Source organism: Phyllostomus discolor, chromosome 8, assembly GCF_004126475.2.
Source record: "Phyllostomus discolor isolate MPI-MPIP mPhyDis1 chromosome 8, mPhyDis1.pri.v3, whole genome shotgun sequence".
Lineage (NCBI taxonomy): Eukaryota > Metazoa > Chordata > Mammalia > Chiroptera > Phyllostomidae > Phyllostomus > Phyllostomus discolor.
Window position 1 is genome coordinate 58,353,441 of NC_040910.2, and position 127,105 is coordinate 58,480,545.

General features: G+C 50.7%; 5 protein-coding genes across 24 annotated transcripts; 4 read left to right on the plus strand and 1 right to left on the minus strand.

Annotated features, from left to right (window-relative positions):
* The first annotated feature begins 14,980 nt into the window (after positions 1-14,980).
* Positions 14,981-32,639, plus strand: ARF1 (ADP ribosylation factor 1). Of its 2 annotated transcripts, none has more exons than XM_028534167.2 (5): positions 14,981-15,123; positions 30,607-30,791; positions 30,877-30,987; positions 31,064-31,188; positions 31,321-32,639. In XM_028534167.2, exons 2-5 carry the CDS (start codon positions 30,644-30,646, stop codon positions 31,480-31,482), a joined length of 546 nt encoding a protein of 181 aa, XP_028389968.1. In that variant the 5' UTR covers positions 14,981-15,123; positions 30,607-30,643; the 3' UTR covers positions 31,483-32,639. The 2 variants fall into 2 exon arrangements, with proteins under 2 accessions (XP_028389968.1, XP_028389969.1); XM_028534168.2 differs by lacking the exon at positions 14,981-15,123 and adding an exon at positions 15,248-15,326.
* A 4,979-nt stretch (positions 32,640-37,618) lies between these two features.
* On the minus strand, positions 37,619-40,827 carry MRPL55 (mitochondrial ribosomal protein L55). Of its 12 annotated transcripts, none has more exons than XM_036032794.1 (4): positions 40,691-40,827; positions 39,865-39,950; positions 38,070-38,201; positions 37,619-37,846 (listed from the first exon to the last, which is right to left on the minus strand). In XM_036032794.1, the coding sequence occupies exons 2-4, from the start codon at positions 39,910-39,912 to the stop codon at positions 37,697-37,699; spliced, it is 330 nt and encodes a 109-aa protein (XP_035888687.1). In that variant the 5' UTR covers positions 39,913-39,950; positions 40,691-40,827; the 3' UTR covers positions 37,619-37,696. The 12 variants fall into 12 exon arrangements, with proteins under 12 accessions (XP_035888687.1, XP_035888683.1, XP_035888689.1 ...); XM_036032790.1 differs by having other exon boundaries at positions 38,070-38,271; positions 40,691-40,818; XM_036032796.1 differs by having other exon boundaries at positions 39,865-39,953; positions 40,691-40,775.
* Positions 40,592-49,492, plus strand: GUK1 (guanylate kinase 1). 8 transcript variants are annotated; one of them, XM_036032783.1, is made up of 9 exons: positions 40,592-41,004; positions 42,168-42,233; positions 46,534-46,647; positions 46,932-46,973; positions 47,584-47,661; positions 48,447-48,585; positions 48,668-48,752; positions 48,907-48,992; positions 49,091-49,275. In XM_036032783.1, the coding sequence occupies exons 1-9, from the start codon at positions 40,607-40,609 to the stop codon at positions 49,124-49,126; spliced, it is 1,044 nt and encodes a 347-aa protein (XP_035888676.1). In that variant the 5' UTR covers positions 40,592-40,606; the 3' UTR covers positions 49,127-49,275. The 8 variants fall into 8 exon arrangements, with proteins under 8 accessions (XP_035888676.1, XP_028390349.1, XP_035888677.1 ...); XM_028534548.2 differs by lacking the exon at positions 42,168-42,233 and having other exon boundaries at positions 40,839-41,004; positions 47,565-47,661; positions 49,091-49,317; XM_036032784.1 differs by lacking the exons at positions 42,168-42,233; positions 48,907-48,992 and having other exon boundaries at positions 40,865-41,004; positions 47,565-47,661; positions 49,091-49,492.
* Positions 49,493-55,485: 5,993 nt separating this feature from the next.
* GJC2 (gap junction protein gamma 2) lies at positions 55,486-58,005 on the plus strand. Its single transcript, XM_028534489.2, has one exon. It carries the CDS (start codon positions 55,665-55,667, stop codon positions 56,949-56,951), a length of 1,287 nt encoding a protein of 428 aa, XP_028390290.1. The 5' UTR covers positions 55,486-55,664; the 3' UTR covers positions 56,952-58,005.
* Positions 58,006-65,945: 7,940 nt separating this feature from the next.
* IBA57 (iron-sulfur cluster assembly factor IBA57) lies at positions 65,946-75,727 on the plus strand. The gene is made up of 3 exons (XM_028534696.2): positions 65,946-66,312; positions 72,581-72,924; positions 73,213-75,727. The coding sequence occupies exons 1-3, from the start codon at positions 65,978-65,980 to the stop codon at positions 73,602-73,604; spliced, it is 1,071 nt and encodes a 356-aa protein (XP_028390497.1). The 5' UTR covers positions 65,946-65,977; the 3' UTR covers positions 73,605-75,727.
* The last annotated feature ends 51,378 nt before the right edge of the window (positions 75,728-127,105 follow it).

The window sequence follows — 127,105 nt, forward strand, 5'->3', positions numbered from 1 at the left end:
CACCACCTCTTGAGCCCTGCCCTAGTCTCCAGCCAGACTCAAAGGGGAGGGAGGAAGCTGAAGAGGGAGGAAGCTGAAGCATGGACAGGCTGGGGCAGGTGGAGGGTGAGGACCATAAAGGGGAAGCTGAGGGCAGAGACCCAACCCCCACCCTCTCAGAGCTCAGGCCCTATACAGGCCATTTGCTGGAAGGAAGGAGGTGGGGGGCGGGAGGAGGCCTCACAAGGAACCCCCTGCCAGCTGAGGGTGGACAGAGGGAGCCCAATGCAGCCATTTGTGGGGTGAGGAGGGAGGAGTAGTCTGCGTGGCTTTGGGGGGCAGAGCCTGCCCATGCCACTCACCACCACTCCAGCTTTTTCTAAGAGGAGCCCCCCAGCGCCCCCAGATCTTGGTGTAGGATGGCTCTGGCCACATGTACTCCCACTGACCCTCTCAGTCCTTTAGTCCTCAGTCCTTCAGCCCCCCACTGCCTCTGCTCCCCACCACTGCCCTTGAACACAGACTCTAACCTGGCCCCTACCTAGGAGCCTACACCTGCCCCAGGTCAGCTCCATGCCCAACACACACACTTGGCCAGAATCCACATGAGCACAACACTCCTGCCACTGGAACATCAGGGCCACTGAAGGCCCAGGAAGTAAAGGCCACCCTCTGCTGACAGCAACTGCTGGCTTGGCAGAGGGTCCTGGAACAGTATGTACAGATGCAAAGCAAGGGGTCCTGGAAAGGTTTGTGAGGATGCAGGGCACAGGTGTCATGGATGGGGGTGTGCAGAGTGCAGGGGGGTCCTAGATGAGGGTGTGCAGACCCAGGACAGGGCCAGGGACATCTACTCCCAACCATGGCCTGTGCTGGAAAAAAGCTGCGGGATTGTGTGGGGAGAAGCCTGGTGGATACAGTGGGTGCCCACCAGAGCGAGGAAAGGAAAAGGAAGCCTGATGGTAGGAGGACATGGCCTTGATTGTCAAGACAGGACCTGGGCAGAGGCCCCACTTGCCCGCACCCCCTCATTTCTTATGGCCACAGGGTCCTTGCTAGAGGCTCTACGCCACTGAAGACAGAGCTAGATGGGACCCAGTGGAACAAGAAGACAGGAGACAAACCCACAACTCTGGACTCCCAGCATCCCTCCCTGGCCTTCATGGGCTGGCACCTCCACAGCCCACCCTAAGTCCACAGCCTCAGTGGCTCAGGGCTGCTGCTCCCCCAACAGGCCTACCCCAGGCTGGGTCACTTACTGCTCTGGGGCTGCATTGACCACCAGAGAGTCTCAACTGGGGTCCTGAGAGGACAGCCAGGGCCAGAGAGGCCATAGGCTGGTGCTCTATAAACAGGAAACCCAGGACTCAGTGCTGGGGTGGAGGGCTGGAGCACTGGAGGCCATCCCCTCACCCACCACGGGAGGCTCAGTCACCATCACCGGAACCTTGGTTCTCGCAGCCCACCAGGCCATCCTGGGCAACACTCTGCACAGGAGTCAGGCCCTGCAGGTGGGTGTGACAGGTACTCCTTCAAGCCACCCATGGGTGTGTCACAGTGCAGACAGCATAGACGTGCGGCACCTGAGTCAGGGGCTGGGCAGGAGCCACGCTAATTGGCACCTGCTGAGAACCAGGGGCCAGGGGCTCTGCAGATGAAAGGGCCCAAGAGCCCAGCTGGGCATGGGTGGGGCTGGCCTCTGAAGGGAGACAAGATGGGACCACCCTGGGGGTCAATGTAGAGAGCAGTCCTGCCTGTCTGGTCCCCACACCTCTGAGTCACAGGACTGCAAACCCCCAGCATCAGGATCTGTCTGGCCAGGGTCCAGAGAGAGAGTAGCACTGGCCTGAGGACACAGTATGTCAGGGACCTACTCTAGCCTCTAGGTGCTGGGCCCTGAGGCCCTGCTTCAGGCTGGGGAGGACCCCTGTGGAGATGGCTTCAGCTGTCCACCAGGCGAGGCACCAGGAACGTGCTGACCTAGAATGCATGCCCCCATCCCTTCCAGCATGGCTCCAGGGTACAGAGGCAGAACCCACCAGAAAAGGGCCAGGATGGGGCACCCAGGCCCTGGGGCCACAGGACAGGCCCTGAGGGCCTGGGGAAGTGCCTGTGTGAGTAAAGGACAGGAAACCCTCAACTGTCTGCTGTCCTGGAGAAAGCCCCACCCCTCCTGGGTCTCAGTTTCCCTCCAGTACAAGAAGAAAAGGTATGAGGGGGTGTCTCCCCAGGGCCTCTCTTCTGCCTTTTGTTGATGTTGGATGTTCATACAGAGCCACCAGTGGAGCCCAGCTGGCTACCCACTCACCTGCCAAGATCTATAAGTCCCCATGAACCCTGACCCCCTCCCAGCCCCCAGCCTGCTCCTTAACCCCCACTCAAAGGGCCGGAGCCAGCAGCCTGGCGGCCTCTGAAACTGCTTCTCCAGGGAGTTTATAGCGGGTGCTGCCCACCCTTGGAGGGAGGAAATGGACCTGGTGGGACTGTTCACAGGTAGTTGAGACAGGGAAGGAATAACCATATTAAAGGCCCAGAGGTGGTTGACCCCCCACCCTGCTCCAGGCCCCCTCTGGCCCCACCCCTGCAAATCTCACACTCCCCAAACAGCAGCTTTGAAGTCCCACAGGGGTGTGGCAGGCCCTCCTCTGGCCTCTACTGTCTTGATCCTGGAACCTTGGTTTCCTCCCTTCAGGGACTCTCTGAGCAACCCCCACCTCCTCCCCCCAGGGCAGGGAACCAGGGGCAACAGGCAGAGGACTAAGGACCCTATCCCAGTCCCCACCCAAATGTTGAAGGTCCCTGCCCTCCATCCCCCAAGTAGAGCCTGGTTGGGTGGGTGAGTGTCAAGACCCCACTGGACTAAACTTTGCCCCTGCTCTGGGGTCTGTCTGGTCTGGGGGACATGTACCTGCCCTGAGGTCTGGGGGACACAGCCTGGCCCTGGGCTCTGGTCTAGGGGCACAGCCTTTCCTGGGGTCTGGCATAATGGCCTGAGGTGGCTGCACTCCCTCGGCTCTCCCCTATAGTGGACTCCCTGGCCCAGGCCCCACAGCCCTGCTCTCTGCCACCCATTTCCTGGTGGAAGCCCCCCTCTCCATGAAGCCAGAGTCCAGCCTCAGTCTGGATGGCACACCACCTCCCAAGGAGACACCCAAAGCTCTCAGTGAAATAGGATAGCACCCCACCCCTGCCCTGGTTGTGGGCACTGCCTGCCAACCCTCCTGTTCAGAGGTATGGAAGATAAGTAAACTGAAGCCTGCTGGATGAGGCTAGTCTCCAGGGTATGAGTTCATGTAGGTAAGGCCATCCTCACTTACTGCCTCCCTGTCACCCCCAAAAGTGGGGTAATGGGGAGCAGCTCACAAATGACACTCCTATCCTTCACTCCACTCCGTGACCTTGATCCTGGAGAGTTGGGCAACGGCCCCTTTGCCACCGACTGGGTCACCTGAAAGGGCTTCCAGGAGGTGAGCATGGGGTGCTGGGTCTCTGACTCCAACACCCTTCATCCAGCCCCCTTAGGCCTCCTATACTTTTGAGGCCCAAGCAGGGTGCCCAGAGTACCAGGGAAGCCCTGGGGAGGGCCCCAGCCTGGGAGTCGCCACCTCCCAGCCTGGCAGCTGGGATAGTAGCTAGTCAGAAGGTGCTAATTGATATTTAGCTCCAGGCTGGCTCCTTGCTCATGTCTCTCCCTCTCTCTCTCTTTTTTTTATTTGAGTCCTTGGAGCCTACAGTAAACAGTCATTTGGCTCTTGGGCCCTGCAAATTGGTGTTTATGGTGTGAGGACCAGGACTCGTCCACCCAAACATGGCTGGCTGGGAGGGACAGCACCCTCTCCCACCCACGGAGGCCTCATTCTGGGGGGACCTTCACTCCCTCTGAAAGAGGAGGCTGATCTCCCCCCTGCAGCACAGTCTGAGGCCAGTGGCTGGCAGGCTCACTGGACTGGCATCAGCCAGAATCCTGCTGACCCGGTGCTGGTGTGGCTGGAGGTGGCACTGCAGTCAATCCAGAGGGCTTCTAGGGAGAGGTGAGGCTTCTGTGGCAGAGGGCCCTCCAAAGGGAGCTCAGAAATCTCACCAGAGCCCTTGCCTTCTTACTGGGGGTGCTCTGCATCCAACCACAGCCCCTGTCACCTCCCTGAATGGGCTCCAAGTCCTGGCAGAAGTCAGGACTCTCTGCACACATCCCTCTCCACCCCAGCGGCGATCTGCAGAACTGAAGACAGGAATGCAAGAGGGTGAACAATGGAATTCCAGGCACAGGCAGACAGCAATGGGGGATAAAGGAACTTCCCCACCTGTCTGCCCCTCACTTGACGAGGGCCACGGTGGAGAGGCAGGCAGGCCCATGCAGAACCCCAGCAGCCCCGCAAGTCCACCTTCTGCCCACTGTGCACTAGGTTCATCTCCCTACCTCACCTGGTGCAGCCCAGCCCACCAGGTCCTAGATCCCAGAGAGGCAAGGTTGGGAGCCCAGGGCAAGGCTGTTTGAAAGGAGCCCTGTACAGCACATGTGCTTCTTCCCATGTGTGCTTTCAGTATCCAGACCTGAGCCAGAACCTCAGGAACTAAGATCATAGGTTGCACAGCCCCACCTCTGCTCAAGAACCAACCATCACTCCCCAGTGCCCACGGGATGGAGTCGAAGTGACAGGCTGTGCCCCTTGCACCCTGGTCCCATTCTGGGCTGAAATGGCCTCTTGTGTTCCTTCACCTCCCACTGTCCCCCTAGCCACAGCCTCCTCACCATCTCATTGCCAGTAGTAGCCGTAACTCAAGAGCCCACACAAGGCACTTGGGCTGCACAGGAGCAGCTCTGGGTGTGCCTGCACTTGCACACACGCATGGTGGGGGGAAGGGCTCTGGTGCCAAGCTGAGTGCTCCCAGCCTCTGGCTCCTCTGCAGGGGCCAGCTCTCTCCCTACCTCCAGTCCCACCCCCAATAGATACACCCTCCCTAGCCCAGCCTTTGTGCAAGACAGGCCGAACAAGCCAAGTCAGTGCCCCCCCCACCAGAGCCCTTCAGGGGAACACTCTCTGTTATGGGGGGAGATTTGGGAGAGGCTGGGGGCACTCGAGAGGGGCCAACCCTGTAATGTGTGACCTCAAGCATGGGCTGGCCCTACAGCCATGCCAGGTGTACATGCTCACCTAGGAGCCATGCCCTGGCACCCCAGGAAGTGGCTGTGAAGAAGGTCATCTGAGTCTCAGGATGACAGCACAGTATCTGGTCACTTTGCAAACAGGAAAACTGAGATCAGGAGAGGACCAGACCTTGCCCCAGTCTCCAAGTCAACAGTAAATTGAGGATAGGGTCTATTGGTGGGTCTCTCCTGCCCTGAGAACCCAGCAGGGAGGGGTTGTGTCCAGCATAGGTGCTACCTGGAACAGGGGCAGGGGCAGCCTGAGGTCACGGGTCAGCCTGGGAGTCTAGAGTGGGTCTGGGGCAGGATGGAGGTTCAGCCTGCCCTTTGCCTGCCTCTAGAGGGCCTGTTTGTAAGGATGTTGCCCAAGATCTTGGACACCCCTGGAAGTGCAGCAGCAGCTCCCTGGCCCCCAACCCACACCTGAGCTTCTGAGCTCTGAGTCTCCCCCCATGGAGTGCTGGCTGCCTGTTGGGTTACCTGGGGGCTGCCCAGCAAACCACAACCTTACATGCACTTGTGTGACAGCTACTCCTGGAAGGAAGGGTGGAGTGTGGACAGTTCTAGCCCCTCCAGTGAGGAGGACAGATACCCCAGCCCTCAGCCAATGTAGGGAAGCCAGCGGGGCTCAAGTGCAGCATTTACCTGCTCAGACCAGGAGGGTAATGTGGCCTCTACCTGGAGACAGTTCAACCTACTGGGGACAACCTCAACATCCTCTCCAAGCAGCAGGGGCACAGCCTAGCTCCCAAAGAGCTATGATGGTAACAAATATGGTAGGGACTCGGGTGAGAACACTGCAAGCGGTAACTCTGCAGGTGGAGACCATACAGGTGGGAACAACAGAGGTGGGGACACTGCAGGTGGGGATAATGCAGATGTGGGTGAGGACAATGCAGATAGAGAAGACATAATGGGGACAGACAATATAGGTGGGGACACATCATGTAGGAACCATACAGGTTGGAACAATGCAGGGGGAGATGACACAGATGGGGAGTCTACAGGAGAGGGAGGACACTGCAGGTGGGGATGCAAATGGAGACAATACAAGGGAGCATGCTACAGGTGGGGTTACACACTGCGCAGGTGGGAGGCCTCAGGCTGAGACACACAGGGGTCTCAGACAAGCTCTCTGCCTCTCCATCACAGGACCCGTCCTGCCATGGGCAGGGAGAAGAGATGTGCTCCTGACCCTGGGTCTAGCCCCTTCTGTGGGCTGACCCTCAACAGTGAGCTGAGCCAGCCTAGTCCCACAGGATCTAGGGTCTGCATCCCAGCCAGGCTGACATGTGATATGTGACGGGCCACCATCCACTCTAATATGCTCCCTCAGCTAGAGAAGGGCATGTTAACTTCCTGTGTTCCCTCCTATGAGGGCCTGGGGTTTCAAGCAGGCCTCTGGGTTGAGGAGCATGAGAATACTCCTAGGCCCTGGAACACGACCAGAGGACTCTCTAGGCTCCCCCCACAGCTTGTACTTAGCACACTGGTCAGGCAGTATGTAGCCAACACCCCAGCACATGGTTGGGGCTTGCCTATTTCACTATTGGGTATGTTCTTTTAGATTTTTTATTAGCCCAGTTAAGGAGGGATACTTTCCAGAACAGAAGCAACCCAAGTGCTGGCTGCCCCAGCCTCCTCAGCAACCTGGCCACCTGCTTGGGCTCTGGCCCTGAGTCCAGCTCCCTCTGCCCTTGTCCCCTTAAGGCTCAGAACAGGTCCCTTTTTGTCACGCACTTGGCCCCTCTGGCTGGCTTGAGTGTCCCTCTCTGTGGCCAGGCCCTGAACAGGAGGCCTTTGAAGGTTTGGCTGAAAGACCACAATGCCCTGGCTTTGCAGATGGTAAGCTGCACACCGCCTACCCTCTCCCTGCTGCCCACTTGAGTGCACCTGAGTTACCAGGCACCCTGCCCACCCCTCACAGACAGTCCTAATAGTGGTGCTGGAGGCAACAACCTGCAAGGGGGAGGGGGAGGCTGGAGACTCCCCCTAAAAAAGAGCTCCCCAAGTTTGGGTACCCAGATGGGCGGGGCAGGTGGAGATATGGGGTCTGAATTTGGGATGGTACCTGCCCTGCCCAGCCCTGGTGGGAACAGTGAGCTCTGAATGACATGCCCCAGTGAAGAAACCAGAGCTGGAGGTGGCCTACAGCACTTGGCACAGAGGACCCCTACCCAGGAGGAGGGACAGGCAAGAGGCCTCCTCTGGGACTTGGGTCAGGGTGCATGCAGGCAAGTGCTGGCGGCAGACATCAGGGCATCATGATCCTTCACTGGGTTTTTAATCAACCTTGAAGTTCTGAAGGGCTCCAGTTAGGTAGAGGATGTGCCAGCAGTGGGGGTGGGCAGGAGGTAGGTTTCTGTTAAAGTGCTAGGGCTCCCAGCCTGGTGTCCATGGCCTGGACAGGAGCGCCCCCACCTGACCACCTCCTCTCCAGTCTCCTTCTGAAGGGCAGTGGTGCCTCATGTGGCAACAGCAAGCCTGCCTGGCTTTACTGGCTGGGACACAGCCCAGAGGCCCCCAAGGGCCTGAGGCCACCTGTCCAGTTTGCGGGACCCTGGACTGGGCCTGCTGGCTGTCCCCTGAGACCCACCCTGCTCTCCATTCAGTCATCTGCCCTGGAATCACCCACAGGGCATAGTGAGTGCCTGTGGTCCACTGCCAAGGCCCTGCCAAGCGGCAGGAGATAGACACAAAAACAAAGGACTGCATCATGTGTCCTATGCATTAGAGAAGGCAGGCGAAGGGCAGAGAGGGTTGGGAGGGCTGTTTTAGATGGGGGCACCAGGGGGCTGACAGGCCTGACAAGGGAGGGAGCTCATCTGAAGAGGCAGAGCTGAGAAGCTAGGGGCTGGTGTGCTGGCATCTGCCAACTGGAAAAAGAGGGGCCCATCAACAGAGGGCTGTGGGCACAGTGGGGAAGGGGCTTCTCACTGGGGAGAACAGGGGTGGGACACATGGGGCTTCTGACAGGACCACTTGCTAGGTACCAGGAACACCAGGGCGCCTGACCCCATGGCCTGGACTCCAATCTGCATGTTGTCCAGGTGACTGGGCCTGGTGCCCAGACAGTAAGCAAGACTCATGTGGATCCTTGAGTCCATGTCCTAACTCCTGCTTCTGAAGACAGTTGTACCTGGCCTGGGCCACTGGGGGACAGTGGCAGCCCAGGAGCCCTGCCCCACAGCTGCCAACTTTTCCCAGGTCAGCTTTGCAGTAACTGCCACTGTAGAGTCAACCTTCTACACACCTGGCTTCCTCCAGACACAGGACTTTGGGGACCCACAGGGACAATGAGTGAGGGAAGTGGCATGACGAGTGTCCTCCGGCATTAGCACCAGCTGCTGCGGGCCTTCCCCTAGTCCTGCCGGGGCTGTAGGGGGACTGGTTGTAAGGGTGATGGTCAGAGCCAGTGACATGCCCAGGGCCCCTCACAAGCCACTGGCTTCCCTGAGGCCACTGAGTGCAGACCATACCCAGGCAGACCCAGAGGAGAAAGAAGGTTATGGCAGGGTGGGGAGCAACCTTTCAGCCTAGGCACCAGCCAAGTGAGTGCAGAAGCCTGTATGGGGTCCCAGGGCTGCCATAGCAAAGGGCTACAAACATGAGGGCTTAAAACAAAAGGTGTGTGCTCTCTCTCCCAGGTCTGGGGGCCACATGTCGGAGAGGTGTCACAGGGCTGCCCTCTCTCTGAAGGCTCCAGGGGAGGGTCCTTCCTGCCCCTTCCAGCTGCTGGTACCCCAGGTATCTCTAGGCTTGTGGCTGCATCACCCCATCTCTACCACTGTCATCACATGGCCATCTCTCCATGTCTGTGTCTGTAATCTCCCCTTCCTTTATCTATAAAAACATGTCATTAGCCCTGGCCAGGTAGCTCAGTTGGTTAAAGCATCATCCCAATACACCAAGGTTGTGGGTTTGATCCCTGGTCACGGCACATACAAGAATCAATCGATGAGCCCTGGCTCAACCAATGAGCACCCAGTGCAATGAGCACTGTGATTGCGTGCTGGCCTGCAAACCAAAGGGTCACCAGTTCAATTTCCAGTTAGGGCACACCCCTAGGTTGCAGGCCAGGTCTCCAGTAGTTGTGCGAGAGGCAACCATACATTGATGTGTCTCTCCCTCTTTCTCCTTCCCTTCCCCTCTCCCTAAAAATAAATATATTTTTTTAAAAGACATGTCATTGGATTGAGGGCTTACCTAATCCAGGGTCATTTCATCTCCATCCTTACTTTGATTACATCTGCAAGGACCCCATTTTCACATAGGACCATGGTCCAGGCAGACAGGACTTTTTGGAGACACCGCTCTACCCACTGCAAGGCCTGTGGTAGAAAGCCAGGCACTGCTGCTGTTTAGCTGCACCTCATGGGAGACCTCAGGCCAGCACATGTTGCTCTGAAGCCCCAGGCCCTAACCCTCCAGAATCCATGAGACAGCATACATAGGGTCTGTTGTTTTAAGCCACTAAGGTTTGTAGAACTTGTCACCAGGTCATAGAACCCCAGAACGGGGACCAACTGTTCCCTCTCCTGGTGTTTTCATAACCTCATGTGTGTTCAATACCTCCCAGCCCAGGGAGAGTCCTCTCTGTCAGGACCACTTGTCTGGACTGGAAAGAGGAAGAGGCACCAAGAAAGGGACAGACTCTAGCCCCCTCCTACCTGGTGGTGGGTCCCAAGAAGGCAGCTTTGTCCAGGTGGAGCCTATGGCCATACCACTCACATTCTGAGTCATCCCCTCACCCATAGGGGCCCAGTCCCTTCCTCTCTCCCCACCCCCATCTTGCTGGGTGCCACAGCTCCACACCCTGGTCAACTTTCTTCTGCTGGCCACACATTCTCCAGCCCCTACCTGGCCACACTGCAGGAACCACCAGGGCAACCCTGAAAGTCACTGGGGCTCCTCCAGCCTGTCAAGTTCCCAACTTCACTGGCATTGCTGCCCCCAGCATGCCCTCACCACACCCCTGTGTGGGCCCTCATCCAGAGGAAAACCCTGCCCCTTTGCCTACACAGCCCCTTCACCAAACAGGGCATACCCAGGCATTCTCCAAAGACAAAAGGAAGCCACCCCAGCTTTCCTCATCAACACGTCTCTCCCATGTAACTTTTTCCCACATAAGAAATGGTGGACTCTGAGTTCTGGTTCACCTTGAATAAGCCTCACCTGATGGCAGACCTAGTGTTGAAAGTCCAGCAATGGTAGCTTACCCACACTGTCTTCCCCACATGCAGAGCTGCTTCCTGCTCTATGCTGACCCCCACCGACCTGGCTGCACCCCCAGCCCCATTCCTGGAGACTTCCTACTCCAGCAGGCCTCAGGGTGGAGCAGTTCCAACCCCTTAACCCTGTCCCCTGATGTGGCAGCACACAGCCAGATTCCTGGGAGCTCTGGGCTCAGACACAGGCCCTTCAGGTGGTCAAACTGCAGCTGAGGTTCCACTTGGTTCTCTTGCAGTATTTGAGAGAGGGATTTCTCGATCTTCCCAAGAAGATATCTGGCCTGGGAGAAGATGGAAAAGGCCACTTTTCCCTTATCCAGGACCCCCAAAGAGGGCAGGCTCCAGGGCTAACGGCTCTATTGCGGGTGAGAGAGCAGAGGGCAGAGGATGGACAGGGCCCAGGGGAGGGGTGAAACCATCCACCCCTGACAAGGTAATTAAGGGACATGAAGGGGTGCTGCCCTGTGCTCCCCCACTCCCTGAACCCCAGCCACCTTCTGTGTTGAGCAGCAGAAGCAGAGCCCTGTGCAGGAGTTGCCAACATGGAAGCTGGGAAAACTGTTGCCTCTGGCCCAGTAAGAAGAGTACCACAGCCTGGCCCCACATACCAGCCACTGCACTTAAGGTGTCCCAGCTGTGAAAGCATGTCTCATAGAGCCAGCCTAGATGCCCCACAGCTTGTTTATGCCTGTCCAAGTGTCCAGCCATGTTGTACAAGGGTAGTGTGGCACCGTGAGGGTCTGTGGGTGAAGGTGTTTTGTCTTTGCTGGGGCGTGGGTTTTACTGGGGTTTACACAGATGTACTGTTCCCAAAGTTCACTGAGGACATGTGCAATTATGCCTCAGTGTGAAAAAGGAAAACACGAAGAGGCCAGGCCGGCCCCAGCTGCCCTTTCACCATGGCAATCCTAGGGCCCTCACTGGACACCAGGGCAGCCTGTTGTCCTCAGGCCTCGATTTCCTCTTCTGTGGGAGGTGGGAGGGGTGGATCCTAAGACTCTAGAACAGGCCTTCTATCCCTAGTAGAACAGGATCAAGGACTGGTCTCTCCTGGGATCTGGGCTTGTAGAGGGTAAGGCTGGGGGTCTGGGTCCCAAGCGATGAATGCCCAGAGACCTGGGAAGGAAGGAAGTGACAAGGGCCCAGAACATGACCTCTCTCCATGGTGCAGTATGCCCTCCATCTCAGGGCTGGGTGCGACAGAGTCAGGCTTAGGTGCAAAACGGGGTAGGGATGCTCAGGGTCTCCTCCCAGAGCCCACTCTGCCCTTCCTTCCCAAGTGCATCCTCAAATGCACCAGGGCTTGCATCCCAATCCACAAAGACACCATACGCATGGGCAGACATTCGCAAGCAGAGCGCCCCAATCCTAGGGCGTGGGGCCAGATGAGGCTAGCATCTGTCCATCCCCACCCCATGCTACCAAGGGCTCCCTGGACCAGCAGCATCTGAATCAAGGGAACCTGTTATAAATGCAGATTCCCAGGCCTCGCCCAGCACTGCTGACATGGTTAGCTTATGTGTCACCTTGGCTGGGCTGAGGGAGGGCCAGGAGGGTAAAGCATCATTTCTGGGTGTCTGTGAGGGTGCCCTGGACGAGATTAACATTTGACTAGGTGGACCGAGGGAAGAAGGTGGCCTTTGCCAAAGCAGGCGAGCCTCATCCAACCAGTTGAGGGTCCACACAGAACAAAATGGTAGAGGACAGATGAGTTCACTCTCCAGACATTCGTCTCAGGGATGTATGTCTTGCCTGCCCACAGACGTCAGAGCCCCTGGTTCTCCCACCTTCTGACTGGGACTGCCTTACCTGTCCCCTCTCTTGTGTCTCCAGCATGCAAACGTCTGGTCATGGGACTTCTCAGCCCTGTAACCACGTGAGCCAATTCCCATGATTAACCTTGTCTCATGTCTCCACACACCCTATTGGTCTGTTTTTCTGGAGAATCCTAATGAGTAGGGACCCAAAAAAAAAAAACCCAGAATTAGTTAAAAGTTGTGTATTTATCCTTATATGTTTAAGCCTCTGTCACCTTCCAAGTACTCTCCATTTGATGCAATACACCTATGGAGGCATTTTTTTTATCACTCGAAACACTTTTTGAACTAATCAATTTTGATGCCTTTTAGTGCTTCTGCCATTTTTTTGTTTCACCTCTCCCACATCAGCAAAATGTTTCCCTTTGAGGACTTTTTTCAACTCAGGAAACAACAAAAAAAGTCACTTGGGGTGAGATCAGGTGAAAAGAGAGGGTGAGGCATGGGGGTTGTGCCATTTTTGGTCAAACACTGGTTAACACTCAGCACCATGTGGATAGGTGAGCTCATAAACCAACCATCATGAAATAGGCACACCTTGAGTCCAAAAGAAATTCACTGAAACCAAACACAGCCTCTCACAATGCCAGCTGGTGCACTGATACAGATGGGTTCCTAGAACACTTACCTTGTAGGAGGAGCCTGTTCTACAAGATCACCCTCCACAAGATAATTTTGGTTTTGGGGGGTTATTCTGAGTCCCCCTTGTACATCTACAGACTAGGAAACAGGCAAAGGGACCAAAGGCTCAGCAACCCTCCAAGTAGCTGAGATGAGCTGAGGGTTAGGGCCCACACAACCTGAATGACAAAACCAACTCCTTCTCCATTGACATTCTCTCCCCAGAGAACAAACCCTAACCACTGTGAAGAGTGGGGACAGTCGCAGGGGCCGCACTGGGTGCAGGCAGACTACTTGCCAAGACCCCAGTGATGCGGGGGCATCTGGATTCCATCCCCACTCCTGCCCCTGTGCTCCAGCTGTCCTTTCATCTGTGCAGCCATCTTCCTTGGGGGCCTACTATTCAGCATCCCTATATGCCCTTGGCCTTGGCCTAAGGACCCCCCAGAGTGGAGGAGCCACTTCCCCAGCCCCCTTCCTCCATGTGGTCTGGCTAGAGTAAGGATCTGGGTGCTGGGGGCTTCAGCTCAGCCCCAGCTGAGGAATCCATGCTGGTGTCCCTTTAACCAGCTCACCTTGCCCCTTCCTGGCCAAAGCTGGGCAGGCACCCCACTCAATGAATCCCCAGGGTGTCTATCCCCAGGACCCCAGGGAAGAGAGGCTGGGAGGTCCTTGCTCCCAAGGTAACCAGGGCCTGTTCCCCCAGGTAACTGCTTAGCACTTCTTGGCTCCCTGACAGATCTCCTGCCAGGGTCACAGCTGAGGTCCCCACACCTGCATGGCCTGGAGGAAGGTAAATTCCTTAACTTGCCAGAAGGTACACAGGAAATCATCTTGTCCTTTTTAAAACTGTGTATCTTTCACATGCTCCTTCCTGTCTATTAAAAACTCACAATTTAAAAAAAATTTAAAGGATACTTCTAAGGACACATGAGCCCCTGCAGACTGGCCATGAGCCAGTTCTCCAGGACTGGGAGCCAGCACCACCTGAAGCTCCTGTGCCCATCCCTGGAGGGACAGACCCTGAGGCTCTCTGCATGAGCAACTTTGGTGTGTTTACAGCGTTGGTATCGGGGGTCAGAGCTGAGATCCAGACCACATAGGTGGCTAGGTGTGGGAGAGTCTGGGGCTGGTGACCAGAGCCAAAGGGTCTGGCTCCCAGGGTGGAGGGTCCTCAGCCTCCCAGGAGAGGAGGTCAGTATTTGCAGCAGGAGGGCTGCCTGGGAGGATGGGCAGCCCCTAAAAGCTGGTGAGTCCTGGAGCCCTAGCCCAGTGAGCTGGCCTTGCCCAAGGGAGGCAGGTGAGCAAGGTGGGCAAAGAGGGGGCAGGAAAGACACCTCCATCGCCCCCATCCCCACCAGGCCAGGAACACACCTCAGGCCTTCCTCTGCCAGGCAGGACACTGGGCCAGGGTCCAAATGACGGTTCTGCTTTGCACCCTCCACAACATGCAGGGTAAGGAGGCTGAAGAGTTCCCCAGCAATCTCCCCAAAGCCTCTTGTTTGGGGTACCCTTCGCAGCAGCACGAGGGTGGGCAGAAGGAGCCCGGGTAGCAGAAGGGGGATACTAAGGTAGGCGGGATGCCAGAGTAAAGTTTGAAAACCTGGAGAACGCGGAGACGGCCGCGATGGTCCTCGCCTCCCTTCTGACCGTCTCAAAGAGGATTCCCAGAGTAAGGGGGCTCCCTCTTGTCACCTGGACCGTAGCTCAGCAGCCTCCTTGGGGGCAGCGCTGTTCCCCGCTAGGATGCTACTACTGGCAGCTTTTTATTTGATCTGTGGCCAGCTCCCCCGCAACAGCTCCTCCAGCGTGCACAGGGCTGCGTGGGTCGCAGCAGGAATCTCCAGGGAGCTAGGGCCTCAGAAACTCCCTTCCCTCGGTGACGGCCTGCAGGTTGCAACGGTTTCCACAATACCGGAGAGCTAGCCTGTCTGCAGGGCCCCCGTGGCCAGGGAGGGGATCCGGCATCCTGGTGCTGCAGCTGCAGAACCCCAGGATCTGCTTGAGCCTCAGTGTCAGAATCCGCAAAAATATTGGTTAAGTTCATAGGTGCCACAACCCCACCCTCCAAAGAGACTCGCAACGCAAACGCAGATGGACTTCGTTCCAGGGTAGTGCGCAGGCGCAGCAGTGGGCGGAGCACTGCCCACACAAGGCGCTCCCGCTCTCCAAATCTGTGCGTGCGTGCAGCTGTGAGGCCCCGGTGACCCGCCCCATTACCCAGCGTTCCCGGCAACAGGCACTGACGTGGCTGCCGTCAGAGCCGCCATCTTGTGGGAGCGAAACCAACGCCTGGCTCGGAGCAGCAGCAGTGCCGCGGACGCTGAGGGTGAGGTAGAGGCTGGGGCCGGCGGGACTTGGGGCCGGGGGCCGGCCTGGGCCGCGTGAGACCCTGTTTACTGCATCTGGAACAGCGAGGCGGGGAGGGTCGATGCCGGGCCTGGGGCCACGGTGAGAAGCGAGGCGAGGTTGGGCCGGGAGCTGTGGTCAGGGCCGAGGCTGAAGCGAGGCGAGGCTGGGCCTGGGTCCAAGGTGAGGGCTAATTCTAAAGCGAAGTGAGGCCGGAGTGAGGACCGAGGTGAAGCCGGGCTGCTGAGAGTTGAGGCTAGGCTGGGGCAGGGGTTGAGGCCAGGTTTGGGACCGAGGAGCGGTGGGGCGGGCGTGTGGGGCTGGACTGCAGGTCTAGTCGAGGCTGGGCTGGGGCCGGGGCCGGGGTCAGTCGCCCGCGGGGTGTAAAGTCGAGATCGAGGTTGAGGTTGGGACCGAGTTGTGATCGGTCTGGGATGCAGGGTAAGTCTCCGGCTTCGACCCTCGCCACAGCCGGAGCTTCCCACAGCGGTAGGGGCGGGCTCCCGGAAGTCCGGCCAGGCCACAGGCTCTCCAGGAAGCCCCGTTTCCTGCTTCGTCCCCCGCCCGGTGGTTTCGAGGACTGAGAAACTGAGGCTTTTGGCTCGGGACGTGGCCAAGGTCACGCGACGACCAGGCTTTGAGCCTAGTTCCTGTCTCCGAGGACGGAATGGGCGGGGCGGGTGGGGCAGTGCTTTGGGGTGAGGTCCTAGGAGCAGAATGGGAACGCCGGTGCAGGGTTTTTCTATCAAAGTGGGCCGCAACGCTAGGGTTGCTTCTTGGGCCGGGTTGGCAGAGGTGAGAACACTCTTCCGAGCTGGTCAGTCTTTAACCTACTTAACGAATGGTCCAGGTCAAGGCGGCTTCCCTAGCAGAATATCCTAACACTTTTTTGTTGCACAATCCAGTTAGCTATGGCGTGTAAAACTGTAGCTTTGTTAATAAGGCTTGCTAATTAATTAGAGTACTAAAAATATTAGCTAGTTAACTCAGACGACACTTTTGAGCTAGGCGGTACTCCTGTTTCCTACAAACACCAAGTTTCTGTTTTAAATGAATTGAGCGGAATTGCATAAGCATAAGAAGTTACTGGCAAAAGAGGAGGGAATTCAGACGTTTTGGCCTGGTTTGAGAATTGTTGAGAGCTGTGTGGTTGGTGTTCCAGTGGTCAACTGTGGTTCTCGTTTCAGAACTAGTGGTCAGCACTTTTTTCTGCCAGCTGTTCTCAGGATGGGTCTTGCGTTCACTGTTGCCTGTGTCTGAAGCAGTGTGAGATGCTGGGGTGCGATGTAGCCCTTTCCTGGGTCAGTTCTTAGTATCTAACACAAGGGGGCTGCAAGTGTGTTGTCCTCAGTTTTGAGCAACCTCAGTGAGTAGCCAAAACTGTAAGAACTTTGAATGCATGACGTTACTATCTAGCTGGGTCCAAAATTAAGAGCAGTTGACTGTGTATGTGTTAATCACAAATTTGGCCACTTTGTTAGAGTGTGCTGGGTTTTTTTTGTTTGTTTTTGTTTTTTTCCTAAAAGTTTTCTCTTTCTAATGGGCAGAATGAAGCTATGCCTCCTCACAGGTGTCATTGTCTTCAGAAATGTCCTGTTGAAAGTAAATCTGTAACATTAGAAATATGCTATTTCCTGTGAAGGTTTTCTTCAGATACAGGTATTCAGAATTGCTACTTCAAAAAGACCTAAAATAGTTTGTTCGGCTAATAGCTGACTCACACATGCTCTCTGTTCACTGCTAAGATAAAGTTAGTAGAAGGCAAAAACTGGTTCTGTGCTTCTCACAGTTCTGGTTTTTATGAGACTGATAGTTCTGGTTTTTAAATTGAGTGGTCTAGCTATTTGCTTTGCCTCTTGCACAATATGAAGAGGGCATTCAGACCTGTTAAGCCGATTCTACCAAAGACCAGATGGGCCCGAAACTATAGGAAGGTACATTTTGATTTATCAGTCGATGGCCCTGAAATTTGGTGTGGACCATCAGCCATAGGGGTGATACACAGAGTCAAATGGGCACAGGAATAAACCTAACCAAGGGGAAAACCCTGTGCAAGTTCATCATTAGTATGGTAACTTGATTAGAGAGAGCTGAATCGGTTTTCTTCAGATTTTCCAAAATGAATGTTGCTTTGATGTCTGCATTTAAATGCTGCATTGATCCGTGTAAGGTAGGCCTTCCTATGAGTGGTGATCCTTTACTGTGCAGGCGTTCAGACTTCAGATGGCCTGAGCTTACCCTTCCATTTACGACTGTCTCTGTGCACATTGTCCCATTGAAATTCATCCCATTGATCTTCCAATCTTGGTAGAGTTAGGAGAACGAAAGGGAATAAAATGCACATCTGTCAGAGGTGGGTAGGAGAGAAACATGAATGAAAATTTCCTTTCATTTGGGATCTTAAAATTAGTAAGAACTTACCTCTTGCACTCTGTTCCTCACTGGGGTAGATGCTATTAGAGATGTCCTCCCAGCACCATCTGAAGTGGTCTTTTTGGAAAAGATTTTGACCTATTAGTGCACAGGTGGCAAAACACAAGGCTCTTGGGCCAAATCTGGCCCTCCATCTTATTTATCGGTCCTGGCACCTCATTTTCTACCCAGAGGCAGCGCTGAAAGCTGTCACTTAACTGTTAAGGAGTAGTTACATTTATATAGTCCTAAAATTACATTCGGCCCTTTGAAGGCAGCTGCAAGGCTGATGTGGCCCGCCCCCCCCCCCCCCCCGCTGGTGAAAATGAGTTTGATACCCCTGTATTAGTGGGTTGGGTGTAACCCTTCCTACCAGCAAGTGAAGGACAACTTGGGAATGTGTGAGTATGTTGAGGGGGGCAGTGGAGGCTTGATTTTAGGTAACATCTCAGCTTATTTTCTTAATCCTTAGGTTCTGTCCTCTGTTTATTTGAAACTAGTTAAAATATAGTTGCACTGCACTGGTTGTGACTATAGCTGTATCATTTTTCTGGAAGTTAATTCAAGATTCATAGATGGATTAGATGACCTGATTAGCGGGGGGGGGGGGGGGAATGTGGCAGAATTTAACACAAAACATCAAAACTTCTTATTTCTAGGCAAGTCTCTTGGGTGCTCACCCAGAGTACTATCACCCCAGCTTCCTTATATGAGTTGGAATGAGTGGTCAGTCTGATGCAGAAACCTAACCTCCTTGTCCCTAACATACCCTTGTTTCCTTGGGGGGTGGGGGGGGGCGGGTTTGCACACAGTGGCAATAAGAGCTTGGCAACCTGTCATCGGCAAATAGAGAAAGAAGAGACCAGGGGAAAAGCAGATTTACACATAGCAGTTGGGAGTGATTCTGTTTAGGAGCCAGGTGTTTTTACACAGTCTGATGCCACGAGTGACTGTTAGTATAGGGCATAAATTAATGGCAGGCCAGGTATGATCCATGTGCATTTTCAGAAGTTAAGTTGTATAGTGTGTTTTGGAAACATTAATTAATGTTTAATCAGAGTTTAATAAGTAATCCTCCTTGGAGAGATGCCAGCAAGTCATAATGTAAACTAGTTAGCATCTTTCAGTTTGTATTTTACCCTGTCAGTTTGACTTAGGTACAAATAGCCAAGAAAACAATGTTAAAGACTTTCTAGACCCATTCACAAAGACTGGGAATGACGGCAAAGTTAGATGTGCCAGCATTTTTTTATTAAGGTTTCAGAACAAAGGATGTCTTTTTGTTGTTAATAGTGTATTTTTCCTGTGAGGTTTCCTTTCCTCTGTAGATGAGCAGGCAGTTCCTAATTAACTGGTTGGATCAATTAATCTGTTTAAAATACTACATCTTTTGTCAATTTGGTTGGTGAAACTTTGCTTAAAACAATTACAGCTTTTAGCATTTCTCTCCTGTCAAAGTGTTATAGGATTTTGCTAATTCCTGGGGAGATCAGTGAAGATATATTCTGTGTCGCCAGTTGCCGGAATCCAAGGACAGGTGTAGGAAGCAGATTGTGTACACATCCCTCTTGTGTACTAGATGTTGCTGAGATGCTCGCCTTTGCCTTAAGTAATCACAGGATCTCCATAGCCCCGGTCTCCTCACTGGAACATCAAAGGAATGTTCAGACTGTACCAGTTATGTATAATTTTAAACCATGAAATTCATTGTTGACTTGATAGGTTTTTCCTGACAAACTAATTTTTAGGGAAAGTGTATTTGTAGGCATGTATGATCAATATTTTTGCCTTTTTAACCCCTAAGGGCCCTGGTAAGTGCTCTTTTACAGTTCTTTCCTCTTTCTGATTGTGAGTCCTTTGGGTACCCAGGGAAGTATCCAGTGAGGGAAGGTGATAGAGGTGTGGGGAGGATGGTGAGCTCTGGGCAGAGGAGGCCCCCCACTGGCAGAGTGAGATTGGGTAGAGATGAAGGGTCCTGGCCTCCAACAGAAGGGGAAGGCACAGAAGGGGAAGGCGGCCAGCATGGCACAGGAAAGGGGTGGGCGCTGAGTTCAGCCTATCAAGAGGATAGGGAATGAGCTTGGGGGATGACCAGACATGTGAGGGAGCAGGGTCCTGTGGGTCTGAGGGAGAAACAGGAGGCTTCTCCTGGGCAGGGGAACGGGGAGTACAGAGGCCCTAGGGTGGTGTTGGAGACCTGCCAGGAGCAGAGTGGGTAAGCAGGAGAGGGAAGTATGCTGGTGTGTGCCAGTGGGCCTTGGAGAGGCTAGCTTCCCAGAAAGAGATTTTGAAGAATTTGTGAAAGCAGTAAGAATGCATCTTCTATAACTTTCATGTCTTAGCCCTAATTCTGTTTTATGTACAGAGACAACACCTTGGTTCTTGTGGTGGTGGTGGTGGTGGTGTTTTTGTCTTATTGCATGTATTTTTAATGTTATGAATTTTTCAGGAAAGCAACTATTTTGTAAATCGGGGAGTGGGGGCTGCATTTTGTTCTTTGTAGAACCTTACATGAGTTGCTCTGTTTCTGCCTCGTGGGCACAACAGTCTGCCTAGTGCTTAAGCTGCTGGTGCAGGCTCTGCTTGTGTGCCTTTGCAGCAGGCTCCTGGGGGGGCTCTTCAGTAGCCTCTCTGAGCTGGCAGTGTGGTTGTGCCCAGTATTGAAGTGTGTGTTTTATTCTGAGTCACTGTCTTTCATTTCCTCATTGCATTACAGTTGGGCTATGTAATGGATGTTTTACAGTCATTGTAGACATTGGTTGTGTTGTGTTATCTGCTAGCTTTCATTGGGGATGGTAAGGGGGCACTGTGAAGCGCCCATTCTGACCCATGTGAGGGCCCTGAATTGGCATGTGGGGTTCAGTCGTCTGACTTATCCTACAGGTCCTTCTAGCTGGCATTGAGAACACCTCGTGGAGTGGAAGCTACATGCTGTTGGGGTATCAGAGGGGAGATGAAGTGGCCACACCAGGGTACATGCAGGTGGTGGTGGGGTACACTTTCAAAGGGAGAGGAAGAACTTGGCTGGTAGAGCAGACAGATACAGGCATGAAAGGAGCGAAGAAAGGGATTGTGGGTGTCTCCTGGGTTTGGGTCTAAGGAGCTGAGAGAAATTTGCTCAGTGTTGAAGTGGGGAAGGGCTGGCCCTTTATATTAGAGAATTAGATTTCACTGGGAGATCTGTGTGTTGAGAAGGTGTGAGGAATGGAGTCTGGAGGTGAGTGAAGTGTTCTAGCAGGGCACAGTTTAGGGGCCACACTGCTCTGGGAGTAAGTGGGGCAGTGTTAAGGTGTAGTCATACCTGATGCGAAGTGTGGTGGGTGGCAGCAGGGGTCTGGGAAGTGTTAAGGAGAGGATGGCATGAGCAGGTGTGTGAATGAGGTTTCCCTGATGACCAGGGCTTCCATGCGAAGTGTGACTGGAGATTGGAAGAGGCCTGTTGAGAAGTTGCTGTGGCCTCTTGGGCAAGAGCATCTTGGAGAATGGGGCAAAGGGCATCCTGAGCCCCTGAGTGTGCTGAGTGCACTGAGCCAGCCCTGGCTGTCACCCTGACAAGAGTCAAGGTGTGGGGTAGGGGGCTTGTCCCAAAGGTGGGGGTTGTCCAACAGAGGCTCTCAATCCCTGCTATACTTTCCTTTTCTGTATCCTTTGAAAGCCCGTACTTCAGAAAAAGAGGTGAAGCTGCATTTTTTTTTTTTTTATTTCTGTTTTCAAAATGAAAGTTACCTGAAGGCCAAAACCAAGTTTTGGGGATTGGTTTAACCCATCACCAAAGCCACTGTGCTGACAAAGCCTCAAGAACCACCTGCTATTTTGAGGTTGGAGGTGTCTTGGAGGGCCCCTGGGCCTCACCTTAGTGCTGGTAGAGGGCCTGTGTCCACACACTGGGCCTGGGTGTCTGCTTTGAGAAGGCACCAGAACACAGACTGCAGAGGCCTCTGTGTGTTTTCAGTAACCCCATGATTAGAGGAGTGGAGTGCCAAAAACAAAGGAATGTGATTTATTTCACAGGAGAAATCAGAATCATGAATTGTTCTCCCTTTGCATGGGCTCCCTACTAGAACTGAAACCCAGTGTGCCCACCTTTCTCTCTTGCCCCAAGGGTAGGGGGTTTGCATGTCTGGGGCTGAAGCTGCTAGCTGCATCAAAAAGGTACCAGTGTCCTTCACAAGCAGCCTTTGACGTTGCTTGACACAGAGACTGATAAAAACCAGGTTCCCTGTCATTTAGCTGTACCCTCCTTTGCCACCTATCAGTTGGATTCACTCAATACTGTTGGTGACTGTTAGCCCAGTGGTGTGTCGGGGGTGCCCTGAGAACAGAGGGAAGGACCTTCCTGTGGAAGGTGGTGGCATCTGAACGTGGCTGCAGAGGTTGAGCAAAGCATGGAGAAATGGGTACGGCAAGGACCCTGGAACCATGACTTGGCACAGAACATGCCCAAGCAATTTGCTGAGGCACTTCAAACCAATCCCAAACTGCTGGTCCTCTGGTCCCCACTGGGTTGGATTTAAAGAATTTAATTGACTTCCAAAGGGCCACTAGTAACTTGCAAAATTAGCAAGGGATTGATGATAGGGCACTCTTTGGGGTGTCTGGGTTTTTTAAGTTGCTCATGGTTTCTTAAATCCTGTTTTGCATTTTTTAATTAATTGAGGTGGTTTGTTTATTTATTTATTTGTCTATTTAATACTCATTTTTCATTACTCAGAGAGAGAGGTGCATCAGTTGCTTGCCTTCTTGTATGGGCCCTACCAGGAATTGAACCCATGAGCTTTTTGGTCCATGGCATGATTCTCCAACCAACTGAGCCAGCTGGCCAGGGTTGTGCTTTGCATTTTAGTCACAAATTACTTTGGTTTCCTCCATTTTCAGTTTAATTTGTTGTGGGTTAACACAAGATTGTATTTTTGGCCTTTGATTTTTTTTTTTTTTCTTCTAGTAATAAGTCCTTCAGACTTAACTGTAATCGGAGTCAGACAGAGGGTACCTGCACCCTTACTGCCAGAGTAGAAGTGTTTGTTATGATCCAGGGTACTGGTCGCTTCTCAGTAGGGGGCCAGGTGCCCACCCCCCAGCCTGTGGGACCTGAAAGCTGCTCCATTCCACAGGCCAGAATACTCAGACAGGCCTAAATGGCTGCAGGGGACCAGGAGTGTGGGCTATTCTGGAAGGCCTCCTGCCCAGGGACAAATCAGGAAGAGGAAATATAGAGAAGCAGGCTTCTGCCACCAGGACCCTGCCACATACACAGAACCATTTTTCCATTGCAGCTCCAAGCAAGGCATCACGTGTGGGCCGCCTCCATCCTGGTTTCACTACAGTGGAAGTCCTATGGCATTTGGAGTTCCACATGGATATTGTTTTCATTTGGTCCAGCCCATCTGGCCCACCCAGATTATTTGCCCCGCCAATAGATTTCAGAAGGACATTAAATGTATTTGGTAAATTGCTTTGAATTATGTTTTTGTTAAATAAAACTTGTTAAGGGTTAAATAAAGGGAAACAACTAAACATAAATGGTTTGGTTTAAACGGGTTGGTTTTTGTACTTAGTGGTGAGTAGGATTAATTGCAGTTAAGCTGTTCCTATATGTGCCTTGTGGTTGCTGGGTGCCTGTTCAGTTAGACAGTGGGTGTTCATGTTACTGTTGACCAAGAGTCACTTACGTGAATGAAACTTTATTACTGGCTATCATTTTAAGAATTCAGCCTTGCATCATAAGTTGACAGAGTGATCTGAATTGAATATCACTGGTTGCCTCTCCTAAGAATTGGACCTAACAGGTAATGCCCTCTTACATTTGGGGGGGGGGGGGCTCTGTGCAAAGGACATGTTACCCTCCAGGGCCCTCCAGTCAACTCCAGTGTAAGGATGCTGGCCTTCCTCATGTGTGGGGGTCAGTGTGCAGAATCCTACATAAAGGGCCAACTTTTCTGCCTAATTGGTTCCTGCAAAACATCCTGAAGGTCTGTCTCCTTCTGAAAAACAGTGTCTCATTGAAACTCACCTTTAGATGCAGACCAGAGTGCTACAGTTCTAAAATACTGTTGCATATTCTTTGGTTTATTGAAAGTTCAAGATGGGAAAATGGATGGGGGAGGGGTCAAAAGGTACAAACCTCCAGTCTTAAATAATGTGTGGGTCAGTGGCTGTAGTTAACAGTATTGTATTGTACATCTGCAAGAAGTTCAGAGAATAGGTGTTAAAAGTTCTCATCACAAGGAAAATATTTTTATTGTGTGAAGTGCTGGATGTTAATTAGATTTTTTGTGGTGATCACTTCACAATATGTACACATAGCAAATGATGTTGAAACCAAGACAGTGTATGTGTCAATTATATCTGAAGGACAAGAAGAGAAAATTCTGTCAACTTAATTAGATCCATTGAATGTCTCTGGCTGAACATTCTGGGCCTGTTGTTGATGTGTATTTTTGTCACAGTTGTGTTAGGCCTTGAAGTATACCTGCTTATCAATACTAGTATTGGCACATTCAATTTTCCTCCTACACTAATTTTTATAAAACAGTGACAAATGTAATAATGCTACTCGATGGCAGGGAAATATCAGAGCTACAGGAATTGAGTGTTGGGCTGACATAGTTTAATGGCTTGAGGCTTTCTTTTGCTGGTGTGCTGGAGTCCCAGGGTGATACACAAAAAGCAGTTTGCAGCAGTAATAAATAAGTGACCATACTGCCTATGAACATAGAGGATCCACCTTTAAATTTAAATCCTGTGTGTCTGGATTGAATTGAGCTTTCAAATGAGGGATAATCTAAGTACATATGTGAGTGGCAAATGTAGTTGCCCATTCATGAAACTCTTAGAGAAAATAAGAGTTTCTGACTTAACAAGGCAAAAAGAAAAAAATCTGTCACTCATCTTTTCATTCGAGTAGGGAATTTATCTCTCTGAACGCCCATTTACACAGGAGACCAGTGCAGTGCATCCTGCTTCCCTGGGTCACACTTTCGTTCCCCAAACTACACTCCACGTTGGTAATGTCTTCTTCCTAGTGTGACTCCAGATGTTCAGGTCATCTTGGTGGTCCCTGTTACAGAGATTCTGTTACACAGACCAGCTCTAATGTTTGTAGGACACCTGACAGACGCCTTCTACAGATACAAGTTGCACAACTCTGTCCCTGCTTCTCCAAAAACCACTGGGGCTTGGTGAAGGTGCAGAGGCACAGGTAGAGGTCACAGGTGCCCTTTTTTCTCTTTAGCAGTTAAAGCAGTCATTTATTGAAGTGGGGTGCGTGTTTTCCTCGGGGATGCCCAGTTGTTGGCCTTCGTGGCCTGTGTAGATCTCTGCATGTAGGAGTTGTGTTCTCTTCTTGACTTTAATGCAGGTATGCCACCCTAGAGGCTGTGTCTGGTCTCACAGCACCCTTGTTACTCTTAGGTACAGGCTCACAGGTGGGAAAGGAGGGGTTCTACTGAAAAAGCTGGTATCTTCTCTGCTCACTAATCCAATAAACCTGAAAAACAGGTTTTGACTTGAATGTGCGGGATTCTGGTGTAGGAAAAGGTGAAAGAGCACCTGGGCTGAGCGTCCTACAAGTTGGAACCTGTACCAAGAGACCATGGCAGAACTCTGGTGGCCAGTGGTGAACTTTTATGTTACGACATATTGTGTTAGGTCTGGACCTCTCACAAAGCAGTAAACAGTGCTGAGGGGACAGGCCAGGAAGCTACCAGATGCAGGGTAGGTACAGATGCCTGTAGTGGGGAGACACCAAATGCTAGATATTCATAGTTTTTTTTTTTTTTAAGATTTTATATTTTTAATTTTTAGATGGGAAAAGAGGGAGAAAGGGAGAGAAACATCAATGTGTGGTTGCCTCCCCCACACCCCCTACTGAGGACCTGGCTGCAACTCAGGCATGTGCCCTGATTGGGAATCTAACTGGTTACCTTTTGGTTCACAAGCTGGCGCTCAGTCCACTTAGTAACACCATCCGGAGCTGGATATTCATAGTTTCTTAAATCTGAGACTTGGTTCTTATCCCCATCCTGGTTCTGCCACCAAGTGTGACTCCTTCCCCTTATGGGGTATCATGACTTGGATCTATTTAAAATTCTACTGGGGAGGGCAGGGACTGTGTTGGTAATCAGGGCTCACTGACACAGGCCAGTGGGGAGAGGCAGAGACTTTGCATGCAGAGGCCACGCCCATACATAGGGTTCTACCTGGAGGCGTTCCCTCTGCCCTCAGTACAGATAACTTTTTTTGAGAAAGAGAGAGAGAGAGAGAGAGAGAGACATCGATGTTACAGAGAAACACGGATGGGTTGCCTCTGGCAGGGGCCCTGGAAACCTAGGCATGTGCCCTGACCAGGAATCAAACAGCTGATCAAGGCAGTGCAGATAACCTTTTAACCCCTTGGTGCCTTGGTTTTGTGACAGGAATGCTTAAACAGTGAAACAGACATAAAGAAAGAGCAGCCCTCTGTCCTGCTTCCAAGGGACAGCCCCTTTCATCATTTGGCTGTACCTGTGTAGTTCTGAGTGAGTGTATGTGTTCTGGATGGTAACAGTTCATGATGGAATAAGCATTGTTCAGTGTAGACCCAAGCAGTGACTGTCTTATGTTTTCCTACAGGAAACCCTAAAATGGCCTCCTTTTATCCTTGGATTTTTTTTTCCCCATTTACCTGTCATTAGCTTTTCCCAATTCCCCTGGAATTGCCAAGCCACATATTTAAACCACGTAAATAGTAATGTATGGGCTGGCTGCTGCCCAGGCCCTTGAGGGCTCTCCTTGTCTGGGGCTGCCTGGCATTTTTCACCTGATACTCTGCCGTTATACCTAATCCATACTTTGGCTGGTGTAGGGTTTACAGGTGGAAAGTACTGCTTCTGTCTGATCTTTTTGAATGCTAAATTTAAAGTTCTTTGACCCTTGGTGTTCTGGAATTTAGTCTTCCTTGAGTGATCTGTTTCAGTCTTAGATATTTATTTTTCTTAAGGATTTTTAAGTTTTGGGGGGGGAGCAGTTTTTGGTTCACAGCAAAATTGAGGGGAAGGTACAGAGATTTCCCTTACATACATTGTAGGAAATCCCTACTATCAGCACCTGCCACCAGAGCCATGCATTAGTTACAACCAGTGAACCTCCATGGACACATCATCCAGAGTCCATAGTTTACGCTGGGTTCACTCCTGGTGGTGTACATTCTGTGGGCTTGGACAAACAGATAATGACACGTAGCAATCATTGCAGTGTCCTACAGAGTAGCTTCATTACTCTGCCCCCTCCCCGCCCCGAAAACCCTGGCAACCACTGATCTTTTTACTGCCTCCTTAGTTTTTGCCTTTTCCAGGATGTCAGATGATTGGATTGTACAGTAGGTGATCACCTCCAGTTGGTTCCTTCTACCTGGCAATACACATTTCGGTTCCTCCATGTGTCTTTTCATGGCTTGATAGCTGGCTTCTTTTAGTGCTGGATAATATTTTGTCATATGGTTGTAGCACAGTTTATTTATCCATTCACCTACTGAAGTTTTTGGCAATTATGAATAAAGCTGCTGTAAACATGCATGTGCAGGGTTTTTTATGGACATAAGTTTTCAACTCCTTTGAGTTTAACTCAACTCCTTTGACTTGGTAATACCAAGGACTGCAGTTGCTTGTAAGAGTATGTTTGGTTTTGTGAGAAACTGCCAACTGTCTTCCAAAATGGCTGCATCATTCTGCATTCCCACCAGCTCCTGCTGCCCCCGCATCATCACCCATACTTGATGTTGTCGGTGTTCCTGGTGTAGGCCATTCTCATGTGTGTAGTGGTAGCTTGTTACTTTGATTTGCATTTCCCAGAGGACATGTCACGTGGAGCATCTTTTCATGGCTCATTTGTGTTTGTGTACATCTTTGCTGAGGTGTCAGGGTCTTTGGCCCATGATTTTAATCAGGTTTTTGTTTCCTTACTGTTGGGTTTTAACTGATCTTTGTGTGGTTTTGAATGACAGTCCTTTATTAGATGTGTCTTTGGCAAATATTTTCTCCATGACAGTGTCTTTTCCTAGAATAGAAGCTTGCAATTTTACTTTATTTATTTCTATTTTATTTCATTTATTTTTAGATGGGAACAGAGAGAGAGGGAGAGAAACATTGATGCGTGGTAGATACATCAGCTGGTTGCCTCTCACATGCCCCCAACTGAGGACCTGGCCCACAACCCAGGCACTTGCCCTGACTGGGAATCAAACCCGCACACAACCCTTTGGTTCACAGGCCAGAGCTCAATCCAGTGAGTGATACCAGCCAAGGCAGAAGCTTGCAATTTTAACAAAGTCCAGCTTATAACTTCTTCCTTTCCTGAATTGTATCTTTAGTTTTGTATCAAAGAGGTCATCTCCATGCCCAAGGTAGATGTGATTTTTTCAAATTCTCCTTGTTTTCCATTAATTATCTGTGCTTTTGTGGATTTTTCACTTTGTCAGCTTTGTGCTGTCACTTTCTGTGTTCTAACACCCTGTTATTATTTTTCAGGCCCCACATCTCCACCTTGTTGACACTGGGGCTGTGTGTGAGGGAAGGTTTTTGTTTTCTTTTTAAATAGCCTTGGTCTTCTGTCTTGCTCCATGAAAATTCCTTGCTTGTTTCGGTCTCTTCCATGGCACCTTCTTAAAGGGGATAGGACATGGCTTTTGGGGGTCCTCTATAGGTCCATGCTTTGAGTCCTCTGGGTCTGCTATGCCTCCCTATAGAGTGTACCACATCCCTCTCTTTCCATTAGAGCATAAGCCCTCACTCCCCTCTGCCTGGAGAGCCAAGTCAGATCCCTTTGCTCTGTTGCAGGGCTGAAAACAAGGATGAGCATGAAGTCAGACCCTGCCACATTTGTACTACCTACGTCCCTTTTCTTTTTGTCCCATGTGGGTCAGGCATCGCTTTGTGTATCAGTGGTGATTTCAGGAATGAAATATGTGTTTAGTCTGTGTTCCATAATTTTTCACCCTCTGTATTTAGGAAAACTTGCTGTTTGCAGAAAAGGAAATGTTACAGTAAAGCTCTCCTTGAATATTAAAATTCAGTTTTTTGAATAGGTAATATTGTCCAAAGCAAAAAAACACAAGAAATGTCAAGCGCACTGAAACTGGTTGGAAGCGGTCCTACTGGGCATGTCAGGTGGTATTCAAAGCATCATGTTCACAATGGGGCAGCTAGTTCTGACCCATTGAGTGAAAGAAGAATGTGTGAGTTCACACCCATGTGGATACCTGAAGCTGGAAAGGTGGTTTCTTACAGCAGAGTGCTAACAACAGAAAGGAATGGCTAGGTAGAAAAGTACCGTTTGACAATGTCAGGGCACTACGACCAGAGAGGGTGTGTATTTAATGAGCTGTATATGCACATTGTCATTTAGTGCTCAGGTGGAGAGAACTGGAGTGGCGAGACTTACTGACTCCACCTGAGCCTGTCATCAGGGTGTCAGGGGTCATCAGGGTGTCAGGGAGAGTGGGGATCTAGGCATACCCCCTAGGTGGGTGCAGTGGGGCGTGTCTGCACTAGGCCTATAGGATATCCTTCACTGGCCTCTGACTCAGCAGTATCAGTCATAGTCTAAAGACTGAAACGCTTGGTTACTTCTGGGAGGAGGTTCATCAGCATTTGAGAAAGTGACCATTTTTTCTTCTTTGGAATAAAAGTTGAAGAATAAAAGTGCTGCAGCTTGGAGAGGCCAGGCCTGAGCAGGTCCCGTGCCCTGGGGGCCTTCTGGGACTGAGAGCCTGCTTTTGCCAGCCAACAGACTCCTGTCCCTGCCTGCCTGCTCTCTGACCTTGGGAAGCAGTTGGCTGGATGATGTCCCAGTGATTTTACTCTGCGGAGTGAGGGGAGCCTGGGGTGAGACTGGCCTGGACATGGCACAGATATTCTCACACAAGCATGTTGGCATGCCAAACAGGGCCCTTCCTCCTCCTCTGCTGGTGGGAGCCCCCCTGACAGTGCTACCTGGGCCCTTGCTGTTCCTTGAACTCAGTGCCCAGGTGTTGTCGGTCCTCATGTCCTGCCTGTGGGGTTTGTTGAAAAAGATTGGCTTCTTGTTTGTCAGGGGCTGGGAGACTAGCTCCCCATGCATTTGTTGTCATCTTGAGCATGGGCCGAGTTTCACTGGGTCTTGGTGGGGCAATTGAAAGACACTGGGGTCCTTAGTTTGATTGTTTTTGGCCCTCTTTGTAGGAGACCGTTCTGCGTGGTGTGGGCTGAGCTCCCATTCAGAGATGCACAGGACCCACGCCCATGGATAGGTTCTCCTGTGGGGAATCAGGCCTGCAATGTGCCTAGGCCACTTTGAGTCTTGCTCTTGCTAAAATCCCTCACCCTGAATTTACTGGACATTTACTGCAAAGTAACTTCCTAAAATCCATGCTAAACCTTCCAAGGATGAGTGTGACCGGTTCAACCACTTTTGCCTTTTCATTTGCAAATATCCCTCTTCTGTGATGTGATTAGCGGCATTGCCTCCTTTGTTTTCTGTAAAGGTAACCACCTAAAGTGAACCTGTGCATAGTAAATGAGGACCATCCTGTAATGTGCCGAGAGATAGAAATAAAGGCCTGTCGTGCGGAGGCCTCAGCTTTTGCTCCCCATGAGAGAAAAGCTGTGCTATACCTTTCCTTCCACTGGACTCGGTAGTCCATGTGAATGTCTTATTTCATCCATAGTGATGGGGACACTGCAGGCCAGTGTCTGCATCACCCCTTGAGAAGTTCTGTTAGACTGGAGAGGATCTGGCATTCCTTGAAAGCTATGGATGTTGGATGGTAAATGTCAGCCCTGTTCCTAAGATTCCCAGGCTCTCCCTTCTAACGAGTATAGCGGGGAGGTGGATTGAGAGACTCAGCAGGCAGGGCTATTTCTGTAGTTTGGGGGCTGGAATTTCTTTAGCTTCTGTCCTGTGAGTTTTCAGGAGAAAGCAGAGTGTTTGTCTCTTTGTCCATGGTAGGAGGGTGGGTAGTCTCTGAGCTGTGCCTGTGCTGCTAACCCTGGGTAGCACACAGAAAGAGACCTGAGGGACCCCTTCCTTGTCTCTGCAGGTTTCTCTGGCCAGTGTGTCTCCCTCCGGTCTACAGCATGGGGAATATCTTTGCAAACCTCTTTAAGGGCCTTTTTGGCAAAAAAGAAATGCGCATTCTGATGGTGGGCCTGGATGCTGCAGGGAAGACCACCATCCTGTACAAACTGAAGTTGGGTGAGATCGTGACCACCATCCCCACCATAGGTGAGGAGGCCAGGCCACTGGGGGGCTATGGGAGGATGTGGTGGCTGCTGGGGGGCTTGGTTCACACTGGGCCATGCTCCTTCAGGTTTCAATGTGGAAACTGTGGAGTACAAGAACATCAGCTTCACCGTGTGGGACGTGGGCGGTCAGGACAAGATCCGGCCTCTGTGGCGCCACTACTTCCAGAACACCCAAGGTGAGGGAGGGGAGCTGTGGCTTGTGGGAGAGGTTCAGAGTCCTTGACACCTTCACTGATGCCTGCTCCTTGGCAGGTCTCATCTTTGTGGTTGACAGCAACGACCGAGAGCGTGTCAATGAGGCCCGAGAGGAGCTCATGCGGATGCTGGCAGAGGACGAGCTCAGGGATGCTGTTCTCCTCGTGTTCGCAAACAAGCAGGTATGTGCTTGTGTGTGACCAAGCCACCCCAAGGGGCTGGAGGTCTGAAGGGATCACAGGTCAGGTGTGGGGGGGAGTCCCCAGTCTTCCTGATGATTCATGGTGGCCATGCCACCCTGCCCCTCCCACCAGGACCTCCCCAATGCCATGAATGCAGCGGAGATCACGGACAAGCTGGGTCTGCACTCTCTGCGCCACAGGAACTGGTACATTCAGGCGACCTGCGCTACCAGTGGGGACGGGCTCTATGAGGGACTGGACTGGCTGTCCAATCAGCTCCGGAACCAGAAGTGAGCCGCACTCTTCTCTCCCCCCTCACTCCCTCCTTCACCCTCGCTTTTCCTCTCATGTGGCAGCCGTGCCCCTGTGGTGTGAGTGCCAGAAGCTGTCTCCATGGTCGGTCCCAGTGTGCTTCACCATGCTGTACATGTGCAGACGCAGCCTGCAACCGGGTTTTTATTTAATGTAAATAGTTCTTGTTTCCAATGAGGCAGTTTCTGGTACTCCTATGCAATATGACTCAGCTTTTTTTATTGTAAAATGAGAATCAACCCACTGTCTAGTATTGAGAAGGGATTTTAGGCACCAGGGCCTCTAGGAGTAGCTGTCAGATCAGTCCAACAATCCTCTGGGCTTTAGATCTGTGTTGAGATCCATTTTGATGGTTGATTTTTAACCCAAGCTCAATGCATTTTTTAAAATAGTTACAAATACAAGATAAAGAGACACTTGAACACAGAGAAGGGGGAAATGTGCCTACTATAGGTTCTGTAGTAATGGCTTGAGTCCAGTCTACCCATGGTCTCTCTCAAGTCTGGAGCATGTGGTGGGCTGAACCAGCTACAAAACATTCTGCATGGTCACTTACGGTCCCTGAATGGCTGTCTTGCTGGGTCTTCCGCATTCCATAGCGTTTGCTTGTACCTGTGCTTACACCACTGCCCGAGGGAAGGGCTGGGGCTGTGGCCACCACTGACGGACCCCTTGGAGGGACCTCAGCCATCCCTTGGGCCGGTGTAGGTGCTTTGGCAGGATCACTCTGGCAGAGCAGGAGCCCCTCTATGGTCCCCATGCACGCTCACTTGCTCCAGGTTGTCTGGGTCTCACCAGTAGGAGCACGGACATGTGACCGGCCATCTTAGAGCCTAGCTCCTCAGAGCCCCTGTCCACATGTGCTTTCACTCCTTCAGCCTGCAAGGGTCAAGTTTGACATCAAAATCAACAACCTCTACTTTTTTCTTTTATACTTTGATAAACACTGAAGAAGCTGGAGCTGTTAAACTTTATCTTGGGGGAAAACCTCAGAACTGGTTTATCTGGTGTCGTGGAACCTTACTGCTTTCAATACACAATTAGTAATCAACTGTTTTTGTATACTTGTTTTCAGTTTTCATTTCGACAAAACAAGCACTGTAATTATTAGTTATTAGAATAAAATCTCTTAACTATTTCATGGCTTTCCAGTGCATGGGTGCCACTGACCAAGGCTGCCTCCTGGGGCATGGGCAGGAATGACTTAGGGAGTATGGCCACCCCTGACCAGCTCCCCACTTCTGGGGCAGGTGTACCTGAGGGAGGCACTGTTGGGGGACTTCCTCTTTGGTCTCTCTCCACTAGCAGTCCAGTCTTGGTGATGACAGGCTGAGAGAGGACCAGCAAGGTCCCTGTGTGGGGTGTGCCTGATGGGCCAGGGCCTGGGATCACCTGTGGAGGCATCCCTAAGAGAGAGAGGAACCCTTGGTCTAGTTCTATATCTTTGCCTCAGGAGGCTTTGCCATGGTGCACACCTGTGCCCATTTGGGTGCTGTCGGCCCCTATTAGTTCCTTAGGGGCTGTCCCTCTGACCTTAGAGCCCTTTTGGGCACACCTACTACCTGGCCAAGCCAAGGTCCAGGTAGCCATCCAACCCTTGTGTAGCCAACCCTCTGTTATGTTCAGCCTGAGGTAATAGCCTAACAAGTTGAGAAACAGGACTCTGAAAACAGAATAATCTTTACTTTTTATGTCTTTAAAAATTAGAGGCAAATTGAATATATAGGATAATAATGAATCCAGCTTGGGTTTTCTCTTTACTCCAATGCAATTATAAGTTTTTGTTTCTTCTGGGGATAAGGTGGTGAATGACCACAGGCATACTTCCCAGCAGAGGAGCTGGGATTGGGGGGTGGCGGGTGCACCTGTAGTTCTTCCCTGCCTGGAAGGAGCAGAGCAGACTGCAGGCAAATAAATAGGGACACATGGAACAGGAGGCAGGAGGTACCTGTGTGGCTGAGGAATAAGGGTGTGTCTCTAGGTACAAGGCCACCTCCACCACATACCCACCAGTTAGAAGCATCCCCCCCCCCCCCCCGGCCACCTTTCCCCCCTGCACTCATATACCTCAGCAAAGCCGTGCAGCTGAGCCATTTCTGGTTTCTCTACCCTCTCTGCTGGCCACCAGGAGTCCCCTTCCTAGTGGGGTCTCAGGTCCTGCTGGAACCCAAGGCATTCACCTCATTTTCACACATTAGTTAGTATTGGAACACTGTGATCTTCAGTTTAAAATAAGTTGTGGCTCAGTGGATTGAGTGCCAGCCTGAGAATGAAGGGGTCGACAGTTTGATTCTCCATCAGGGCACATGCCTGGGTTGTGGACCCAGTTCCCAGTTGGGGGCGTGCAAGAAGCAGCTACACATTGATGTTCTCTCCTCCCTTCCCCTCTAAAATAAATATTTTATTTTTAAAAAAGTTTTATAAGTACAAAGGTAAGTCAACACAAAGAAAAGCAGAAGTAGCAGTATTTGGAGCCTAAGGCAGGTGGACCTCCTGGGCAGATGTCTCCCTGGTGGGCCTAGGGTCATCTGGGGCTGAGGCAACACCTTGCCTGCTTACACAGGGGCCTGGTAGGGCCCCATAAACCTGCCCTCCAGTTCCCTGGTAGGGCACAAGCTCCAAGGCTTCACTGAGAACAGGTCCTGCCTGAGGTGGGCAGGGTCCTGGTGGGCTGAGCCTCTGTCAGGCCCCCAAGGGGGAGACCCAAGAAATGCGTGAGGGGCCACTTAACCACTTGGCCTAGCCCCACAGGCAAGTTGCTGCACCTAAATGGCAGGAGCCAGGGACAAAAAGAGGCTGCCCAGGTCCTGTGCTTCTTTTCTCTTGTGCTCCATTTTCCTGCTCTTGTGACTCTCGGGGCTGTGAGTTGGGGATACACAGAGTGCCAGGATTTAACCACAATAGCCACTGACCACACATGGCTGTTCACCAAGCAAAGTTCCTTGGTACAATGGCCAGCTGATGGCATAGTAGGTGGCTCAGATAGGGACCTTCCCATTTAGGCAGAAAAATTCGTGGGACCTTCTCAAGGCCTCTTCCAGCACAGTTGCTGCCAGGTAGCATCCTCTTGCACCCTCCGCCCCCCTCATTTGGCCTCTAGAGTGGCTACTGCTCCAGGGGCCCCTGAAGCAGTATGGGGGAGGGCGCCTCGCACATTGGCTCCATGCACCTGGCAACTCACACCATGGGGCTGCCTGACTTCTGGGCTCACAGCCTAGGGAGACTCCCAAGAAGAAAAAGGGGTCTCAGGCCAGGAACATCCCTGACCCAAGAGGAAGAGAGTAAACTTGCCGAGAACTCTTGAGTCCTGTAAACCCTGGGTCCAGGGCCCTCAACCAGCCCTTACCCGGGCTCCCCTTTTTGCTCCTGGCCTTGGCTTCTGGGCACGAAGGCACCTGGCCAGTTGCTCTCCTTGCACAGTGCTGTGGAGGGAGCCACTCTTGGGGGACTGCATGGTGTCTCTGATTGTGAAGAACCAGCTCCAGGTTCCTGGGCCAGGAAGCTGGGAGAGCCTCCAAGGCGAGATGGCCCATTCGGCCTCCTCAACACAAAGAGGAACCCAGGCTGCCCCCTCCCCCATGAGACCCCAGAACATTCTCCCTCTGCTCCAGGGTCTGCACATCCCCCAGCTGAGCTGGTCCCATGCCGCCTGCCACCTAGGCTGGAGCGGAACGTCGAGTGGCAATGCCAGCCACCTCTAGGTGCCCTGGTCTTAACACTTCCATGTCGTGCTCTGCAACATCATGCCTGCGCCAACCTCGTGTTGCTTTGCGCACTTGTGCACCACTCCTTCCACATCCCAGTCCTGCTCAGCTCTGGTTTTGGACCCACACCCGGAAAGAGGGGAAGCTGGACCCCAGTACCCAGCTGGCACAACCATTAGAAGTTACATTGTGTGGTGGCGCCAGGATTCAAGAACGGTGCCTGAAAGTCACCGTCTCCCATGTGCTCTATGTGCGCGAGACCACAGACAGGCACTCCTGAGGAAGAACTGGTGAGGAATCTCCTGCAGCACTGAGGTTCTCACTGTCACATCCACAGCTGGGAGTGGCAACAGTGCTGGGACTGTCTTGGTCACGGGATGCGAGGTGTGTGGATGTGCACAGTACCACACTTGGTTCAGTGGTCCCTGGCGATGCTGGTAAGAACATCTGCCCACACACTGGCTGAGGCTCTGCACGGGCACGTGGCGTTCACTGCTGATGGTTCAGTGTACTCTTTGAACAAGTGCTCCGTGCCTGTCAAAGACCCCACTCGGTGACAGTGGTCCAATGAAGGATCCACTCCGTAGGGTGATTGCAGATCTAGGACTTGCAACAGGGTGTCCACTTAAGTGGCCTGTAGGTACTCAGTGGGGAGGGCAATGAAGAGGCCTCTGCCTGCTCTCCTGACTTGCCTCTGCTGACTCCCTCACTAGCCCTTTTGGGGGCTTCCACAGCAGGAGTCAACAGAGTTTGAGCCTCTGTTCCCACATGGGAGCTTCAGGTCTGCTCCTGCACCTGCTCAGGGGCCTTCAGCATGTGTACAAGTCCAAAGCCACAGATGCACTTCTCTGCAGGATCACAGCTTTGGTAGAGGGAAGCATGTCATGGTAGGATGCATGCATGGGTCCAAGGGGGCATGAAGGAAGCACTGGGGAGCAGCAGGGTCAGCTCAGCCTGTTCCGCCAGTGTCCAGACTATAGTTGGGCCTTCCTATAGTTGGGTCCAACTATAGTCTGGACACTGGGGGGTAATCAGTGTTAATAGCATTTTAGTGTGAGGTGACTGGGGAGAAGGGGGTACAGAAGCATGGGAGGGGGCAATAAAAGCCCCCACCTTTATGAAATGCAGACAGGACTCTTGACCACTCTCAGGCTGTTCCAACTAGACCCTGGGCCTCTATGTCCATCTCTGCCATCAGTTCTAGTAAAAAACAAAAACCCATCCTCCATATCTAGTTGGGCTCCTCATGCCCAAAAGAAGTTTGATTGCCTGCCTGCCTGCCTTCAGAAGCAACCACATTAGGTGGATTTAGCCAGGTACCTCCTCTCCCTAGTACTATTTCCCATCACTGACTCCACCCTGCTCCTGGCCCAAATCCCCACTTTTCCATGCAATACTCAGCCTCTACCTCTCAGTACATCCACCTCCACAATCCTACCTTGAGTAAGGTCTGCCTTGCTGTCTTCAACAGGTGTCATGAGTAACTTGGCCCTGAACAGTGAGTGTAGACACTGCTGTGCAGTGTTCCTGGAGATGAGTGGTAAGCAGTGAACTGGGGCAGCAGCAGCTGGAGGGATGAGGGATCAAGGACGCTGCCCAGGTGGGAATGTCCCTGAGGAAGGCCAGCAGGCTGGTAGACCCTGGAGGGCAGTTGCTAAAGTAGCTGCACATGGCCAGCTGTGTCCTTAGCAGACCAAGGAGCAGACTGCAAACTAGGAGTCCAAGGTGCTTAGCCCAGCATCCCTCACCTGTGAGTTGCCATCAGAGGCAGCGTCATGTCCCACGGGTTTCTGCCTCCCTAGTGGTGTCTGGAATACCCTCCACACAACCTGTGTGTATGGCAATGTTCTACAGGCCCCCTCAGGTTTATGAGAAAGATCCTGACAGGGTCCCAGGATCAATCCACAACCCACAACAAGATGCAGCCCAGGCTTGAGCCGGGTCAGCTGCTTGTGTAAAGGTTGGTGGTTGCTTCCTCGGGTCTTGCAGAATGCCCATCCTGTCCATGTGAAATCTACCCCTTGGCCAGAAGGTGGCAGCCCATTGTAGCATGTAGTTAAACCTGAAGAGTTAGCAATGGGGCTGCTCCCCATGCTTGTTCCTGACTTGTTCCATGTCAGGAAGCACCTCCTCACTGCCTATGGGCAGGGCTGGGGGATTCCCAGAGAGGGGCAAAGTAGGCCAGCTTCAGGCTGGGTGCCAGTGTCCTTGGATCCCACCTACTCCCCATGCTTTATGTTGGCAGTGGGGGCTCGAGCCCAGAGTGGCTGTGCAGCAGCAGGCACCTCCTGCAGTGACAGTTCATGTGCCCTCTGAGCCTCCTCCTAAAACCACAGCTTGACCCAACTCGAAGCCCTCCAGTGGGCTCAGTCTCAGACCCCTCCAGCACATGTTTGACAAAGAAAGACAAGGGGGATTTACAATCCTAATGCTCAATTTAAAGGTGAATGCCCATCTACAGCATCCTGAGCCAGGACAGCTTGTGGACATGGTCACTTTTTGATCCAAAACTGCTTGTACCGCTCCAAGTCAAAGTCATCAAGGAGCTCTGGCTCCTTCTCCTTCCCTCGGAGCTGGGCCTCACGTTTGCGGAACCGTGACCGTCTCTCCTCTGGGGACAGGGCATCCAGGTCCATGGGCATCTGTGGAGGGAGGGTGTGCACTTGGTTAGCAAAAGGCACAACGATGTCCTTCCAACCTCCGCCTCTCCCTTTTTATAGAAATTTCTTGTTTACCCAGGATGTTTTGTTTGTTTCTACACAGCCCACTTGCTGCTGTCTGATTTTGGGTGTGTGGAGTTCCATGCCTTGCCCACTCTCCCCTCCCTGCCTAACCCAGACCCGCACTCCAGAGAGGGGAGCTTACCACCAGCATTCGTCTGGGCTCCCGGTAGCGGATGTGGATGGTGGAGCCATCCTGCTTGACCAAGAGCACAGGATAGAGGCGTGCATAGGCCTGTCGGTGCACACGAGTGAGTGAGGCTCTGCTGCTGTCAGCCTGATGGGAGGACATGTGCAGGCAGCGGCCCACAGGAGCAGCCCCCATCACCACCTGCTGTCGCAGCAATCTGCAGATACACATGCTAGTCAGCGGCAGGTGCCAAGACCAGAGTGCCCGCCAAGATCAGGTCAGCCAGCTCCGGTGGGTGCCCACAGCAACCACCTAGTTCTGGCTGAGGTCTGGTACGCCATGTATGGGAAGAGGCCGAGGGAAGTGAGAATATGAAGCTTCCAGACTGCTACGGACAGTTGGCTTAGGATAGCACTCTAGGAGTCTGGAATCCTGAACAAGAGGCCTAGATCAGGAAGCGGCCTCTTAAGAGGAACATAGACCTGGTGCTGTGCACTGAATGTTTATGTCCCCAAATTCACATGTTGAAGCACTAACCCCCAATAAAAATGGCATTAAGAGCAGGGCCTTTGGGAAGTGATCAGGGTTACATGAGATCATGAAGGTGGGGCACCTGCACTGGGAATGGTCTCTTATAAGAAGAGACGGGAACTTGCTCTCTCTCTGCCCTTTGAGGACGTGGAGAAGGTGGCCATCTATGAACAGGAAGCGGAACGTCTCCAGGATTGCAAGGAACAAGGTACCCAGTCTGTGGCATTCTGTTGGGGCAACCTGAGCACACATGACCTGTGGAGTTCACTCAGTTCCAGACATGGCAGACACTCAAGACCTTCTACACAGGGCAGAGCACATGCTCCAAGGTGACAGGAAACTGCAAGTCCCTGCTCTGCCCCTCCCCTTTCTCATCCACTTGGGGCCTTGCCTTGTGACCCCCAAATTCCCTCCGGCCTGGCTCTCATGCAACTTTTGATTCAGACCCACCCCATGCACTTCGAAGCTGACACCCAGGGCTGTGGGCCCATCTCCTCTGCTAGGCTCTGATGGCCTGGTCACAAGAACCACAGCTTATTTACTGTTCCCAGACCACCAGCTGAGCCAGTCCCTGCCTTGAGAAGTGAAGGACAGGAGAAAGATGGTGGGCAGCTCCAGCACCAGAGAAGCCTGTGGTCAGCATCAGGAGCCTGGGACACAGCCACTTGTGAGAACCTGAGATCAGTGGGTTGAGGAAGCTTCTGGATGGGGATGGAGCCAACCCTTGAAGAGAATGTGGATACTCTCCCACTGGGAACAGCATCAGTTCCCACATGAACCTCTCCCAGGATGAGGGTCCTCCAGGGAATGCTGCAGCCAGAGTCCCTTTCTGGTGTTCACACTGCCTCAGACTTCAAGTGCCACCTCTGTCTCCCCACATTCCACAGGAATAAGACACCTGCCCTTGTTTCCTCCTCTGGCAACACTAACCACACTGTGCTTCCCATTTGGGGGAGGCAATGGGGCAAACAGAACAGGCAGATAGAGAGGCAGTTACAGTGGAACAGCAGGAAGGCCATGGCATTCTCCAGGGATAGGCTGCAGGCTCTGAATAGGGAGCGACTCCCATCACTACTTGTTCGGTGCTAAGTAGTCAACGTTGCTCCTATTCCCCATCAATATTCTGTCAAAGCCCCTGTGTGTGTGTTCTTGTGTGTATTATTCAGCTAAACACACTGGCTGGGGAGGCATCCCTAAGAGCATAGCCTGAGGCTCCAGAGTTGACCTTCCTTTGGGTGGCCCTGTGACCACAACCCCAAGTTGGGAAACTTGTGCTTACCCAAGCATGCTGCCTGCAACAGCCATTTCTCCTGAGCGACACTAACATGTGCAGGTCGAGGGTCAGTTACTGGCCTGGTGTGTCACCTGCTGAGCAAGAAAAGTCTTTTTAACAGGCAGGCTTTACCACATAACTGGTCCTTGCCAAGTCCTAGCCAGGAAGAAAGCCACAGAACCAGTCATGTCTCCAAGCAGGCATGTTATTCCTAGGTCAATAGCAGTCTCTCCCAGTAAGCTGTCAAACTCTCTCTCAGCCCAGGCCTGGCATCAGAACCACCTGTCGAAAGTCTGTGAACAGCAGATGCCCAGGTCCTACTCCCAAAGATCCTGACTCCGTCAGTATGGGCAGGATCTAGGCCCGTTTGGATGAGTTACAGGAAGCTGCTCTGAGCGCGGAGGGCAACACGAACGGAGGCTGCTTCACACCATGCTGGCCACGATCATTTACTCTCACAGAGTCCAGCGAGGTAAGGGTCTCTGTGGCACGTGGAGGCAGCTGAAGCCCAGGATCAGTCTTAGTAAGCCCGAACTCGCAGGGAAGTGTCTGTGACTGAGCTGCGACAAACCGTGGTTCAAAGCCAAATGCCTGAGGTGTCGGCATTCCAACCCCCCAGAAACACAAACTAGCCCCCCGGGCCGATAGAGGCGGGTTTGCCACGCTGTTCCCTACCTGTCAGGGCTGGGCATCTATCTGCAGGACTCCCTCCACCTTAGGAGGCCACCCGGCCGCAGAGGGAAACGCCATGAGGTTCCGAGCGGGTGCCCGCGGAGCCAGAACCCTCCCTCCCTTGGAGAAGCACCCCCGGCCCGCACAACGAGACTCCAACCTGCCACGCTCACTGAGCTCGAGACAGCTACGGGCCAGGCCGCTTGGGAGTGGCGATGCAGTGCGTTGTCCTCGCGTGGCCGACCCCTGCCGGCGAGACCGCAGGTCCTTTACGAGCGCTCCGTCGCGCGGCGCTTACGCAAGCCGTCAGGGGCGGTGCCGGACCGGGACGGTGCTGACGTCGGCCCTGCAGGCGGAAGTGGGCTGTGCAGCGCTGCGGCGTACCTCTCCGGGAGTGCTGTGTGTGGCCTTTTATGCTGCGGCGCCCACTGGCGGGGCTGGCGGCGGCCGCCCTGGGCCGCGCCCCGTCGGACGGTGAGTGTCATCTGGGCGCGCAGGCTCCCGAGGGCCTTCCTGGGCGCCGCCGCGGCCGTAGGTGACCGAGGCGTTCGGGTTTAGCTCTCCCTGTGCACCCGGGATGCCGCTCTCGCGGAGTTCTCGTGGGGCCGACCCGGAAGGCCTCAGGGGTTTCCAAGGCTGGCTTGTCACAGAGGCCCAGCAAGCAGAGCGAGGAACGTGAAGGCTGGTTAATGTGGCTCTTCGCGGAGGTGCATTGACTCCACTTACAGGGTCGCCCTCGTTCTGAGGTTGGGTCCTCTCTGTTCCTGTCTGTGGATGTTGAAGTGGCTTTCGGTGGCCGTTTTTCTTACTCGGGCACATTAAAAGTTGGATTCTCTGTGTCAGTTCTCAAAACGTAGCTGGGAATTCTGGCACGGAAAACGCCAGCTTGTAAAACCCCTGCAGCCTGAGGACTCGCGCTGGAAGCGGAGGGGAAGCAGCCTGACCCCCTCCCCGAGGTGGGCCGTGCCGCAGAGGTGAAAACCCTGCGTGCCGAAGGCCGCGATGGCCTCCCGACCGGGAGTCCCCACAGCCGGTTCCCGCTTGTGGGCCCAGGACGACGGGACTGCCCCTGCCGGGCCCTGAAGCAGATGCTTGGGACAGGCTCTCCTGACTTGAGGGTGTGGTGATTGGATGTTCAGCTTCCCTCGGGCCCAGAGCCCTCAAGTCTGGGTTAATAGGTCCCCCCTTCTCCTATTCTTAGACATTATTTTGGGAACAGAGAGGGAACGAGCCTAGTCCATCCAGGGGCTGGTTTGGGAGGAGCAGTGAGGCGTTGAACCTCACCTGGCACTGTTGTCTTGCACTGGGGAAGAGAAGCACTGTAAGCAGCAGTGCCAGCCAGCCAGTGTGGGGTGGGGCCCACAAGGGCAGGAAGCGGGGAACCAAGACTTGCCTTTCCTGATCAGCCTCTTGTGAGTTTCCTAGGCAGCATGCCTGTCCAAATGTGGGCTTTTCTGGAGTTTTCTATCACGCTTAGACCTTCCAAGGTCTAAGTTGGAAGTCCAACTTGCTGCGATGGATGCAGGAAAACTCCTCTTCTCCCCCCAGGAGGGATCGGGGACAGGTGGGTTTCCTGTATTGCCCCTAAGGAGCTTAATTTCCTGCCAGGTGAATCCCCACTCTATTCCTGCTCATAGAATGCCACAGGACTGCCTGCAACACCTAGTTCACTTATACCCTGGTTGGGGCCACACCTGTGACAGGTACAGTGTGCCTGGGTTTTGTTTAGATACTGGGTTTAGATCTGGACCTTGATCTTTGGCTGGGATGGGTGATATCAGCAATTTCCTTGAGTAGAAGATTCTGGGAGTTATAATGGTACACTCGCTACTTTTCTATTCTGCCACTCCAAAATTGGGTGGGGGCTTTTTGGTGTTTTGTTTTGTTTTGTTTTGTTTTTTTACTCCTAAACTGTAAAGTTCTGTCTTTTGCAGCATATTCTGCATAGCTGGAAAAACACATTCAGTTGATCTGAGGAGGAGCAGAAGGGGGTGTGTGGTGATATGGTTGGGGATGGAAAGAGGTGGTGACACCTGGAGGGTGGATCAAGTGAGGCTCTGGGAGCACTGGAATGGAGGCAGGCTCTTCTGTAATGGGCTCCAAGTCCCTGGTGACCCTTTGTGGGCCAAGCCTCAGTCTTCCCAGCTCCCTGCTGATTCTGCATGTGCTGGCCCTAGTCTTCCTGGTTTTGTCTCCCCTGATTCCTGTTGACTTTGCATTTGCGGGTCTTGGTTTCCTCTTTGTGAGGGTGAGGCTGGTTCTCTGTAGGGCCTGTGTCCCTCCTGCTTCATAGCTTGCTTGCCAGGGATCCTTCCCCTCTTGTGCTTCCTCTGCCCTCTGCCCATGGTGCAGAATTAGGATTTGGTGCAGGCCTGAACCCAGGCCTTTGCCTGTATGGAAAGAGATCCAGACATGCCATGCAGGACCAAGACAGGCCTGGGGTCCTACACAGTGTGGCTCTTGCCCGTGCTTTTGAGGGGCTGCCTGCTCTCATGGAAGGGATAGTCCTCGCCCCATTGTGAGGAGAAGTAAGAAGGAAATGGCTGGCTGCTTTGTGGCTGTCCCAGTTCAAGCCAGTTTCCCAAAGGCTAAGTGGGGTTTTCAAGACTACTTGGCCAGGATGTGTCACCAAGTCCTGCCCCACAGGGTCTGTTTGGGAGGAGTGGGGCATCACCTGCTGTCCTGAGCCAGATTTCTTCCCATCTTGTGGCTTACAAGATGGCTGGCAGGACTTGACCTTTCTTCTCCGTGTTCTGGGATCTCAGAAGTCACGCCTTATCTTAGGTGTCTTGTGGAGGAGTGGGAGGGAGATGGGGTGGTGCAGGATGAAAGTGGAAAGAGCAGGCTCCTTCTCGTGCTCTGCAAAAAGGCTGCCTGGCTGCAATGGGTGCTCCTTGGGCAGGGTTCCAGCGGAGAGCGTTCTAGAATGCATGAGCTTGCATCCCGAGTTTTTATTGCAGTACTGGGAGCTTTCCCATTTCTTGCCAGGCTGCTAAGGTTCAGGATTGCGGGATAGTCAAGGAGTGGAGAACACAGAATGCCCTCAGTTGGTCCTGCAGGCACTAGGGCCAAAGTCAGCCTCCAAGTACTTGATTGTTGAGGGCTCAAGGCCAAAGTGCCAGCTCACGCCAGGTGTGCCATGGAAGGTGGCTTCAGTGAGTGCTCTGTTGTGTGGTGACTGGACAGAGCCCTGTCTCCCACAACTCCCTAGGCACTTCTGCAGGGCCAGACCATTCCCATGTGGTCCTTGTGCTCTGGGAGCCAGCCTCCAGGCAGGGCTCATAGGGTAAGTCCTGGGCAGCACAGGGTAAGAAGTGGCACACGTACCCTTAGCCAGGCTGAGCAGGCTGGACCTCTGTTGTGAGTGTGCATAGTGGGGCAGGTGATGGCTGCACTGGGGAGCATGGAGCTTGAGTTTGATGGGGGAGGCTCATCAGAAGGACACCCTGTGTGGAGGGGCTGAGGGGTGATGATTTGTAGCCTGGCAGGGCATGAGCTTTATAGCTGCCAGCTAATCCTGTGCAGGCACACCCCCTGCTCCCCAACCCTGCCCAGTGCCAGCAGGTAGTGGGCCTAGGGTGGGAGCTCCCCTCAGGCTGGAGGTGTGGCTTGGTGGGACTGGCTTCCCTGTCCCAGTTGCAGCACAGTGTGGAGGGCCCAGGATAGAAACCAGCATTTGGATGTAAGGTGACAAGCAGGACCTGTGCCACACGTCCCACGAGGGTGTCAGCTCTTTGACTTGGTGTGTGGTGTTTGGTCCTGACTGAAAACTGATCCCTGCGGGGTGGCCCACTCCAGGTATCACAGCTCAGAGCCAGGAGGTGTGGCCTGAAAGGAAGTGGGGCCTGATGGGAAGCCATGTTGGAAAAGGAGCACTGGGTCTTTCTGGGCAGGTTATAGTTGGAGGCTGAGGGGTACCCACAGGGCTGTGGGGGTGTGAGGGCAGGGCGCCTGCTTATGGCAGGTGCATGACAGTCAGCAGAGCATCCCTGAGGGGCTTCTGTGCAAGCAGGCAGGTGAGCCCTTTCCCCTTCTTGGTGCCTCCAGCATCCTGGAGGGCACCTCCCAATATCCCTGGCAAGCCAGTAGTGGAGCCTCTGGGTACTCCCCTCCCTGGAGGTGGATACCCCAAGATGGGTGCTGGGCCTGAGTACCTATTGGGTCAAGAGTTTGCCACCATGATCAAGGCTTGGGCAGGCCTCCTGGGCCATCGGTATGGCCATCATACCATGTGTCTTCTTGGGGCCGCCCCTGCTCTGGAAGAACCCATGTGCTTGTGGTGCCTAACACTCCACTGGGTCCAGGAGAAAGAGGCCAGTGCATGGCCACAGCTGCCTGGCCCAGGAAGTGGAGACTCAGCACTGACCAGAGGCTAGGCAGTGGCAGGACTGGACCCTAGCCTCCTCAGCCTTTCTTGGGACCTAGTGGCCCCCAGTCTCTCCTCTGCCCTGCTGGGTCCTTTCTTCTGCTGCGTATCCCAGTCACTTATTGCCTAGGAAATGAGGACACACCCAGAGGAGTAGGCTGGACTGCCCCTGGGACATTCTTTCTGCAGAGGATGGGGCTTTGTGAAGGGTACCAGTGACGGAGAGACAGGACCTCTTGTGTCCAGGCCTCTGGGGAGGACGGGGTTGTGCTCTGCTAGTGGGCAGTTGCCTTGGGCTTAGAGCCTTGTGCATGTGCATGCACGTGCATGTGGAATGGGGGTGTATATGTGACACATGTATTTGCGTGGGAAAGCTGGGATGCCAAAGAGGAGTTGGGAATCCACTGGGATGACCTCTACATAAAAACAAGGCATTTTTGTAATGGAAACTCACAGGAGTCCCAGGAGCTAAGAGTTGGTCACTCAGAGATGACACTTGAGTGTCGATGGGTTCCTGTGGGTCCCTCCTCCTTTGTGTTTCCTAGCTTCTTCTAACAGGGAGCACGTGGGTGGTGTGGTAGGCCCAGAATAGCAGTGCTTTAATGAGATTACCCAGTTAGCCTACATTGGGGATTAGGAAAGCAGTGTCCTCTGGGGGCCCTGTTGGAGATGGGCAGCAGGGCGTCCCTAAATCAAGCAGCCTGTCCCTCCTGGACCTCACTGCCAGTGTGCTGGCCACTGAACTGCACCTTGGGGGCCTCCACACTTTACTGGGGGACACCAGGTGGCCTACGGAGCCAGGCCTGCATAGGGAGCTGCCTGAACTCCCCCACGCCCATCAGAGGTGTCCCTCGGAGGCCTGAACCTGGACCTGGCCCTCCTACCATCATGAAGGTGGCTGGGCACGCAGGCTGCTTCTGAGGAGCCAGGGACAGCCTTCTCTTCCCTAAAGCCCCAAGTGGGCAGGACTGACTGCCCTGGGAGGAGTTTAGTGCTTAGAGGCCTGAGCAGGCTGGGATTACACACACCTCCCAGCTCATCCTGAATAGCCCCAGCTGACTGAGGGGGCTGAACCCTACCCAGGAGGTAGGTCCTGTCCTGGGGAGGGGGCTGGGGGTGTCAGGTGGGCACAGAGCTTGCTGGATTGATAACTCCCCAAACCCTCCTCCCTCACCTGCTCTCACCTGTGGCAGATGTCTGAGCCCTGTTCCTTGGGCTGGGAAGCTGCCCTCCCGCTGGCTTCCCAGCAGTACGGGGATGTGGTCAGGAAGCTGTGGTCCCTCTCTCAGTCCCTCACTTTCTAATGAAAGTTCCCAGAGCAAGGGATTGGGTTCCACTGACCTTGACTTCAGCTACCTCTGGAGCATGGTGCCAGGAGATGCAAGGTTGGGAACCCAGATGTGCCCCTCCCAGGAGCAGAAGTGCAGCCACCATTGGGGGGGGTGGGAGTGCACAGCTGGGGAGGCCATGTGTCTGTGGTGCCAGGGAGTCCACACTTCAGGGAGGTGTGGCTGGGCTTTGGTATGGCCCTCAGCTCTGTCCAGTTCCTGGTGAGAGTTCGGGAAGTATGTAACTGCAGCCACCCCACCTACGAGGGTCCCACAGGCCTGCTGATCTCTGCTCCCACTCGCCCATAGGGATGTCAGGACCAAGGCCTGTTGTCCTGAGTGGACCTTCTGGGGCTGGGAAGAGCACCCTGCTCAAGAGACTTCTGCAGGAACATGGCAGCATCTTCGGGTTCAGCGTGTCCCGTGAGGTCCTAGTGATTTGGGGGCCCTGATGACCCCCGGCTGGGGCCCCACACCCCTACATACATAGGGACATGCCCATGCTGCTAAACCCCCCAGGAACCCTCCCTCACACATGGGACATGCCCATACTGCTGACCCCCCTACCCCACCACAGACTAAGCTGGGTTCTTCGGGAAGGCCCTCGGTGGGTGGTGTGGTAGGGGGTGTGGATGGGGTGTGTGGGCTCTGCATGGCCCAGATGGGTCCCAATGGGCTCTAGATGGGTCACAGGTGCTTGTTCCTAGACACCACGAGGGACCCGAGGCCCGGAGAAGAGAATGGCAAAGGTGAGCTGGCCCCGCACTGGCCCTCCAGTGCAAGTCTGGAGCTGCCCACTCCCCAACCGTCAGGGTGATGCATGAGGCCTCAGTCTCCCCATCAGATTGGGACTGTCCTCCAGGGTGGGTGGGTAAGCAGGCCTAGTTAGGTAACGGGCATCAGATCTTATACAGACACTGCATATCCATGTGGGAGGCTGGCGGGAGCCAGGCAGCCGTGGGGCTCTGCTCCTTGGCATGTTCGCTGCACTGTGCGGCCATGCAGCTGGGGGCAGAGCTGTGCACATGACTTAGGGCTCTCTGATATCACAAGCATCTTTTGTAACCTTAGGGTATTTATAGTATCCTGAGGCAGATCATCGAGGTCTCCCCCAGCCTCCCCACTGAAGCCAGCAGTCTCCAGGCCCCCTTCAGTGAGGACAGTGTGAGAAGTGGTATCTGTCCCCTCCTCAGACATCTCCCTGCCCAGGGCTGGAACAGCTTTATGGATTGACAGATGGGCAGACAGGCCCAGAACAGAAGCTGGCTCTGCCCATGTGGGATTGCCTGGGCCCTCATGGCCTGGCTGCGGACAGCTTCAACAGCTCCTGCCCTTTACAGATTACTACTTTGTGTCCAGGGAGGTGATGCAGCGGGACATTGCCGCCGGGGACTTCATTGAGCACGCTGAGTTTTCAGGGAACCTTTATGGGACTAGGTGGGCCACAGTCCCTTCCTCTAAACCCCCAGGGATCTAGAGTGGGCAGCCCACGCAAGGGCTTCTCTCTACTAGTTGTCAGGGTGAGGGACCCAGCCCTTCCAGAGGTCAAGAGTCTGGGTTTTCAAGGCTGCTTCCTCCTGGCCCCACCTGAGCTCACCTGGCCAGGTTGCTGTGGGCATTGGGGGCCATGTGCTGGGCCAGTATGCAGTGAAGACTCAGAGGGCCTAGGTCTCAGAGGCCTGCAGTCTGTACTTTCCTACCCCTTCCCTCCAACTAGTAGGGCAGGCTGGAATGGTCCCAGGTCAGCAACAGCTGCCCACCTCCCCACCCCTCACACACCCAGAGCAGTGTCATTACACAGGTGGACCCAGGCTTGCTCCGTGCAGCCTGTACCTGAGCTGGCATGGGACCCTCATGCTCTACCCCAGGTGCAGCTGGCAAGGACAGTGAACCCTGGAAGGGGCTGCTGGGGCTGCTGTTACCCTTAGATGGTGGGTACCCAGGAGCCCTGAGCCCAGTGGTGACAGCCAGGACTATGTCCTTCCCCTCCCCGCTGCTGCCCCCAGCCTAGCAGAGGGCCCAGCATACAAGGGTTGCTGAGGGAGTGCTTCCAGAAAGGGGTAGCAGATGCTGCAGTCAGAGTGGGCCCCTGCAGGCTCCCACCCAGGCCCAGAGTGGGGACCTGGGGATGCAGGACCCCAGCAGATGGCAGTGGAGGTGGTGGGGGTGCTAGAGCCCAGGGAGCCTTAGCTGAGTGCTGCCCTCCCTCCCCGCCTCCCTAGCAAAGCAGCCGTGCGAGTGGTACAGGCCATGAACCGAATCTGTGTGCTGGATGTGGACCTCCAGGGTGTTCGGAACATAAAGAAGACTGACCTGAAGCCCATCTACATCTTTGTGCAGCCACCCTCGCTGGAAGTCCTGGTGGGGGCAGGGATCCAGGCAGGGGAGGGGTGGCAGAGGCACCAGGGCTGCCCTACAGGCTGATCCTCTTTGGGCACCTCAGGAGCAGAGGTTGCGGCAACGGAACACAGAGACAGAAGAGAGCCTGGCCAAGCGGCTGGCCGCTGCCCGGGCAGACATGGAAAGCAGTGAGTGTGTGGGTTTGGCCAGTGACCCTGACCCTCCCCCATAGCAGCTGACCTGCCAGAGGTGGGAGGGCAGAGGCAGGAGCTGTCACCTACAGCTTCCCAACTGTCACTGAGCTTCCACTGGCCTTGCGGGGATCCCCCGTCCCCACCCCAGGCAAGGAGCCCGGCCTGTTTGACCTGATCATTGTCAACGACAGCCTGGACAAGGCCTACTGGGCCCTGAAGGAAGCACTCTCAGAGGTGGGCTCCGACAGGGGGCAGGGTTGCATCTCTGTGCAGGAAAGGGCATGGGACAGGGGATGGAGTTCAGGGCAAACCACTCTTCCTCTCTCCTGCAGGAAATCAAGAAGGCCCAAGGGACTGGCCGCTCTTGAGGATACCAACGGCTGTGTCCTCCCTGGACAGGACCCTGCACCCACTCTGGTGGCCAGGGTGTCCCTGGCAAGATGGCTCTGCCTGCCTCTCTCACCTTGCTCCCCATGCCTATTTCTGGGTGCCCCCGATCAGTCCCACTCTCCTGTGGGAGTTGGGCTGGTGTCCTAATAAAGAGCTGCTGGTGAGAGTGGCCTTGAGCCCATGGATTGCTGCCCTGGCCCTGTGTTCTTCGTGCTGCGCTGCCACTCCTGGTGGCCACCTCCTAAATCACCAGTCCCAGAAGGGCTGTGGGCTCCAGGTCCCCCCATGTCTGCTACTCTGGGATGTAGGCCAGTGAGGCTGCTCCCCAACAGCACACGACTCCTCAGGCTCCCTGTGTGCCCAGGCTCCACAGCCCGGAGACCAGAAGAGATGCCCTCCCACCTCCATGTCTAGGAGACGAACAGGAGCTGTCTTCAGAGTGAGGGGTCCCCGGAGGCTGGGCTGCTTCCTGCCCTGAGGTGGGAGCAGTGGGGTGGGGCTGCCAGGAACATATACTTCTCCAGCTAGTTCCTCAAGGCTCCTTGAGGCTGGCTGGAAAAGGCCTTGGGGGCTTATCCTGCCCCAGCCACCCCTCCTCCTGGTCCCTGGACCAGGCAAGGGACAAACGTTGACTTGGAAGGGGACACTGAGACTGCAGGAGCTGGACCCTGGTGTCTGGGAGGCCTGCATGTGCCATACGCTCCCTTGGCCTTACAGCCCACTGAGCCCAGCTGGCCAGGTGGTCTGGGTGAGGTCAATTCTGGAGATCTGAGGGCCTTTGTTGGGGCTCCAGGCTCCCTGGAGTCTGAGAAGACACCTCCCTTGCCACTAGTCTCAGGCCAGAGCAGCTGTGGTACCCTGGAGTACAGTGGTCTGTGCCTAGGCCATGCTCTTGGGGTGAGACCAAGACAGTGGACACAGGCTCAAGAGGAAGCAGGGAGCCCAGGCAGAAGTAGTTGTCCATATGCTCTGATGTACAGAGGAGGCCTGGCGGGAGTTAGGCCTGGGCACAGGACAGTGGGCAAAGGGGCGCTGGGCAGGTGAAGCAAAGCTGACTGCCTCCCAACCCACTGTGCAGCCTGGAGGAGGCCCCTTCCTTCTCTTGGCCCCGTACAGCTCCAGGGACAATCGGGGATTCAGACCCTGGGCCTTGAGGGGAACAATGGGGCCCTTGAAGGCCCTCTCCCTCCATTGTGCTTGGTGGTGAGAGGTGGCCCTGGGTCGGGTACGGGACTGCCGGGTGCATACCCTTGGAAGCCAGTGTCGGACCAGCCAGCAGGTGGAAGGGCTCACGGAGACTTACATTTTCTGGCCTGAAAAAGGTAGGATGCTGTCAAAGGGACCAGGTACGGGGTGCCCTATGGGGCTGAGCAGTGTCACTCTTGGCCTCTGGGTTTGGTCTCAGGCTGGTCTGGCTTCTCCAGAAATGACTGCCCCCAAAAGATGACAGGTGCTTGGCCTGGCCAGGTATCTCATTCCAGGGGTCTGTCTCAAGCCCACTGCTCATCAACAGGTCCTGACCAGTAGGGTCTTCTGGGATCACAAGATCCAAGAGTGGGGGGAGGCAGAGCTGTGGGAGCTGCTTAGGCCAGTTGGTGAGCGGGAGGGAAGGGGTGTGTGCCCAGCACCTCCATAGCAGCTAGGGCCCCTTGAGCTGTGCAGGACTGGCCAGCCCACACTAGCCAGGCAGCGGCCACATGTCCAGGGGCTGGGGCCTCAGGCTCTTCAAACCTGGGGGAAATCTGGGAGCCGCACCCAATACAAGGGCAGTCAAGTCAGGAGAGGTACACTTCTCTGCCCTCAACATTGCTCCTGACCTAGCTTCAACCAGCCTGTGCTCGGCCTGGGACTTCCTTCCTTTAGTCTTCATGGGTCACAAGTCTTTAGGTCTGGGCTCCACAGGTCAGCAGAGAGCAGAACAGACCCAGGAGGGCCCCCAAGTATGCCCCAGACACAGTGAGTGAGTTGACTGGGTTGCCAGGGGAAGGAAGGTGAGTAGGAGTGGGTAGAGAGCTTGGCAAGGGGCAGTGGCTGGTCCAGGAGTGATTGGGGCTGCTGCACAGGGCAGGGCGCCTACCTCCCGCATCTGCCTGGGGCCTGTGGTGTGCTGGGCCTTGGTGGATGGAGCAGGTGGACATGGCGGGGTGTGGGGTGCAGAAAGAGGTGAGCATGCTCCATTCCACTGAGAAAGGTGGCAGCATGCTGGCTGCCATGGCTTCATCCAGAGCAGTTTGGGAAGAGGGGTAGGAGGTGTGCAGAGCATGGGCACCCTGCAGGGATGGGTGGTGGGCCCACCACCCTACCCTGAGCGGGCAGTGCCTTGGAAGATCCAGAGAATCCACAGGCCCGGCAACTGGAGCTGTCTAGGCTGTGCCACCCGGACTCTTCCCCAGCCCACCCCCACCCCTTCAGGAGGAACTCCCCTCACTTTCCAGTCCCAGCTGCAGTGGAGAGGGATCCCAGAGAGTCCTCAATATGTTCTCTGCCCCTTTGGGGTCCCTCACAGCTCAGCTACTGTCACCTTGCACCCCTGGGAGGGAACAGGGCCTTGAGGCCTTAGTTGGACTCACCCTCCCCCCAGCTCAGGTGTCCCTTCACCCCCCTGCATCTGCTGAGCACATGGTAGGGGCACCTCCCCATCCTAGTGTAGAAGGAGCTTCCCAGAAGGGAATGTGAATGTGAGTCTGGACACCGAAGAGGCCGGCCCTGTGGGCCTTGTGAGGACAAGGGCTTTGATGGAGAGCCCGGGTTCCCTGGGGCCCAATCTGAGGGCCTACAACCCTCCTTGGGCTGCTGGGGAGTGGGGTGGCAGCTGTCATGCACATAGGAGCTGCAGTGCCTTTGTGGCAGACAGTCCCTAGGCCTGGGGTTTGGGTCCTGGGTGGCCAGAGAGCCTAGTTAAAATACAACTGGGACCTCCAGGACAGGAATCAAGTGTCCCAGGGAGGGACCTGGCAAGACAGAACCCCATGGAATTACTGCAGAGCTGAGGGGAGACCTGGCGCAAGTGCTAAGGTCCAGTTGGGAGGTGGGCAGGCAGCACCAAGCCTGCTGAGGCCTGTGCCCCCCAGGGCCCCTCAGCAGGTGTATGGGTGGGGGCAGGATCTGGGCTCCTGCTAAGGCCTCAGCCTCACAGAACAGAGCTACATTGAGGTACTCATGGGTGCTCACCTATGGGTGTGGGCTGTCAGTGCCAGGTGCATGCAGGGTCTCTGTGTCCTCAGGGAGGGGGAAAGCTGCCTGAGACTCCTCCTTCCAGGCCCCAGAGGCTCCCAGCACAGGGCCCCTGCTGCATGGAGAGTACTGGGGTCCTGCCTGCAATGGCCCCCTCTACAGAGGAAGTTCCACCCACCCCGGCCCTTGGGTGCTGGGAGGAAGTCTGGCCAGGGATGGGAAGGAAACTGCTGGCCAGGCTGTGGCCTGCTGCACTGCTGGATGGCGCTGGGCCATCCCTGGCTCCCAGCCCTGCAGGACCTTTGTTCAGACCTGGGTGTGGGGGCACTTAAGGCAGGAGAGCCCAGCTGCCACCCTGGAGAGACCATTCCTCTGGGTCTGCACTGGAGTGGCAGGCCGGCTCTCCCCAGGATGGGCCATCCTGATGCCCACTGAGGCCATTGGGCATCTTCCTCCAGGCTCTTGGTGGAGATGACTAGTTGTCATGGGAAGCCTCTTTGTGCCCACACTGGCCCAACAGTCACCCCTCCCTCTCCACACCCTTGCTGACCCTCCAAGGCCTGCCCCGTCCCAGACCCTGACCCTCAGGGGCACCTGGGTCCCCCTCCCAAACCTCATCCAGGATCCCTGGGCAGCCCTTACCTACACTTGCTCTGATACTTTGCTGTGGGTGGGGTTCCCTGTGGATGAAGGCCCCTGCAAACCCCCAGGGCCTGGATCCCTGAAAGGCCAAAAACCCATTCCTACCTCCAGGCCTGCTGATCCCTGGTGGTGGTACCACCCAGCAGCCCCAACGGCCACTGCATCCCAGCACAGTCCACCAGCCAGTCCCTACTCCAACCTTGCAGCTTTCACAGAGACACACAAGTGCTGGGGGTGGGGGCAGATGGGGCAGGGGCTCGAAGTGCTCAGGCAGGGACTATTGCAGTTGAGATTCTTATTTTACAATACTGGGTTACAGAGAAGTTGCAGAATCTGGGAGGAGTTCCCATGTAACCACCACCCCCCTCCCCATTCTCTCTGGCATGCTCGTCACAGTCAACGCTGCCAGCTCCACAGCCCACACTTCCCTCCAATGCCTGAGTTTCCCCATGACCTTTGCTGCCCCAGGTTCCCCCATGAGGCATGTGGTTCTCACTTCCCCTCAGGGTCCCACCCCCAAGGCCCCAAGTGGCATGTATATCTTAGGTCGCTGGGACCCTTGGAGCCCTGTGTGAGACACCCTTGGCTGTCCTGGTGGTCAGGTGTGTTGTTGGAGCCCCTCCTGGAACTTGTCTTCTGGTGGCCTGGACTGAGGTCTGGGTGGGTGTGGCAGCAGGGGCAGGGCACTTCTCAAATCTCAGCCAAGCCCCTGCTATCAGCCTGGCACACCTGAGGGGACCGTGCGGTTTCCACTCTCCCCTCCCATGTACTCAGATGTGAGGCTTCTTCTCTTGTCTGGTCTCTGTGGCCCTGAGTTGACATGCATAAGCCACCCCCCCCCCCCAAGGCAGAGCACCCTCCCTCACCCCTAGGGTAGGGTCTGACCATGCTGAGCTAGAGCTGGTCTCAAGAGTCCCCTGCCACATCTCACAGGTGTGTTGGCGGGAGCAGCATTGCCACCACAGGAATTGCTGAGTGTGGCATAAAAACTTTCCCCAGAGAACCAGTTAATACACCCAAAACACAAGTCAGGCCTGCCTGCACCCTGAGACAACCCCCCATGTATTGGGAGAGGAATGGGGGCTACTCTGTCAGACCCTTTCTGGGTTCCTGTGGGGGTGGTGGAGGCCTCAGCCTCCTGCGATATGTCAGGTCCTGGAGGAGAGTGGGGGTTGGCACTGAGGGAGAGCAGTGGGCCTCAGGCCTGAGGGGTTGTCCATGAACCCTGCCTGAGGCTGGGCGAGGGAGAAGGTGGTCCCGGAGGGCAGGCCTGAGCTACTCTGTACCTGTGCATGCATGTACATGAGTGTATGTGCACATGTGAGTGTGCATGCCTCTGTACATGTCAATGTGCACACACTTATGTACAAGTTCATTGTACACCTATATGCACATGTCTGCATGTATGTGAGGTAACTGCATGTGAATGTGTGCTCACAAGTGTGCACATGTCTGTGAGTGAGTGTACACCTGTAAATATGTGAGTGAACATGAGTGTGCATCTGTGTTTGCATTGCATGTGTAGTTCTGAGACGGGCTGTGTACTCAGATGTGAGGAAATGGGGTCACTTCCCCAGGAACCCTGGATACCCCCTCTTCCTCCCCACCTACCGCCCAGGGGAGAGGCCTAGCTACATAAAAAGGGCCCAAAGCCCCGCCAGTCTCTGCTTCTCCATCCCACACCTGCCTACACTGCCTCCCAGGCCTGTTCCAGGAGGGAGAGAGCCAGACACATCGGGCACCCAGGGACCTCTTTTCCCAAACCATCCAAGAGGAGGTACTGGCCTTGGCTATGGAATAGGGAAGGTGGGTGTAGGGAGGCAGAGCCCTGGAAACCCAGGGCCGGGGTCCTTTGGCTCTGTTCAAAGAGCTCCTTCTCTTGGGCACAAGCCCACTCAGGTCAGCTGGTCTGGGATGTGGTGAGTAGCCCATGACTATCTCTGGGTGTCACAGGTGTGCCTCACTGGACACAGTTCCATCCTGGACAGATGCTTGGCCTTACCCACCCTCCAGCTGGGACTGCAGAGGACTGGCGGGAGTCCATGAGAAGGGAGGGCATGAAGGGGTGTGCAGGGTGTGGAGTGGGGGTCTGGGCTTAGTTAAGCACTGGAGGCTGGGCAAGCTGGAGCCGTCCCCCCATGCTGGAAACAAGACTCCATGTGGCCTGGGGGCTATATGGGGTGGGGGCTGAGGGTATGTGGGGCTGGGCTCTAATTTCCTGTTGATCCCACAAAGTTGGCTCACCCAATTGACTCCCTGTGCCTCTCAGGGCCTAGGGTGGGGTCTCCGGAGGTAGAGGATGGGCAAGGCTTGGGGGCTAGGGGAGGATAGGAGGGGAAGGCTCTGTTCCAGGCTATGAGAACCTGGAGTTGGGCCTGAGGGCTACTGGGGTGAGTAGTCAGCTGTTGCCTGTGTGGGGTCTGTGCTTTACCCAGGCCCCACTCTCCATTTATGCACCCTGTTGCAGGGTTAGGACTCCGGCCCCAGCGTTCCTCCTGCCCCTGGGTGGAGCTTTATTCCTGCATTGTCCCACATCCCTCCTCCCCACCCTCCTGCTCTTCCTTGTCCCCTACCCAGGGTTGAACTTTGCTCTTTGTCCTCAAGTCCCACCAACCCCCACTCCTACATTCCCTCCCACCCTCCTCCTCCCGACCGGGGTTGAGCTCTACTGTGGCCCACAGGTTCCCGCCCCCCGTCCCTATGACCAACATGAGCTGGAGCTTCCTGACGCGGTTGCTGGAGGAGATCCACCACCACTCCACATTCGTGGGCAAGGTGTGGCTCACGGTGCTGGTGGTCTTCCGTATCGTGCTCACTGCTGTCGGAGGAGAGTCCATCTACTCAGACGAGCAGACCAAGTTCACCTGTAACACAAGGCAGCCAGGCTGCGACAACGTCTGCTACGACGCCTTCGCGCCCCTGTCCCACGTGCGTTTCTGGGTCTTCCAGATTGTGGTCATCTCCACACCCTCTGTCATGTACCTTGGATACGCTGTGCACCGCCTAGCCCGCGCTGCGCAGCACGATCGCCGCCGTGTTCCCCGCCGCAGCCCTGGGCCCCGTGCGCCCCCCGAGCCCCTGTCACTACCCATGCCATCCCACCGGAGCTGGTCCCAGCCCATGGACCTAGGCGAGGAAGAACCCATGCTGGGCCTGGGGGAGGAAGATGATGAGCGGGGAGCGGCAGAAGGCCTGGGCGAGGGGAACGAGGTGGAGAATGAGAGTGCTGCCAAGGGTCCCGGTGGGGATGCCAAGGCAGCGGGGACCCCGGGCCGCAACGGGCCGCACGATGGGCGACGGCGCATCCAGCGCGAAGGCCTGATGCGCGTGTACGTGGCCCAGCTGGTGGCACGGGCCGCCTTCGAGGTGGCCTTTCTGGTGGGCCAGTACCTTCTGTATGGCTTTGAGGTGCCGCCCTTCTTCCCATGCAGCCGGAGGCCCTGCCCACACGTGGTCGACTGCTTCGTGTCGCGGCCCACGGAGAAGACAGTCTTCCTGCTGGTCATGTACGTGGTCAGCTGCCTCTGCCTGCTGCTCAACCTCTGCGAGATGGCGCACCTGGGCCTGGGCAGCGCGCAGGACGCTGTGCGAGCCCGTCGCCCCACGGCTGCCGCTCCCAGTCCAGCACAGCGCCCGCTGCCCTGCCCACTCCCCGCCACGCCCGCAGGTTTGGCCTGCCCGCCTGACTACAGCCTCGTGGTGCACGCAGCGGAGCGCACACATGCCCGCGACCCAGATCTGGCCAGCCTGGCACTGCGGGCCCTGCGGGACCGGCACACGCTCGGGGACTGTAATCGCCCACCCTGCTCCAGCCTCCCCGCGCCCGCCCGGGGTCCCCCGAGGGCCAGTGCGTCCGTATCCGGGTCAGGCAGCGCTACGTCCGGGGGCACGGGCGGGGGCCAGGGCCCGCTGAGAGCCAAACCCAGGGTGAACTCGGAGAAGGGCAGTGCCAGCAGCAGGGAGGGGAAGACCACCGTGTGGATCTGAGGTCCCGCGCCCAATGCTTTCAGTTTTCTCTTCAGCCAGGCACCAGTGGGGACTTGGGGATAAAGCTGGGGACTGGACGCACTGGAAGCAGAGCACCTCTTTCTCCTCTTCCTCCTCCCTCTCCCCTCCCCCTCCTCCTCTTCCTTCTCTTCCTGGGCTGGCAGTCCTCCTTGGGAGAGGCAGGAAGGGGAAGGGCACCACTGCTGGGTATCACTGCCCCTTCCCACCCAAGCCCCCTCTCTGTCCTGGATAAGAGGGGAGGATGGGCCTGGCGACCAGGAAGGGTCTCCAGCTCTGATCCTAACCACCCCCTCCAACAAGTGGGCTGGACTGTGGCTAGGGTACTGCCCCACCCCCCACCACATCCAGAGGCACCTTGAACTGCTCTGGACTGGGTGCCCAATCCTTCCCTCCGAGCCTCCCCGGGATGGGGCCAGAGCCTCAGGACAAGGGCTGTGGACAGAGTGCCAGGCCTCCTCTTTGCTCCCCTGCAGCAGCCTAGGTGTGATGCCTAGGGGTGCCTGGTCAGGGCATTGGGGGTATAGTTGCTGTCCCTACCTGCTGCAGCAGCCAATGGGGCTGCTTTACCAACACCCTGGCCCCCAGACTATATGCTGCTTCCTGCAGAGCAAGAAGCAATTCTGAGTCTTCTTCCTACATGAGGGAAACTGAGGCAGCCCTGGGCTGTGCCTCCTCCTGCCTGGGTCCTCTGGGCCCCAGTGAATGAGCTGCTTGTTCTTCTCCTCAGAGAGAATGTGGGTCAGGACTACATCCTGCCTGGGGTCCCTGGCCAGACATTTAGGCTGAGGCCCTAGAAGGCTGGGGTGGACGTGGCCACACCCTTTGAACTTTACAGCTGCCTGACAGGGGTCCTTCCTCTGGGACAGACTTGAAGTTTTCCAAAGATGTCAGTCTACCTTGCTGCTGGGACCAACAGGGTGGTGGCCAGAGGTGTGGCTTTGGTGGTGCTGGGGGAAGAGGCTCTGGAGCTCCTAATTCAGACACAGCCTCCCCAACAAAGAGTGTAAAATAAAAAACTAACTTTTGTTTACAACCATGTGTGTGAGTGATGGGCATGCCTATGCATGTGCACGTGACACATGTGCTATGTACAGGCACATGTATGTATTTGTGTAGTGTGGCATCACTGGTCTCCAGGTACACAGCTAAGCTCCAGGGTTGCCTAGAGAGCAGCTCCTCAGAGATACTTGGGTGCAGCTCTCTGCCAGGCAGCAGGCTGGGCAGGTGCCTCTGAGCTTGTAGACAGTGAGAACAAAGAGCAGGCCAGTCCCTAATACTCAGAGCCAAGGTCAGCCTGAGGCCCAGGCGACAGAGGGGCACTGCTGTCTCAGGCCCCAGCATGATCTAGATGGCAGCCAGAGCCATCAGTGGTGGCTTTGGTGAGGGGCAAATGTGGGCAAGAGAGCCAGGGAGAAGGGAATAGGGGGTGGGACAGGGAGAGGCTTAGACTTCAGGGACCCCAGCTGCCTCACAGCCTCGCTCACACCTAGGGCAGGTCCTGACAACCTCTCCTGGCTGCAACCCTCTCTTTGCTGTCCCAGGGCCAAGCCCCAAGTCAGGGCTGAACCCCAGCCCTAGCCTCAGCCTGCCTCTGGTCAGAAGTCAACTGCAAGCTGAGTTCCTCTTCTGTCTGGGATCAGACTGGCTGAGCCCCTAGGTGAGCCCCTCCCTAGGCAAGCCCTGCCCCCAGGAAGCGCCACCCATAGAAGAGCTGCACTTCCTGGGGAGACCTGCCCCACAGGAGCCCCACTCCCAGGATAGCCGTGCCTCAGGAAGTCCTGGATGGTGATGCCAATCTGGATCCAGAGCAGGGGCATACAGCTCACCTCTCCAAATGAGGAAGGTCCTCGAAAACAGCAGTTCTGGACTTGGGGCTGTGCTGCTAGCCATGTGGTCACCACGGAGGCTGGGCCTCTGGAGTATGGGCTGTGCTATCCAGCCATACCTGGCTCCCATGAGTGTGGATGGGCACAGCAAGTGGAAGAGCTGGTCGTGACAGACCCTTGTGAAGAATGCACTTTGTCCACAGCCCTTCCATGCTCCAAGGTCAGCCTCCTGCAGCTGGCTGTCCTCTAGGTAGGGGCCCTGGAGAGCCTCAGGACCTCAGGGAGATGGGTGGGCATCTGGGTGGAGAACAGGGGGACTTGGGGTACATAACAGCCATAGTAGTTGGAGATGGCCAGCAAGAAAGGCAAGCATCTACACCCAGCAGGGCCAGGAGGCTGGCTTGTACCCTGAAGGTCAGTTTTCCACATCTGATGGTGAAAGGGTTCACAAGGAGTGGGAGGGGTGGGAGGTGGGGCATGGGCCCCCCAGCATGCATCTGAAAATGAGCCACAAAGTCCAGCGAATGAGAGAGGTGCTAGGCAGATTTGCACTTGCAGAAGAACATTCTGGAATCAAACAGTCAAACAGACATTTGTCTTTTCACAACTGCATGAACCAATTCCTAGTAATAAATCTTTCTCTATGTATAACAAGTTGCTTTTGTTTCTCCAGAGAGCCTTATCAGACAAAGTTGGTTAAAGGGCATACCAGCTGAGAGGGAAGCTACAAATGGAGGATCTGTTCTGAAAGATGTCTCTGTCAGCTCAGGCTGCATAACAGATACCATAGGCTGGGGGCTTAAACAGACAGTTGGTTCTCCCTGTCCTTGAGGCTGAAAGTCCAGGACCTAGGTTGGGGCAGGGCTGGTTCTCCTGCGGCCTCTCTCCTTAGTGTGTAGATGGCTGTCTCCTCCCTGTGTCCTCACATGGTTCTCTCTCTGCGTGCGTCTGTGCCCTGATATCCTCCCCTCATAAGGACACTAGTCATATAAGATGAGGGCCCAGCCTGCGGCCTCATTTCACTTTAGTTACCTCTTTAAAGGCTCCGTCTCTAAATGTAGCCCCATCTGAGTCCTGGGCATTAGGCCTCTGCCCTGAGGAATGTGCTAAACTGCACCTGCGGGCAGCATGGGAGAAGGCACAGACCTCCTGTCTCGGGAACTCAGGTGCCTGCTTGCACCACCTGAGGCCTGTCAGTTCTGTGAGCTTTGGATGCTAGTGTCTTAGGTTCTGTTGTCATTGGCTGCCCCAGCCCTGGGACGCCAACCTCTGTGTCATCCACAATCTCATCTCTAAGACCAACTCCTTGATGCTGTGACACAACCATCTTGTGCCTGAGCTGACCTTCACACGGGGGGCCATCTCCTACTTGGACACAGTGTCTAAGATGCACAGTCTGCCAACTCTGAGAGTGGGGCCCAGCCAGCTGTTCAGCATGCTGTTTTGTGCTCTTGGCTACTTAAAAAGGCTCTTTTAGCTTTCCTGCCAACCTGGGATGGCCACCAGGATTAAGGCTGAACCTGGGCACAGAACTGTCCTCCTGGCTCATCCTTGTCCTCTGGCCTGGCTCAGGAGTAGGCCAGTGAGATAAGCCTGGTCCAAACTGGGGCAGGGCCAGCCCAGGGAGCGGCTGGGGCAGGATCACACGTAATGTTCTTCTTGTCTCACTCTCATCCGTTTCCATGGCTGGAGCCAGCTCCCTGGCGGCTCAGGGAGACCTCAGAGGGCTGCAGGAAGGGGGTGCTCTGACACCCCCAGAATAGGACAGCTTCCTTATCCTGCCTTTGGGAAGGGAGGAGGCCATGGGGAGAGAATAACAGGAAACCACCCCTGGCCCAGCAGTATCAGGGAAGCAGGGTCTGACCCCCACACCCACCATTTTCCAGCTCTCAGCTCCCCACCCCTCCTGACAACTCCAGTCTGTAGTCTTACAGGGAGGAGAGTGCAATTTGTGTCTAGTTGTTCCCTGGGAACCTCCCAAGTCCAGGCCCCAACTTCCTCCAGAACTGTGGCATGAGGAGCAGCAGCGAGGCCTGAGAAGGGGCAGCAGTGCGTGGTGCTTATATGTCAGGGTCCCTAGTGTCAGGTTGGCCAGGCTGTTGCAGACACCCAGGAAGGCTTCCTGGAGGGGGGGCCCTGGAGCAGTGCTGGCTGGCAGGCTCCTGGATGGTGGCAGGTGCTGTCTGTTCCATCCACTGAGGCAACCACTAGCCACATGGATCTCTGGGCACATCCGTGTTGTTATGTGGGGAGGAGAAGGAAGGTTCATTTGACATCCTATAAGTTGATTTGCATTTAAACAACCTGGGAGGTGAAGCAGGCTGGGCCTGGCTGGATTGGGAGTCAGGAAGTTTCCAGGTGGCTCCAGGTTGCCTGCTGTCCCTTCCTGTGGCAGGGCCAATGGGAAGCTGGTTTCTCTGCTGGCTGGGGTACAGGCTGACGTGAGGTTGAAGGAACGTGCCCCCCACCATGTTGTCCTCAGGGGCTGGCAGGGAGGTGCTGGGTCACCTTTGGAATGCCCAGCCTGCAGAGGAAGACCTCCTCTACAAGGGCCAGCAGCCAGGGGAGTCACATACCAGGCCTGTCTGGTCACAGCCAGGAAGCTGGCTGGGTGGAGGACTGTGGGCCTGGGGGAACAATGGACTTTGGACAGCTGCTCCTGCCCCTCGCCATGCAGTTGGTTCAACTGCGAAATCAGGACTTCCAGGGTTTGGAGCATGCACATGAGCAGAGGACCAGCAAGGAGACAGACAGACAGACAGGGTAAAATATTTACAATTAACAAATCTGTTGCCAGTGGAAATAGCCCTTTCACGAAGTTACAAGAAAAAAGCATTTCTGGGGCCCCACACATGGGAGGTTGAGGTTTGGTGGTAAGATTTATTAGGGTCAAAGGAAACACAAAAGACTGTCTTAGGTTTAGCTCCATCTCGCTGAGGAAAAAGTCCAGCCTTGTCTTCATCAAGTCCAGAACAAAGGGCAGTGTCCGAAAGTTCCGTGCCATGCCAAAGCTTAGCCTAGTTAGCATAATCTGTGTTCCTGGCTGCACTCCGTTGCATTGCCATACCCAAGCTCACATTTGCAGCCTGCACTTGGAACCTGTGCAGCTGCTAGACCACATGGCTGCTACGGAGACAGAACACAGAATGAATGGGGAGAGTGAATGTTACCAAACGAGAGAGAGAGACAGAGAGCTCACGCAAGAACACGCTTTGTTAAGCTTGGATCATATTATATCAGGCTGGGGAGAACCAGGCACCCTTTCAAAATAACCTGTCAACTTCCTAATCTTTCATGGGCTTCTGATGTGTCCTTTCCCTAACCAGTTCATTTCCTAGCTCTTCTGGGGTTCTGCGTCATTTATCCGATTTGATTTTTTTAAAGATTTTATTTATTTATTTTTAGAGAGAGGGGAAGGCAGGGAGAAAGGGAGAAAGGGAGGGAGAGAAACAACAATGTGTGGTTACCTCTTGTGCCCCCACCCACCCCCCGCCCACTGAGGACCTGGCCTGAAACCCCAGCATGTGCCCTGACTGGGAATAGAACCAGCAACACTTTGGTCTTCAGGGTGGCACTGAATCCACTGAGCCACACCAGCCAGGGTTCCAATTTGATTCTTTTTCATGGCTATGCTCTACTTCTTGTGGTCTTCATTTTAGTTCCTTCTGTGCATGCCTCAAACTGGAGGGACCTCCCCTGTGCCATCTTGACTTCTACTAGGCATGTGCCCAGCAGAGGAATTTCTCCCACTGTTTTATACTTCCCTTTATAATTCTGGCTGATGACCTGTAATAATCCTTCCTACCTGTTTGGGGGATTAGGTCCTGAGGACAGAGAATACAGTGGTCCCCTGGGGAATCTGTGAAGCTGTAGCTTCCTAATGAAGCAGGCTTATTGTCCAGTTCAGCTCCCTAGTTGATTATGTGTAAAAAATGTCTGGTTCCCTTTGCTCTCTTTATTAATATCTAGCTGCCAACACTAACAAACTGGGTGAAAGGTGGTACAGTGTATTTTAGTACTCTTTCATAATTTCTGTAGGTTAAATATTTCAAATAGAAAGTTAGAAAAATGCATCCATAGATGGTTAGAGCAGCTTTGTTGGGAGTTGGCATCTGGGCCCAATTTTGAGATGGGGGCAAGTTGTGTGCTCTTGCGGGAGGGTCTTCTGGGGGAGGGGACAGGAGTGGGAGGCTAGAGATGGGACAGAGTAGACTCTGATGAGCCTGGAGGGGAGTGTGGAGCTGTGAGCTCTGTAGGGGAGAGTCCAGGTGACAAGTGGGGACCTCATGGATGCAAGGGTGGGCTGCTGAGTGCTGGAATGGTGGGGGTCTAGGGAGATGTGGAGGTCAGGCTTCTACATACACAGTTTGAATATCAAACATGCCAGGGAAGTGCCAAATGGGCCACAGGGTCTGGAATTTGGGAGGAAGTGCCTCCCAATGCAGGCACCACTTGGTGCCATTGGCTTATGGACATCATGAAATCATGTAGCTGGATGAGGTGGTGAGGTTGAAGGGAGGTGGAAGGCTCCTCAAGGCTGCCCCTCACTTCACACTATAGGCAAGCACAGGGCACAGAGCGGCTTGAAGGGCTCTGACCAGTGGACTTGGATAGAAGTGACAGAGCGAGTGATGGAGCCCAGGCAAGCCAGATGGTGGGGGAGGGTAGGAAGCAGATGGATACAGCACAGGAGGGGTTGCAGGCATTTGTGGCTGGTTTCCATTTACCGTTTCCTTGTTGAAGTTTCCTGGGGAGACAGTGGGTTAAGGGACAACACACAGGCTCTCAGACTTTCCCTGAGAGGGGAGCAAACAACTGGGGATGAGAGGTTCAAACACTGTGTCAAAGACTGAATTGTGTCCCCCATAACCACTTGTGGAATCCCTGAGCCCCAGCGTGACTATATTTGGAGATGGGCTTTTAGGAAGTAATTAAGGTTCAATGAGGTGGTATGGGTGGGGCCCTGATCCCATAGGACCAGTGTCCTTACTAGAAAAAGTACCATCAAGAGTGAGAGGGCTGTCTGCACACTATGGAGAGAGGCCCCATCAAAAACCTGCCTTGATGGCACCCTGGTCTTGGACGTCCAGCGTCCCTCCAGGGCTGTGAGAGAATGAATATCTGTTGTTTAAGCTGCCCAGCCCATGGTGATTGTTATGCAGCCTGACTTGACTGAGACACTTAGGAAAACAGTATGGTGATTTCTGGAAAAATTAAACATGGAATTACCATATGATCCAGCAATTCCATTTTGGGTATATACCTGTGATACTGTGATTTATAAAAATATGTATTTAGTTTTGTACTGTTCCTGGTACAGAGCTCTTAAAATCCTTGGAATTTCTTGTAATGAGAACCATAAAGGTATCTTTTGTTAAATTAATGGAGTGACTTTTGGGGCTGGTTGCCAGGAAAACCAACCAGTCATAAGAGGGTTGGAACTTTCAGTCCCACCTCCCAACGTCAGAGGGTAGAAGGGCTGGAGGTTGTATCTATCACCGATGGCCAGTGATTTAATCAATTGTGCTTGTGTGATGAAGCCGCCACTAACACTAACACCCAAAAGGGTGGGGTTTGCAGAGCTTCTGGGTGGAAGTGCAGGGAGAGTGGTTGGCTCAGAAAGCAGGGAAGCCCCTTTTCTTTTCCCATGCCTGGCCTTGTGCATCTCTTCCATCTGGCTGTTCCTGAGTTATATTCTTTAAAATTGTAACTGGAAAAGACACCGGTGTTCAGGCTGCCTGTCACTACCAAATCCAATAAGCAATGACAGTGATTGAATCTTTTATGGGAACTTTATTGAAATGTTCAGTGATCCGAGAAGATGGTGAGTTCAAACCCTAACAAACCATCTTCCCTTCTCTTTCCCAGCCAGATCTTGTATAAGGGGCTGGGGGAGGACAAACAAGGTGTGGTGAGAGCTTTGAAATTCAGAAGCTGCAACATTCCTGTCCTGGGCAGTTAGCTGTTCCCAAGGGGGAGGGGTGGTTGTCTGCTCTCCCTGGAACAAAGGTTTGGATGTCCCCAGGCAGTAATCTTCTATCAGTGCCTCAGGAGGTTGGCTGTTTTTCCCTGGAGCCAGGATGGGCCTTATCTGTAGTTTCTGAAACAAAAGCTTAACATGCACATTACTTGCTAGACTTGTAACTTTCTACCTTAAGCTAAAGTTTTCCAAGTCTTGAGTCCCCTATCATAATAAGTCAGTGACCTAGCCAGTAGATGTTTTTCTGCACTCTGTGAGCCACTCTAGCAAATTTATGGAACCCGAAGACAGGGTTGTGGGAGCCTCTAGTCAGAAGCACAGGTCCTTCACCTGGGGGATCTATGCTATCTCTGGCTGGATAGGGTCACAACTGACTTAAATTGTAGGATACCTGGCCTGTGTCACAGGATTGCTTGATGTGCGCCCCCACCCCCAACCCGGTTGATTAGAAGTGTAGTAAGTGAAGAGTATGAGGGTAAACTACACACAGGAGTGGGTTTCCTTACACAATGCCAAAAGCAGGCATTGAAGAGATATCTGCGCACCATCTATAGTAGCACATTCACAAAAGCCTGGGGGTGGAAGCAACCCAAATGTCCATCAACGAGTGAGCAGATAAACAAAATGTAAGGGGATGTTATTCAGCCTAAAAAAGGAAGGAAATACTGACACATCGTGGATGAGCCTGGAGGGCATCGTTGGCAGGGCATCAGCAATCACTAGAGGATAACACCGCGTTATTCCTCTCACATGAGTCCCTAGAGGAGTCAGGTTCACAGACACAGAATGGAGTGGGTGTGTGTGCCAGAGGCCGAGGAGAGGATGGGTTCCAGGTTGATGGTATGATTTGGGAAGCTGATAAAAGTGCTGGACAGTGGGGATGGCTGCACGACAGTGAGATACGCATAAAGCCCCTGAACTGTGCACTTGACAAGCACTAAGACCACAGTAAGTGAGCAGAAACTCTGCTGTGAAAACCCACTGGCAGGCTAGGGCAGGTGCGCCCAAAACCTGGCACACGATCCAGCCCAGGGAACACGCAGAGCGCGGGGCTGACCGAGCCGGAGGCACCGCTCCTCCCACGTCCTCTCGCTGTTACTCCCGCCGCCAGGGGCCGCTAAGGCGCGCGTCCGCGTCACGCTCCCATCCTTTCTCCCGCCCCCAGGCCGCTCTTTCCTGTCGTCTCACTAGTGCCCAAAATGGCGGCTGCGGCGCTGTTCCGGGGCGCGGCGCTGGGGTGTAGCAGCCCTGCTTGGCAGCTGCGCACAGTCTCAAGGCACCGCCTGGCCCACACCTTAGGCGGTCACGGAAGCGACCCGACTAGCGGCGCGGCCTGGATCTGCTTTCCGTTGGGCGAGCGCGCCCTGTTACGCGTGCGCGGGCCGGACTCCGCTCCCTTCCTTCTCGGGCTGCTGACCAATGACCTGCCGCTTCCGGGTACTGAGGACCCTGCGGCCTTCTCCCCGGCGCGTGCGGGCTACGCCCACTTCCTCAGCGCCCTGGGACGAACGCTGTATGACGTCATTCTCTACGGGTGAGAGTGGACTATCGGAGAGGGGAAGCCAGGGGAGGGGGCACCCATGGGGAAGATGGGGAATCAGCGGGAGTGGGGCACCAAGGGAGGAGTGGGGTCTTGGAAGGAGGCGGTACCCAGGGGAAAGGCCTTCTGGGGGAGGACACCCGAGGATGGGGATATCTTGGAGCACTTGGGCAGGGCTTCTATAGATGGGCGGAAGGGGCACTCAGGTACGAGCCAGCAAAGCGCTTTCGTGGTGCTGGCGGTGGGGAGGGGGCAGCTACTGGGCGCCGCTGCACCTGGCCTTGGCTCCCATTCAGTCTTGCCCTGGTCGCCCTGTTTCACTGCACGAATGGAGCGACGACTGCAGGGAGCGGCTTCTGCGTGACCAGCTTGGGCCACGACTTCCCGATTTCTAGAGTTTCCCCTGCATTTCCCTCCCAAATCTCCCTATATCCAGTGATATCCCTGTTTGGCGTTGTACGTCAGTCTGTGTTGACATTATCATGACCTACATGATGGTCACGGGCCCGCCTCTACTGCAATTCCGGGCCTTGGGTCAGAAGTCACGCGGGGTCTGTCCTCCGGGCCACGCCCTGGTAACTTCCACGCCTCCTCCCGTGTGGAGAAGTCCACATCTTTCTCCTTGGACTCTTGTAGAGGAAGAGGAGCTCGGTGTTTAGTGGCTTGTTGGGAGGGGGGAATGCTTCAGGTGACTTGGACTCAACTATAGCTCGCTCTGCAAGTGGTATTACCTGATAGCTTGGTTGGAATAAAACCTCAGGTGCAAAGTTTCACTGAGAATTGTGAAGCCATGGCTTATCTCTCTTTGCTGGTATTTCTGTTGAGAAGCCCCATTCCCTTTTGTTTTGGAGCAATGAAAGCTCGTAGGGGCGCTTCATCTGATGATATTTTGGGTTTTCTTTCCTGTGGTGTTGCCAGAAGCTTGGTGGGCCTGTTTTCCTGTTTTAATGGACGCCGCCTTGTCCCTTGTTGGCATACTGCATGGGGCTGCTGTGTCATCTGGTCCGAGGGCAGATCTGTGATTAGACACACGTGGCCCAAGCCCAAATTGTCTGCTATCTGGCCCTCTACAGAAAACATTTGCAATCCCTGCTATGTTTCAGATGCCAAGGTCCGGAGAGGTATGTATAAAGGGGACTAAACAGTAATGGAAGAAAATAACAATAAAAATTAAGTAAAAAAAAAAAAAGCCAAAGAAACAGAGATGCCATGGTCTTTGTCACACACACCTTATTACATTCCTCTAGTTGATTTAATTTCTTTATTGTACAGCCTGCATTCTTTGATTACCTTGAGCCCTCTGTCACTACTTTTCAGTAGCATCTATTTTGGTCATTACTGCTTTTAATTTATTAGTGTTGTAATGGTAGTGTTTTGATAGCCGAATTTCCTTGCTGCATCTGCAGTCTGCCTGTACATCTTTTTGCCTTTGTGTTCTTGTTAAGGAACAAGGAACTCCTTGTTAAGGAGTTTTTCTTATAAGTCGCCCTACAGTGTAAAGTGGTTTCTTAGTTTTGCCTCTCTTTGTACTTTTTCTCTGCAACGTCATTGCCTTGCTGCTATGCCAGCAGGTCATGTACCAGCACATGCACTTGGCATCTCTTTTCAGACATTGCTTGTGCCCTGATTTGACCTGCAGAAAAATTGGTTTTTCTCTCAGCTAATTCCTGAGAATGGAGTATTGTGCCACTTGCTGTTCAGTGTGTTAAGGAAATTGGGGGCCACTGTGATGTTGCCCCTTACCTAGTTTTCTTTCTGAGATTCCAACACAAAAGTTCTGTGTAGGGAGGAGTAGGATAGCCCTTTATTCCATCAGAGACACTGCAGAGGTAGTGGCCTTGCTTCTCCTCAGCAGTGAGGAGAGGGAAGGGGTGAAGACACAACTTGCCCCCCACCCATTGGATGGCTGCTCCCAGGCCTGGGTGGTTGCTGGGCGGTGTCCAGACTCATCTCCCAGTTCTCTTTTGTGGTGTGAGGCATTGGGGGCAGAGTCTACTCTCCTTCTGACCTGCCTGACACTTCTTTTGTGGCTTAACTCTTCTGGTTGGTTCATGGAGTTAATTCACGTGTTCCTTCCCCACCTCGTTGCTCTCTGCAGTTTACCTACATCTGATTTCTCTGGGGTTTGCTCTTTGGGAATAGGGCAGTGCTGGGTCTGATCGCCACCCTGGAGGCCAGTGTGCTTTCCTGCTTTCTCTGTGTTAGGTCCCTGCCTGCCGTTTTCTCTGCATCCTCTCTCTGGAATTTTTCATTTCAACTCATGCTTCTGATTCCCTGTCCTTCAGTCATTTCTCAGAGCATCCTGTTCTTGTGTCCTGGATGCAGCACCTTCTATTGGGTGCAGCTTTTTCTTTGTGAAGTAGACTTATATCAACCTTACAAACAAAATAGCTAGTTATTTTACCAGCAAATGAGTTCATCTGGGAATGTCAGAGGAATTACAACTGGGGATGTTAAAGATTTTATTTTATTTTTTAGAGAAAAGTAAAGTGAGGGAGAGAAACATTAGTCAGTTGCCTTCTGTATGCCCTAAACTGGGGACCTGGCTTGCAACCCAGGCACATTCCCTGATTGGGAATTGAACCTGTGACTTCTTGGTTCACAGGTTTGCACTCAATCCACAGATCTTATACCAGCCAGGGCAGGAGGGGTTGTTTTGAGCAGAGATTCATTGGAGGAGAGGGGGAGTTCAGGGTTGGTGGTAGGCAGCTTCTCATTTGCTGGGTTGTTGCTGGGCAGAGAGAACATCTTTCTTTTAGAAGTAAGCTTCTTGTTGGAGTTGGCAAAGGGCAGTGAGCAGAGTGTGTGAGCACTCCACCTTCAGGGCTTTCCAACCTGATTTTTACTAGGCTTTTCTTTATTCACTTTCACAATTTTGGAGCAGTTTCAGCAAAATTGAGGGGAAGGTGCAGAGATTTCCCATACATACATTGTAGGAAATCCCTACTATCAGCACTTGCCACCAGAGCGGTGCATTAGTTACAACCAGTGAACCTCCATGGACACATCATCCAGAGTCCATAGTTTACGCTGGGTTCACTCCTGGTGGTGTACATTCTGTGGGCTTGGACAAACGGATAATGACCTGTAGCCACCATTGCAGTGTCCTACAGAGTAGCTTCACTGCCCTGAAAATTGTCTGTGCTCTGCCAGTTCCTCCCCTCCCCTCCCCTCCCCTCCCCACAAACCCTGGCAACCACTGATCTTTTTACTGCCTCCTTAGTTTTTGCCTTTTCCAGGATGTCAGATGATTGGATTGTACAGTAGGAGATCACCTCCAGTTGGTTCCTTCCACCTGGCAATACACATTTCAGTTCCTCCATGTCTTTTCATGGCTTGATAGCTGGCTTCTTTTAGTGCTGGATAATATTTTGTCATATGGTTGTAGCACAGTTTATTTATCCATTCACCTACTGAAGTTTTGGCAATTATGAATAAAGCTGCTGTAAACATGCATGTGCAGGGTTTTTTATGGACATAAGTTTTCAACTCCTTTGAGTTTAACTCAACTCCTTTGACTTGGTAATACCAAGGACTGCAGTTGCTTGTAAGAGTATGTTTGGTTTTGTGAGAAACTGCCAACTGTCTTCCAAAATGGCTGCATCATTCTGCATTCCCACCAGCTCCTGCTGCCCCCGCATCATCACCCATACTTGATGTTGTCGGTGTTCCTGGTGTAGGCCATTCTCATGTGTGTAGTGGTAGCTTGTTACTTTGATTTGCATTTCCCAGAGGACATGTCACGTGGAGCATCTTTTCATGGCTCATTTGTGTTCGTGTACATCTTCTTTGCTGAGGTATCTGTTAAGGTCTTGGACCCATGTAAAAATTTTTTTTAAAATATGTTATTTATTTATTTTTAGGGGAGCAGGGAGAGATGGAGAGAAACATTAACGTGTGGTTGCCTCTCACACACCCTCTACTGGGGACCTGCCTAGAAATCCAGGCATGTTCCCTGACTCCAGTGACCCTTTGGTTTTCAGGCTAGCTTTCAGTCCACTGCGCCACACCAGCCAGGGCTTGGCCCATTATTTAATCAGGTTGTTTCTTTCCTTTCTTCCTCCCTCCCTTTTAAAGATTTTATTACTTATTTTTAGCGAAGGGAAGGGAGAGAGGCTGGGGGAGAGACACATCAATGTATGAGAGAAACATCGATCAGTTGCTTTTTGCACACCCCCAACTGGGGACTTGGCCTGCAACCCAGGTATGTACTCTGACTGGGAATTGAACTGGTGACCTTTAGGTTTGCGGGACAGTGTGCAACCAACTGAGCCACACAAGTCAGGGCAGGTTGTTTGTTTCTTATTGTTGGATTTTAACTGGCATTTGTGTGTTTTGGATGACAGTGCTTTGTCAGAGGAGACTTTTAAAATCTTTTCTCCCAGTCTGTGGCCTGTCTTCTCCTTTCTTGTGACAAGGCTGTAGCTTTGGAAGGTCTTTGTCTTTTCTCATTCCTGCCACATAAGTGTTTCCTCAGCCTGGATCCTCCTGGTGGAGGTCTTCCTCATATGCTGGCTGCTGAGGAGATGCTCCTGTTCCAGCCCTGCTGCTCTGCCTTTGGTGTGATGCCCTCCTGTCTGTGTGACAACCTCTGGGAGCTGTTTTGCCTGGGCTGCTGTTGGGGTTCAGATGGTCCTCCACTCCTGTTTCCAGTCATGCTGTCTCTACTGCTACGAAAGATTTAAAAAATAAAAATATACCTGCACATGGTTAAAAAAAGGCTTGTCATAGAAAGTGACTGACTGCTGCTTCCCTTCTTGCCCACATGGATCTACCCTCTCCAGAGGCAGCTCCTTTTAAAAAAACTTTTTATTTTGGCATAATTATAGATTCACAGAAGGTACAAAAAATGTACAGGGGGATCCCATGCCCTGAACCCAGTTCCCTGAATGGCAACATCTTGCCTGCTGTGTCCAGGGGATGGACACAGGCCATCCATGGAAAGATCAGTTTCCTCAGGTTTCACGTGTTCGAGCATGTGCGAGTGCAGGTCTCTGCGATCTGACCACAAATGTGTACCCATGTGACCTCAAGACAGAGCTCCAACATCAGCCCAGGCTTCCTTCTTTCCTCTGCAGGCCCCCTTTCCCTTGCCATCCCCTTAGCCCCTCAGCCCCTTGCCTCTTCTTCCTCCATCTCTAATTGTGGTGTTTCAGGAATGTGCAAGTGGTCACTGCCCATGTCGCCCTTCAACTCCACTCAGCTGGTATCAGTGGTCTGTCCCTGAACCAGTCTGTAATCTTTCAGTGGTGTCCTTGCTGCTTTTGATTTGTGTTTGCATCATCAGGATGACGCTGAGCTTTTCCTGTGCTTATTTGCATCAGCTCCCCTAAACTCTGTTTCTTCTGGCTGCTCTCATTTTTGACATTCTGTGAGGACATTTAGAAGGTGAGGGGCCAGTCTGACTTGCTGTGGCAGCTGCCCTTCCCCACCCTCCCCACACTGTTACTCTGTCCTTAGTGGGCCCACGGCCACTGGTTATGGGTGAGTGTGTGGACACAATGGGGCATGTGTGTGGGGCGAGCCCACTGTGACCTTGCACACTAGTTGAAGAGCTCTGGGGGAAGGCGCAGGTACCAGATGATGGCCTTTCTTTCTTGTCCCTGCTCCCAGCAGGTCTTACTCACTTCCTTGTCTCAGCTGCCACCACTGGTGGGACCTTGTTCAATCCACATATACAATCCAGACCCCAGCTGTGCTTGAGCATCTCTTCGTAACCCCACACCCCCACCCCCACCCTGGTCTAACACAGCACTGGCCTTGCCTCTGTGCTTATCTGTCTGAAGAAGCCTGTGCTATACCGCTGCACCTGGTCAGCACACCAGACTGCCCAGGACATTGGCACGCTTGTGGGCTCCCTGGAGTGGGGGTTGGGGCAGTTCTCAGGCTTGACTTGTGCAGGTGGGGGAGTGGGCATGGCCTCACCACTCCAGAGTGCCCCTCCCCTCTGGAAATTTGCATGTGATCCCAGCCTTAGGACCCTGGCTTCTCCAGGATTCTGAGGCTGAAGGAGGCAGCTCCTGTCTTCAGGGTAGGTTTTTCGGCACCTTTCTGCCAGACACCACTGGGGTCTCCAGGCCCATGGCCCAGGTGGGAAGGGCACGGAGGAGTCCTGTGGAGGCTGTGGGGACCCCAGTGTGCCCTGCAGTGTGCAGTGGAATGGGAGGATTGGGGGAGCTGTGGCCTGGCTCTGCATGCTCAGCCCTCGCTATGACGTCTGGCAGACCCCCACTCCACCACATGCTACTGTCCCTTCCTGTAGGCTCCTGGAGCAGGCTGACCAAGCGCCCACTTTCCTCTTGGAGTGTGACAGTTCGGTGGTGAGTGCGCTCCAGGAGCACCTGCTACTGCACAAGATTCGGCGGAAGGTTGCAGTGGAGCCATACCCTGAGTTGCGTGTTTGGGCGGTGCTGCCCTGCACCCCCGAGGTGGAGGCCAGTGGAGCCATGCTGCTGCCCAAGCCCCAGGGTGCCACTATCCTCACCCGTGATCCCCGCACTGTCCGCATGGGCTGGCGGCTCCTCACCCAGGATGAGGGCCCTGCCCTGCTGCCCAGGGCCCATCTAGGGGATATCTGGGATTATCACCGACACCGGTATCAGCAAGGTATGGGGGTATGAGATTGGGGGGGTCCCACCAGGGACCAGTTAGAGGTGACGGGGGAAGTGGGAGGAGCCAGTGGAGAGTGTGGCTGTAGTCAGGCCAGGAGTCCTCCTCTAGTGACTAGGATTGAGGGCCACACAGCCGCCCACCAGGGCACAGGGAAGGGGGTTGGCAGGCAGAGGATGAGGTGCTACAGAAGTGGGGTGGAGCATGCCTGGTCTCTCTTGGCTGAGCCCTGGCTTCTGAGGGCACCTCAGCCCTTACTGACTCTCTCCCTTTCCACCCCCGCAGGTGTTCCAGAGGGGGTCCATGACCTGCCCCCAGGAGTGGCCCTGCCCTTGGAGTCCAACCTGGCCTTCATGAATGGCGTCAGCTTCACCAAAGGCTGCTACATTGGCCAGGAGCTGACAGCCCGCACCCATCACATGGGCATCGTCCGCAAGCGCCTCTTCCCGGTGCAGCTTGTGGGCCCTCTCCCCTCAGGCGATATCACGCCAGGCACCGTGGTGCTCACTGAGTCTGGACAGGCCGCCGGCAAGTACAGGGCAGGCCAGGGGGATGTGGGGCTGGCCCTGCTGCACTTGGACAAGGTCAAGGGCCTTCTCCACATCAGAACAGCAGGTGGTGGCCAGGTGGCCCTGACTGCCTCTGCGCCGGACTGGTGGCCCACAGCTGCTAAGTAGCCCAGATGTCCCTGCGCTCCCACAGAGTGCCTCTGTCCCTTTGCACCCCTGCAGGTGGGCCTGGCAAGGTCTCTGAGCATAAGTGGGGCTCCTAGGTGGCTGCAGGTGTGACAGCTGTGCTGCTGTGCTGCTGTGCCAGGCCACTCCAACCCACCATGCTCCTTATAGAGGACCCAGCCTCTGCTGGTGGCTCTGATTTGGGGGCAGCAGGAGTGAGCCCTGCAGCTGCCTTTGCTGAGCCAAGCCCCATCTTCCAGCAGGCCTCAGACGAGGCTTCAAACCACGTCTGTCTGGAGGCCATTTGTCTGTCAGCCAAGGACAGGAGTGAGGACTTGCCTTGTGGGCCTTCCCCTGTCATCTGCACTGCTCAGTCTTCTCCGGGGCGGGCCTGGCACTGAGGCATTGCAGCACCGGGATGGCAAGGGGCAGATGGCTCTGGGAATTGTCTCCCATGTGGGCTTAGGGCTTGTGTCAGGGCAGGAATCATGTGGCAGGTGCCGTGGTGGTGTCTGCAGATGGTGGCACATGCCGTCCACAAGCCCTACAAACAGTTCTCCAAGTGCACCTCTGCACTAAGTGGCCTGGGCAGGCCCTCCTCCTCCTAGAGCCTGCGTGCCAAGAGGAGCTTCCGCTTGGTGGATTGCTGCTGTTTTCTGATGTGGCCCTGACTTCGTGGTAAGAGGATCCTTGTTTCCTCCTTTAAACCACTGAAGTCCATCTTCCTACTGCAGTGTGAACATAGCTATGGGTGACCGACAGATGCTCCAGAGTGAAAATTAAAGTTTGACCCATGAGAGGCTCGTGTGGATTTCTGGTTTCATTTTGGTGGAAGGCACTGGGACTTGGTTTTGGACAGAGTAGATGTGTCCAAGGTCTCCTTTGAACAGCTGAGGTAAAATATTTACACCAGATAAAATATTGTGGTTGACTGGGCTGACAAGAAGATCAGAAGCTGGAGCTCTGGGGACTCTGAGTTATGGTCTGAGGCCCCGTATGAGGAGACTGCCAGGCCTGCCCTAGGAGGAGGGCCAAGTGGGGAAGGAGGCAGCCTGGTGCCCACAGATCGAAAGGATCCTGCCAAGAACTTGCAGCCATGTGTAGTTTTGGTGTTGACCCTGGAGGAAATGGGGTGGGGGTGGCGCCAGAGTGGAAGGGGCCCTGCGGTGGCACTGGGGCAATGAAAGTGAGGGAGATGGGGGTGAGGGAACTGAGGGGGGGCCCAGCCAGCCCTCCAGGGCTAGGCCCCCCTTCAGGCAGTGCTGTGCCCCAATACTGAGAGCAGGTGGTCAGGCTGGGCTGGACCATCCTGACACACACCTGCAAAGGGTGTGAAGGAGATCAGGGCATGTCAGCTTCTGGGCAGGAAGGGCACGGTCCCTACAACTTGTGAAGAAAGGATTCGGGACCTCTGTGCTGATGGCCAGAGCAGTCACCTGTCCTGGCTGTGCTGCTGGCACCCTTGTTGCATCTGTTTCTTTCAGTGAAAATTTAACAAACCGGCTGGTCTTTGCACAGATGCTGAGGCCTTGGCTCAGGAGTCTAGTTCCCTCATGTCTCAGTGACCAGAACCTGGAGGCCAGTCTTGTAGGCCAGGCTGCCCCTTGTGGGTGGGTGTGCTCCCACAGCTGGAATCTGTGCTGTGCACTAAAGACATCCAGGCTTCGCACTGGGTGTCATTGTTGGCCTGTCAGAGCCATTGGCAGGAGCCTGAGCTGTGAGGACAGGGAGACGAGGCTGGCCATGGGTTTTTTTTTTTTTTTTCAGCACAGGGGACTCCTGTAACTGTCTTCAGTGTTCTCCAGGTAACAGGGGCCTTACAGTATTTGGTTCAGACCCAAGTACGCACTCTGTGTCCTACCTTAGTGGTTTGTACAAGGAGGCTGCCACACAGACCGACCACACCAGCTTTCACAGAAACTTGGCAGAAGGCTCAGCCTCTAGTGATTCTGGGCCAGCCATCCACGGCCAGTTGGGTCAAGCCTCCAACTTCATGAACCCTGATCCGTGAGAACTGGTATAGGTACCTGGAAGGCTCTTTTCTTGTTTTCACATCTACTTTATTTTGTTCTATAAAAAGTAAAGTTCTGAAAAATAGGTGGTCATAGTGAGAAAAAAAAAAGTAGCTCTGGATGGTATTGTTTGTAGGGTCCTGGAAGTATGGGTGTGAATCTTCCTGTGAAAACCCTAATCCAAATCAGGCCTTACATAGAGAAGGTGCTAAGGAACCAATAAACCTTCATTGCTGATAAACTGAAGAACCCAGAAACATACATTTAACTTTCAAAGAAACAAGTTCAGAAAAACAAATCCACAAATTTTCAGATGTATAAATGACTAGACACATAGCATGAAAAGTATATATTTAATATATTTAAAGACACAAAATAAGGAGCTTAATATGAGTAAGAAGCAAGGGACTGAAAAAGAATTGAGACTTTATAGAAATAAAATATTTTAAAAAGTCCATGGATATATTTTTTGAAGAATTGCAAACTATTGGCTCTGAAAAAATGACCCTACAATGAAGAGATGGTCCAAGAATGGCAGAGGAAGATAGGTGGCAATGTGGATGCGGTGAAGAGATGGGGCAGAGGGAGAAGGCCTGTAATGTAGTGTGATCTGAGATGGCGGGTGTCACAGAGAGGAGAAGACATGGGATGGGACAGTGTTCACCAAAGTGGTGTCTGAGCTCTCCAGAATTAGTGGAAATCATTCTTAGGCTTGGGAAGCCCAGTAGGTCTCCAGCAGTACAAATAAAAAGCTTTCCCTACTCATGTCTTACCAAAAATGCAGAGTCCCAAAGACGGGGATGATTTTAAACGTAGACAGGAAGAAAAATCTTTGAACAAACTTGGTTTATCAAAAGAAGGCAAGTGGGTATCTTCCACATACTGAGAGAAAAATAATTATCAGCCCAGCAAAACTGCCATAAAAAAAAAAATCACAATTTGCAATAACATGGATGAAACTAGAGGGTAGTCTGCTTGGTGAAATAAGAGAAAGACAAATACCGTATGATTTCACTTATATGTGGAATCTAGACAGGGGAACAAACAACAGAAACGGACTCAATAGATACAGAGGACAGACATGATTGGGCTGGGTGAAAAAGATTAAGAAATACAAATTGGCAGTTACAATATAGTCATGGGTTTGTTAAGTGCAACACAGGGAATATAGTCAACAATATTGCAATAATTATATATGGTGCCAGGTGGGGACTGGAAATATCAGGGGAGCACTTGTAAAGTACATGATTGTCTGACTGCTATGCTTGACACCTGTAACTAATATGAAACTATCGAATGTAAATGTAGTTGCAGAATAAAATTTAAAAATATGTACAGTACTATAAAAAAAGAATGAGGCAAAGCAGGATATTTTTATCTGTGCTATTGTGGTTTGCAGTGAAGTACATATTTGCTTTTTGCCCTTTTTCCTGGCACAGAGCTCCTAAAAGCCTTGGAATTTTCTGTGACAAGAGCCATAAAGGCATCTTGTTATTCCTAACAAGCCCCTGTCAGGCATCCCTGAGCTGATGTGAAGGAGGTGATTTTGGAAAGCCAGGAAAACCAACCATGTGATTAGAGGGTTAAAGTTTGAGCCCTGCCACCCTCCTGGGGGTGGATAGGTTGGTGGACATGTGGAGATGGAGGGAGGATGGTGGGCTCAGATAGCAGGGAAGGAGGTCCTTGCCCTTCCTCAGACCTGGTCCTGTGTATCTCTCCTGAGGCTGTTCCTGAGTTACTCTGTTTTATAATAAACTGGTGACTTAGTAAGCAAAATGTTTCTGAGTTCTGTAAGCCTCTCTAGTAAATTATTGAATCTGAGGAGGGGGTCATGGGAACCTCTGAATTTGTAACCAAGTCGGACAGAACATTGGTAGCCTGGACACCTCATTGGGACTGGTGTTGACATGAGGGCCGTTTGTGGGCTGAATCCTCAACCCTGTGGGGTCTGACGCCAACTCAAGAACTGTGCCAGGATTGAATTGTTGGACATTGTCAGAGAATTGAGGAGTTGGTTGATGTGAAAAAGACACCACATAATTGGTGTCAGAAAAAAACCTCACAGATACCCATTTCATTGTTAATTGGTAAATCGAGTCAACAAAAGTCAGTAAAGACAAGATGATACCAATGAATTTGATCCAAAGTAGTGATCAGTTGTTGCATTCAGTGATTGGAAAGCACATTCCTATAAAAAACACATGGATACAGCACAGGGAATATAATAAAACTGATGGCTGTGGTGTTGAAGGGACATTGGACTTACCAGGGGGATCACTTCATAAGTTATGTAAATGTCTAATCGCTGGGTTGTGTACCTGAAACTAATATTGGGAAAAATATTGTTTAAACACATGCAATATGTATTAAAATTAAAGTTTCCATAAACTTCAAAGAATTGGCTTCATAGAGACCATATCATTTGACCACAATGACAAAAAGCTACCTAAAAATCCTTCATGCACCTGAGCACGGGCTCTGAAGTCAGGTGTATCAAGAACTGAATCCAGGCTGCCCAAACGGCTACCTGTGTGATGACTGTAGAATTTTCTTCCTTCCTTCCTTCCTTCCTTCCTTCCTTCCTTCCTTCCTTCCTTCCTTCCTCCCTCCCTCCCTCCCTCCCTCCCTCCCTCCCTCCCTCCCTCCCTTCCTTCCTTCCTTCCTTCCTTCCTTCCTTCCTTCCTTCCTTTTTGATTGAAGGACTTGGTTAATTAAATGAGTTTCGGGCATACAGTTGTATAATACATTATCTGTATATTGTGTATTCACCATTTATAGTCTAGTTTCCTTCCTTCACCATTTAGTCCCCCTTTACCCTAGAAAACTTTCTTAGCCTCCTGAGGCCTCAGTTTCCTCCTCTGTAAAATCGATGTATAATACCTAAATAACAAAGTTGTTGGGAGCCCTGACCAGTGTGACTCAGTGGGTTGGGCGTCATCCCACAAAGTGAAAGGTTGCTGGTTTGATTCTTTGTCAGGGCACATGGCTGGGTTGCAGGTTTGGTCCTCTGGGCGCATAAGAGAGACGATGGATCAGTGTTTCTCTCCCTTCCTTCCTTCCTGTCTTCTTCCCTCCCTAAGAATAAATAAAAAAAATATTTAAAAAATCATTGAGCCTTCTATGTACTTAGATGTATAAAATCCTTAGCATAATACATAACAAATGTATAGTCAACACATAAACAATAGTCATTGATATGAATAATTATTAAGTATAGTGATCAATAATTATTAGTTATATGAGGCCTGTCCAGAAGGTATCCAGTCATGAAACATGAAAATTAGAGACATTTATTGAAGAAGATACAAGATACAAGAAACATTGTACATAGGACAATGACACCTCAGTTCCCTTCAAAGTAGGCACTTTGGGACCTCACACAGTTCTCCCAAGCACCATCAGCTGCCCCCTTGTATTTCCTGAATCTCATCAATGGTTTGAAATCTCTTCCCTTTCAAAGGTGATTTTAGTTTTAGGAAAAGCCAGAAGTAGCAGGGCACTAAATCTGGGCTGTAGGGGGGAGTTAGTCGCCTGGGTGATTTCACTCGTGTGGAATCTGATGATTTGAGGTTTTGCCAAGAAACTGCATGAGACATGTCGCCACATTGTCATGATGAAGCTGCCAGTCACCAGTTGCCCATAGCTGTGGCCTGAACCATCTGAATGGTTTCTACAGAGGAATGTTCAAGCTTAATGCAAAATTTGGTGCAGATTTGTTGCTCTACTTGCTCAATGGTTTTGAATGCAATGGCCACACAGTACACATTCCCACTCAACAGTGTCTACCGCCCCCACTGACTAGTACAGTGAAGTCATCATTGTTCACACATGTGTATTCAGTCCTTTCTCCTCTGCTGCGAGGTTACATGGATGGTGCACAAACTGTTCTCATTACATTTACAATGGCTGGATTTTGTCCAGACAGACCCCATGTAAGTGGGGAATTAGAAGTAACACTAAGAGGTTTCTTCAGCAAAGGACACTGTATTTTATACCCAGTCATGACTACTACTACTAAAAAAGAAGTATTCTTGTAGAATAAAAATATGTGAACAAAGAAAAAAAATATTTCATACACTTGAGAGTGAAGAGACTTGCTTCTAAATACCTCATGGGTCAAAAACAAACAAAAACCGTAGCAAATTATAAGCTACTTACAGATGTAATGACAATGAAATCACAACAAAGTTGGTTGTGGGTGTAAACTTATTAGGGGTAACTATAGCTTTAGTCATGTTTAAAAAGACTGAAAATTAGCTTTGCCTCCAACTTAAGGAGTTAACAAAATAATACAGTCAAAGAAAGGGGAAAAGAAAGGAAAATAATTTTTAAAAAGTAAAAAAAAAAAAAAAAAAAGCCAGAGGAGCAACAAAACCAAATGTTTTGAGATCTATGGCAGGTGTGGGAAAGGGAATCGGGCTGTAGGGAGGTGGCTGGGCCTTCCTGGTACCTCTCATCCTGCCTGCTGCATTCTCTCCACACCCCACTTCCTAGTGCTTGACCCTTCAGAAGTGCTTGCTCATTTAAAAATACATAGTTAAAAAAATACATAGTTTATCCCATTTTCTTCCAGGTATGTGCATTGTTCTTCACGTAGTTGAGATCATGCTGTGTGTGTTAGCTCACTGTTTCATGTCCTGTAGTTTTCCCCACATACCATGAGCACTTTCCCCTCTGTCCTCAGCAGGGATGCTTTTGATGATGCCCAGTACCTGGATATCACTCCGCGTGGCTCAGCTGGGCTGCCACAGACATTGGGTGGTTTCCTTTGTTCTTTTCCCTCTTTTTAGCTCTGTCATGTTTTGATATAAGCCCTCCAGCTAGGTTGTGTGGGGTGGTTTCCTCTGGACTCAGCTCATATTTGAGGGGTCTTGGTCAGCTGAAGGTGTGGGCCAGAGGCTGGCTGCTAGCAGGTGGCATTTGTCCACGTGTGTTGCATTCTTTACTTGGCACTGGTGCGAGGAGTGTTTATAAATAGGATTGAGAAAAATGATGAAGTGGGAAGGCTGAAACTGGGCGGTCTGGAGATCCCATTTCCAGAGACTGGTATGGAGAGCTGAGTCGAGGCGGGGCGTGGGCAGGGAGCTCCAGGCGTGGAGTCCAGGGCCTGTTCTGGGAGCCCTTCCTGTGGTGTTTGCTTAGATCAGCTTTTTTCAGCATTTTATTCTGAAAATGTAACACACAGAAAGGGAGAGTTCTGCAGTGAACACCCAGTAGATGATGCCCAATTTACGCAGAGCTGCTGCTGCTGCTGCTGCTGCTGCTGTGTGGGCTCCTTCCTCTGTCAGTGCTCCCATCCTCCAGGCTTCCTTGGCCTTTGTTGTATTCTGATGCATTTCCAACCAAGCCCGTGGAGACATGGGCCTCCTTGCTCGCCCCAGTCAGCATCATTTGGTACTTTTTATCCTCTTGGAAGTAAATTCCCATAACAATGAAATGCAGAAATATTGCTGTTTGATGGATTCTGAGAAATGCATGCAACTGCATAACCCAGACCCCCAGAACATCTGGAACATTCCCTCTCATCCGTTGCAGTGCCCCAATCACCACCAGGCATGCTGTCCCTGCTCTGAAGCTTCATGGGGTGCAGTCCCAGGGCTGCGCTCTTGGCGCTGCCTTCCCAGCACAGTGTTGGGCCTCCCTGGTGCTGCGTCTCCCCGCTGTGGTCCTACACTGCCAAGTGATGCTGTCGAAGGGTGGGACACAGTTGGCTGCTTCTCTCCAGGGGCCCAGATGTTCGCAGTTTGGGCTATCAGAGGAAAGCAGCGCTCAGCACACGAACATTCTGTGAGTCACCCTTGCAGGATGTCAGAATGCTTGCCATCTTAGAGACCCTCCAGAATGCCCTGTCTAGTCTGTTGGGAACCGCCCTGACTGGTATCAGAAGCTGAAACCCCCGCCTAGGCTAAGGCTAAGGGAACGCCCTTGGAACCGTAAGCCAGCAAGGAGACAAAAGCTTATCTCCCTGGCAGGAATGCTGCTTCTGCTGCTTTATTCATAACTGAACCCCAAAAAGCTTGGTCGGTTAGCCAAAGATGGGTAAGATTCCCCACGGGGGGAATGACCTAAGCCAGGCACGATCACTTTGGGAGGCCCCCCAAAAGAAGGACTTGGGGGGCTGCAGCAAAAGAGGGTGATGGACCCTCGCTCCTCGGCTTTGACATAGCCTGAGTTCTCATCGTCTGGGAGAAAATCTCCTTATTGCCTTAGTTCCCTTGCTCCAGCTAAGCCTGAAACAATGACAGGGTGGTGCAGCTCTGTGCTGAAAAGAGCAGATTCCCCAGGTGATCAGGCCTAAGAAAGAATATGTAAATTACTGTGAAACCTTCTTTGTTTAGAATGCTCTCAGTTGAATGAAAAGGGTCCAAGGAGGAAGTTTGTTCCTCAAAGTCTTACAGCTCTTTGACCCCCACTCAATAGACCAGCAGAGTTCCTTGTTTTCTATAGTTTTTTACTTCCCCCTGATAAGTACTGTACTTTACCTGAATTATTATGCAAAATGAGCCCAATAAAAGCAGGTATGGACTGTAAATCAGCGCGCTCCCCACTAGGGGGGGTGGCCATCTCTTCCCTACTTCCCCACAGAAACTAGTCTTGTCTCTGTGCATGTTTGTGTTTTTTCTCGTGTGTTTTTCAGCGAGCCATCCACAGCGTTCCGTGGTCACTGCTGGCCGGTGACCCACGCGTGACACAGTCAGTCCCCAGTGGCCCCAACCACAGCCCCTCAGGGCAGCCTGGAGCCCAGACTTCACTGGCCTCCATGCCATAGTAGCTGGCTCCCTTGCTGCAGCAAGCTCTGAGCAAACAGCTGTTCTCATCTGTAGTCTCCATGTTTGTCCATCCTGGAAAGAGGCCTTTGCAGGCATAGACTTTCCTTGAGCTCAAGTCGACACCCAGGGGTGGACCTGCAACCACAGATAGGAGGGGGTGGCCTGCAGCCTCCCACAGGGACTCTCCCACCAACAGCACGTCCTTACCAGCATTTGGTACTGTTAAGTCTTTATAATTTCCACGGAGACTTGGTGTTCACATTTCCAAAGCCTTGGGTGGGTATGAGGCTGTGCTTGAAGGAAAAGGGGTAGCCCTGGAGGAGCCCCCTCCTCTCTCTGTGGTCTGAACACCTGACCTACTCGAAAATCCATAGATTCAGTTTCGTTTCTTTTCTTAAAGATTTTATTTATTTTTAGAGAGAGAAGGGAGGGACATAGAGAGAGAGAGAGAAACATCAATGTGCAGTTGCTGGGCGTCATGGTCTGCAACCCAGGCATGTACCCTGACTGGGAATCGAACCTGCGACACTTTGGTTAGCAGCCCGCGCTCAATCCACTGAGCTATGCCAGCCAGGGATGATTCAGTTTCTTTTCAAATGAGGTCAATACTGCTTGATCACTTTAGGGTTGGTGGGAAAAATGATTTCTTTCTTTCTTTCTTTCTTTCTTTCTTTCTTTCTTTCTTTCTTTCTTTCTTTCTTTTGAGGACTATTACTTTATTGTATTTTTTTCCATTACTATTTAGTCTGTTTATACCCCCTCCACCCCTCACAATCACCACACTGTTGTCTATCTCCATGAGTCCTTTTTCCATTTTGCTCAGTCCCTACCCTCCCCCCTCATGTCTGTCATTCTGTTCTCCATCTATGAGTTTGTCTCTATTTTGCATGTTAGTTCAGTTTGTTCATTAGATTCCACATGTGAGTGAAATCATATGGTATTTGTCTCTCTCTAACAGGCTTATTTCACTTAGCATAATGCTCTCCAGGTCCATCCACACTGTTGCAAAGGGTAAAATTTTCTTCTCTTTTTACAGCCAAGTAATATTCCATTATATAAATGTCCCGTAGTTGTTTTATTCACTCATCTACTGAGGGACACTTGGGTTGCTTCCATATCTTGGCAATTGTAAATGTCCTTTTGAATTAGTGTTTTGTGTTCCTTCAGATATAGTCCCACAAGTGGGATTGCTGAGTCAAAAGGCAGATCCATTTTTAATATTTGAGGTATTCCCATACTGCTTTCCATGGTGGCTGAACCAGTCTGCATTCCCACTAACAGTCACAAAAGGGATTCCCTTTGTCCACATCCTTACCAGCACTTGTCCTTTGGAATTTTTTCTTTTTTTTCCTGCACTTTCTATATTTTCTGATTCCTTTTCATTGAATTTCCCATGGGCCAGGACAAGCCCATGGTTCTTATAGGGATAGGGAGGGAGGGCTTTTTTTTCTATCCAATTATCTTACTAACCTTTGGCGCGCTCAGTGTAAGAACCTCCCCTTGTGCCACCTTGGCAAATGGAGGGGACCCCCCCGGCATTCCCTGGTTATCTATGGTAACATTGTCATGCTTGTCATGGCAGCTTTTGCAGAGAAGTTTAAAATTTTTACGAGGTCCAAATTAGTAATGTTTCCTTTTATGGAAAATGCTTTAGGTGTTAAGTCCAAGCACTTTTTGTCTAGCTCTAGGTTTTGAAGATTTTCCCCTGCATTTTTTCTAAAAGTTTCATAGTTTGTATTATATTTTTTAAATCTGTGATTTGACTTAATTTTCGTATAAGGTGTGGAGTTTAGGTTGCTGTTCATTTCCCACCCTTTGGATGTCCAGTTGCTCCAGCACCATTTGTTGAAAAGGCTCTTTCTTCTACCTAAGTGCTTCTGCACGTCTGTCAAAGATCAGGTGAGCATGTCTGTGTGGGCCTGTTGGTAGCTTCTCTGTTACCTGCCATTCGTCTGTGTGTCCCTCTGCAAAGTCACACTCCCTTGATGTCCGTAGGTGTAGAGCAGCCCTAATGTCAGGTAGGGTGATACTTCCACTTTCTTCTTTTTCAAGATTGTCTAGCTGCTCCAGGGCCTGCATCTTTCCATATAAATTTTAGAATAAGCTTGTTTGTGTCAATTAGAAGCCTTGCTATTTTTTTTCTCTTCCTTCCTTATGTTAATGCAAAGAATATACCTGCCAAAAAGGAGTCCTCATGGTTGCGCTCCAATTCATAACTAGAGTCTAGCAGTCATTGTCTACAGAGGTCTTTCACACAGGTTGAATTTCAGGGAAAGCCACAGACTAAGCTGCAAACCTTCTGCACCTTGCTCCTGCTGGCTGAGTTGGCCCTTATATAAGAACTCTGAGGACTGAAATTTGACCAATATTTGGACAGAGGCTGAAACTCTCACTATCCAGTTGGAGCTGCACCGCTATATCCTTATTTACATCTTCACTGACTAATCAGAGTAGCTCCATTCTGACCAATCAGGATGATGCTTTTTTGGACCAATCAAATTGTGGGTATTTGGAGTCCTCATTTGCTTAGAAATTGACCAATCAGGTATGAGGAACAAGCACAAGTCTGCCCCGCCCCCCACCCCACCAGGCACACACCCAAGAGCACTTTCAGTTTTCAGGGAAGATTGTGTATTCCAGACACAGAGCTGTAATGTGGGTGCTGCCTTGCCCAGGCTCACAGCCATGCTGTATTGTAATTGAGCCATTCCAGATCCCAGCTTGTGTCCACTTGAGGGCAGGGTGGCAGGGGTTCAGTTCTTCTGGGCTCAGGCTGCTGGCTGATACCCCACCATCCAAGCTGGATCTGCCCTGTGCCCCCACCTAGGTTAGACTTGCCTCCCCAATCCATACTCATGCTGCCCCCAGGCTGCGGAGGGGGCACAGCTGAGCAGGTCTCTGGGTGTCCTGTGCAGACTTCCTGGGAGGAGGGTCATTGATTGGGAGTGGGGCCAAGGTGGGGTCCTGGAGAAGCAGCAGGTGGGTCTGGCCAGGGGGTCTGGAGGCTGGCTATGATGTGTCTGTTGCACTCACTGATGCCTGGTTGGGAGAGTGTCCCGAAAGGCGCACTCTCTGGGTGCACTTTGTGAGGGGGTGCTCCTATGGGGCAGGAGGGAACATTCGGAATAGTAGTTAGCAGTTAGGGGCAGTGGTGCAGTGTTAGGGTCGAGCATGGCCATTTAGTTTCCAAGGGGGAATTTGGGAAGGGGCATGTGTTGGGGTACAATGATGGGAGTTTGGGGGTGGGAAGGGGTACTCAAGTTGGGGCATGGGCATTAGGGGGAGACTGGGATTTGGGGGATGGAGTGGGATTTGAGGGCCATTGTGGGGAGTTTGGAGTAGCAGAGTCCCCAGATGGAGTCCAAGTGTGAAGCAGGTGTGGGGTCTTAACTCTCTCTATCCCCAGGTGGGGGTTCCCTCAGAAGGCCTCAGTGTGGCCCAGCTGAGAGGAGGGATGAGGTGAGTGGTCCCATGCTGGATGTAGGAGGAGGAAGTTCTAGCAATTGATGAAATATGGCAAATCAGTTTTAAAACTGGTAAAGTATACATGACATAAAAATTATAACTTTTAACCACTTTTAAGTGTAGGATCCAGCTTCATAGGACATTGTTGAAGTAAGAAATGTCCAAACCTGTGCAGAATTTTTGTGAGTTTATTTGAGCCAAAGTGATGACAATTGCCCGGAAGCAAAGTCTCAATGAACTGATAAAATGCTCTGGAAAGTGACAGTTTCGCAGTTTATAGATTAGAATCAAAGGAGAAGATGTAAGGAGGGTTAGGTGAAATCCATTGGTGGCGGATTAGGGAGATGGGAGAAAGCCTAGTAGGGGGATCTTTGGGATTGAATGAAGAGTGATGGAGAGACACGTACTTCTTTCACATTGATGGGCACAGGACAGCTAACACTTGTGGCACAGAGAGATGGTGTGTGGGCAGCAGACTAACAAGATGGACTGGGCTTTGCTGCCGGTGCTTGGAAAAGATTCCTTGGACATTCCAAAGCTGTGCTGTGTGAGGTACAAAATGACAATAGACAGGGTCACTTAAAGTAAATATTGACGTTTGTCAAGGAAGCTACAGGCCTAGGACATGACTCTGTGCCATGATCCGGTTTTAGTTAGGGATTTTTATGTTCAGGCCACCCTGTGTGGTCTCTGAGTTTGTAAGGCCTACCATGCGGGTCTCCCGTGATCTTTCAGGTTTAGTGTGTGGTCCCTTTTTTGTCCACAACATTTATATTGTTGTATAAAATTCACCACCAGCCATCTCCAGAACTTCACCATCTGAGACTCTGTCCCTATTAAACATAACTCCTACCTCTCCCAGCCCCTGATGCCCACCCTTCCACCTCTGTTTTTAGGAATTTGACACATCTAGGGACCTTATTCTTTTAAGTGGAATCATACAATATTTGTTCTTTGTTGTTTGTTGAGCTTATTTTACCCAATATAATGTTCTCAAGATTTATCCATGTTGTAGTGTATGTCAGAATTTCCTTCCTTTTTAAGACCAAATATTATTTCATCATGTTATGAACTACATTGTGTTCATTCATTCTCCATGGCTGTGTGGGTTGCTTCCTCTTTTTGGCTATTGTGAGTAATGCTGCTGTGAGCTCTCATGTGCAAATATGGGAATTCAGTTGTCAAAGAATCCCACACAGCATCTCATCAGACCCTCATCACCCCCACAGAAAAGGTGGAAATGATCAGATCTGGGGGACCTGACACAAGTGCTGGTCTTTATCTGTTCACAGTGTGTGTAAGGGGCAGAATTTAGAAAACTGCTTAGTGAGAGAAAGTGTAAGCTCTTGCTCCTGCAGCTCATGGCGGGTGGGCACATCCCACTATGAGGGAGTTGGGGGGCTTGTGGATCTGTAGCTGGTTTGTTGGATTTAATTTAATCTGCTGCACATTCTGCCCGTGGGTCACCACCTTCCTTTCTGTCTGATGCCTCCTTTGTCCACCCTCCTCAGGGGGCTTTATCTTTTTGTGAATTTTACAGGAGTTATTTGTGAATTCCAAATACTAGTTCATTGTTACCTGTACATCTGCAAATATTTTCTCCCAGTTTGGACTTGCCTCTCAATTTCTTTCTTTCCTAATCAGTAACATGAACACATATTCAAATATAAAATACACTGGTGAAGATGAGTTTATAGTCAAATACAGAATACTACAATACTATAATGTGGTATGCCAACCACTTAACTCTAGAATAAAGGTTAAAGGAGAGAAGTATTAAAATAGCATAATTTGTTAATGGATCTACAATATAAAAAGATGTAAATTGTGACATAAAAATAAAAAAAAATATGCTGGGACAGTAAAGGGAAGAGATTTTGTATGTGAATGAAGTCAAGTTGTTATCAGCTTAAAGTAGACTTTTATCTTTGAGATGTTTTATGTAAGCCTCATGGTAAGCACAAAGCAAAACCCTACAGTAAATTCACAAAAGATAATGAAGAGAATCAAAGCATACATTATGGAAAAGTCATCATTTCACAAAGGAAGAGCAAAAGAGGAGGAAAAGAGCTACCAAAACAACTAGAAAACAGTAAGATGGTATCAGTAAGTCCTTACCTATCAATAACTGCTTTAGTTGAAAATGAATTGAGTTCTACAATCAAAGGAATAGAGTGACTGAATGTATTATAAAAACAAGACCCAACAGTATGTTGCCTATAAGACACTCACTCCACCTATAAGGACAGAGACAGAAGAAAAGTGAAGGATGGGAGAAGAATATTCCATGCAAATGGAAATCAATGGAGAGCAGGGGTAGCTATACTTGTTGTCAGGCAAAATAGACTTTAAACCAAAGAGCTGTACCAAGAGACTAAGAAGATCATTATATAATGTAAGGGAGTCATTTTATTAAGAGGCTATAGCAATTGTAAATACATACATATACATCCAACATTGGAGCACCTAAGTATATTAAACAAATACTAACAGATCCAAAAGGAGAAATGACAACATACAATAACAGTGTGTGACTTAACACCCTACTGTTAGCAATGGGAGATCATCCAGCCAAAAACCCAATGCAGAAATGCTGGACTGAAACTAGATTGTAGACCAGATGGACCTAACAGACCTACACAAAACAGTCTTACTTTCTTTAACAGTGTCTTTTAGAACAGAAGTTTTACATTTCAACACAGTTAACTTATATAGATTTTTTTCTTTTTTTATTTTTTTTTAAAGATTTTATTTATTTATTTTTAGGGAGGGAAGGAAGGCGGGGAGAGAGAGAGAGAGATATCAATGTGCGGTTGCTGGGGGTTATGGCCTGCAACCCAGGAATGTACCCTGGCTGGGAATCGAACCTGGGACACTTTGGTTCCCTGCCCACGCTCAATCCACTGAGCTACGCCAGCCAGGGCTAGATTTTTTTTTCTTAAGGCATGTTCTTGCTTAAAAAATCTTCCCTATTCTGATGTCATGGAGCTCTTGTCCTGCACTAACTTCTAAAACTTCTTGATTGAACTTTTAAAAAAGGTTTTGTTTATTTAATTTTAGAGACAGAGGAAGGGAGGGAGAAAAAGAGGGAGAGAAACATTGATGTGAAGAAGAAACATTGACTGGTTGCCTCTTACATGCCTCCAACCAGAGACCAGGCCTGCAACCCAGGCATGTGCTCTGACAGGGAATTGAACTGGTGAACTTTTGGTTTGCAGGACAATGTCCAATCCACTGAGCCACACCAATCCGGGTAGAGCTTTTCATACATAGCTTTAATCCTACCTGAGATTGATGATGAAATATGGTGTGAGGTAGGGGATAATGCTGTTTGTTAACTGGTTGTTTCAATTCTGCTCACTGAACAATCCATATTTCCCTGCAGACACACAATGACAGCTAAACCACTCATTTGTCAGGCCTGTTTTTGGACTCTGCATTCCACTGCACATGGTCTGTCTGAACCTTCCTGTGCTGGTGCCACATTGTCTTGATCACTACCTCCCAATCTCAGGAATTGGTATGGTTCTGTAATAAGCCAAGGCCTTGAGATAACATCCTGGTTATTCCTGACACTTTGCGAATGTGTGTGAATTTCAGAGCCAGCTTGTTTCTGATCTGTTCACATGCACACTTGTGCATATACACAATAGTATTTTGATCAGCATTGGGTTGAATTTGTAGTTGGGAGAATAGCCATTTTAGTGTTACTGAATTTTCAAATACATGAAATGAACTTCATGTGTCTGTCCACTTATTTAATCTGACTTTAATGTGTTTTGCAATAGGTGTATACATTTTCTACAGTGCTTATACATCACTTGTTAAATTTATCCATATGTTCTTAAAAAAGAATTTTGATACTCTTGCAAATTTCACCCTTGTGAAATTGTATTTATCTACATTTTTCACAACTGTATAGAAAAATTGTGAATTATAAATGATTCTTTTTAAAAATATATTTTATTGATTATGCTATTACAGTTATCCCATTTTTCTCCCTTTGCCCTCCTCCACCTGGTAGCCCCCATTTCCTCTAGCAATTCCCCCCTTAGTTCATGTCCATGAGCCATGAATATAAGTTCTTTAGCTACTCCATTTCCTATAGTGTTCTAAACATCCCCTTGTCTATTTTGTGCCTACCAATTTGTACCTCTTTTTTTTTTAAATTTTATTTTAATCATTGTTCAAGTACAGTTTTCTCCCTTTTACTCCCAATCCAATTTTTACTTCTTAATCACTGCAACTTTCCCCCCATTGTCCCTCTTCTGTCTCCCAGCTGATAACCCTCCAAATGGTCTTTATATCTATGATTCTATTCCTGTTCTAGTTGTTTGCTTAGTTTTTTTTTTTAGATTCAACTGTTGACAGTTATGAGTTTGTCATCATTTTAATGTTCATAGTTTTGATCTTTTTGCTAAATAAGTCCCTTTGACATTTCATGTAATAATGGCTTGGTGATGATGAACTCCTTTAGTTTTACCTTTTCTGGGGAACACTTTAACTGCCCTTTCATTTTTAATGATAGCTTTTCTGGATAGAGTAATCTAGGTTGTAGGTCCTTGCTTTTCATCACTTTGAATGCTTCTTGCCTGTCCCTTCTAGCCTGCAAAGTTTCTTTTGAGAAATCAGTTGACAGTCTTATGGGAACTCCTTTGTAGGTAACTCTCTCCTTTTCTCTTGCTGCTTTTAAGATTCTCTCTTTATCTTTAACCTTTGGCATTCTAATTATGATTTGTGTAGGTATGTTCTTTGGGTCTCACTTGTTTGGGACTCTCTGTGCTTCTTGGACTTGTATGTCTATTTCCTTTGCCAAATTATGGAAGCTTTCTTTCATTATTTTTTTTTCAAATACATTTTCGATCTCTTGCTTTTCCCCTTCTCTTTCTGGCACCCCTGCAATTCAAATGTTGGCATGTTTGAACTTGTCCCAGAGGCTCCTTAGCCTATCTTTGTTTTTTTTTAATTCTTTTTTCTTCTTACTGTTCTGATCGAATTTTTTTCCTACCTTATGTTCCAAATCACGATTTGATTCTTGGCTTCATCCACTCCACTGTTGGTTCCCTGTAAATTTTTCTTTTTAAGGATTTTATCTATCTATCTATCTATCAATCTATCTATCTATCTATCTATAGGGGAAGGGAAGGAGAAAGAGAGGGAGAGAAACATCAATGTGTTGTTGCCTCTCACTTGGCCCCCACTGGGGACCTGGCCAGCAACCCAGGCATGTGTCCTGACTGGGAATTGAACTGACGACCTTTGGGTTGCAGGCCTATGTTCAGTCCACTGAGCAACACCAGCCATGGCCCTGTAAATTTTTCTTTATTTCACTTAATGTAACCTTCATTTCTGCCTGTGTATTTTTTTTTATGCTGTTGAGGTACCCAATGAGTTCCTTGAGCATCCTAATAATCAGTATTTTGAATTCTGCATCTGATAGATTGCTTATAGCCATTTTGTTTAGTTCTTCAGAGTTTTGTTCTATTCTTTCACTTCGGTTATATTTCTTTGTCTCCTCACTTTGGCAGCTTCCCTGTGTTTGTTTCTATGTGTTAGGTAGAGCTGCTTTGATTCTCTTAGTAGTGTGGCTTTTTGTAGAAAAGCGTACGCACTAGAAATTGGATTGGAGCATACCCATATGTAATCACATGGGCAGGGCAACTGGTGTGAACCAGGTGGATGGAGTCATAATACGGTGTTGCTGCTCTGTGGCTGTGTATGGGGGAGCACTTGGAAAAGGGACAGTGGTTGATGCCTGACCTCTGGAGTTTTGTCTGTGAGGAAGCTGTCCCTCAACACTTGCCCTGATGACAGATACTTCATTTTGTCCCTGTATGCCACTAGTGCACTTCCTGCTGTTGCCCCTCACCTGGAGCCCAGAGGGAGTGAGTCTGCATGAGTCCTACATGCGTTTTGGGCCCTTTAAGAGGAGACTCCTGAGAATCCTGCAGTTTCTTCCACTGCCCCAACCTCTACTGGTTTTTACAGCCAGAAGTTATGGAGATTTATCTTCCTGGCAGTGGAAACCTGGGATGGGTGATTCATTGTGGGGCTGGGATCCCTTGCTCATGAGGTATTCCTCCTAATTTTTAAAAAAGATTTTATTTATTTATTTTGAGAGGGGGAAAGAGAAACATTGATGTGTGAGAAAAACATCGATTGGTTGCCTCTTGCACATCCCCAACTGGGGACCTGGCCAGCAACCCAAGCATGTGCCCCAACCATGAATCCAACCAGTGACCTTTTGGTTTGCAGGCTGGCACTCAGTCCACTGAGTCATACCAGCCAGGACCACCTTCAAATTTTTATCCACTACATGTGAGTGTGGGGCCGCCCGTTCCATGTCTCTGTGCCTCTCACCTCTCCACATGTTTCCGCATCTCTGTCCCTCCTACCCATCTGGATGAAAATGAGTTCTTTAATTGCTTGGTTGTTGGACTTCCATAGTTTGATTTTCTGATGATTCTGGGTGATAGTTGTCTTGTCTAGTTGTAATTTTTGCTGTGGTTGTGCAAGGAAGTGGGCCATGTTTACCTATGCCTCCATCTTCTTTAAATACTCCTTAATAATTCTTCCCTGTGGGTGGTTTGGGGCTTTTACTGTAGATAATTACAGAATCTGAGATAAAGGGCAGTTCTGTTTCCTTCCTGTATTCCATACAACTTCCCCTTTCCCCGTGCCTTCCTATGGTGGGTCTAGTTCAATAGGGATGGTATGCTTCACCCTGCTCTTTGTTGGGAATAAGGAAATTAAGAACTAAATTTCCTCTAATAGACAAGAACCACATTGTAGCTAAAAGGAAATGATAAGGGAGACACAGGGCAGTTAAGCAAACATCCTGTGTCTAGCAGACGCTCTCCCCTGAGTAGGCTAGATAAGCAGTGCTTTGTAGTTTTTAATGAGAAAATAGAAAACTAGCTAGCTAGAGCCAGGAGATTACTAGGTTAATGAACAAACAGCCTGCCTTCCCGCCTTATGCAAAAATGCTTGGTTTGAAATTCCCGCGCGCGGTCTCTGTAAGCGAATTGCTAACTGCCACGTCTGCTTCTGTATAACGCTTGCTTGCCCGCCCCTATATAAGGAAGTAGTTGTACGCGCTCTCGCGCGGCTCTCGTTTGCAGCTCCTAGTGGGCACCGTGTCGCTGGACACTTTGAGAGTTCGCCCCTGCGCAGGTTAAACTTGGCCAATAAAATAACATCTTTGAACCCTTGAAAGTCTCCGATATTGGTTCTCGCGTGTGCTGGATGCTACACTCTTGATCCTAGAGCCAATGCTCTTGATGGCTGTTCCCTACTTGGTCTGACAGTTGCTGTAGTTTTTTGGTAGATAGCCTTTCTCAGGATAAGGAAGTTCCCGTAACTGAAAGTCCTATTTTACTGTCTTTAAAAAAAAATCATGAGTAGTTGTTGAAATTTATTGATTTCTTTTTAAAAGTATTTTATGTATTTATTTTTAGAGAGAGGGGAAGGGAGGGAGAGAGGGAAGAAAGCGTCAATGCATGGTCACCTCTTGAGTGCCCCCTATTGGGGACCTGGCCTGCAACACAGGCATGTGCCCTTGTAATAGGGTGCAGCACAGAGGGTCCCCAAATAGGGATTTGGAATGGGGTCCAGAACTCAAGGTGTCCAGGGAATATTAGAAAGATATATAGGATGTCCTTACCCCTTTCCCCCACAGGTGTGAGTTGGGGGAAAGGACAAATGGAGCAGGGCCATTGAGAGCTATTTTGTGCAGCAACAGCTTTGCCGTTAACCTCTGGCATGGTCATTTAACATATCTATAACCTTTAACTGGTTGCATAGATATGTTAAATAGCCATGGCCCTGCTCTGAGCCAGGGGTATGGAATCCACCCAAGATATAACTGGGGGGCAGCTCCCCCTGGTTACAGCACCTGCATGAGAGCTTGGAGATTGGCTCCATATCATGGAGCCACACCTGCCTAGGCTCATGATGGCAGCCCAGTAAACTTGGAATAATACAGGAATGCTGGCAGGTGTAACTGATTGTAGGAGGAGTTGGAAATGAGGGTACAGAGGAAGGAAGGTTAAACCCAGACTCGGCAGCCATGAGAACAGAGAACCATGAGGTTTTGCCAGATTGGGGACCCCCGCAGGTTTGGTGAGGAGAGAACCATGTGGCTTTGGCAAAGTGGGGACCCCTGCAGCTTTGCTGGGGAGAGGACCATGTGGCTTTGGGGTGCGCCCCTTGGCCACATAGCTTAGAAAGCAGGAGAGACTTTGCCTCAAAGAAAAGGGGTGAAAGGACTCTTTCTGGTAGGTCATGAGAAGGTGCCACATGGCTTTGAATTAGCTGGAGATCCTGGCTGATGACACAGGTGATGGTGCCAGGAGCCTGAATCACAGACTTCTACTTCTTTCCCTGAGATACGGTACCCCAGATTAGGGCAGAGGGAGAAGAAAGGACTGTGTGCATCTGTGGGTATCCTAAAAGACTTTAATATTCTAATGAAGACATTGGGTCACTACTCTAAGTCTATATAGTGTAAATAAAAGTTTCCTTTCCTTTTCACAAATCTCTGACATTGAGAGACATCTTTCCTCCGGCAGAGGACAATGCGAACCTAGTGGGGGTACTTTCAGTAATAGTATATCGTACCCCGCTTTGGGCCTGTGTTCTATAACACCTTGACTGAGAATTGAACTGGTGACCCTTTGATTCACAGGCCAGCACTCAATCCACTGAGCCACATCAGCCAGGTCTGATTTCTTTCTTTTTTTAATTGATTTTTTTAAAGAGAGAGATGAAGGGGGAGAGAGAAACATCAATTAATTATTCCACTTACTTATGCATTCGTTGCCTCCTCTAGGTGCCCTGACCAAGGCATTGAATCCACAAGCCTGACATATTGGGACAATGCTTTAACCAACTGAACTGCTCGGCCAGCGCAAAATTTACAGATTTCCTTGGGGTATGAATTGAAATGATGATTATGTTTTCCAAGAATTTCTCCATATTGCCTGTTAAACATATGTTATAATAATATTGTTCACAATATACTATTAAAAATAACCTATAAACTGGATCCATTTAAAGTATATAACACAATATAATGAATTTGGGCACATGTTCTGTTATTTTTTTAAACCATGCTGTACATTAGGTCCTCAAAAATTTTTCATCTTATAACTGAAAATTTGTACCCTTTAACCAATATCTCCCCTTTTTTTCCATTCTCCCTCAGTCCCTAGAAGCCATCATTCCACTCTGGTACAGGTAAGTGATACTGTGCAGTGTTTGTCTTTCTCTGTCTGACTTACCTCACTCAGCATCATGCCCTCCGGGTCCATCCATGCTGTCACAAATGGCAGAGCTTCCTTTTAAAAAAAAAATGGCTGAATAGTGTTCCATGGTATGTATGTACCACATCTTCTTTATTCATTTATTATTCGATGGGCACTTAGGTTATTTCTATATCTTGGTTATTGTAAATAATGCTGCAATGAACATGAGGGTGCAGATAGTTTTTCAAATTAGTGTTTTTGTATCCTTTGGGTAAATAACTAGAAGGGGGATTGCCTGGTCATAGGTAATAGAACTGCAACCTATTGCAGTTCTAATTTTTTAATTTTTTAATTTTTAAGGGATCTCCATACTGTTTTCCACAGTGGCTGCATCCATTTACATTCCCACCAACAGTTCTTGAGGGTTCCCTTTTCTTCACATCCTTGGCAGCATTTGTTATTTCTTGCTTTTTTAATGATAATCATTTTAACAGGCACGAGGTGGTTACCTCATGGTTTTGCATTTTCCTGATGATTAGTGATGCTGAGCATCTTTTCAGGTACCTGTTGGCCATTCATATATTTTCCTTCAGAAACAGACTCATAGATAGAGAACAGACTGACAGTTACCAGATGGGTTGGGGTTGGGAAGATGGGTGGAAAAGGTGAAGGGATTGAGAAGTACAGATTGGTAGTTACAGAATGGTTATGGGGATATAAAGTACAGTGTAGGGAATATAATCCATAATATTGTAATAACTATGTTGGTGCCATGCGGTGCTAATCTGGGGAATAACTTGATTAGTTATATAAATGTCTAATCACTATATTGTACACCTGAAATAAATATAATGTTGTTTGCCAACTGTAATAGAAAAATATTAACAAAATAAACATCTCTTTGGGTCCTTTGACTATTTTTAATCCATCTGATGTTTTTGGTGTTGAGCTGTAAGAGTTCTTTATAAATTTTGGATATCAACCCCCTAGCAGGTATACCATTGGTGAATATCTTCTTCCATTCAGTAGATTGTCTTTTAGTTTTGTTGATGGTTTATTTAGCTGGGCAAAAACTTTTTAGTTTGATGTAGTCCCACTTGTTTATTTTTTCTTGTTCAAGGAGATCTATCAGAAAAAATATTACTAAGATCCACATCAGAGAGTTTACTGCCTGTGTTTTCTTTGAAGATGTTTATGGTTACAGGTCTTACATTTAAGAGTTTAATCCATTCTGAGTTGTTGTGTGTGGTGTCAGAAGGTAGTCTAGTGTCATTCTTTGGCATGTGTCTGTCCAGTTGCCCAGCACTGCTTACTGTGGATCTTCTTCTTCCCCTTGTGTGTCTTCATCCTTCTTATAGCCACTGATCGCAGTGAGCACTTGTCTCTAGACTCTTGACTCCATCCCATTGATTTGGGCATCTGTTTTTATGCCAGTTGTATACTGCTTGGATGACTGTAGGCCTGGGATGGTAGTTTGACTCCCCTTTTCTCTTCAGTCTGTGCAGCCTTCAATTCCTAAGGCGATTACGCTGCCTGCTTTTTCTCTTGGTTAGTCTGGACACCAGTTTGTAAGGGAACTGACACATGGATTTTTTTATCCTCTCTGGTGCCAGTTAAGTTTTTGTTTCCTTAACTTCTGTTCTTATTATTATTTCATTCCTTACATGTTCTTTGAGCTGGTTTGATGTTTCTCTAGCTTCTGAAAGTGGATGAGTAGTGTTTATTTTGGCCTCTTCTCTCAGTGGCTGACATGGCTTCTCTCTCAGCTGGACCCATGGGTGTGACCACAGTATTTTTGTTACATTTTAGTTTTAAGTATTTTAAAATTTCTATTGTGATTTTTTTCTCTTTAGCCCTTGAGTTATTCAGAGGTGATGTCTAAGTAAATGGAGCTTCTTGTTTTGTTTGTGAGGAGCTTTAGCACTGTTAGAGACATGATGCTTGCTGCGCTGCTCCTCTGAACCTCGTTATTATTTCCCACAAAGCCAATTTTGTTTACTGGTAATATAGCTGCACTGGCTTTTTTGGTTAATATTGTCATTTCTGCATTTTACTTTGAACTTTTTTATATGCTTATGTTTTAGGTGTGTCTAATAAAAAGCATTATTTAGATTTTTGGGTTTTTAATCCCCAAATCTTTTTTGTTTAGCTGGATTAAATGCACGTGTGTGTACACACCAACATATGGATGCAGCCCTGAGAGCATTGCCACCACTTGCACCAACAGCTGTTAGCTTGTGAACTGTGAGTCTTGAAGTCTATAGCTCAAAGCTATTGCGTTCTTTCTTTTTTTAAGAGGGCCGTTCAGATTTATGTCCTGTGCAAATCAGGAGTTCCTTTGGAGATTTTAGCTTCACAATTATTTTAACCCCTAAAAACTTTTGTGTACTCCAGAAAACTTTAGTGGATGTGCAATAAATGTATCAATATCAAAACTGAGGAAAATTTTAAATGGCTGTCAATTTATTTGAAGTAGTAAGCCCATTATATGTGAGTATAAGTAACATTTTTAATGAAAAAACCCTGTATTTTTCAAAACCAACAAAAAAAGTGTAGGGAGGAGATTGGTGTTCGTTACAGTGCACAGATCACTGACACCCAGCTACACTAGACAGCCAGTTCTCTGCTCCGAGTTCTGCAGCTTTAGGACAAGGCCCCGCTTTGTGAGAATGGGTGTGAGAGAAGCAAATGGCACCTCAGCATCAGCAGAGAAACCACCAGCTTATCTTTGAAAGGGCCTCAGGGTCTACCTTCCAGGGGCCCCACGTGGCCAGTCCAGGCCTGACCCCTGCACAGCATACTCTGCGCTGCTGCTGTATTGTTACAGACGTTCTTTGCCAGTGTGAGTTAATCCGCATGCTGTCAACTGATCTGAGTTGGGACCCAAAACACCAGTTTGGCTGCCTCTGGGTTCTCTCAGCACCCCAGCCTGGATGAATTCTCCAGGTTGCTGCTCCACGCCCACCAGTTCAAGCCCCTGTCCTCATGGGTGTCCAGACTGCTCTGCCTAGGGCTCCGCTGATTACAAGACCTTCCTTGTGGAGTCCCATGTTGGGGTGAAGATCGCTGGCCTGGCTTTCTGCTTTAAAAATTTTTATTGTTGTTTTATTAAAAGAATTTATTTATTTATTTTAGAGGGGACGGGAGGGAGAAAGAGACAGAGAAAGAGAGGGAGAGAAACATCAATGTGTGGTTGCCTCTCGAGTGCCCCCTACTGGGGACCTGATCCTTAACCCAGGCATGTGCCCTGACCTGGAATCAAACTGGTGACCCTTTGGCTTGCAGGCTGGTGCTCAGTACACTGAGCCACACCAGCCAGGGCTATCTTGTTGTTGTTTTTAACTGCAAATGGGATGTGTGTCTGCTGACCACTTGGCACAGGAGCACAGGGGGTGAAAGGGCTGTGTCCTGTCTCCCACCCTGTGCTACCGTCTCTACACCAACAGGCCTGTGCTCTACCCTTGTGCCCATGCACACATTGTTTTATCTGCCCTTTCCCAAGCTAAATTGGTAGGTGTCTGCTGTGTCCTGCAACTTACATCTTCACACTGGGTACCGGTGTTGGCTGGTTTTACATGTCGCCTGTACTGGGCCATGGGAGCCCAGATGTTTGCTGTTCTGCAATGAATCTGGGAGTGTGTGTAAGGGTGTTTCTGGGTGCCGTTAGCATTGAATTGCTGTACTGTGTAAAGCCAATGCCCCTGCCCAAGGTGGGTGGGCTCGTCAAGCAGGCAGAGGGAGAGGGACTGCCAGAGCTGGGAAATTGGTCACCTTCCGTCCTTGGACTGGAGTGGATGTTGGCCCTCTGGGGTCCCCAGTTTGCTGAGCAGATGCATATTTTTGTGCCTTCTGTGGGTTCTGTCTCTCTGGACAACCTGAGCACCAGTGTCTCCCTCTGTCAGTGGGAGGACCGGCCCATTCATTCTGTGACTGTGCCCTGCCCTCGGCAGGCGTGTCCTACAATTTGATTCTCTTCCTGGCAACTGAGTTTGTTGACAATTTTTTGTCTCCATTTGCCACCTTGAACACTCTTGTATCTATATTGTTGTGCGCATGTGTAAGAATTCCTACAAGTCACATGTGGCACAGTGTCATTTCCAGTGTTTGTTTTAGGTGTTTGTTTAGCAGCCATTATGACTTTTAATGTAGTCAAATTAATTATTTCTTTTTTAGGTTGGCTGCGCTTTTGTGTCTTGTTTAAGAAATCTCAGGCATTAACTAAGCTTACTATGTTAATCATTTTGCAATATATACATATATTGAATAATTATGTTGCACACCTAAAACTGATGTGGTGTTGTATATCAATTATATCTCAATAAAAAAGAAATCCTTGAATAAAAATATTCTCAATTTTCTTCTAAAACTTTTTAAAAAGTATATTTTATTAATTATGCTATTACAGTTGTCCCAGTTTTTTTCTCCCCTTTATCTCCCTTCTCCTTGCACTACCCTCCCATGCTCCAGCATTACCCCACCCCTTAGTTCATGTCCATGGGTCATACATATAAGTTCTTTGGCTTCTACATTTCCTATACTATTCTTAACCTCCCCCTGTCTATTTTGTGCCTACCTATTATGCTTCTTATTCTCTGTATGTCTCCCCCACCCCATCTCCCCTTCCACCTCTCCACTGATAACCCTCCAGGTAGTCTCCATTTTTCTAATTCTGTTCCTGTTCTAGTTGTTTGTTTAGTTTTTGTTTTTTTTAGGTTCAGTTTTTGATAGTTGTGAGTTTGTTGCCTTTTTACTGTTCATAGTTTTTGATCTTCTGTTTCTTAGATAAGTCCCTTTAACATTTCATAAGGGCTTGGTGATGATGAACTCCTTTAACTTGACCTTCTCTGGGAAGCACTTTATCTGCCCTTCCATTCTAAATGAAAGCTTTGCTGGATAGAGCAATCTTGGATGTAGGTCCTTGCCTTTCATGACTTGGAATACTTCTTTTCAGACCCTTCTTGCCTGTAAGGTTTCTTTTGAGAAATCAGCTGACAGTCTGATGGGAACTCCTTTGTAGGTAACTGTCTCCTTATCTCTTGCTGCTTCTAGGATCCTCTCCTTCATTTTTACCTTGGGTAATGTAATCATGATATGCCTTGGTGTGTTCCTTCTTGGGTCCAACTTCTTTGGGACCCTCTGAGCTTCCTGGACTTCCTGGAAGTCTATTTCCTTTGCCAGATTGGGGATGTTTTCCTTCATTATTTGTTCAAATAAGTTTTCAATTTCTTGCTCTTCCTCTTCTTCTGGCACTCCCATCATTTGGATATTGGAATGCTTAAACTTGTCCCATAGGTTCCTGAGCCTTTTGTCATTTTTTTTGCATTCTTGTTTCTTCATTTTGTTTCAGTTGCATGCTTCTTTCTTCCTTTTGTTCCAAATTGTTGATTTGTGTCCTGCTTTCCTTCCCGTCACTCTTAGTCCCCTGTATATTTTGCTTTATTTCACTGTGTGTAGCCTTCATTTGTTCCTTTATTTTGCAACCAAACTCAATCAGTTCTGTGAGTATCCAGTGTTTTGAACTGTGCATCTGATAGGTTGTCTGTCTCCTCATCACTTAGCTCTTTTTCTGGAGTTTTGATCTGTTCTTTCATTTGGGCCATATTTCTTTGTCTTGGTACACCTTGGTATGTGGCAAGGGGTGGAGCCTTAGGTATTCACCAGGGTGGGGCAACCCTCTTTGCTGCGTTGTGGTGCTGTCTGTGGGGGAGGGGTCAGAGAGGGAACAATGACACTTGCTCTGCTCTCATCTCACTTTCTATCACTTCCCTCACTTCCCATAAGCAGATTTCGAACTCTCCTAGGAGGTTGGGAGTTTCTCCCACTGCAGCAACCCCTACAGAATTGTTTACAGCCAGGGGTTTTGAGTATTTAATTTCCCACACTGGAACCCTGGGTTTTGCGGTATGTCGCGCTCTCCCATAGTTCCTCTTAGCTTATCTGCATAAGAAAGTGGGATCCCCCATGCAGTCCACCAGCCACCACCTTGCCACATGTCCTCTCTGCCCTGGCTGCCTGTCTGCACCGTGGCTGCTCATCTCTGCCCCTCCTACCAGCCTGGATGAATGTTTGTTTAACTCCTTGGTTGTTGGACTTCCATGCAATGATTTTCTGGCAGTTCTGGTTGTTCTTTGTTTTTTAAATTAGTTGTTATCCTTTTGGTTGTATGAGGAGGCAAAGTATTTCTGCCTATGCCTCCATCTTGGCCAGAACTCTCTTCTAAAACTTTTAAAGATTTTTTTAGTTAGGTTTTATATATACATCTCAGCTTGATTTTTTTTTTATTGACGTAAGAGTCACATACCATAAAGTAACCATTTTAAAATGCACAATTTAGTGGCATTTAGTACTTTTACAATGTTATGCAATTAGCACCTTTAGTAGTTTTAAAACATTTTTATCACCTCAGAAGGCGACTTCAATTAGAGACTGCAAATTAAAACCACAATGAGATATCACCTCACACCTGTCAGAATGGCTGTCATCAATAAATCAACAAACATATGTGTGGAGAAAGGGAAACCCTTTTGCTCTGTTGGAAATGCAGATGGTGCAGCCACTGTGGAAAGCAGTATGGACATACCTTAAAAAATTAAAAATGGAACTGCCTTATGACCCAGTGACCCCTCTTCTGGTAATGTATCCAGAACCCAAAATACTAATTCAAAGGAACATAAGCATCCCTATGTTCATTGCAGCATTATTTACAATAGCCAAGATATGGAAGTAGCCCAAGTGTTTACCAAGGGATGAGTGGATAAAACATCTATGGGATATTTACACAGTGGAATTCTACTTGGCCATAAAAATGAAATTTTACCCTTCGTGACAGTATGCATGGACCTAGAGAACATTATACTAAGTGAAATAAGCCAGTCAGGGGAAGATGGGTACCATATGATTTCACTCATATGTGGAATCTAATGAACACACTGAACTAACAAGCAAAATAGAGACAGACTCATAGATGGAGAGCAGGCTGACAGCTAAGGTGAGGAGAGGTTAGGGGGTGGAGGGATTGCGTGAGAAGGAAAAAGGACTCATGGATATGGGCAACAGTGTGGTGATTGTGCAGGGTGGAGGGGATTATAAGGGGACTAAATGATAATGGGAAAAAGTTTTTTTAAAAAAGACTTCACACTCATTACACAGCCACTCCCATTCCCCTCCCCAGGCCCTGCTAACCACCAAATTGCTCCTGTCTCTGCAGACTCACCTGTCCTGGATGTTTCATAGAAATGGAATCACACACAATGTGGCCACCTGTGTCTGGCTGCTTTTGCTGAGCATTGGTTTTCAAGATTCATCCCAATTATAGCATATGTCAGTGATTTATTCTTTTTTATGGCCAAATAATATTCTATTGTATGGCTACTTATTTTTCCATTCATCTGTTGGTGAACATTTGGGTTGTTTCTGCTTTTTTGCTGTTATGATAGGGCTGCTGTGAACATTTTGTACAAGAGCTTTTTGTTGTTGTTGAAGTATATTTGACATGTAATGTGTAAATTTAAGATGCACAGCATGTAAATTTGATATATACATACTGTAATATGATTGCCATTGTAGTGATAATTAACATCTCTGTCATGTCACACAATATCTTTTCTTTTTAGTGGTGTACAATTCCTGGGTGGACATGTTTCAGTTCTCTTGAGTATATACCCAGAAGTGGAAATGATGGGCCCTGTGAGAATTCTCTTTAATCAGCTTAAATTTTGTGAGTGGCATTACATTAGTTTCCCGGGGCTGCTGTAATAGCTTCCCACACATTGGGTGGATTGAAATAGAAGTCTGAAATGAGGGTGTTGCAGGCTGCACTCCCTCAGGAGGCTCTGGCAGAGAGTCCTTCCTGCCTCTGGTGGGCCCTAGTGCCCCAGGTGTCCCAGGCTTATGCCTGCATCTCCCCAGTCTCTGCCTCTGTCGTCACTATGTCTCTTCCTATGCATCTCTGTGTCCTCGGTCCTCTGAGTGTGACTTGTCTCTCTGAATTTCCCCTTATAAGGATGCTATTTATTGGATTGGGACCCATCCTAACGACCTCATCTTACTTTGATTGTGTCTGCAAAGACCCTACCTCTAAATAAGGTTCCCTCACAGGTTCTGGGGGTGAGGACTTTGATGTGGCTTTTCCTGGGGACATCAGATACCATCCCATGCCAGGTACAAAGTAGTCAACTGGTTTTCCTTGTTTCAGAGGAAAGCCGGTTGTGCAGAGCACTCTCCCACTCATTTGTCTTACCACGTGCAGGTTTCCAGGTACTCTATTCTGCCCAGTGCCCCCACCCCCACCCCATCTTAATGGCAGTGCTTCCTGGTGAGGTGAACTCTGAGCACACTGCGTGTCACTGGTTAAGAAGTCAGGTCTCTTTATTGCTTGGACAGCTCTTTGTCCCGGTGACTGTCCTGAATGTGGTGGCCCTGGCCTGGCCCTGGAAGGCCAGCAGTGGCCACTCATGGCTCTGGAACCCTGTGCTGTGCCCTATAAATGACTGCCCAGAGCCTCTCCCAACATAGTCCTGGGACAAGAAGACAGGACAGGATGTGGCAGGAGCTGATGTCCAGAACATGATGCCCAGGAGGATGAGTTAGGGTTGTGATGCTGTTCCCAAGGCTGCAAGGCAGGGGTAGAGCTGAAACAGCTGAGCAACAGCCATGAGAAGGGAGGGCAAGATGGTCCTTCATTTCTGCCCTAGGAATTTGTTCAGCCCTGATCTCAGCACTTCCAAGGAGGAAAGACAGTTTCTCACTCAGTGGTAGCTCCCAAGACCCATGGGCTCTAATTTTAACCCATGATGGAGAGGGGACAGAGGGCTTGCACCATGCTCTGGCACTGGGACACTGGCACCCATAGGACCATGCCTTTGACTTGTCCAAGTGGTTTTCCACAAGGCTTTTCAAAGGTTTGGCAAATATTTTGGGCTAAAAATTTTTTCATGTGCATTCTGTGGGTTTAGTGGAAGACAAATTATCAAAATCCTTGTGTTTACTTTAAGTTGTTTAAATTCTAGTACCAAGGTTGCTTCCTGAAACACTCTATCAAATTCTGGGGCCATTTTGGATTTACAGTTGAATTAGCCATCACAACTGAATGCCCCTGGAACGCTGTGGGAAAACTTCAGGGGCCAGCAGAGAAGTTCTAGAAGGCCCCAGCCCCAGGCAGTTTAAAGCATCACCCATGACTGAAATAAGTTTAAAAATAGTTACCATTCTGAGTGATAGTAACAGATTTGAAGCACATTACACTTATTTTAATGTTCTGATTTAGCATTTTTAAGGTGTTGTTTCGGCTGATGCACTGTTTTGAAGAGAGAGCATGATTTACTCAGGAGGACTCCACTTTGCTGCCTGTTCCTGCTGCCTTATGGTGTCCCTTGTCTGATGAGAAGTAAGCTGTTAATCATGCTGGGCTTCCCTTACATGCAATGAGTGGTTTTCTCATGCATATATTGGTGCACTTAGTGGTGCCCATATTTCTCCACCATTGTTTTTTTTAATATATTTTATTGATTATGCTATTACAGTCATCCCCTTCTCTCCTTCACTCCCCTCCACCCTGCACACCCTCTCCCACCCACATCCCCCTCTTTAGTTTATGTCCATGTGTCATAAGTTCTTTAGCTTCTACATTTCCTATACTATTCTTGCCCTCCCCCGTCTATTTTCTACCTACCATCTGTGCTACTTATTCTCTGTACCTTTTCCCCCTCTCTCCTCCTCCCACTCCCCTGCTGCTAACCCTCCATGTGATCTCCATTTCTGTGGTTCTGTTCCTGTTTTAGTTGTTTGCTAAGTTTCTCTGTTTTTTTTTTTTTAGGTGTGGTTGTTAAGAATTGTGAGTTTGCTGTCCTTTCAGTATACATGTTTTTGATCTTCTTTTTCTTAGATAAGTCCCTTTAACATTTCATAAAATAAGGGCTTGGTGGTGATGAACTCTAACTTGACCTTATCTGGGAAGCACTTTATCTGCCCTTCCATTCTAAATGATAGCTTTACTGGATAGAGCAATCTTGGATGTAGGTCCTTGCCTTTCATGACTTGGAATACTTCTTTCCAGCCCCTGCTTGCATGCAAGGTCTCTTTTGAGAAATCAGCTGACAGTCTTATGGGGACTCCTTTGTGGGTAACTGCCTCCTTTTCTCTTGCTGATTCTAGGATTCTCTCCTTCATTTTTACCTTGGGTAATGTAATCATGATGTGCCTTGGTGTGTTCCTTCTTGGGTCCAACTTCTTTGGGACTCTCTGAGCTTCCTGGACTTACTGGAAGTCCATTTCCTTTGCCAGAATGGGGAAGTTCTCCTTTATTCTTTGTTCAAATAACTTTTCCACTTGTTGCTCTTCCTCTTCTTCTGGTACCCCTATAATTCAGATGTTGGAATGTTTAAAGATGTCCTGGAGGTTCCTAAGCCTCTCCTCATTTTTTTGAATTCTTATTTGTTCATTCTTTTCTGTGTGGTTGTTTCTTTCATCCTTCTGGTCCACTCTATTGATGTGAGACCCAGTTTTCTCCCCATCACTATTGGTTCCCTATGTATTTTTCTTCATTTCACTTATTGTAGCCTTCATTTTTTTCATCTAATTTGCGACCAAAATCAACCAGTTCTGTGAGAATCCTGACCACCAGTGTTTTGAACTGTGCATCTGATAGGTTGGCTATCTCTCAGTTGCTGAAAAGGATGGGTTCTGGGGTTTTCATTTGGTCTTCTGTTTGTGCTGTCTCTTTTTTGGGGGGTGGGGGGTGTCTGGTCGTGCCTGTTATGGTGAGGGGTGGAGCCTTAGGTGTTCACGAGGACTGGGCACCCCAGTCGCTGGGTTGTGACATTGTATGTGGGGGCAGGGTCAACAGGGAACAATGGCGCTTGCTCCATTCACCGTCGGACCTCAGTCTCTTCTGCTGCTTCCCCTGAGCAAACTGGGCCTCTCTGGTGCCAATTCCCATGGGTGGGCTTGTGCACGCTGTGGGACTTTCCAAGGACCTCTCCTGTGAGGCTGGGAGGCTCTCCCTGTGCCTCATCTCCCACAGGTGTCCTCAGTCAGTGCCCCAAGGCTCTATTTCCCAGCGCTGGGATCCTGGGTTGCATGCAGTGCCTTGCTTCACAATCACCGCCTCACTGGCTCTGCCAGTTGCCACCCCTTGGCCGGGGTCTGCCAGCTGCCACTTGCGCACTCAGGGCCCACCTGCTGCTGTCTTGCATGCCCCGAATGCCTTACGCCCCCTGGATGCCTTATGCGCCCAGTCCCAACGCTCTCTGCTCTCTGCGCCGAGCCCTGCGCCCGACTGCCTGACTCTGCCTCTCCTACCAGTCTGGATGAACGGGTCTATTTCAACTTCTTGGTTGTCTGACTTCCATTCAGATCAATTTTCTATTCATTCTGGTTGTTATTCTGTTTCTAAATTGTTGTTGTCCCTATCTCGGTTGTCTGAGGAGGCACAGTGCGTCCACCTATGCCTCCATCTTGGCCAGAAGTCTCTCTCCACCATTGTTCATTTTCCTTCATTCTTCTCCTCTGTTCTTCAGGCTCCTTAATCTCTATCAGTCAGTGTCCGTGTTCCCAGATTCTCCTGTCTGTTAGTTGCTGTCTGACGTGGAGGCCCCCTCGGGGACATTTCATTTTGTCTTCCCACCTCTTTATTGCTGTTCTGTATTTGGTGACGTGTTGTCATGATCTGTCCTTCACTTCTTTAAGGTGGAATATGAGGTGGTTTGCCTGGCATTCCCAGACAGCCATCATGAAGCTGTGTCCACTAAATCCAACAGCTGGGACCTCTCGCAGGCAGTTTATGTTGCCTGCTTTCCCCTGTGTATAGGTCAGTTTCCTGTTCTTTGCATGTCTCGTTATTTTTTCATTGAAAGCTGAATGTTTCAGACAATATATTGTATGACTGAGGATACTGAGCCTCCTCCTCCCTTTCCGGGTTTGATTCTGCAGGTGTGTCTGCCTATGCATGTGCTTGGGGGTGCAGCCACACTGCAGCAGTGCATCTCTCTCCTCTGCAACAGAGAGCCTTTGATGAGATGGAAGGAGGCCTCTCTGACTGTCTGGGTCCTTGTCCTTCTGTGATGCTGTCTCATTGGATGTCACACCCCTCTGCTGGGAAGACCAGTCGGTTGTGTCCTATGACATCCAGGGCATCAGCGCTGCAGTTGTCTGATCTGAGGCTTGTTCCCACCCAGGGGCCTTTACTTCACTGTCTCAGTCCCTGGGTCTCACAAGTGAACTGTGGTTTAGCCTGATGGCTGAGCTGAGAGGAGAGGCCCAAGGCCTGTTTTTTCCTTCACTGTTTCACATGAGGGCAGGTCCTCTGGGGAGCTGTTTGCAAGCCTCTCTGTGCTGCCTTCCTGCTGGCGGGATTTCTGACTGTTCTTGGCTTGCTCCTGCCAGGGTAGCGCCCGCTCTGTGAGTGAGCTGGGAGGGGCAGTTGGCTGGTGTTTTCAGTCAGCCATCAGGGAGAGGCACCGGGCAGAGGAAGAGTGCCCCAAACTCAAGCCACTTTGACCTGGAGTTGAGAAATGTTGTTGGCCTGTCCCCACTGTGATTCCACACCTTTGACTGGGGGTGGGGGAGGAAGCCCCATCTTCTTGGTCACCCTCCCCATCCCCGCCACAGAGGGCAGCTCTGGCTGGCTGGGCATGGTGGTGGCTGAAGCTCCCCAGACTCACTGTTCTCACCAAGTTTTGGTAAATTTTCCTGACTCAGTGTTTCTTCATTTGCTGAATTCACTGAGGACAATTTCTGGAGACTGTAAGTATTATTTTAAATTAGCTTTCGCCTGTTTTACCTGTTTTGCCCCATGTGGGTTTACATGGTGCCTTGTGCAGACATTCTGGATGGACACAGAAACTTTCTCCCTGCTTCTGAACTAAGGTGATGCCGTTGGTTCTCAGACTTGGATGTGGCGGGTGACTTGGGAGGAGCCTTAAAAACCCTGCTGCTGGGCAGTTGGATTGTTTCGAACTCTTATGAATGACACAGGTGAGAAGTGACAAGACAGGGCACCTACTTTCTTGGAAGCCACCCTCCCCAACCTGCACTCCCCCACTGTGCCAGGTTCCAGACCTTTGTAGATGGTTCTGAGAAACACCAACTTCATCCAGACAATGGAGGAAAGTCTGACTTTGAGAGCTAGATGCCAGGACCCTTGCAACATCATTTATAAACATGCAATGGGAAGCAAAATAGCCACATACTTCAAATTTTCAGCCTTTATAATATTCCATTGTATAGTACCATTTTATGAGGATGTTAATAGAATCAAAATTTGAAACACTTTAATTTTCAAATGGCTATAAAGGATGGCATAGATGTGCAGGTAACTGATCATGTTATGTTTTCTTTCCCAGAAGTGCATTTTTATCCAAGTTTCCTGTTATAATTACAATGCCCCTGAGGGTTTTTGATGGGTGCTGGGGTGTCTTCCAACAACCACAAACAGTTCTCCCATTCCAGCAGACACCAGCGGAGTGGGTGTCCAACAATTTAACTGAGTTCTGATGCTGTCTACCTGGAGATAGCATCAAACCCCAGAAGACTATTCCCACTTCAGATGCCAATCAAAGAAAGTCCAGGGTCACCCACACTTCTTTTTTAAGTATATTTTATTGATTATGCTACTACAGTTGTCCCAATTTTTCCCCCTCTTCCTCCCTCCACCTGGTACCACCTTCCTTCCAGCAATCCCCCCATTATGTCCATGGGTCATGCATATATAAGTTCTTTGGCTTCTCCATTTCCTATGCTATTCTTTTTTTAAAAATATATTTTATTGATTATGCTATTATAGTTGTCCCATTTCCCCCCTTCACTCCCCTCCACCCTGAACATCCCCTCCTACCCACATCTCCTCCTTTAAATCATGTCTATAGGTCATACATATAAGTTCTTTGGCTTCTACATTTCCTATACTATTCTTACCACCGCTTGTTTCTATTTTTTACCTACCATCTATGCTACTTATTCTCCGTATCTTTTTCCCCTCTCTCCCCATCCCACTCCCCTGTTGATAACCCTCCATGTGATCATTTCTGTGGTTCTGTTCCTGTTCTAGTAGTTTGCTTAGTTTGTGTTTGTTTTTATTTTAGGTGTGGTTGTTAATGATTGTGAGTTTGCTGTCATTTTACTATACATATTCTTTATCTTCTTTTTATTAGATAAATCCCTTCAACATTTCATATAATAAGGGCTTGGTGATGATGAACTCCTTTAACTTGACCTTCTCTGGGAAGCACTTTATCTGCCCTTCCATTCTAAATGAAAGCTTTGCTGGATAGAACAATCTTGGATGTAGGTCCTTGCCTTTCATGACTTGGAATACTTCTTTCCAGCCCCTTCTTGCCTGTAAGATCTCTTTTGAGAAATCAGCTGACAGTCTGATGGAACTCCTTTGTAGTTAACTGTCTCCTTATCTCTTGCTGATTCTAGGATTCTCTCCTTAATTTTTATCTTGGGTAATGTAATGATGATGTGCCTTGGTGTGTTCCTTCTTGGGTCCAACTTCTTTGGGACTCTCTGAGCTTCTTGGACTTACTGGAAGTCCATTTCCTTTGCCAGAATGAGGAAGTTCTTCTTTATTCTTTGTTCAAATAACTTTTCCACTTGTTGCTCTTCCTCTTCTCCTTCTGGTACCCCTATAATTCAGATGTTGGAATGTTTAAAGATGTTCTGGAGGTTCCTAAGCCTCTCCTCATTTTTTTGAATTCTTGTTTCTTCATCCTTTTCTAGTTGGGTGTTTCTTTCTTCCTTCTGGTCCACACTGTTGATTTGAGACCAGGTTTTCTCCCCATCACTATTGGTTCCCTCTACATTTTCCTTTATTTAACTTATTGTAGCCTTTATTTTTTCATCTAATTTCCAACCAAATTCAAGCAATTCTGTGAGCATCCTGATTACCAGTGTTTTGAACTGTTCATCTGATAGGTTGGCTATCTCTTCATTGCTTAGTTGTATTTTTTCTGGAGCTATGATCTGTTCTTTCATTTGGGCCTTTTTTTTTTTTTTGTCTTGAAGTGCCTGTTACATAGTGAGGGGTGGAGCCTTAGGTGTTCATCAGGGCAGGGTAACCCACTTTGCTGCTGCATTGTGGAGCTGTACATGGGGAAGGGGTCCAAGAGGGAGCAATGGTGCTTGCTCCATTCTCTACCGGGTTTCAGTCACTTCCCTCACTACCCACAAGCAAATTGGGCCCTTCGGGTGCTGATTCCCAGGTGGATGGGTTTGAATACATTCTAGGACCTTGTGCGTCTCTCCCACAAATCTCCTGTGAGGCTGGCAGTTTCTCCTGGCACCTCAACCCCTACAGATGTTTTCAATCATTGGTCTAAGGCTTTGTTTTCCCATCCTGGGGGCCCTGGGTTGAGAGGTCCATCCTGCTCCCTAGTTGTTTCTCCTGGTTTATCTGTGTGCAAATGTGGGATGGCCCAGTCTGCAATCTGCCACCTTGCCCTTCCACCTGCTGCTGCCTTGCCAGCTAGCTGCAGCCTTGCACACCCCGGTCCTCCACCGCCACTTTGCAGTGAGTCCTCTCTGCCCAGCTGCCTGTCTCCACCCCTCCTGCCAGCCTGGATGAATATGTCTTTAATTCCTTGGTTATCAGACTTCCATACACTTTGGTTTTCTGTCAGTTCTGGTTGTTTTTTGTTTTTAAAATTGTTGTTGTCCTTGTTTTGGCTGTGCAGGGAAGCACAGTGTGTATACCTATGCCTCCATCTTGGCTGGAAGTCCTCCTATGCTGTTCTTAACCTCCCCCTGTCTCTTTCGTTCCTACCAATTATGCTTCTTGATCCCTGCATCATTTCCCCCATTCTTCCCCCTTCCCCTCCCAGCTGATAACCCTCCATGTTATCTCTATTTCTGTGTTTCTATCCCTGTTCTAGTTGTTTGCTTAGTTTGTTTTTTTTTAGATTCAGTTGTTGATAGTTGTCTTTGTTGTCATTTTAATGTTCATAGTTTTGATCTCCTTCTTTCTCTTAAATAAGTCCCTTTAACATTTCATGTAATAATGGCTTTGTGATGATAAACTACTTTAGCTTTACCTCTTCTGGGAAGCACTTTATCTGCCCTTCCATCCTAAATGATAGCTTTGCTGGATAGAGTAATCTTGGATGTAGGTCCTTGCTTTTCATCACTTTGAATACTTCTTGCCAATCCCTTCTTTCCTGCAAGGTTTCTTTTGAGAAATCAGCTGATAGCCTTATGGAAACTCCTTTGTAAATAACTCTCTCCTTTTCTCTTACTGCTTTTAAGATTCTCTATCTTTAACCTTTGGCATTTTACTCATAATGTGTCTTGGTGTGGTCTTCTTTGGTTCCCACTTGTTTGGCACTCTGTGCTTCTTGGACTTGTATACCTATTTCCTTTGCCAAATTATGGAAGTTTTCTTTAATTATTTTTTCAGGTAAGTTTTCAATTTCTTGCTTTTCTTCTTCTCCTTCTGGCATCCCTATGATTCAGATGTTAGCATGTTTAGAGAGGTTCCCAAGTCTCTTCTTAGTCTCTCCTTGTTTTTTTTGAATTCTTGTTTCTTCATTCTGTTCCGGTCAAATGTTTGTTTCCTACTTATGTTCCAAATTGTTGATTTAAACCCTGGCTTCCTTCCCTTCACTGTTGGTTCTCTGTGGATTTTTATTTATTTTGCTTGGTGTAACCTTTATTTCTTCCTTTATGGATTTGCCATACTCAGTAAGTTCTCTGAGCATCCTTATCATCAGTGTTTTGAACTCTGCATCTGATAAGTTGATTATCTCCATTTCATTTAGTTCTTTTTCTGGGATTTTGTTCTTTTCTTTCATTTGAGCCACATTTCCTTATCTCCTCATTTTGGCAACTTCCCTGTATTTGTTTCTGTGTACTAGGTAGAGCTACTTTGACTCCCTGTTTTGCTGAACCTGTTGAGTTGTATGGGGCGGAACCTAGGTATTTGCCAAGATGGGGCAACCCACTTCACTGCTTTGTGGCTCTGTATGTGGAGGAGGGATCAATGAGGGGACAATGCTGCTGTCTGGCTGCTGGAGGCTTGCTTGCACTCACCCCATTTCCAGTCACTTCACCCATTTCCTGTATGTAACTGAGCTCCTCCAGCCACCACCCTGGTGGCAGTTCCCAGAGTGGGTGGGTTTTCATATGTTCTAGAACCCTTTGGGCCCTTCAACCAGATTCTGCTGAGAGGCCAGCAGCTTCTTCTGCCGCTCCAACCCCCACTGGTTTATACAGCCAGAAGTCATGAGGATTTATTTTCCTGGCACTGGAACCCTGGTCTGAGTGGCATGGCCTGGGGCTGGGATCACTCTCTCCCAAAGCACCCCTTCCAATCCTTATCTATCACATGTGGCCATGGGACCGCCCATTCTGCTGGCCACCTCTGCCTTGCCACCACTTCACCATGCCCCAGATCCTCATCTCCACCCCTCTACCCATCTGGATGAATGTGGCTTCTGTAAACCCTTGGTTGTTGGACTTGAATACAGTTCAATTTCCTAGCAGTTCTGGGTATTTTTTGTTTTGAGGGTAGTTGCGATTCTACTTATGGTTGTGCAAGGAGGTGAAGCATATCTGCTTACACCTCCATCTTGACAGGTGTCACCCACTGTTCTGACTGGCAAATCAGGTTCCCACAACCCCTTCCTCCAGTTTCATTGCTTGCTAGAACAACTAGAACTCAGAGAAATATATTTACTGGTTTATCATGTGATAGAGAATATGATACAGGATGAAGGTGAACAGCCAGAGGAAGAGTTACCTAGTGAGTCTGGGAGGGTCCCGAGTGAAGGAGCTTCTGTCCCCATGGAGTCAGGGTGTGTCACTCTCCTGTCATATACAATAGATGCGTTCACCTGCCCAGAAGCCCCCAGACCCCGTATTACTGGGATTTTTTGGAGACTTTCTCACATAGACATGATCAGTCATTAACATTTCCAGCCCCTCCCCCCTCAGAGGCTGGGGGTGAGCTGAAAGTTCCAGGATGCCAATCATGGGGTGTCTTTCTGGTGACCAGCACCATTCAGGAGCCCACCCAGTGCCCTTTGTTAGAACAAAAGGTGCTCACCCAGGAAATTGCAAGGGGTTTCAGAGCCCTGCACCAGGAACTGGAGGCAGATACCAAACATGTATTTGTTTTTCTGCCACAAGCCCTGAGCTGTTTCAGTGGCCTAACTACCTAGAGCCTGACCCTGAGCCCAGATAGGTCCTGGTTCTGTGTGACTGTTTTCTGTAAGATTCGGTGATTGCATCCAAATCTGTGGACTTAAAGTTGTTTAATCTTTTAAAAAATATATTTTATGTTTTTATTTTAGAAAGAAGGTAAACATCGATCAATTGCTCCTCATACACATCCCAACCAGGGACCTCACCCACAACCCAGCCATGTGCTGTGATTGGGGATTGAACAGGGAATCTTTTGGTTTGTGGGATGACACCCAACCCATTGAGCCACACCAGTTAGGGCTGTTTAATCTTTTAAAGTCCAGCCCTGGCTGGTGTGGCTCAGTGGCTTGGGTGCTGGCCTATTGCTGGTTTAATTCCCAGTCAGGGTACATGCCTGGGTTGTAGGCCAAGTCTCCACTTGGGGCATGCACATCGAGGTTTCTCTCCTCTTTCTCTCTTCCTTCCCCTCTCTCTAAAAATAAATAAATAAAATCTTTTAAAAAGTCCTTTTATGAAATGCTTTGTCATGAGGCTGTAAAAGTTATACTGTCAAGCACATGGGTGTGGTCCTGCCAATAAGCAGTAGCCAGAGTCTTAGCTATGACAGAGCACCACAGCCTGGAGCTTCTAGACAGTGACCTTCACTTCTCACACTTTTGGAGGCTGGAAGTCACAGATCAAGGTGCTGGTGCATTGGTGTCTGGTAAGGGCCCCGTCTGGGTTCACAGATGGCATCTTCTCACTGGGTCCTCACGTGGTGGAAAGACTGAGGGAACTCTGTGTGGTCTCATTTGTAAGGACACGAATCACACTCATGGGGCTTCATCCTCATGACCTGGTAGTTTCCAAGCACCATCCCAATGAGCATTAGCATTCAGCATGGGAACTTAGGGGACACAGCCTATAGCTGGGTTACCTCCCAATGTCATGCTGTGTGGTCCCGAGGTGACCCAGCAACACTTCCTCTAGCACAAGCCCCATCCTCAGCCCAGCAAGCCTTATGCTGCATTCTTTCTGGGACCGAGGATCTCTTGAGTCTGATTTATGCCTGGTCTGCCCATGAGGAAAAGTGCCAACTTCCTCACCCCAAACTTAAAGACACCCTCCCATCTGAACAGGACAGGCCATGGGTGACTCCTCCTGAGAGGGACGATGTCTAAGGTGTGACCGAAGGACAGGCATCCTGCTTCTTGCTCACAGCCCCCAGGCTCACTTAAAGGGGAAACAGAGCCTGCCAGTTTGCTTTCTCTGTGTTTGCCTCAGGAAAGATTTAAAAATTAAGCCAACATTTTCCTTGAACACTGATCTACTAGACATAAACCTGTAAGACCACATTCAGAAGCTATCAGGGTGATTTTGAAAGGCGGAAGGCCTCAGCTAAGTCAGAACACAGCTGGTTTTACTAGGGGAGTTCACAGCCAGTGTGAGAGAAGCTGGGATGAGAGCCAGGTAAACCTGCTCTTGAGGGCCTGTCCTGGGGCACTGGGGTCCCCAGCCTCTGCCCTCAGGCATCTGTCCCATACCTATTCCCTATCTTTTCTTTCATATAAAAGCTTTGTAGAATGACCTCTGCAAAGATAAGGCGAGTTCTCATCTAAAGCTCCTCCAGAAGTACCCAGATGCAGACCTAAGTGTGTGAATGCTGTGGTCCAGTTTGTCCGATGGGCACAGAGATGTCACTGTCAATGAACACAACCCCAGCAGTGACAGAGTGCACCATGTGGTGCAATTCTTCTCTGCAATTCACTTTGAGAAACAGCATTTGCTTTCAATTCCTCATTTCTGTCATAAACTTTCCTAAATTTGTAATAAATGAGGTTTTTTTTAAAGTCACAAAAAAGGTGAAAATGGAAACATCCTCCACCCTTTGGTTTTGAAATGGAAAGAGCAAGGGTAACCCAGTTTTGAACTACCTTTAGGAGAATGAGAGGCTTAGAATCAGAGACCATTTTCTCCATATGTTGATTTATTGTTGAACAAACTTTATGAAGCAGTGTGGTATCTGTATCCTAAAGACAGGAGCAGACCAGGCAGCAGAAAGGTGACAGACTTCTCAGCTTTACAGTGCAACTTAACACATATTAAAACTGTGAATATGGCTCTGTTTTAAAAACTGCATTAGAGAACTTCCAGCTAAGGTGGAGATGCAGGTAGATACACTTCGCTTCCTTGCACAACCAAAATGACAACAACCAATTTAAAAATAAAAAACAACCAGTACTGCTAGGAAATAGAACTGTATGGAAGTCTGACAATCCAGGAGTTAAAGAAGAAATATTCATCCAGACTGGTAGGAGGGACAGAGATGGGCAGCCAGGTGGAAAGGATGTGCAGCAAGGCAGTGGTTGGTGAAACAGGTGGTCCCACATTCACATGAAGATAAACCAGGAGGAACAACTGGGGATTAAGACAGACTGTGCAACCAAGTGTTCCAGAACTGGGAAAAGAAAATTTCAAAACCTCTGGCTGTACAAAGTTATGGGGGTTGCGGTGGTGAGAGAAACTGCCAGTTTTACAGGATAGTCCATTGGAGGGACCCACGGGGTCCTAGAACATACACAAACTCAGGGAATCAGTACCAGAAGGGCACAATTTGCTTATGGGTAGCAGGGGAAGTGACTGAAAGTGTGGTGAGAGCTGAGCAAGCGGCACTGTTCCCTTTCTGACCCCTCCCCCACAGACAGTGCTACAATGCAACAAAGTGGGTTGCCCCACCCCGGGAAATAGCTAAGGTTCCACTCCTTACAATGTAACAGGTATGCTGAGACAAAGAAATATGTCCCAAATGAAAGAACACATCAAAAGTTCAGAAAAAGAACTAAGCAGCAAGGAGATAGCCAACCTATTGGATGCAGAGTTCAATACACTGGTAATCAGGATGCTCACAGAAATGATTGAGTATGGCCACAAAATAAAGCAATTCTCCCAGTAGTCCCCACACTGTTGTCCATGTCCATGAGTCCTTTTTCCTTTTGGCTCAGTTCCTTCCCCCCCACCCACTTAGGTGTCATCTGTTCTCCATCTATGAGTCTGTCTATATTTTCCTTGTTAGTTCAGTTTGTTCATTAGATTTCCATATAGTGAAATCATACAGTATTTGTCTTTCTCTTACTGTCTTTTTTCATTAGCATTATGTCCTCCAGGTCCATCCATGCTGTGACAAGGGGTAAAATTTCCTTCCTTTTTACAACTGAGAAGTATTTCATTGTGTAAACATCCCACAGATGTTTTATCCACTCATCTACTGATGGACACTTGGGCTGCCTCCACATCTTGGTGATTGTAAATAATGCTTCAATGAACATAGGGGTGCTTCTGTTCTTTTGAGTTAGTGTTTTGGGTTCTGAATATATTCCTAGAAGTGCAATCACTGGGTCAAAATGCATTCATTTTTAATATTTTGTGGTATATCCATACTGCTTTCCACAGTGGCTGCACCAATCTGCATTCCCACCAACAGTGCAAAAGAATTCGCCTTTCTCCACATCCTTGCCAGCACTCGTTTGTTGATTTATTGATGATAGCCATTCTAACAGGTGTGAGATGATATCTCATTGTGATTTTAATTTGCATCTCTCTGATGGCTAGTGATGTTGAGTATGTTTTTATATGTCTATTGGTCAACTGTATGTCCTCTTTGGAGAAGTGTCTATTCAGGTCCTTTGCCCATTTTTTAATTGAACACTCCCACTTCTAATGACAACCATAGTTAGTAGTTCACCAAGAGTTTTCTGGATGTTTCTCTCAGTCCTCTGTGGCTCTGACCTTGGATTGTGGGCATGGTGGGCTGCAGGCTCTCCCTGGCCTGGGCAGGTGTCTTCCCCCGTGACCTGAAAGCCTTCCTTACCACAAGCTACTCTGAGTCATGCAGATGGGACTGATGTTGCAGCATGATTTGTTTGTATCTGTCCTCTGCCTCTCTTTCTCCTAACACCTTGGAAGCGTAGCCATTACCCAGATAGCCTTTTATGGCTGTTGGGAGGAGCAGTCTCTTGTGTGGCATTTTCTTGAACCCAGTTTGGGCCTTACCACTTCTGGCACACGGTGCAATTTTGTGACAACTTCTTTTCAATAGCACTTGTCATGTCTCTAGGGTTACATAGCCACCCTGCAGTGGGGCTTGGGGCTCACCAGCCCTGGGAGTTGGGCTGGTGAGCCCCAAGCCCCAGCTCCATAGACTGGGGCTTCTACTGGGACCCTGGGCTCAGCCTGAAGATGGGTGTTGCTTGCTTAGGAACAATGTCCCCAGGCCCACGCCATGGGGAGTAGAGTGGGGTCAGGACAGTGCCTGTCCCAGCATGGGGTACACACTAAGACCCAAAAGGAGATGGCTTGTCAAGCAGACACACAACCAGGGTGCTGGTATACCCCCTCTTGTGTCTCTATCCTCTGGACATGTTGTGCTGGGGCCCTGGCCTTGTCCCTCCCAGCGCCAGCTCTCTCTATGTGCCAGGGACCTGGTGGGCCCCCTCTCTGTACCTAGCAGGGGCCCAAGAATCCTCCCAGAAGCCTTTCCAGCCCAGCATGCCCAGAACCAGCTCACCTTTCCTGTGTCCCTCTTTGCCTGGTCAGTGAGGCCAGTCAGGCTAGCAGCGCCTCCTGCCTGAACACCCATGATAGGTAGTCAACCCAGGCATCCCTTCATCCATCCCTTTCTCTTAGGCCCTCGCAACCTGTAAGGCCCCCTTCCAGTCCTGCCACACTGAGACCTGGACCTGGTCCTGGGGTTCTCACTGCTGAGTGGGGTGCCCTGAAGGCCATGCCGGGCCATGAGGGTCCTGTGCAGCCCTGCTGCCATACCCATGCTGTCATGCCAGGCAGGGCCTCCTACACTTGTCTTTCTAGAACATTCTTTTTTCCTCCTAGCTCCACCCCCTCACTGCCCCTCCTCCTCTCACCCTCAGCCTCTGGCTCTGGGTTTACCCTTGCCCAGCAGAGTGGCACTGGGGCACAGGAACCAAAAGGGGATGGAGGAACTGGACCCCCATTTGGTTCTTTCATTTTCATTTGATCACTTTATTTACCGATGTGTGGTTAACTCTGGGCATAAATTCAGTTCATTTTTATTCTATGTTTTAAATTTTCATTTATTTACATTTTTTAAGATTTTTATTTTAATTGTATTTTGTTGATCATGCTGTTATACTTGTCCCAATTTTTCCCCCTTCGCCCCCTCCACCCAGCAGCTCCCACTCCCTCAGGCAGTCCCCACAACATTGCTCATGTCCATTGGTCATGCATATAATAAGTTCTTTAGCTACTCCATCTCCTGTACTGTACTTTACATCCCATGGCTATTCTGTAACTATCTATTTGTACTTCTTACTCCCCTCATCTCTTCACCCATTCCCTTACATCCCCCTCCCTTCTGGCAATCATCAAAATGCTCTCTGTCCATTATTCTGTCTCTATTCTTCTTGTTTGCTTAGTTTGTTTTTTAGATTCAATTGTTGATAGATATGCATTTATTGCCATTTTATTGTTCATAATTTTGATCTTATTTTTCTTTAAGATTAGACATATAAGTCCCTTTAATATTTTGTATAATGGTTTGGTGATGACGAACTTTAGTTTTTTCTTGTCTAGGAAGCTCTTTATCTGCCTTTTGATTCTAAATGATAGCTTTGCTGGTTATAGTAAGCTTGGCTATAGGTCTCTGCTTTTTGACTTTGAATATTTCTTGCCAGTTCCTTCTAGCCTGGAAAGTTTCTTTTGAGAAATCAGCTGATAGTCTATGGGAACTTCTGTGTAAATACCTACTGCTTTTCTCTTGCTGCTTTTAGGATTCTCTCTTTATCTTTAACCTTTGGCATTTTAATAATGATGTTCCTTGGTGTGGGCCTCTTTGCATCCATCTTCTTTGGGACTATCTGTGCTTCTGGACTTACATGTCTATTTCCTTCACCAAATTAGGGAAGTTTTCTTTCACTATTTTTTTCAGATAGATTTCCAATTTCTGTCTCTTTCTCTTCTCCTTCTGACACCCCTATGATGCAAATGTTGGACCTCTTGAGGTTGTCCCAAAGGCTACTTATACTATCTTCATTTATTTTGTAATCTTTTTTCTTATTGTTGTTCTGATTGGTTGTTGTTTGCTTCCTTATGTTCCAAATCATTGATTTGATTCTTGGCTTCATCCATTCTACTGTTGTTTTCCTGTAAATTGTTCTTTATTTCAATTAGTGCATCCTACATTTCTGACTGGGTCTTTTTTATGCTGCTGAGGTCCTCACTAAGTTCCTTGAGCATCCTTATAACCAGTGTCTTGAACTCTGCATCCAATAGATTTCTTATCTCCATTTTGTTTAGCTCTTCTGGAGTTTTGATCTGTTCTTTCATTTGGGTCATGTTTCTTTGTCTCATCATTTTGGCAGCCTTCCTGTATTTGTTTCTATGTATTAGGTAGAGCTGCTTTGACTCCGTGTCTTGGTAGCATGTTCTGATGTAGTAGGTGTCCTGAAGGGTCTAGTGGCACAACCTCCCCTAAGACCCAAGCTGGGTACTCGAGGTGTGCCCTTAAGGTAGGCTGAGTACACCCTCCTCTTGTTGTTGAGCCTTGATTGCTGTTGGCAGGTGAATGGGAGGGATTTACTGAGGCTAGTCAGCTGCAAGGACTGGCTGAGACCACTGACCACCATCCTCCACCTTCCACAGATGACCAGCTGTACAGGGGCAGGGTGGTGGTGCTCTGACATGGTCTGTAGCTGTCCACTGGGTGTGCTGGCCTTGGGTTTCCTGGGTGGTGCAGGCCAAGGTCAGCCCCTACCTATGTTATGCCCAGGGCCGCTCTGCCTGAGCTGTAAAGCAATCTGAAATGGCTGCTACTTGTGCTGGGCTTGGAGATTCCCTCGTGAAGTCAGGCTGTGAATCTAGGGTGGCTGCTCCTAGTGCTGGGCCTGGGGCCACTTAGCAAGAGGTGCAGGGGACTGGAAGCTTACTAGAGCCAGCTGTTGCTTGTTTTATAGGATTTAGGGAATTGTGAAGCATAAGCCAGACCATCCATTCATATGGAAAAGTCATAATTAACAGTTTGGGTGGCTCCTTAAGTTGAGTGGGAAGGAGTCTCAGGGATCTCTAGGACAGGACAAACTGTGTTGGCCAGGTTGATGAAGTCTCAGGTATGGCAACAACCTGCCAGCTCTGTGGCTCTGTGGCTCTGTGGCTCTTAGGTTCTTCAAAATTAAGCTCTGGACTTTATTTGAATTTCACCTGTTTGCACACTAATGTCCCTTCTTTGTTCCAGGATGCCATGCACACCACGTGGATGCTGGCTCACTCCATTGCCCTGTCCTGGTCTGTTGTCATCTCTACTCAGGAAAAACCCAGTGAATCCCTGTCAGTGTGTAAGCTTGACAACATCATGGCAATCGCCCTGTGCCTCAGTTTGTGCTGCTGTAGAAGGAGGAGCCTGTGATTGGGGACCTACTGAAATCATCATGTGAAGCCCTGGGAAGTTTCCCATATGGGACATGCACTGGCTTCACAAGCGAGTTATGCACTATAAACATCTTCCCTTTGTCACATTTCAAGGGAATTAAATGCTCTTCCCCCAGAATGTACAACTGCATCTTCACAAAAATTCATGTATAATGACATGAGGGACACCCTGGAAACCACTTGGTTTTGAGTCCACTTCCCTGATGATGGGAGTGTTGGTCTGAGGGCCATGGTGGGTAGAGAAGGTCGTCAGGGCCCAGGGACCTTCATGCAAGGGTCTCTGCAGACAGACAGACAGACCGTTTAAGCCCCTGAGGACCTGGTGGGCAAGAGGAGTCCACTCTCACTGCCAAGACCAGTGAGATAAACCTCATAGTTTCCATGGCTGCAATGGTTCATGGATCATTGATGACACTACGTTGGCCTAAGGCACAGGATCCCCTGTAGGAACAGGAAAAGAAGAGTGTGAACATTCAGTGAATGCCCAGGGATGCACTCACAGGAGTCCACTGGTTGTAGCTGGTGACGTGGGATGCGTCCACAGCAAAAGAGTAGAGTGGGGCTTAAAGGCACAGTGGTCAAGGGATGCTTATTCTCCCATTTCCTAGGACTGAAGACAGAGATCTATCCTGTGACCTGAATGGGATAAGTAACCCAGTAAGAGTGATAAGTAAGAGATAGCACAAAAAAGAAGGGTGAACTGTAGGAACACATGGCAGGGAGGATGGGGGTGGAGGAGGGTGAGCTATAGGGGACACAGGAGAGAACGAGAATGGAGGAGGAGGGTGTGGGACCAGGACCTCCTTGTGACAATAATACTGTATTTTTCAGACTATAAGAAGCACCCCCCAAATTTGGGAGGAAAATAGGGGTGCATCTTGTAGTCCAAATGTAGCTTACCTGGCTCACTGTGGAGAAGCAGTGATGGAGCGGGGTCACAGGTTATTAAATAGTTCACCACATTTTTTGCTTCAAAAATTTTTTTTCCTATTTTCCTCCTCTAAAACCTAGGTGTGTCTTATGGTCCAGTGCATCTTATAGTCTTAAAAATACGGTATCTATAGTGATGATTACCTGAGTTTTCCCAAAGCATCAGGCCTCTGGGTGAGCAGACAGCTGGTAGGCGGTGTCTCCTGCTGTGCAACCCAATGAGGGTGGGGAGATGAGGCCTTGTGCCCCAGTCACTCCCGGTACCCTCCCCTCAGGAATCTTGCTGTGCTATGGTGGGCAGAGCCACTGGGGAGCCTGCAGGACTTCCCCCTGCTCTGTGCAGTGGATATGCTTTGAGGAGACACGTGGCAGAGCCCAGTGGACACAAGAGGCATGGTTCGGGTGGGGGGCATCTGTGAGCTTCTGACAAAGCGGGGCTGGCCTCCTGGGGCTGTTCTGGGTTTCCCCTCACTGCTCTCAGCTCTCAGTTCTATGTAAAATGGGTAACATGCCAACATTGAGCCTCCTCTGGATCTCATTTTTTCTAGGTCAGCATCAACATCCTCCCTGGGCCTCCCATGGTAGTGCCTCCAGAGGTATGCAGTGCAAGGGTGCACACGTGCAGCAGCTGTGGGTCCCCAATGGCCATACTGCAGAGGGTAAGACCTCCCATGGAGTTTTCCTTTCTTCCTGGGTACTATGGTTCAAATGTGTCCCCTCAAATTTACATGTTGGAGCTCTGCCCCACACTGTGACATTTTAGGAGGAGGTAGGGTTAGTTGAGGTCCTGAGATGGGCCCACACAGTGGGATCAATGTCCTCACAAGAAGAGGAGGGATCAGAACTCTCTCTCTACCACACTAGGACACAGCAAGATGTTCTCTGTGACCCAGAAAGGGAACCTCAGTAGACAATATTCTGCCAGCACCTTCATTAGGACTTTCCTGCCTCCAGAATTTTGAACCATAAATGGTGTTTGTTATGGCGACTCAAGATGACCAAGACATTGGGACCATTCCCCAGGTGACCAGAGGCTTGGGTCAGGCAGGGTATAGGGGGTCTGCCCTGGGGGTGGGCAGGTAGGATGTGGGCAGGGGCAGATGATGTTGGTGGCCTTAGGAGGGCTGCCTCCTCCCTGTCTCCATGGCCCTGGCCCAAGGACAAGAGGTCAGTGTTCCAGGCTGCTCAGAAAGACAGGTGAGCTTGGTCTGAAGTCAAAGGGACCATCTGGCAGGAGTCCTGGGGCCTCTCCTCGGAAGGAGCTAGCCCCTGTCCCCAGGGCCCTTGTCAGAAAGAGGAGGTCCCCCCTGCAGAGAGCCTCCTCTGCGGGCAGAGCCAGGGCAGGACCGGAGGCAGTCCTTACACCCTCCCTGAGCCCAGGGCATTCCCTGCAGGGGTGACCATGGGCTGACCTCCATCATGGGGTGCTGCTCTGTTCCCCTACCTAACCCCCGCCCCCGACCCAGCATTGGGCATGTGTCCCAGCTCAGCACTCAGCCCAGGTCTTGCCACCCCTGCACTCCCTCTGCGCTGGTGGGGAAACCATGGTCTGAGTGCAGACCTGTCACCCAGTGCGACCAGTGTCTTAGCTCAGCTAGTGATTTGCCCCTAGATGGTCTCTGATCCCCTGGGGGTAGTCCTGGGTCCCTCCTGGGAGTGGTCCCTGCTCTCTTGGGCTCCTTCCCAGCCTGCACTCCAAGGTGCTGATCTGAGGAGGGGTCCCAACCAGCTGGGGCCCATGCCCCACCAGCACCATTACTCCTCCTTCCCCCATCCACCCTGAGCCTTTGCCCTTTGCCCACTTAGGGCCTGGGGTGAAACCCAATCAGGCAGTGACAGCCAGGCTATTTTGAAGCTGGGCTGGACTGCCTGACTGGTGGTGGGGGCAGGGTAGGGGCGGGCCCAGCCTTCTCCAGCTGACAGCATCCGCCTGTCCTCTGTCCCTGTCCAGTCTGAGGGCCGGCCAGAGTGCAGGCTGCCGGGCAGGATCCGTGTCGGTCCTGGGCCCTGAGAGGGGGGTGAGACCTGGTGGCCCCTGCTCCACCGTCTGAGTCCCTGGTCTGGGTGCTGCTCTGAGTTCCCGGTTAAGACAGGTGAGAAGGCAGAGTGGGCAGGGGTAGGGGCCATCCAATGAGCCCCCCAGCAGGGTGGTTTGGTTGAAGGTCATGGCTCTGGCAACAGAGGAGCCTGGGGTAGGGTCTGGCTAGTCTGTGCTGCTCCCTGGCTGGGGGCCTGGATCCCAGCTCCTGCCCCACTAGTGACCTGAGCTGGGCCCCCACACATGAAGGGAGCAACCAGGCTGGGAGGTTGGGGCTATGTGCCCCATCTCAGTCCAGGGTGGCCTGGGGGCCCATCTAGCCCTGCCCCCAGCTTGGCTGAGATGGATGCCCGCTGACAGCTGGGGCTATTTTAGGCCCGTTGGCTCAGTAGTGGGGACAGCCAGAGGAGTAGTGACACCTGACTCCAGGAAAGAATTTCCCTGTGGTGAGCAGGAAGCCGGGCTTAGTGGTCTGGGGGACGAAGGTCTATGAACTGCCCTTGAAGTTTTTTCTGGAAGGGTGAAGGCAGCAGGGTGGGGAGAGAGCCAGGAGGGTTCTGCTCTCAGGCTGGAGATACCTCCCATCATGGGAGTTCAGGGCCCTGGGAGGGGTGGGGAGCAACTCTGGATGGGGGTCTTAGTGCTGGAGTGAGGCTCCTGCAAGTGTCCAGCTGGGTCCTCTGGGGATCCATAGGAAGCATCCTTCCCAGGCAGGTTTCCATTGGAGGGAGGAGGGGCCTCCTGGGAGGTTAGGGCTGAGGTCCTGCTGGGCCCCCACCTGAGGCCTGTTTCTGCCAATGTGGCAAGGGATGGAGGAGGCCACTGCATGTGTCCCTGTGCCCAGGGGTTGCCTTGTGTGGTCCCTCTGCTAGTCAACCTGAACATGGGTAGCTGTGGAGTCCTTGGCGATGTTCTTGGAGCACTTGGCCCTGCTGACCAGGGATGCCTGCTCTGTAGGGCTGCAGTAGAGCTCTGAGGCTGTTGCATCTGGGTGGGCCTCCTTAGACCCCCAGGGTCTGCCCCATGAAGGGTAGGGAATGCAGGCCCAAGGTGGGGGGCAGGGCATCAGCATAGTCCCCAGCAGCTTTAGAGAATCTCAGGATCTCTGCCTACCCTTGTCAGGCCAGGGGCAGCTTGTACACCTGCTGAGGCTGAGGTGGCTCTCACTAAGCATGTGAGATGGGAGTTCTCTCCCTGACCTTCTGGCCCCAGAGGCCGAGGCTGTGGAGGTGGCTCCCTGCCCACCACCCCCACATGCTCACTCAGGAGCTGGGAGCAACTTCTCTGGTGCCTGCTCTGCATGTGTGGGGTGGGGGAGGATGCTGTGTCCTGCCTTGGGGAACCCACACATTGACTATGATTTGGGGTGGCCACTGGGAATAGCTCTGGGTCCTAGGAGACCTGGTGTCAAAATAGTCCTTCCCCAGAGGAATGCTGAGGCCAGGGGCGTCCGTGGAGGTGGGGCTTCTGTGGCTGCCTGCCCAGGTCCTCCCAGGCCCTCCTGGCCAGGCTGAACAGGGTTGGCTGGTGGGGTGGGGGTCAGACGTGCTGACTGCACAGTGAGTCAGCAGGCTGGTCTGGACTCAGCCACCTCCAGGGGGATTAGGGGGATTAGGTCCTGAATCACAGGGCCAGGAGCAGAGGGCCCAGAGATACCCTCTGTCCTCCAGGGTAGGTAGCCCATGCCCCGAGGCTTGGAGGCTCGGCTCCTGGGATGGAGGGGATTAAAGTACTTGGGGCCAGCTGGAGCCCAGGGAGGCCCACTGTGTTCACTGTTCTTACAGAAACCCCCATAGGGAGGACCTGGTGTTGTGCTGGGAGCAGTGGGGGTGACCCCAGGTAGGTGGATGCCAGTGTCATCCAGGGCATTTAGCACTGATAGTGCCAGTCCTGCCCACACAGGGTGCCCAGACAGTGAAGCCACAGAGTCAAAATGTCGTCTCCCACTGCCACTGCCACCACACTTACTGACTCCAGGTTGGGTCCAGCCAGCTGGCCTGGCTGTCTCAGCCTGGAGGTCCCTGGCTTTTCTTGGGGGAGCCTCCACTGTCTTCTGCAGGCACACTGCTGACCTCACTGTCCAACAGTCCTACTCCAAGCTCCAAAGGGAGGAGAAAGAGGCCTACAGTGAGGTGCCCGGCAGCCTGGTGGGCTGGGAGTGCTGTCCTGTTAGGAAGAGCTCAGCTGCAGCGTTTCCATTTCTTCCCTGATCACTGATGGACACAATCCCTCAGGGGCTGAGAGGTGGGGGACCCCAGGGGACGTGAGGTGCCCACTGGCCTAGGGTGGTTGCAGGCGGGACAGACCTGTGCATAAGAATCCCTGTGGGCACCACTGGGCAAGGGGGCCTGAGTTACACACAGCCCCATATGGGGCCCAAAGTCTTAGGGAGCGGGAAGAACAGGGGCAAGGGGAGGTGAAGGCAGCACTCTGGGCCCAGGGCTTGAGGAGAACCTGTGACCTCTGGTATGCTACAGTCAGAGAGATGGGGACAGGCCAACAGTGGGCACCTACCATGGGCCTCCCATGGCCAAGCCTTATTCTGGAGCAAAGAGCCCCCTCACTGAGTGGGGTAAACATAGACAGACTGCAGTTTCTGGCCACAGGAGGCAGCAGTGTGTGGAGGGGAGGGGACAGGACACTTGAGGCAGTTGAAGTGGCTAAGGGGAAACAGCAGGTCTGCTTAGCAAGGAACTTCACGGCTAGTGCAGGAAGGAGCTGGTGCCATAGCAAGATGCCTCACAGGGAGGGGGCAGCCTGGATGTTGGTCTGGTGTTCTGGAACACGTGCTCAGCTAGTCCTGGGGTCTGGGCAGTGGGACTGAATCTGCAGGGAGAGTCTGAAGCTGCTCACCTACTAGGAGAACCCATTTGGGGTGGCGCTAGACCCCAAGATCTCAGAAAGAGGTAAATCTGCACTTCTGAACCACCGTGCCTTCTGATGCAGCCTGGGCTGTGGGGAGGGGTGTGTGCAGGCATCTATTTACCTGGGTTAAATTGGGTTCTGCAGGCAGCGTTGGATGGGTGAGGTGGCAGGGTGGAACAGAGCTGGTGGGCTCAGAGCATGTCAGAGGCTCATCTCCACTATGACCTTTTCCACTCATCTCGTAGGTCTCCGCCCTTCCCCATCCCTTCAACCATGGATCACTCCTCATTCAGCGGCGCGCCCCGATTCCTGACCCGGCCCAAGGCCTTTGTGGTGTCTGTGGGTAAGGACGCCACGTTGAGCTGCCAGATTGTGGGCAACCCCATGCCGCAGGTGAACTGGGAAAAGGACCAGCAGCCGGTGGAGGCAGGCTCTCGCTTCCGCCTGGCCCAGGATGGCGACCAATACCGCCTCACTATCCTGGACTTGGCTCTAGGAGACAGTGGACAGTACGTGTGCCGCGCGCGCAATGCCATTGGTGAGGCCTTTGCAGCCGTGGGCCTCCAGGTAAACTCCGAGGCCGCGTGCGCGGAGCAGGCACCCCCTT

Coding starts and splice junctions, on each gene's coding strand:
- MRPL55 (XM_036032790.1), bottom strand. CDS start 39,890: ATGGCTGTTGCAGGCAGCATGCTTGG. Junction 38,272..39,864: donor GTTGCAGGCAGCATGCTTGG/GTAAGCACAAGT, acceptor GTGTATCTGCAG/ATTGCTGCGACAGCAGGTGG. Junction 37,847..38,069: donor AGCCCAGACGAATGCTGGTG/GTAAGCTCCCCT, acceptor CTCCCTCCACAG/ATGCCCATGGACCTGGATGC.
- IBA57 (XM_028534696.2), top strand. CDS start 65,978: ATGGCGGCTGCGGCGCTGTTCCGGGGCGCGGCGCTGGGGTGTAGCAGC. Junction 66,313..72,580: donor TATGACGTCATTCTCTACGG/GTGAGAGTGGAC, acceptor CCCTTCCTGTAG/GCTCCTGGAGCAGGCTGACC. Junction 72,925..73,212: donor CCGACACCGGTATCAGCAAG/GTATGGGGGTAT, acceptor CCACCCCCGCAG/GTGTTCCAGAGGGGGTCCAT.
- GJC2 (XM_028534489.2), top strand. CDS start 55,665: ATGACCAACATGAGCTGGAGCTTCCTGACGCGGTTGCTGGAGGAGATC.
- GUK1 (XM_036032783.1), top strand. CDS start 40,607: ATGAGGTTCCGAGCGGGTGCCCGCGGAGCCAGAACCCTCCCTCCCTTG. Junction 41,005..42,167: donor GGGCCGCGCCCCGTCGGACG/GTGAGTGTCATC, acceptor TCCTGCTCATAG/AATGCCACAGGACTGCCTGC. Junction 42,234..46,533: donor TGGGGCCACACCTGTGACAG/GTACAGTGTGCC, acceptor ACTCGCCCATAG/GGATGTCAGGACCAAGGCCT.
- ARF1 (XM_028534167.2), top strand. CDS start 30,644: ATGGGGAATATCTTTGCAAACCTCTTTAAGGGCCTTTTTGGCAAAAAA. Junction 30,792..30,876: donor GACCACCATCCCCACCATAG/GTGAGGAGGCCA, acceptor ATGCTCCTTCAG/GTTTCAATGTGGAAACTGTG. Junction 30,988..31,063: donor CTACTTCCAGAACACCCAAG/GTGAGGGAGGGG, acceptor GCTCCTTGGCAG/GTCTCATCTTTGTGGTTGAC.